This window comes from Podarcis raffonei, chromosome 12 (assembly GCF_027172205.1).
Source record: "Podarcis raffonei isolate rPodRaf1 chromosome 12, rPodRaf1.pri, whole genome shotgun sequence".
Taxonomy (NCBI): Eukaryota; Metazoa; Chordata; class Lepidosauria; order Squamata; family Lacertidae; genus Podarcis; species Podarcis raffonei.
In genome coordinates, this window is record NC_070613.1 from 32,432,772 (window position 1) to 32,570,122 (window position 137,351).

At 41.6% G+C, this 137,351-nt stretch overlaps 2 protein-coding genes across 2 annotated transcripts; both read right to left on the reverse strand.

The window, feature by feature from the left end:
- Window positions 1–60,850: 60,850 nt before the first annotated feature.
- On the reverse strand, window positions 60,851–111,548 carry CRPPA (CDP-L-ribitol pyrophosphorylase A). Its single transcript, XM_053410025.1, has 10 exons — window positions 111,066–111,548; window positions 104,288–104,567; window positions 94,213–94,362; window positions 92,373–92,477; window positions 90,229–90,274; window positions 84,110–84,207; window positions 83,409–83,501; window positions 82,118–82,210; window positions 80,702–80,824; window positions 60,851–61,318 (listed from the first exon to the last, which is right to left on the reverse strand). The coding sequence occupies exons 1-10, from the start codon at window positions 111,431–111,433 to the stop codon at window positions 61,214–61,216; spliced, it is 1,461 nt and encodes a 486-aa protein (XP_053266000.1). The 5' UTR covers window positions 111,434–111,548; the 3' UTR covers window positions 60,851–61,213.
- A 20,000-nt stretch (window positions 111,549–131,548) lies between these two features.
- Window positions 131,549–137,068, reverse strand: SOSTDC1 (sclerostin domain containing 1). Its single transcript, XM_053359714.1, has 2 exons — window positions 136,566–137,068; window positions 131,549–132,821 (listed from the first exon to the last, which is right to left on the reverse strand). Exons 1-2 carry the CDS (start codon window positions 136,759–136,761, stop codon window positions 132,406–132,408), a joined length of 612 nt encoding a protein of 203 aa, XP_053215689.1. The 5' UTR covers window positions 136,762–137,068; the 3' UTR covers window positions 131,549–132,405.
- Between the last annotated feature and the right edge of the window lie 283 nt (window positions 137,069–137,351).

The following is a 137,351-nucleotide window of genomic DNA, read 5'->3' on the forward strand; positions in this document are numbered from 1 at the left end:
GCTTCAGGATGAGAACAGAAATTGCACAGCGGTGCAGCAGCAGCAGGAGGCCCCATTAGCTAAAGTGGTACCTCAGGTTAAGAACAGTTTCAGGTTAAGAACAGACCTCCAGAATGAATTAAGTTCTTAACCCGAGGTACCACTGTATTGGGATTGGCACTAAATAGCATTAAAATGCTGGCGAATTTTCATGAGGATTTCATTTTATTTTTTAGATTACAAACTGGCGTGGAAATCTGAAGAACTGAACTGGAAAAACGAGTAAGTGAGAGAAACCAAAATTGATAGATTTGCCTATTCCTAGCGACAAGTGAGAGCAGGCTTTATCTCAGCACCCCTTAAAACTAAAGTCACAGCAACTGGAGCATGAATAATGCCAGGAAAATTTTGGGAATGGGGAAATATGGTGGCTTCAGATTAACTGAACCAAAAGAAGAAAATGCCTCATATCAACAATCACCCTTCACCATCAGAAGCGAAGTTTTTACATGTGATTCCCCCCCCAAAAAAAAAAACTGCAGGGTGAAATTCTGCTCATCTGAAGAAGGGGTGAACTCTAGAATTGGGCAAAATAGCCCTGTACTATGAAAGAGATACTATTTTTGGCTTTATCGTTTTTATTAAGTCCTATCCATCTCAGTCTGCTAATTGGTGGCTATCCCTGGATGAATAGCAGCTGGCTTAGCATATAACTTTGCCAACTTTAGAATACCATTAAACTAAGCACAACCAAAATCGTACTGCCAGTGCCTGTAAGTCCAACAAAAGGCTGACTTCAAAGAAAGGACCACTGCTTTGCTTGATGCGTTCATAAAGAGCCCTTGTTCCATCAGATGAAAAACTTCAAAGTGCCCAACACCTTTTGCAGATTAGATAAAAAGACCTGTATGTAGGGCTACAACACATTGATATCAGACATAAATGAGGGTTGGGCCAATTCAAGTCAACCCAGGGACTTAGTCAGATTTGATTATTATTATTATTATTATTATTGTGCCAGATCTCACCAGGTCAGATCAGGTCGATCTGGAATGACCTGGAGCTGACAAAAGGTGGGTGTCATTAAGATATAATGCTAATTAAACATATGGTTGGGATGGAAAGGTGGCATATTGCAGATATTCATATTGTGCAGCTTGAAGCAATAGGATGAATAAAAACTGACTCCTTTTGGGATAAAAATTGCTCAGACCCAAAATCTCATTTTAAAGCTTTACTAACAGAACTTTTTTTCAAAAACAGGTTTAAAAATCAATGTTACATCCAGATACAGTGGTACCTCTAGTTACGAACTTAATTCGTTCCGGAGGTCCGTTCTTAACCCAAAACTGTTCTTAACTAGAGGCGTGCTTTCGCTAATGGGGCCTCTTGCTGCCGCTGCGCTGCGGGCACACAATTTCCATTCTCATCCTGGGGCAAAGTTCTCAACTCGAGACGACTCTTCCAGGTTAGCGGAGTTTGTAATCTGAAGCGTTTGTAACCTGAGGCGTTTGTAACTCAAGGTACCACTGTATTTGCGTAATATCACGTGCTTGCTCAGCACAGGCTCAGCTTCTTACAAATATGAAATAACTCCAAGTGGACCTGAAATCAAAGCTCTGTCTCTTTTCACAGCCTTCATTACCACCTGTAGCTGTTTTGCCTTCAGGAGAGACCTCATGAGCCCATCTTTGCCTTCAGCACCTTGAGAACAAAACACAACTCACTCACCCCAAATGGAGATTTGCAACTGAACACCATGTCATCTAAGTTAGGCACATGACAGAGCCAGAAGAGATACATCAATAGTTAATGATCAACCTGTCAAGTACGCAGGGAGTTCTTCTTAGCTTCAGTAGGATTTTTCAAACCCCTTTTGCAATACACATGAAGTTGTTTTCCATTTCAATGTACAATTAACAAGGCATGTCTCCTCCCTGCCCCGAAATCAACTGCATGATCCAGATTGGGTCTGCTTCAAAGCACTGGATTGGGCTTTGAACTGGATCAAGGGCATGCCCAGCCCTAATATCATTATACTGTTCTGAAATTAGCAGTGACCAGACCAGAATTATCCTTTTGGGAAGGTCTGTTTGGGGAAAAATGGTCTTCAACAGGCATTGAAACTGCCTGTCTGATATCCACCAGGAGGGACTTCCATAAAACTGGAGCTGTTAAAACTAAAAGCCCTGATCTGTGTCACCACAAAGTGGACCTTGGCTGCAGGGCTGTAGCTAGGGGGTTATGAGGTAGGCCCCCGCCAGAGGCGCAGATCAGGCGACATGCAAAATTGGCTTATAAATATGTCCATAAATAAAAATATTGATTATTGCCTCATAAGAAAAGGTTTTAAATAGAGGGTAAATGAAATGGGTGGAGGTTGGAGGAGAGGCGGAAAGAAGAGCTAATTTTGTCCATGGCTAAAGGTAAAGGGACCCCTGACCATTAGGTCCAGTCGTGACCGACTCTGGGGTTGCGGCGCTTATCTCGCTTTATTGGCCGAGGGAGCCGGCGTACAGCTTCCGGGTTATGTGGCCAGCATGACTAAGCCAAGCTCTGGCGAACCAGAGCAGCACACGGAAACGCCGTTTACCTTCCCACTGGAGCGGTACCTATTTATCTACTTGCACTTTGACGTGCTTTCGAACTGCTAGGTTGGCAGGAGCAGGAACCGAACAACGGGAGCTCACACCGTCATGGGGATTCGAACCGCTGACCTTCTGATCACCAAGTCCTAGGCTCTGTGGTTTAACCCACAGCGCCACCTGTGTCCCTGTCCATGGCTAGGGAGCGCAATCTGGACGGTTCTACCAGGGGCGCAAGATCACCTAGCTACGGCTTCTTGGCTGTGGCACATAGCACTATGAGAAGCACATCCCCTGATGACCAGAGTGGCCACACCAGTATGCAGGGCGTGAAGCAGTGTCTCAGGTCCTGCAAAAGAGACGTGTAAGGCATAGGTTCCCAAATTGTGGTCCTGGGACCACCAGTGGTCTGAAAGTTTCATTCAGGTGGTCCATGGTGTGTCTGAGAAGAACAGTGGGAGCAGCAGATGGAAATGGGGGGGGGACAATTAGTGCAGCTTTCCCTCATACTGAATGACCCCCTCTGTCCTTATGTTTAGTTAAGGCAGCAAGCTAGTATACACACTGACCCAGGAGTAAGCCTATTGAACTCAGTGAGTCTTCCTTTTGAGCAGGCATACACAGGGAGGGCTGCAGTGTAAGTCACTTGCCTAATTTTCAAAACATCTCTCTCTTTTTCGTGGTAAAAGATATTTCTCCATCTTTTCAAAGTGCCCTTATTAGCTTTGGGCCATAAATGCTACAAAACAGATTTGAAAACTGGAACAAGCCCAACAGAAATGCTTGCTGCTGGTGAATAGAAGGGCATACAAAACAGAGCAGTAAAGTCCCTATACAATATCAGGAAGACCATTAAAAAAAGCTGGAAAAGCATCAAGATAGATGGCCTCTTTGTAGTTTCAGCCCAAAAGTTGAGCCCTGTTTCTAAATATTTTCCCTAGTGGGAAATAACAGCTTGAAAATAATCCCAGATGTATTCATTTGTATAGAATAGCGCTGCTTGCAATAATATATAAGCATGGAAATATTGTTGAAGGTTTCAATTCTGGTCTTGTGTTTTTTAAAATGTCAGGCTTTTGAAAAACAGCATCATTTTCCCTTAAAAGTTACTCATTTACCTGGAATGTTGGCCTGCAGGCCGAGATTATGGCCTGGGTTTGGGCTTCCTTGAGACTGAAAAATTGCCTATAGGCAGAGAGTAGGGGAAAGCAGGCAATTGTTGTGGATCATGTGCAATTGTAACACAAAAGTCAGCTGAAGGCTGGGGTCCCATGCCATTAGGACATTCACTGAAATGAACAAGCTTTACCTCTGAAGAGCGACGAGGACAAAATTCAATTCCTTTTGCCTTTAATGGCGACCTTACCTAATGCACACTTTCGAAAACAGTAAGAGAACCAAACAACAACTGTCCTTCAAAGCTCACATTCATTCTGCAGCCCAGTTGTCCAGCAGCACAGGATTTAGGGCGGTGTGCGTGGTTCCACGGCACAGGGCACCAAGCCAAGGGAGAGCAAAATTGAGAAGATCCATAATTGAGAATATATATATATATATATATATATATATATATATATATATATATAATGGAGTGAAGTGTGCATGTGTTAATGAAAATAACATCAAAATGCATGATATTGGGGGAAATGGCTTTGCAAAAATGTGTATATTACACAAAAATGTGTACAGAAGGAGAAATTTGCACTAAAATGCAGGTGAATTTTCATGTGGACTTTAAAAATCAATCAATCACAAACTGGAAAACCTACTTGTCCTGATTTGTGAGGTTAGAAGGACTGTGTGCAGAGGAAGGCAACCAAGATGATCAAGGATTTGGAAACTAGGCCTATGGTTGAAGAAGTTGAGTATGTTTAGCCTGGAGAAGAGAAGACTGAGAGGAGATATGATAGCTCTCTTCAAATATCTGAAGGGCTGTCACATGGAAAATGAAACAAGCTTGTTTTATGCTGTTCCAGAGGGTAGAATAGAGGAGCATACCATTCCCAATTGCAAGATGAGCAAGAATATAATTTTTGAATGCTCCCCATATTTTTTAAAAAGCACACAACTTCCAAGTAATAAACCAGCACATCAGGGAGAAGGGTCAAGGTTAACTTATTCTCTTTTGTGATTTTCAATTTGCAGTGGTTTTTCATTTTATTTTTTTACATTTCAAAACAGATCCCCAAACTGCGGTTTAAAATGGTGGAACCTGTTTGACAACTTCAAAACACTACCCCCATTTCATCTCATTATTTTGCTGCAAGTGTCAATTACATCTGAACCAGCCCTTAGATACTGACAATTGTCCACTGCATGGCAGCTGCAATTACCTTTACGAGAGTTATTACAAAGATCAGGTTTGACTCAACATGGTTCAGACAAGATCAATGATGTAAACAAGTTTGCAATTGTGCCTCATCAGATTAAGTTTGGAATCTGGAGGAGGAAATCAGACTGGAAGAGCTTCTTCTTTATATTGACCACCTAAGACTGCAGTCCTAAGGGCAGACAGGAGAGAGCTCAAAGATGGATGAACCATTACATCTAAAGCAGGCCTCTTACTGGCAGAGCACTAGTGAGTGTGAAGGAGTGCTCTTGTGCATCTCTGTTGTCTTCCCTGAAAAAACCCACCCATTTCCCTCCTTTTGATCTACCTCTGCTCTTCCCGTGATACCCCCACAATCTGTTCCCAAGACACTCCCCTTTCCGGACCTCCCAATGTCAAAGCTCCCGTGCTGATAGGGTAAGGCTTGTGATTTCCGCTGAGCCAGGGAGGAGCCATTCAACATCACCTCTTCCTCGCTAAAGTTTGACATTTCTCTATCTGCCACCAGAGAGAGAAATCTGATGTTTCCTATCTGGGATACCCCCTCCCTGGGGACCATATTCTATCCACTAAAAAAATTGCTGGAAGTGCAAGAGCAGGGATCATTCAGTGTGCAACTTAAGGGTTAATTTTGTTAACGTCAACATGCACAGAGGGCAATGGGGTGAAGGAGCTGCTTTGCATGGCATGATCTCTAGAGCTCTGGTTGTGTAGTTATGAGAGAGTTCTTTCTCTGTATGTTTTGTTGAATGTCTCCCTGCTACATACAAGGCCTGACCTACGAAAGACAAAACCTCTCTCTTCCTTTCCCTTCAAATTATATGCTGTCTTTCTTCAGTTTGTTCAGTAAAGTGTTATCCAGACTCTCTGTGGACTTCTCCCGTGTTACTTAAGGGAATTTGCTAAGAAAAACTTGCAGGCGGAGATTCTGTGTCTGGAAGATATCTTCAAACAGATGCAACTATCAACCCTATAGCATAGGGTTGTAAGGAAGCAGTAGTGGTAAGGAAGAAGTTTCACACAGTTTTGATTTTGGTCCTGGCATTTGAGACTTATCTCACCCATCCTGGCTGCTCCACAATCCTCTTTGCTGTTGTTGCATTTTTGTTTGTCTTCATTCAGTGTGCCTTTGAATGGGAGGCACAGTTCATAAATCACAGAGGGGAAAAAACACAGGCAGGAAAAGGGTGCTATGAAATATATACAGAAAAGAAAATGTTTGATGGCAAAAGGCGGTCTTTTTTAAGACCCCTTGTTATGGTTGTGGTCACTTGTTTATACCTCGTAATAACTACAGCAATGTTATCAGCGCTAGTCAAAGCAGAAGGATTTCTGTCTGTGCTGTGAATATTGCCTCCAACAGACCCATGTAATTGTTTATAATAGCTACTCAGTGCATATAACCAGAGAGTTGGCCAGAAATGTAGGTGCTTCTGGGAAATAAATATTGCCTCTGCTGATAGGCATGATGTCGTTCAGCCCAGGGTAAGCAAATTAAATCCTCTTAATTAAAAATAAAAACCTCAGCCCACAACTTATTTTCCCTGCTGTATACATTATCTGTGGAGAGGTTTGTAAAATATGTAATGCGATACACGGATTTCATTCCAGAATTCCAAACTTAACCTATGTTATATGTGAGACTAGTTTCACTTAAATTTATAGTCCAGTTCCTACCATTGAGCTTACAAGTTAAGTTTTACAAGGGAAGGGCAATAAATTAAATCTAGATGGAGGCATAACTTTGGCCCTCTAGCTGGTTGTACAGTTTAGCACATTAAAAAGAGAGAGAGCATAATGCGCACTTGTTAATAAAATTAGCACAGCGCTGACATGTAAAAAACCATTTTATAATTGGCGGGTCCATTCTAAGGGCCTGTTGACAACACTGAATTTCAGAAACCTGCTTTGGTAACAACATTGTAAATGTGGAAAGCTCATAAATGGATACAACAGAAATTCGTTTGCTCTTTGATATTACGTGTGTATGTGTGTGTCTCCGTAAAGCGAAAACTGTAAAATTACCACATAATAAAAGCCAGGGTACTGAGCGCTAATTGCCTATTTATACAAAAAAGGCTCTTTTCTACAGTCTTGTAGGTGTGAGGCGTAAACGTCTTGGATTTTACGAAGCTGCGATTTACATTTTCAGCCTGTCTGTTCTCTCTTGCATTTCATCTCAACCTTATAAAAAAGAAAATGTGATTTTATTAATCCGCTTCAAGTATTCACCGGGCATTAAATCCACAAAGCACCCTACAGGGTTTTAATTGTGACAGAAGAGCCAGCGACAATTGGGGCCCCCTGCCCACCACTGAGGCTGGCCCACCCTGGCTGCTGGGCACAAATGCTGGTTTTTAAACAGCAATACCCGGCCGGTCGTGATAGCCACTTTGTCAGCTGCCTGGAGGGAAGTTGTCAAGTCTGGGACCCCGCTGCTTTATTCCTATAACTCTGTTGTAGAAACACCTCACAAGTGGAATTGTGGTTGCCTCATCCAGAAAATGTGGAAAGGATTAATGTGGCATGTAAAACAAATCACTCTTGAGCTCAGCTGAGAAAGTGGGTATTAAAAGCACTCCAGTCAAAAGGGCTTTTAGTAAAAGGGTTGCTGTGATATACAGTCAGCATATGCTGGGCTGGTAAAGCTGCAGGGTGTTTGGAAATGGTAATGGTCCATGGGTGTAAATTCTTTCAAGACCTCTTAAAGGCACATATGTTTTTTGAGCATGTTCCTCAAACAAGGACCTGTTATGGTTTAGAGTCAATGGCGCTTTTAAACTTTATTGATTGGCTTGTGATATTCCGAGGCCACTTAACCATCTTTCTAGTATTGCTGGACAAGTTGCTTTTAAAAACCTGGAATCTCATACATTCTCTTGCCTGTGGAGTTGTGTGCATTCTGAAATTAGGGATCTCTAGAGGTCCAGTCATCCCAAGGAAACAGTTTGACATCTTCCCGGGGTGTGTGTCTGTGTGTGCCCTTTTATTGAGCTTTGTTTATTCTTACGCAGATTTATTTATTGGTTGATATACCGCTGTTCTGGTCCCCAAAAGCCCTTAAAGGTTGCTTACAATAAAAATAAGTAAAAACAGTGAAATACCTTGTCCCCATTTTGCAATGCATAAATACAGGAGAAAATTTTGGGAGGTTGTTTTCACTCAGTTATGCATATACCTGCTACTTCTTCTGAAGATTATGAACTCCTTTCAAAGCCACTTTGAAAACCACATTTGTAACCAGACATGTTACAAATGAAGAAGAGCAGAATCATTCCAATGCAAATCTTTTTTGAAGCCTAGATTTCACAAGTATGGGACATTGTACAAATTAACCAGGAGTATTGATCTGGCGGGGTGGGGAGAGCACTCACACCTTCTGTAAGACAAGTTATTCTATTATTGACTTTGTTTAGACAATTGGACATGGTTTTGATCGTCCCCAGACCCATGAAACCTTGTGGAGAGACACTTTCATTTGACTGCCTTTCCGGGAAGGTCTAAAACTACAACCATCAGCCGCTATTTTTCTTTCTTTTCTGAACAACTACTAAGCTCTGTTTTCCTTGCATGCATATGTTTTGCTACTTGAAATTAATAGATCAATCAAACAGCAACAACAGCATCTCTCCAGGGCAACCCATCACCAAATGCACACAGAGGCAAATGTTCACCATACCATTTTGTAAAAACACACACTGAAGCACACATTTAAAAGCAAAAGCTCAGAGCGATGGAGAAGGAGCCAGTATGTAGCACTAATAACCTAGTAGGGTAGCAGTAAACAGAAGCAAGATGAAAATGGGATGACGAATAGCCCAGATATTCATCATGTGCAGGAGTGAACCTTATAGTGAGGCTGTGCTGCTCAGCTGATCACCATCTAGTTGTGTTGCTGCTGCATAGTAAAATACAAAAGAGGAGGAGGAGTCAGACAGCAGCAAGATCAGCCTCCTACAAACACATCAGCAGAGCTGACCTGGTAGCCCTCTTTCTCTCCATCCTGGTATGCAAAGAGAAATACCTGATTTAGGTATACAAACTCAGTCTAAGTTCTCCAACTGTCAGATGGGAACAAGTAGTTGACTACATAGATCACAGGAATGTATTGCAGGTAAAGCTGCAAAGGGAACAAGAAAAAACTGAAGGTGAATACAGTGGTACCTCGGGTTAAGTACTTAATTCGTTCCGGAGGTCCGTTCTTAACCTGAAACTGTTCTTAGCCTGAAGCACCACTTTAGCTAATGGGGCCTCCTGCTGCTGCCGCGCCACTGGAGCACGATTTCTGTTCTCATCCTGAAGCAAAGTTCTTAACCCGAGGTAATATTTCTGGGTTAGCGGAGTCTGTAACCTGAAGCATATGTAACCTGAAGCGTATATAACCCAAGGTACCACTGTACTGAAAAGACAGAGGGATTGTGTATTCTAAGTTTTCGAGTCCAGGAGGTGGAAACATGATAGTGTTTAAAGTCCTAAATAAACCAGCACCCCAACACCACCTCCTTCCCTATAGACCCTCCCAGTTGGGAAGATAAACAGAGAGAGGGTCCTTTTGTTAGTTCCCCCTGGTAGTTCCCAAGTGGGGTAGTGGTGGTGACATAGGAGAGGGCATCCTCTGTGGCAGCCCCTAAGTTGTGGTGTTGCCTCACCAGACAGTTGTGTCCAACTCCTTCACCATATAGCTTTTGGCCCTTGACACCTGAGATGTGTGTTTTCAGAGCCCACCCTATTCCTGCAGGTGCAATCTGCTTAAACTGTTTTAAATGTCGAATTATGAATTGTTGTAACCCACCATGGGACCTGCGGGTGAAGATTTAAGAGTAAGGAGCACATTGTGTAGAACTATCAGTGAGGTAGTCTACTGGCTTGACCTTCTACTTAGGGACATATGATTGCTTTATCCATACTTTAAAGAAGAGGACCCCTAGTTCAGTGGAACAGCTCATGTGCTGCACAAGGTCACAGGTTTAGTTCCCAGAACCAATAATAATAATAATAATAATAATAATAATAATAATAATTTATTTATACCCTGCCTATCTGGCTAGGTTTCCCCAGCCACTCTGGGCGGCTCCCAACAGAAAATGAAAAACACGATAAAACATCAAACATTAAAAACTTCCCTAAACAGAGCTGCCTTCAGATGTCTTCTAAAAGTCAGGTAGTTTATTTCTTTGACATCTGATGGGAGGGTGTTCCACAGGGCAGGTGCTACTACCAAGAAGGCCCTCTGCCTGGTTAGATCCCTGTCCAAGATCCTGGCAAAATTGAACGAGATGGACCAGTGGTCTGATTAATGATAAGGTTCTTTGAGCATGTTAAATTTGTTTGTGGACTGAAATGATTCAGACTTATCATCTGTTGAGTAGTTCTGTTGTTCTTGAAAACTATGCCTGCTACTTTATATGTAAACCTAACAATGAATTTAAACATTAAAACGAACATAAAATCAGGGAGCAGCTGCATAGACTTCCCTTGCAGGTAATCACTGCATCTGAACACTGGCTTCACTGAATGGAGCTCATGTTACAATTGCTTTTGAGCTGTACATGCCAGATGTTTGTGTGTGGTTTTTTGTTTTTTGTTTAAAGAGCATGCAAGAGACCTTGTTGTATTTCAAAGTGGGAAGTGGCTGAAATGGAAATGAAGAACAATGCTGCATCTGGCTGTTAGATTTTATTTGCCATTGCATTCGGCAACTTTGCAATAACATTTCCTTCCACTGTCCCTGCACACTCACCAATAAACCTGCGATTTCTTTCAAAACATTGCTATTGTATCTGGACTCATTCTGGAGTCTTGAAATCAGTTAAAAGTACAATGTTGGCTTTGATGGTGTACAGGAAAGAATGGGCACAGGAAACTGAGATGGTGGGTCCCTGCTACCTGCCAGATTTCTACCTGAGTTTCAGCAGGAAAGTAATAAAAATATATATTTACCGAAAATGTGCATAGATAGTAGGAATGAACACACACAACAAGGACAAGTTTAAGTTTTTATCTGTCCAGAATATATCTCCATGGGTAATCTTGGGAAATAAATCATGGATACATGATCAGCAATTATGTCAGAGTTGGGGGGCAAAAAAAGAAGAATATATATGTGTGTTTGTGTTTTGAATCACTGTATATAAAATTACTCATGGATTGCTCTTATTTTTGTTAATCCTATAAATCACCAGGACCGTCAAGCAGAAAGGTCATGGTTTCATGATCAAAAACGTACTTAGCTGAGTTAAAACAATCGTGCGGAATCCTGTGTGAATGTTGAATATTTTGGTTTCCCTTTCAGGTTCTGGTTCAGTGCCCCAGACTCTGCCTCTGACTGTAACCATGACTGAAAATATTGTTTCACCCGTTTCAGCAATGACACCATTTGTTACTTCTTTGCTTTACTACAGGGCTGGTAAAAGTCAAGATCAATCAACCGCCTTTAATATTTCCACCATGCAGAGAACTTTGCAGCCAACATGCAAAAAGAGATACAGTTGAAGTGAAGTCACGCTCTGGCATCTTCATAAAATGGACAGCCGAACATGTAACTTCTGCATACCAGGACCAAACCGCCTGAATTTTGCTGCCAATGCCCTGAGGTTGAGAAGATAATTCAAATATATATTTGAATAGACAGGGGATAGGAATATCACCTTGAAACACTGGTTAATTATTATTATTTTAATCGCAAGCTGATGTGGAAATGCAAAGAACTGAATTTAGATGGGAAAATGAGAAGTTGAGTGAAATTGACAAATATTCCCATTCTTAGTAGCGCCTGCATCCTGCTAAATGGGAGATAGTTTGCTTCAAGGGGTACCATGAAGGCAGTGGGAGGATAGATACAAGAACTAATGTATTTAAAATTGTGGGGGGGCATTTGGACTCCACTTCAGGTATTAAAATTCAGTGGGCCAGCACAGATGTTGAGTAGCACTAATCAATATGTCATCATTAGATGTATGTACTATCTCATATATTTTTGCATTTCTGCAGTGAGAAATGGTACATGGAAACGAATATAGGCCCACGGAGAAAAGCATAATATTCGGAAAAGAGACAAGCTATATAAGGATGTAGAAGGGGAGACTGAGAGAATGAAAAGAGGAAGCAGGAAATGAAGGCAACATTTGAAAAAGCAAAACTGCCACACCATAATTTATTAGGCAAACCAGGAAATGAATTACAGTTAAAGAATGACAAGAGACATTTCGGAAACTATATATAATAAAAAGTAAATTCTGGACTGATGGATCATGTGCTTCTGGAAATAAAATCACATTGCCATTTTCTCTCGCCAACTCACCAAAATGTTTTGGGTTTTTTTAAAAAAAAGTTTTCCAATTGATAAATATGACTAATAAAAACGGTATGCTGTAGAACCGATTGCATTCAGGCAAACAACAACAAACACCTTTTTATTTTTGAAAGGTCAAAAAAACCCTCACGGATTACCTTTCACAAAATTTAAATCAGTGCCACTCTGCCTATAACATGATGGGCTGCATCCAGCTAAGATACTTTACTCAGAGTGGACCCATTGAAATTAATGCACTCAAGTTAGTTAAAAGGTCTACTCAGATTATGACTAACAGTGGGTCATGTTGGCATTTCACTCATCCATTGCTGGATGTGTGGTTGTTATATCACATGTCTGTGTTTACTGTCTAGTGTGAGAACGGAAACTAGTCTTATCTCTTCCACTCCACTGTACTTTTGTACTTTCTTTCACCTCCTTCCTCTCCAAGAGAGAGAGAGATCATTGGTCCTTGATCCAGTGAGAAGTATACATAGCTGGGCCTGAGAACCTCAGGCCTAGAGGCTAAAGGCAGCTCTAGCCAGCCCTAGAGAAGACCCCTACCTCCCTTTGCTCTGCCCTCCCTGGTCGCTTTTACCTGGCTGGAATAAACTTTGATAATGCATCTTGTTTGCCTGAATGGTGGGTGGAGAGATTTGTATGAGTGCAGAAGCCTCTCTATGTGTTAAAACCTCTGGCGGTTGTATGGCTGGAATGTAGCCTATGCAGCAAAGGTCAGGTTCATTGCTCTATACTCTTGGGCCTCTGGCTTTGCCAACTGGGGCATGGGATCCCCAGAAGATTGTCCATGGAGGAATGTATATGTTTCCCACTCCCAGGGATGGGGGAGAAATTCATTTCAGTTCGCACATAAAGGCAGACCTAATGAATCCACACTTTCCAAAACAATTCATAAAAACCAAATCAGAGCCATCCAGAATGCGGCAGCTAGACTGGTGACTGGGTGTGGTCACCAAGACCACATAACACCGGTCTTGAAAGACATACATTGGCTCCCAGTAGGTTGTTGTTGTTTGTTTGTTTATTTATTATTATTATTATTATTATTATTATTATTATTATTATTATTAAAATTCACACTTCCCTGAATTTTGCAATTCTCCAGCAACATAATGTGTACAAAGAACTATATACTGTACAGCACTAATGGGTTCATATAAATGCATCTATTGGTGGAAATAGCATACTGTACAAAAACACATTGTGTTGTGGGTAATTGCTTTACCAAAAAAATGCATATATAAGGGGAAATTGAATATAAGCATGTGCATACTAGGAGAAATTTGCACTAAATGCTGGTGAAATTTCACGAGAACTTTTCCCTACACAAAGTAGACTTAGGTAGAATTGTGGAGAGCCAAACCTAATACTGGGCCAAGTGGAATCAGAGGTATTGAAATGCCTATATTTGCCCATCCCTACCCGCCCCTGGCATAAAGAAGCAGGTTTCTGGCCACAGGTTATCTCCTCAATGCCCTTGTACATATTTCAAGATGTGCTTCTAAAACAGCTATGCTATTGCAAATAGGGCCACGTTAAAGCACGGGTGGCACTGTGGTCTAAACCACTGAGCCTTGGGCTTGCCAATCGGAAGGTCGGTGGTGTGAATCCCTGCAACAGGGGGAGCTCCTGTTGTTCGGTCCCAGCTCCTGCCAACCTAGCAGTTCGAAAGCATGTCAAAGTGCAAGTAGATAAATAGGTACTACTCTGGCAGAAAGGTAAACAGTGTTTCCGTGCGCTGCTCTGGTTTCGCCAGAAACGGCTTAGTCATGCAGGCCACATGACCCAAAAAAACTGTCTGTAGTCAAACGTCAGCTCCCGTGGCCTGAAAGCGAGTTGAGCGCCGCAACCCCAGAGTCGTTCACGACTGGACTTAACTATCAGGGGTCCTTTACCTTTACCTTTACCTTTTTAAAGCCAGACAGTCCTAAGTCTTAAGTTTCCTGTCTTTAAATGTTTACTGTGAGAGTGACAGCAGTGTTGTTATTGTATCTTCCGGATGACAGTTGTTGCAGTGTTGGACAAAATCTGTTGCCCCGAAAGCTCATTGCATTGGAATATCATAAAGGGTGGAATTCAATGTTGTATAACATGTCTATAAAAATGCATGTTAATGAACAGTACACACAAAAACGTGTATATACGTCAAAATGTACAAAAATGCATCCTACAATGGAAAATAGCTTCCAAAATGTATACAGTGGTACCTCGGGATGCGAATGGGATCCGTTCCAGAGCCCCGTTCGCATCCCGAATGGAACGCAAGACACGACGGCGCGTCTGCACACACGCAGGTCGCGTTTCGCCACTACCACACATGCACGTGACGTCATTTTGAGTGTCTGCGCATGCGCGAGCGGCGAAACCCGGAAGTAACATGCTCCATTACTTCCGGGTTGCCGCGGAGTGCAACTCGAACGTGCTCAACCCGAAGCGCATTCAACTCAAGGTATGACTGTATTTAATAGGCAAAATTGTGGTAAAACGAATATAAAGGTAACGGTAAAGGTACCCCTGCCCGTACGGGCCAGTCGTGTCCGACTCTAGGGTTGTGCGCCCATCTCACTTAAGAGGCCAGGGGCCAGCGCTGTCCGGAGACACTTCCGGGTCTTGTAGCCAGCGTGACGAAGCTGCTCTGGCGAGCCAGCACCAGCGCAGCACACGGAAACGCCGTTTACCTTCCCGCTATAAAGCGGTACCTATTTATCTACTTGCACTTAGGGGTGCTTTCGAACTGCTAGGTGGGCAGGAGCTGGGACCGAAAGACGGGAGCTCGCCCCGCCGTGGGGATTCGAACCACCGACCATGCGATCGGCAAGTCCTAGGCACTGAGGTTTTACCCACAGTGCCACCCGCGTCCCCCAAAACGAATATATATTGGGAGAAATGAACAAAAGGCATATGAATGTCCATACAACCCTTTTTTTAAAAAAAAGCTAAAAATGTGGCGAACTGAATTTAAGATAAAAAAATTGTGAAACTCAGAAATTGATAGATTGTCCATCCCTTCTTTGAAGTAAGGCTTAAGATCACAGCTATAACATTAGCAATAATATTAATTAGGCAGTGCCCCCTTCCATGGCTCTTACTCATGATATGCTGTATAGAGCAATAAAATGCACCTAGTGCATATAATAAACATAAAGGTGAACTAATATGGAAAAGACCCTGATGGTGGGAAAGATGGAGGGCACAAGGAGAAGGGGACGACAGAGGACGAGATGGTTGGACAGTGTTCTCGAAGCTACAAACATGAGTCTGACCAAACTGCGGGAGGCAGTGGAAGACAGGAGTGCCTGGCATGCTCTGGTCCATGGGGTCATGAAGAGTCGGACACGACTAAACGACTAAACAACAACAGCAATATGGAAATACGGATCCCATGCCAATATTTCTAAAAGTTTTCAACACATTTGTTGTTGTTAATGGTTTATTAGAGTTTCTTTTTTTAAAAAAAGATCTTACAACTAACAAGAGTTTCCCCTTCAATTCTCCTTCCCAAAATTCCCTCCTCCCTCTTATCCAAACATATTAATTCCAAAACACTTTAATTCAATGCATACACTTAAAATACTAATAATTTAATGAAGAAAAAACACTTCTAAACACTTTTAAAGCTGAATTGGGCAGCAACAAAGATGAAGAACCGGCCAAACATGCTTCACATCTTATCAAATTCATATTATCATTTGAATGCATCTGAATCCCATAATTCGTATTCAAATTACAGACCCTTGCAACTTCTGTTTGGCTGGCACCGAATACTAAATATTAAAGTTCAATCTATATTGGAAACTGAGCTTGAAACGGGTTTATAGCCTGGAGGCAAGTTGTGAATCCCATAAAGCATTGTTAGAGGCACCTGGTTAGTGTTCAGTACACCTGCTTAATGTTCCTCTCCCCTCCCCGAAGTCGCAAACGTCAAACGTCTTGGCAACGTAATGGGGTTTGAATGACAGCCATGCGCTTGAACAGCAGTTATGTTTTTTCACTACCAAATTGGATCATAAATGATGAAAAAGAGGTCAGAAAGGAAGTATGGAGGCAAACAAATTTGAAAGGGGAAACTGCTAATAGCCATAAACCGTGCAAAATCAAAGGGGCCGACAAGTCATTGTGGATTACCTGCCCCATGAATTACTGATCAAGCTGCATTATGATATGGAATTTTCTGGCTCCTTTCATCTGCAGCACAACACTTTCTAATGGCTCCCAGATTAAAACGCACAGATTTGCCTGAAGACTGCTTTCTTAGAAAGCAACCCCCATTGCTTTGCATACGTAACATGCTTTATGTGTTGAGTATTTCTTAAATATGAAGGTTAGACAGCTAGACTGCTTCTTGATTTGATTACGAGGCATGCCACAAGTGCCATCCTCTTCGACACTTCTGAAATAAACTCAACACAAAATGTTGCATTTCCATGACAAAGCCATTTTGAATGTGCAGTAAAGTCACAGATGATTTGACGTGCCTTCACGGTTATTTCTCACCAGAGGAGAGTGCTGAATGCAAGTAGTCTGTCAACGCCTAGTCACATGTTTTGAGACTGATATACTATCAAGGCCCAATGTACATATTTACACAAACACACCCCGCACACATATTGAGGCATCACTGGCATGGCACGCAGCCATGTCTTTGACTCCTTCCACATGACCTCAGAGTTATCTCACTGGGGTTGTACAGGAAATGGCCACCTTTTGGCAGCTTCCATGCAGTCAGGTCCGCCATGAAACAAATTATGGAGCACGCACATGTGATTAAAAATGAACCGTGTGATTGTGGGCCAATCATTCTTTAGTTCACAGAACCTGATCTTTTTTAAAAAAAATGGGGACCACACCTGTCAGAGAGGGGAGGTTCAACCAAAAATAGTCACCAGCAATCTGAAATTTGTAACAGAAAAAAATAACCCACTGAAGCTAATAGAAGGTGGATTCCCCCCCCCCGGTCATTAATTGTGTTTTTTGCCCAGGGGTGTTTTGTTTTTTTTTGTCAGGATCATGGTAGAAGAGGAAACAGTAAAGTTTCTTCTCCCCATGAACTGGAGTCCCAATTCAAAACAGACTCCCACACCCCATGTATGTGCTAAGTCTTAAAACCCAGACAATACTGCAGGCAACACATTGAGCATTACATGTAGCAAGGTCTCAAATGCCTAAAGATTGTAACCTTCCCTAGTAAGGGAGACATTCCAATCCCCTTTTCTGCACTCTTCCCAGCCCTTCAACATCCTATTTGAGATGTGGCCAGTGAGAAAAGCTGTAAGATGCTGTATACAAAAAGCTACTAAATCTGGCCTGAAGCTTTATTTCAAAAATAAACCAGGATTTGGGGGTCAAGGGGGGGAAGTCTTTACCGATATTCCTGTGTGCCGGGGAATGTGCATTTACTTTTGTTACCTCAGTCAGCCAACGAGGGGCACTATTGCATCACGCCACAGAAGTTAACAAAATCTTTTTAATTAGTGTTATGGCAATACAAATGACGTTGCTGTTAATCTCTTGGGAATGACACTCTTTTATTTCAATTCCAAAGCGTACTATTTTGTCATCATTGTTGTTATTCTCTTTAGTAATACTATTATTAGTATTAGTATTGCTATTAATAATGCTATCAATATTAGAAACTACATGAGAAGACCTAAGATTTCTGCTTGCTTTGAAGAATATCGACATTGTACACTGCCATGTGATTTTTAGGTTGTCGGTTTTGCATTTGTGAATTGCAAAACACATCGGATATAGCAATAACTTGACCCAACACAGGTGAAAGATGAAAGAGAGATTATTTCTCTTCAGAATAGGGACAGAGAAATCCAATGTGTCTGCCACACCAACAGTCACACTCCCAGAAAATTTGGAAGCTAGAGAGAATATAATGAAACTGGCAAAACACTTTGCCCATGTCCTTGGCAATGCTGCCAATACACACAAATCAGAAAGCAGCATGTCAACACCCAGGGCCAGCCTACTCATGAGACAGGGCAAGACAATCACCTCAGGCAGCAGCATCCACAGGGCAGCAGATCCTGGTGTAGATCTTTATTTTTCCCCTTGTTCCTATTGCACCAGAGTCTCGTCTAAGTAAACTGCAGCAGCACTAGTGCTTTGACTAAGGTAGCTCAGCTTCACCACATCAACCTCTGCTACAGGTCCTCCTTTTTTGCTCTTGTCATTGTTCGAATGCTTGCAGAAGGCAAGCGAAAAGGTAGTTGACACCAAGCAGGAGGAGGCACAGGATACCCTGAGGATCAGCAGGAAGAAGAAGGAGGAGGAGGAGTAGTTTGGATTTGATATCCTGTTTTATCACTACCCTAAGGAGTCTCAAAGCGGCTAACATTCTCCTTTCCCTTCCTCCCCCACAACAAACACTCTGTGAGGCAAGTGAGGCTGAGAGACTTCAGAGAAGTGTGACTAGCTCAAGGTCACCCAGCAGCTGCATGTGGAGGAGCGGGGATGCGAACCCGGTTCACCAGATTACGAGTCCACCGCTCTTAACCACTACACCATGCTGGCTCCCTTGCCAGGCTGTGTGGGCCTCAGGAGGTGTTCAATAATGATGATTCCTGACACCAGTCCTCCTGTCAATAGTGTATCTCTAAGGACCACCAATGCAGGGAACTTGTCAGGATCCGGCTGGCAAATGGATGTTGCCCAAGGGGAGTTCTAAGGCAAGAGCAGCAGAAAGGCAATCAAACCTTCCACACCTTTTGAGTGATAGCTCTCTGTTCTAAGAGGACACAAGCTTTTGTGTGTCTTCTTGCTTTGCTTATGACCTGACTTGATCCACCAACCAATGGATATTTTCAGGGTCATGAGTAATGCAACTCATATCACAAGCAGGATGATTTATAGGTATGGAATTAGTATTATACTAGGGAGTTGAATTACATGCCTAGTGAAATGGAGTGGCTAGAAGATCAACAGGTCCATTGCAATCCTCCAGTTTCATAAATCTATAATGGGGGTGGAGTTTCCTTCTACTTGAGTCCACAATACATACACGCACACACTTTACAGCTCAGACTTAACAGTTCACTGCATGTTGACTGGCTAGACATCGAGCCTAGTTTTCCTAGATCACTGGTTAAAGGTGAATTGGCAGCCACAACTGGCATGTTGGAACAGCCATTTTCCTGGTGTCACCCTCAAAAGCCGTGATTCCCCCCCCCACAACCTGCAATATTGTAAAGTCCCACTTCTAAAATCATATAAAATGAATGTAACCACCACAAAGAATAGCTCTTTCCTAGCAGAAACCGTGGCCCCACGTTGCCTTTGAGCGAGGAACACAATAGAAAAATATAAAAAGGAGGGGGGCAGGCTAATTTGTCCTTGTCAGCAAAGTTTGGCTGTAAATATACAGAACGAGTTGCAGGGGAAAATGAAACGAGAGAATTTGCAAAGCTGGGGGATGAGATCATCCTCCAACAACAAACCCCAAATTCATAAGACACTTTTGAATTCATGAGGTGAGAATGACTAGCACAGAGGGCTGTAAAATGCATTTGAAGTGCATGACTTTTTTGGGGGGGGAGAGAAATATATACATTTTACAAACTATCTCCCATTAACAGAGATGTGGCTAAGTTGCACTAGAAGGGGGTTTGGGTGCAAAGATAATATGATAATTGTTTGCATCCGTGAATGCTCTCTAATAATAGTAGAGAATCAGAGCAAGCTACAATGTGTTATAGCATCAGAGCACTATTTTGAAAAGGGCTGATCTGGAATACATAAATTCCTATGCGTGTGATTATGCTTAGGACCAAAAGCCGACAAAAGTTAAGTGGCGAAACGGGGTTTGAAATTTATTCTACACATGACATAAAAACAGCACATGGTGCTCTCCCTGTTCCTTTTAAATGCATAAATTAATGCACTACAACCAAAATGGCAACACTGAATCCTGACAAGACAGCAGTGCATTTGGTTCCTGGGTAAGATGTTGGGAGATGCCAGAAAATCAACAGATTTATGCTCACCATATCTATTGCCCAGGGTGACTAAGGAAGTTCAGACCTCAAGACGGGCTGAAAACTGTATTGGATGGGATTTCAATGAACAATTTCATATTTATTTATTTATTTATTTATTTATTTATTTATTTATTTATTTTAAAAACCACCTCCCAAAAAAGACCTGAAACTGACATACCATTTGTTGGAAACTACCCAGAGTGGCTGGGGCAACCAAGTCAGAGAGTCAGGGCACAAATAACAAAATTATTATTAATATTGTTGTTGTTGTTGAGGATTTCAAATAAACATTATTATTATTATTATTCATTCCATTTCTATACCGCTTTATATTTTTAAGAAAAGAATCTCAAAGCAGTCTACAACACATGAAAACATCAAAGAAGACAATCCAGAAAAAAACATTGCTGAAAAACGTCACATATAAAATGTACCGTACATTCAAAGCAACATAATTAACAGGAAACTAAAATATTCTCTTCAAGTTTTCAAATAAAACATTGCAAAGGAGGTCGACGACAGAATGCACATTTAGCGCGACAGGGTTAACAGAAAGAAATCTTAAACATTTCAAAAGAAAACATTACTAAAGGAAGTCAAATATAAAAACCACATTTAAAACAGCATAATTAACAAGAGACTAAAATATTACCATAAGCACAGAATTTGTCTGCCAATGGTGGTTCATGGTGGAAGCTCAGCCTTGATGACCTGGGTCTGCATGAAGAAACAGCCAAGATGGTCTCCTAAACATCAGGAGGAACTTCCTGACTGCATGAATTTCTTGGCGGTGGAATAGACTGCCACAGAAAGTGTGTGGGCTCTTTTTAGGCAAACCATATAGAGTGGTACCTTGGGTTAAGAACTTAATTCATTCTGGAGGTCCGTTCTTAACCTGAAACTGTTCTTAACCTGAAGTACCACTTTAGCTAATGGGGCTTCACGCTGCCACTGCGCAATTTCTGTTCTCATCCTGAAGCAAAGTTCTTAACCCGAGGTACTATTTCTGGGTTAGCGGAGTCTGTAACCTGAAGCGTCTGTAACCTGAAGTGTCTGTAACCTGAGGTACCACTGTAGATATATATACAGAGACAGACAGACAGACAGACAGACACACACACACACACACACACAGAGAGAGAGAGAGAGAGAGAGAGAGAGAGAGAGAGAGAGAAGCCCTAAAAACAAACAAGAAGTCAAACACAGCATCTCCAGCAGTTGGTTCTTCTTTGAGCAGGGAAAGAAAAATGAAGGAGATAGAGAGAAAGAGAGAGAGAGAGAGAGAGAGAGAGAGAGAGAGAGAGAGAGAGAACCCAACACAGACCCTCACCTTACTTTCCTCTCTACTACACCCCACCCAGGTACTCACCCCCCCAACGACCCCTCAGAAACAGTAGTGAGGTGCTGCCACCTTTCTCCCCCCACAACCTCGAACTTACCACAACTGGCTTTGTTTCCCTTCCTCACAGTTTGCTGCCCTCACTACTGAGGCCTATCCAGGTCTCGTTTAAACTCTTTCCTGCGCACCCCCCACTCTTACCTGCCCGGCCCCCATCTCTGCCTTGACGGTATTGCAGCTAGAAGGGGATGGTGGCCCTGAGGGGCTGCAGCCCATCCTGACAAGACGTACATGCCGTCATGTATCCGGCGGGCGGGCCGAACCAACACCAACACCTCAACCCTTGGGCCAGGTGGCTGCACCAGCAGCTCCTGCAGACCCTGTCTCGCTATCTCCACTGTCACAACTGAGCTGCCCACGGGATGCCCCTGGCATGGGGTCCCCTTTTCAACATGCTTGGGGCAGCTGGGGTGCTGCATCACCTTCCTCCCTTCTCTGTCTCCTTCCCACCAGCCAAGAAAAGTGACCTCTCATCACTTCCGCTGCCACCAGGGCAGTGGCGTAGCGTGGGTTGTCAGCACCCGGGGCAAGGCAAGTAATTTGCGCCCCCTAACCCGTGGATTTTAGCACTCGAGTGCGAGCGCGCCCCCCCCATGTTGCGGCCGGTGCGGCCGCCCCCCCCCCTGCACCCCCACGCTACGCCACTGGGGCTGGGGGCGAGCGAAGGAGCCAAGGGCCCCCCCCAAAGGCTCGGCAGGAATTTATTAAATTTATTATTTGCGGAGCCCCCGCAGGCCGAGGCAGCTGAAGCCCCCTCCCCTCGGGCGCCTCCCCGCCCCCTCCTCTCCTTGGGCTGTAGGTGGAGCCCGCGCTCCGAGGCGCTCCAGATCCGGGCTTGGCGAGCGCCTCTCCGGGGGCTTCCAGCCGCGCTCCGTCCTCGCCCCCCCCCCGCCCCGCGGCTGAGACTTGCGCTGAGAGCCGGAGCCAGCGGCGCCCCCTTCCGCCGGGAGACCCTTGCCAGCCTGCCGGCTTCCTCTCGGAGGGTTTTGGGGAGCGCAGGGCGCGTCGAGGCCCCTCGGAGCTCTCCTCCCTCCCAGTCGGCAGAAGCAGCCGCCGCCTGTCGCTGGGCCGAGGGGATGGCGTCGGCGTCGGCGGCGGGGTGCGGAGGCTACCGGTGCCCGGCCAGGCGTCGGTGGCGGCGTCGGCGCTGCTGCAGCGGCTGCTCCTCCTGCGAGCAGTGAGTGGAGCGCAGCCGCAGCGGCGGCGGCGGGGGGTGGGGTGGGCGCGCGCTAGGGCGCAAGGCTGGCGGTGGCGGCGGGGAGCCCGGCGGAGGAAGGAACTTGTCCCTTCCCTCTGGACTCGCGCCCCCCCCAGATGTTGCGCCCGGTGCGGCCGGCACCCCTGGCACCCCCCACGCTACGCCACTGCACCAGGGCACAGCCTCCCCTGGAAAAAAAAATCCAGAAAAACGGGGGGCAGGGACAGAAAACCGAAAAAACCTGGGTTGTCATACGTTCGGGAGATTCCAAAGATCTCTTAACATTCAAAAAATTCCCCCTGGATGCCATTTTAGGCATCCGATTTCTGTACATGTCTGGAATTTTCCAGGCGTATGGCAAGCCTAGCTCTTTTTTGCTAGAGGTTTTGAAGCAGAGGCTGGAAGGCCACCGATTTCAGGGATTTCGTAGCAATGAATTTCCTGCATTTGCAGGGACGTGGGATGGGACTCTATGGTCTTTGAGTCCCCTTCCAACTCGAAGGCTGCATTCAGATGATGGCACTTTATTCTCTGCCTTCCTGGTGCTCCCTTACCTGTAATCTTTATGTTTTATGTGATCTTTCACGTGACATAAAAACTCATTCTGGAAATCTAGTGGAATCTAGAGGAAGTCTAGCATTATTTGCTTCCTGGGAGAAAAAATATTCTGTTTGCAAGCCCATTAACTCAGAAAACCACAGGAGTTTTCCTTCGTATTTTTTCTGTGGTTCTCATGATTATTTTTCATGTGGTTCTCATTGCACACATGACAAAATTTGGGATTAGTCCCAAAATAGGGTTTTTTTCTGCCCTTTAAAATTGAACGCAATATGGTGGCATATCAACAAAAAAAGCCACAGTTCTGTAAAGCAATAGGTACAGTGGTACCTTGGTTCTCGAACTTAATTCGTTCCAGGATTCTGTTTGACTCCCAAAACCATTCGAAAACCAAGGCATGGCTTCCAGTTGGCTGCAGGAGCTTCCTGCACCCAATCAGAAGCTGCGTCAGACGTTCGGCTTCCGAAAAAAATTGCAAACCGGAACACTTACTTCCAGGTTTGAGGTGTTCGGGAGCCAAGCCATTTGGGAGCCAAGCTGTTTGGGAACCTAGGTACCACTGTACTGCAGTGTAAAAGGAATGATAGAATTTGGAGCAGAACTGCTAGCATTATAGCCAATAAAATGAAATAAACTCTATGTCTGAAAGCTGCCAAAGATTTTGTGAGTAACGCAATGGTCATATTCTACGATACTTTGCATTGCTCATGTACATAATATGTAACTCCAAAAAATTATGTTAATAGTGCATTTGGGCTCTCTGTGGGTTTAGTTACCATTACCTGCTCTGCTGTGGCTATAGTAACTGCTCTGTTTGTTTGATGGTATGTTCAAGTATGTACTGTTATTTTATGATTTTGTTGGTTGTTTTTATTGCTATTTAGTGGATATACTGATTGTTTTTCAGACAGAACAAAAAAACCCCAAACTTCTCAAGGTGGTTTACACACCAGATGTCAACACCTGCATGATAAAATATAATCTTCAAAACATTATAAATATTTATAACAATCCATTTCCTCATTGAGAGACAGAATAAACCATACAATAATGACAACCCACCTCGTATTCCAGAGCCAGATATTACTCCAGCGAAATAATGCCAAGATTTCGGAGCCAGACCACAATACCAATTCTACAGCCCAAGTCATGGTTAGCCTCTACTTGCCACGATAAAAAGATGGGGGTTTTGTTTTTAAAAAAGCATTTAGGAATTGAGGTTTGCCTGACCTCACTCGGGATCGAATTCCACAGCTGTGGAATGTTAGGTTCTACACCCTGCCTTCATATCTGTATAAATCAGCTTTTCAGCCTATATAAACCTGGTGCCTTCCAAATGTTTTGGAAATGAATGCTCTGTTCTGTGCCCTGCCCATATATCTGTATAAATCAACATTCCCCAATCTGGTGCCCATTAGGACCAGTAGGGTAGAAGGCAGAAAGTCCAATAGTAGAGGGAGACAGATCCAATGACCTGAAAATGAAACTTTCATAGATTATTTTTTAAAAAAACAACAACAACAACACCTCAACTTACTTTTTTACCTGTTGGAGTTTCCCAATATAACTGACTGTACATCATACAAAGAAATAATATATTTCAAACCATATGGACCGGACATATTTCCCTCATCTTAATTGAAAATATTTAGTCTGAGGGCATCCCATTTCAATCAATAGTGGGATGGCTCGGTAGATTATACCAAAGAATAAAAGTTTAAATCTGGATTGAAGAATTGTAACAAGCCTGGAAATTATAACCTTGCAGGCTCTTCATTCCAAAGCTCCAGAGATCTCCCCCCCCTTTTTTTTTTGTATGCCAGCTCTCCCAATGATCTCTCAGGTGTTATAATAATGAACTCTGCAGTATAATTATCGCTGAAATATAATTGGACTAATAAATGTGTTAGTCAGTCCAGAAGGACCAATCTCCAAAAAAATAATCACCTGAAAGAATGTAAAGTAACTTTTATGTCAGGTCAATGAAAATGGTCAAATTCTCTCCAGGGAGATGTCTTTTAAAATAATTATATGCTTTTTCCCTTCTTCCGTTTGGTATTTCCTGCAGAACTGGCTGGTTAACACAATAGCACCTTGGCATACTATACAGGGCTGTGGCCCAATTAAATATTAAAAAACTCAGCAAATTAAGTGAGTGGCAGATACACCACTGTCAGGAGACTATTGTTTCACCTCCACGTCACTGGGTGATGATCTGGGATCTGTCCTGGCCTACACACTAAGTCCTGGCATTAAAAGCACATTATTCCCCTCAAAGAATTATGAGAGCTGTAGCTTATCCTTTACTGACCTACTGTTCCCAGAATCCTTAGCAAAGTACAATTCCTGGGGGAAATAATGCAGCCTCTGGCTCCCAAAGGACTGAAAATGAGCCAGACACCCTTTGGGGTCTGTTGCCACTTATAAAACACTGCTTTAGAAACTCCACTCATAAAACATATGTGAAGCTACCTTATATCAAGTCTGGTGATTGGTCCATATAGCTCAGTATTATCATCAAATCATATTCCAGACCCCCAAAAAGGGGGTTGTGGGTTTTGCTGCTTCCAAATACTTGAGTGTCTGCTTTTCTTCTCATTCATTCTAGGGGAAAAACCCAACACTCTTTTCACTTTGGTTGAATTGCCTCAGGTACTTGAGACTCTTTTGGGGGCTGACTTGGAAAAGAGACTAAATATTGTACACTATGGTAGACAATTCCAACAGACCGGGTCGTCTTGACAAAGGGTAATGTACAGTACTTGGGGAAGGGGTGGAAATCTGGCCTTGGGCCACCAAATTGAATCCCTGGACACAGCAAGTCACAATAAAAGGGTAGGGGGGAAAGGAAAAGAGGGGGAAGGGAGGCGTGCGCTGCTATGGATCATCCATTAAGCTGTCTGTTGAATCTGGTGTAATGTTAAGCAGACGAAAGAGAGGCTGCTATTCAAAATTATGCAGTCTGAACTCATGCATGCACTCAACCTTGTCCGCAGGGTTCTAGTGCTACATAAACCTATTTGCTAAGGCCCATATTTCTCTTTTTTATTTTATGAGTGTGGAGAAAGAGAGGTTGCTACCTCCTCACTTGTGTCCCACTGTGAGCCCGAACGTCTATCGAGAGCAGTCCTGGAGCACATTTAAACACGTGCCATGAAGAAAGGGCCTCAGAGCTTCTGTGTTGCGCTGCTTGATCATACATATGTATGAAATGAGGATTTGACAGTGTAGCAAACCATTGGAGAAAAAATCAAGGAACTCTCAGGAAAGTGGATTTTTCAGTCACCAGCTCCCATCAGCTCCAGCCAGCATGGCTAGTCGTCAGAGATGATGATGATGACGACGACAGCAGCAGCAGCAGCAACAACAACAACAACAACAACAACAACAGTTTATTATTTATACCCCACTCATCTGGCTGGTGGGAGCTGGAGTCCAAGAGTGTCTTAAGGGTCTGCACAGCTTCCCTATCCCTGCCTTAGACTACTGGTGTGAGCTGTATCAGGTCCAAATATTATATGCAGGGCTTTTTTTCAGCCGGAGCTCACAGGAGCTCCGTTCCGGCACCTCTCAGGTGGGAGTCATTGCCATTCTAAGAAAACAAGAGAGAAGTTCATGATGAGCTCTGGCACCTCTTTTTCTAGGAAAATAGCACCAATTTACATATAATATAAGAAATACATATGTATTTCTTAGTGGATGACCCACAATTATAGTTTTCTTTCAGGTATAATATTTAAAGAAGACAAAGGCCAATTTATATACTTGTAGCTGGGCTAGAAAATCTCTCGATACCATCCATCAGGACAATCAACCCACAGAAAAAAGTCAGTTGGGGGCTGGGCCTGATAGGTAAGCAAAATGGGAGTCTAATAGCATCCTTTTTGGCACCCTGTTTCACTGCAACATGGTTCAAGATCTGCCTTCCTTCTTCTGGGGTCCCCCCTTCCCCTGTGCCCCCACTTCCTTGAGCTAACACCAAGTTATCTTTCTCTTTTGCTCTTCATCCTCTGTCTCACTTTGAATGCTAGTTCTCTCAAGCCTTTGTTGGACTTGGAGAAGAAAGACCCAGGGATGAAGCTCATTAGGTGATCATTGGGCAAGTCACTATCTTTCTGTCTCTCCAACCAACCTCGCATGATTGTGATATGGATAAAATGGCATGAGAAACCCACCCACTCCCAGCTCCTTTGAAGAGTAGGGCAGTTCAAATGTGTTATGTCATATCTTGCCATTTTTAGTTGACTTGCAATCTGCTCCAAAACTCTTCTGTATTTTTTACATGAAGGATTTGTGTGGTTTTTAAATGTGACTAGTCTACATCAAATGTGTAAACTGAATCTAAGCTAGATAAATGTAGCCTATGATGATAGGTAGAGAGAGAGAAAAGGAACTGAAGGCATCTTGGATGCCTTGAATATGTAGGTTTAGCATAGTAGGGAGTGAGTATGAAAGACATTTGTTAACACATGTGGAAATACTTAAGCAAAACACAGTTACTGACTAGTGATGGAAAGCACAATTCCTGAACTTTCTGATAAACACCGCCTCTTTCACCAACTTCAGCCTCTATACCTATAGTGCTGAGATGGTCAAATTGCAGCCTTCAGCGTGAGGCCTTCAGAGAGATATCATTTCAGACCTTTGGCAGAAGGAATGTGTATCTCCACCAGTGGTATAAAATGCACCTTGTCCTTCTAGGTGGGGAGGGAGAGGGAGAGAGAGGAAAATATGGGGTGGCAGAAGTCAAAGAAGTAACAACAACAACAATATATTATTTATACCCCACCCATCTGGCTGGGTTACTCCAGCCGCTCTGGGTGGCTTCCAACAAAAGATTAAAAATACATTAAAACATCCATCATAAAAAACTTCCCTAAACAGGGCTGCCTTCAGTTGTCTTCTAAACACCAGATAGTTTTTTTTATTTCTTTGACATCTGATGGGAGGGTGTTCCACAGGGTGGGCACCACTACCAAGAAGGCCCTCTGCCTGGTTCCCTGTAACTTCACTTCTCACAGTGAGGGATCTGCCAGAAGGCCCTCGGCACTGGATCTCAGTGTCCAAGCTGAACGATGGGGTGGAGACTCTCCTTCAGGTATACAGGACCAAGGATGTTTAGGGCTGTAAAGGTCAGCGCCAGCACTCTGAATTGTGCTCAGAAATGTACTGGGAGCCAATGTCGGTCTTTCAAGACAGGTGTTATGTGGTCTCGGAAGCCGCTCCCAGTCACCAGTCTAGCTGCTGATTTCTGGATTAGTTGGAGTGCACCACAACAAATTTCCCTGAAGGGAAAGTGTCCCTTGACAGACAAAAGATTGCCCACTCAACTAGTATACATATGAATGTAAGTGACATCAAAAAATGCACAATATAAGGTGAATTTTTAAAAAAATGTGTATATTAGGCAAAATTGCATACAAAACTGTATTTTTTAGGAGAATTTTGCACTGGTATTCTGATGAATTTTCAAAAGGATTTAAAAATAATTATAATGATAATCACAAATTGCGGTACGGAAATGGGAAACTGAGAGAACTGAAATGGATAGATCTGTCAATACCGGCTCCCATGTCAGCTCAAGCTCCTGTCAGTCATATCTACAGGCATAGGACGTGCATACAATGTCAACGCAGCAGTGCAGCAGCACTTATTCATTTTGTCCTCCCAGATCATATCATCTATTTTCTCCTTGTCCTCAACAGGCTCCAGAATTTCGCAGCCATTCCTTTTCAACATAGCACTACTTGAAACACAACCCTCGGCTGGTTCTGCCAAAAGCTACACCTGCGAGTCCTCCTGTGTGTCTGTGCTGTAATAGAAACTTGGCAGCGCAAATGTGTTGCTGAGGAAGACCTGCAGCATCAGTGTGTTGCTTCTCCTGTACCGGTACACAGTGTAGCTCCATGCTGAATGTATCCACAGTCTTTTCCCAAGCGGCACGCACACTTTAGAAAATACGTTGTATAAATACCTGTCTTCCTAGCACCATCTGACAGATTTATATGGTTTTCTTCTGGCCCTTTGAGGTAAGAGGACAAAGTTGCAGAAACATAGAAGCAATTGTGTTTATAGAGTTACAGTTTCATAGACTTCCTGAAAGCCAAGATGCAATTGTGAGAGGTGCATGACTCCGGACTGAAGCAGAAACAAAAGGAAGATGCCCTAGTCCAGGTTAGACCACTGGTCGACTGGGCTCAGCATTGTCCACACCAGTATTGGAGAACCTTTGGCCCTCCAGATGCTGTTGGACTACAGCTCCCATCATCCGTGTCCATTGGCTATGCTGGCAAGGGTTGAAAAGTAGGCTGAAGTTGCCCAATCACATCTGGAAGGCTATAGGTTTCCCATCCTTGACCTAGGGGTAGTTAATATACTGTCCTCCGTATGTTGTTAAACTACAACTCCCAGCAACCCTAGCAGCATGGAGATTGATCAGGGATGATGGGATTTGTAGTCCATTACCTAGAGTTGACAATGATTGAGCCTGGGATCTTTTGCATGCAAAGGGCATGCTCTACCACTGAGCTAAGGCCCTTTCCCCTTAATAATACAAAAAGCTTCCTATACTTTTCTTTTTAAAAAATAAGATAAAATCACAGATGCAATGATCCAAACAATGCAATGATAAAGCAATCACAAGCTTTGATAAAGTAGCCACAATATTTTCCTCCAGTGCTCCAATTACAACAGATCCAGGGATTTCAAGTTGAAAGCAATTAGCTTTGCAGGAAAACAGAGAAAAACACTTTAATCTGTATGCACTCTTTTAACAAGACTATCTGCTTAATTACAGTGCAAAAGAGCCATTTTGACAGGCTGCTTACACAGCACTCCCAACATGGAAAAGAACAGTTGTTTGGGCCTTTATTAAAATCTGGTTGGAGGAATATCTGTATCAACATAGCATGCAGGATAGCAAAGTCATTCCTAGTCTAGCCCACAAGCAGGGGAAATTGAAGGTGGGGACAGTTCCAGCGGACCTGTTTACTGAGCATTCAACCAGACTTGGGTTTGTAGGGAGGCCAGGCCACATTCCATCAACACTGGTGCCATCACACACTTCCCACTGCATTTTCCTGTCACCTTCCTTATCACAAAAGATTGATCCTTTGGCGGAAGTAGGTTTGTTGGGCCAGATCCCCAAATCAACTGGAAAGGCACAACCTGAGCTCACCATTATGAGATTGAATCTCACCCCCCAAAATCTGGAAGTGCCCAGAGAGGCAGGGGAAAGAATGATGGGTGTTGTTTAGGCTTCTGGAGAAATTACCTCAGAAGCAGATGGTTCTTTTTCATCACTCTGGAATACAGTGGTACCTCCAGTGGCGTAGCGTGGGTTGTCAGCACCCGGGGCAAGGCAAGTAATTTGCGCCCCCTAACCCGTGGATTTGCGTCCCCTAACCCTAACCCCCAGATGTTGCGCCCGGTGCGGCCGCCCCCCCCTGCACCCCCACGCTACGCCCTGGGTACCTCGGGTTAATTACTTAATTTGTTCTGGAGGTCTGTTCTTAACCTGAAACTGTTCTTAACCTGAAGCACCACTTTAGCTAATGGGGCCTCCCACTGCCACTGCGCCGCCAGAGCACGATTTCTGTTCTCATCCTGAAGCAAAGTTCTTAACCTGAAGCACTATTTCTGGGTTAGCGGAGTCTGTAACCTGAAGCGTATGTAACCTGAAGCGTATGTAACCCGAGGTACCACTGTAATCATGATAATAATTTTATTATGTATACTGGGTGGCCCCAGTCATTCCGGGCACTTCCAACAAACATAAAAACGTAATATAACATCAATCATTAAAAACTTCCCGATACAGGGCTGTCGTCAGATGTGTTCTAAAAGTTGTGTAGTTCTTTATCTCCTTGACATCCGATGGGAGGGCTTTCCATGGGAAGGACGCCACTGCTGAGGAGACCCTCTGCCTGGTTGCCTGTAACTTCACTTCTTGCAGTGAGGAAGCTGCCAGGAGGCCCAATGTTTGTGTATAAAGGCGTATGATATGTTTTCTCCCACCCACCCCCATTTAATTCATAGGGACTCCTCAAAATTCTTTGTTGTTGTTGTTGTTGTTGTTGTTTAGTCGTTTAGTCGTGTCCGACTCTTCGTGACCCCATGGACCAGAGAACGCCAGGCACCTCTGTCCTCCACTGCCTCCCGCAGTTTGGTCAAACTCATGCTGGTAACCTCGAAAACACTATCCAACCATCTCGTCCTCTGTCGCCCCCTTCTCCTTGTGCCCTCCATCTTTCCCAGCATCAGTGTCTTCTCCAGGGAGTCTTCTCTTCTCATGAGGTGGCCAAAGTACTGGAGCCTCAGCTTCACAATCTGTCCTTCCAGTGAGCACTCTTCCTTCAGAATGGAGAGGTTTGATCTTCTTGCAGTCCATGGGACTCTCAAGAGTCTCCTCCAGCACCATAATTCAAAAGCATCAATTCTTCGGCGATCAGCCTTCTTTATGGTCCAGCTCTCACTTCCATACATCACTACTGGGAAAACCATAGCTTTAACTATACGAACCTTTGTTGGCAAGGTTCTCAAGATGCTGTCTAGGCCTGTCATTGCCCTTCTCCCAAGAAGCAGGCGTCTTTTAATTTCGTGACTGCTGTCACCATCTGCAGTGATCATGGAGCCCAAGAAAGTAAAATTCTTAACTGTATCTAAATGACAAAAACTCACCACTGAAAAGTTGCCAGATCTCTTAGTTGCTTTGTTTTGCTTAGGTAGCTTCCACGAGGCGGAACGTGCCTCCAGCTTTGCGTGCTGCAGGATCTTCTTCTGCCTTCTTGGAGTTCCGTATCTTCTCAGGGGATCCCATATTACAGTTTGAGGAGCACTATGTTAAAGAGGGCACGCAGGTGGCACTGTGGGTTAAACCACAGAGCCTAGGGCTTGACAATCAGAAGGTCGCGGTTCGAATCCCCATGATGGGGTGAGCTCCCGTTGCTCGGTCCCTGCTCCTGCCAACCTAGCAGTTCGAAAGCACGTCAAAGTGCAAGTAGATAAATAGGTACCACTCCAGTGGGAAGGTAAATGGCGTTTCCATGTGCTGCTCTGGTTTTGCCAGAAGCAGCTTAGTCATGCTGGCCAGATGACCTGGAAGCTGTATGCCGGCTCCCTCGGCCAGTAAAGTGAGATGAGCGCCGCAACTCCAGAGTCATCCGCGACTGGACCTAATGGTCAGGGGTCCCTTTACCTTTATGTTAAAGAGACTAAGGTATTGTGCTTGGGTAAAGGAATAACTTTCTTAATGTGAAGAGGCAACTAGTGGACTCTCTAGGAGAGCCACCTACTTATGGCCTATTTGATTCAATATGTTTTATTATTAAGCTGATTGAAGGAAATAGGAGCACGTTGATGGAATCTGCAGATAACACCAAGCTAGGCAGTATTGTTAATGAAGCGAAGGAGCAGGAAATTATGCAGGATGAATTTGGGTGACCTCATGAACTGGAGTAATATAAATGGAATGAAATTCAATAGCACCAAGTGTAAGATCATGCATTTGAGGACAAACAATAAGTATTATTTTTTGTAACTGGCTGAAGGTTTCATTTGCTGGAAACAACTAAATAAAGAGATAATGGGGTATTTGGTTGATTACATGATGACAAAGAGCCACCAAGCTGCTGCAGTTGCCAAGAGGGCAAACTCACAACTTGAAAATATCCGTGTGAGGTCTCTAGACAGCCAATACAAGCAGCCCGGTTGAGTCACACTTTGGCCCAACTGGAAGTAAACACAGCCAGGCCGAAAAAGGGATACTGTGGTTCTGCCACATGCTCTGTGCATGCCTTATGTCTCTCCTGATACCCACATAGAGAGAAGGGGTCAGGGCCAGCCCAATATATTCTGCTGATTGTGACAGAAGGCAAATTGGTGTCTTCTCCCAATTTGACTTACAAATTAGCAACCAATATTTACTTCCAAACTGGTGATGGGACAGCATCAACTCTCATCCCTGAGGACAGAAGGCTAACTCAGGTGGTGCAGGCCAGGTTCAGTAGCACACAGGCTCTGACTTCCAACAGCTCAGGGGTGGACCCCAGCATCTGCTGTTTGAGGAGGACATTTTGCTCTGCCCAGGGATAGGATGAGCCCTGAGTGGAATGCTGACAAGAAGGGCCTCCTCTCCAACACGTCACAATGATAAACCGGGATGCTATCTTCTGCACGAGTCACATGGCCCACACAAGATTGTGGCCCTGGAAGAGCACTTTGGGGGCACAGCACCCAAAAAATGAGTTTTGGGGTGCTGTAAAAGATCACAAACCCCCCAAAGCACCTTTTTTGGGATGAGATTGTGGCATGAAATTGTCCAAAATGGCTGCCATGTTCTCTTGGGGGGGGGGACAGGATGTTCTGGTTTTTCCAGGACAGTTGAGGGTGCCCAACTAAAAGGGAGTTTGGAGGCAAACAGTGGTATTGAGAAGCTCAGTTGACAAGCAAGACATAAATTGCCAAGGGGTGTCAATGTAAAAAGCCATTGCCTTCATTATCCATATGCCAGTCCCACCATGAGCCACTTTGTATCCCTACCTGCCTAGCAGAGACAAAACACAAAAGGGCATGAAGTATGATGGTTTTCCACATGGCCTCAGCTTGCTTAAATTTCTCCTGTGGTTACAAAGTCATGGTGATGTTCTTGAGTTCTAAGGGGACCTAAACTGATGGTTCCACTGTAGTATTCATTACGTTAGTATTTCTACCATTTCAGAAAAGAGCAAGAAATTTCATTGCTTTGAAAGGCCATTTGAGACTTTTTGGTTTGAAGTGGGAGTTAACACCAGGCCAACTAAGGCTGATGGGAGTTTCAGTCCAACAACATCTGAATGGGTCACAGCTTCCCTGGCTTGTTTTTGGGGAATCAGAGTTTCCCTCCAATTTTTCCCCTAGTGCAAGTTACCCTAAGAAAATCACCCCAATTTCCATAGGGAAACTGCATCTGGAAAATCAGCCAGAAAACCCACATCACTGTCTTTACTTGATGACTATTACACTTGACCATTTAGCCATTAAAACAGCTCATGACAATGAATTTTGCAGCATACGCTCTCAGCATAGTACAAAATAGTAATGAGCGGCTCTCCATTTCAAATAGCAAGTGCAATATTCTCTAGCTCCAAGACACTCAGATGCTTTCTGTTTAGATTGCAGTTTTCCATTCATTTTGTTGGATGAGGATGACTTCAGTAAATAATTCAGAGGAAGATAAAGTTGTGGATTTAGGCAGCTGTTGAGATAGCCTCTCAGATAAAGTCTTGCAGAAATAAGACAAAAAATAATGTAGATCTTTCAAGATGACATCATGTTTTATGCGGACAAGACATGACCACAAATAACCTACAGTAACCTTTCAAATTAGTTTTTTCCTGACTCCATAAAGCAATATTTTATTTGGCAAGCCTTCACTGGCAAGCACTTTTGACAGCTCTATTTGTTTTCTGTAACCAGGAAGATACAACCAGAGTTTTCACGTAGGCTTCCTCCAGTGCGGTGGTTTTTGCCATTTTTGGTCTCTTTTATTACAGTTTGCTGCTGCTCAATATTTTTCTTTGGAATGTGTATTAAGAGCAAGGATATGAATAAAAGAAAAGCAATCTCTATAACTATGCTGGCTACACTTCCCCAGCTATAACATTGCCGCATCCGAAAAAACAGTTATGACAGGTTAATACTAGCTGGAGCAGTTTATAGTTTGGATTTATGAAAGGGTGTGCAGCTGTGAACATATAAATGGAAGGAAATCCTTCTTTAGCTGTTGATGCGCTGAATGAAACTAACAATCCAATATGGAACTGTATAATGTGGATCTAGATGAAGTAAATTAGGTGGGGGGGGAAGAGCCTTAAAAAGCATTACAAGTCAAAACAACAACAAAATGTTGCAGTGCGGGCTGCTGTTCTTGATTACAGCTGTTCCACTCCATTCTCCTCCCCTTCCTTCAGTTTATCAATCTGCCCACAACCTCCACTCCCACAAGAAGCAGTCAGTCCCCATTTGGGATGCTCTCCCACTAAAAATAAAATAAAATCCTGTACTTCTTCAAACTTTGCCTTTTCCCCAAGCCTGTCGCTTTTTTCCTCTTGTGCGTTGGTAGCTATGAAAGTAGCTTGCATGTGAGAAGGCGAATGGGGAATCTGTCCCTGCTGGCGTTGTTGGATTGTAGGTAAATTGCAAATAAATAAAACCTAAAAGCCATTAAAAACAAACATCACTGAGCAGGGCTGGATTTAGGTTTGATGAGGCCCTAAGCTACTGAAGGTAAAGGGGCCCTTTATATGTCCAGCTGTCCTTTGTCAACAATAAATTCTCCCTGTTTTTTGTGTTAGATATAAGCTATATGGTAATTTATGGACCTAATAGGTATCTAAAGCCATTTGCACATAACAAAATATGTATGTTATCAAAGTGATTGTTGAACTGAAATACAATTAAGAAAAATTATATTAATAGTGAAACACTGTTGCTGTATTTACAGGTAGGTAGCCATGTTGGTCTGCCGTAGTTGAAACAAAATAAAAAAAATCTTTCCAGTAGCACCTTAGAGACCAATTAAGTTTGTTATTGGTATGAGCTTTTGTGTGCATGCACACTTCTTCAGATACTGTTGCTGTTGCTGTATGTATGTTTTATTTTATTTGTTTTTATCTTATATTTTGGAAATGTACATCCAGTTGGTTTTTTTCCTTTAAATGTTTTTGGGCCCCCAAGCTATAGCTTGTTTAGCTTATACGTAAATTTGGCACTGTCACTGAGAGAAGACGAGAAAGGACCAGTGGCGTAGCGTGGGGGGTGCAGGGGGGGCCGGCCGCACCGGGCACAACATCTGGGGTTAGGGCAAATCCACGGGTTAGGGGGCGCAAATCCACGGGTTAGGGGGTGCAAATCCACGGGTTAGGGGGCACAAATTACTTGCCTTGCCCCGGGTGCTGACAACCCACGCTACACCACTGGAAAGGACATAAACATATAGTTTATATATGGATACTTTGATCTCATGGGGGCATGAAAGAGACACACATAGGCCTACATATGAGATTTAAAACTGTGTTGAGAGGTAGGATCTGCACACAAAAATCTTCCCCCCCCATGTCCTCACATGAGCAGGTTCTTCTCAGACCTTTGAATGCTGAGTGTAACTCACTCTATGTGGGGCTGCCCTTGAGACTGACCCAGAAACTCCAGTGGGTGCAGAATGCCATGGTGAAACTCCTTTCCTTACGAGGTCCTTGCCACAGGATCACATTCACCCGGTGCTATATCAGCTGCACTGGCTCCCGGTGGGGTACAGGATCAGGTTTAAGGTGCTGGTTTTAACCTTTAAAGCCGTATACGGTCTAGGACCCTTGTACCTATGGGACCACCTCTCCTGGTATGTCCCACAGAGGACCTTACGGTCTTCAAATAAAAACATTTTGGAGATCCCAGGCCACAGGGAGGTTAGAGCCAGGGCTTTTTTGGCTGTGGCCCCGATCTGGTGGAACGCTCTGTCACAAGAGATTAGGGCCCTGAGGGACTCGATATCTTCCCGCAGGGCCTGCAAGACGGAGCTGCTCCACCAGGCCTTTGGCCAAGGCACAGTCTGCCCCTCTCCTTCTGTAATCCTCATAGAACTCTAGCCCAATGGTTGCCATTAATTTGATTCTGAATTGATTTTAGAATGTATTTTAATTAACTGGCTGTGATTTTATGTAAATTGTGCTATTTTTTTTACTGTTGTTAGCTGCTCTGAGCCCAGCTTTGGCTGGGGAGGGTGGAATATAAATAAAAAATTATTATTATTATTTATTATTATTAATTATTATTATTATTATTATTATTATGCATTTAGAAACCTCCATGCAATCAAGGACCCTTATACAACAGGGACTCTCGATTGTGCAGAGGCTTCTAAATGCACCCAGAAAAACATATAAAGAAGACCCTGATCAATACACAAAGTTCTAAGAGGACGCTTTTGACACAATTTTAACCCTTGTGTGTTCAGGTGAATGCCTGAAGATCACTACAGTCAAGGAAATCATAATTTACTAGAAAAAAATTGAACATGAGGCTCATGGGTTGACACCCAATGCCCTTTAAAAATATGTTGGGGAGGGGGGGGTTATTGGGTTGTTCTTTTATTTTTGTCATGTATTTTGTGTTTTTAAATTGTGCTTTTATGTTGTCAACTGCTCTGAGACCCGCGAGTATATAAATTTAAAAGCAAAAAAGCAAAAACAAAAATTTGACCGAATACACAATGGCAGAGAGCACACATACATACAACGCAGAAGTATCTTATTATACAATGCAATTGCACAATGCAATACAGTGCAGATGCATCCTTCACATGAATTCAACGCATCATCCTTCACATACCTATAACCAGCTTTGGACTGGGGAAGAGGAACTTACGTTGGCACCAGAAATGTGTGAGCACATGGAGCAAGCAGCATAGACATGATAGCACGGCAGACACAGATTTTGCCTTGCACACTGGTATGTCTGATGAGATAGGCTCCAGCTGTGGTCAAGAACAGATCCATCCTTGCAAGGTGCGAGTCTATTAACGAATAATGGATTATTTAAATGCAGCTAGTATACTGTTCTCGGATTTCTGAGCAATATTGCCTTACAACATACAACCTGAATGGAAAGTTCCAATAATTAAACTTGCTCTACTGACCTAACCAAAATTAACAGGCTTTGCAACAGTACAGCCGTCCACATAAAAACAGGAAGCCAGATTTCCCCAAGTAACTCTGATTCACCATGAGAAAAACAGCTGGTTCTCTCCCTTAACGTGCAAGTTTCTAGGGCAGGGATGAAAGGATGTATATGTATGATATCCTCTCTTTAAAATGGGTGTGTGCGCATGTTTTTTCCCCCCCAGTGGAAGTTTTCCAGCACTGATTTCTGCAGAGGCCTGGCCCCAAGATAGTCTGAGTTAAATACAATCTTTTCTTTGCAAAATGGTTTTATTTTCAATGAACTGGGGGTTAGGGGGGAGCCAATTAGCCTAACATGCATATTTTTCTACAACCAAAAAACAGGAGTTATGTATTCCACTTCGAAAGAGATCAGAAAGGGGGGGGGGCTCTCTTAACAATATTCACTGTTTAAAAAACAACAGCAAAACCCGGGGATTTTGTGTCACTGTTTCTCAGCAGTTATGCTACATTTTCCCCTGTAGACTGCTGAGACGTTTGATTTTTTTTAAGGAAAAGTTTTGCTCCACATGATTGCACATCTGCTCAACATGTGTGGCTGGAGCCTGGGTTTTCAGGCTGAATGTCCTGCTAAATGGACAGAGTGGGCAGATCATTCCTAGGAGAGGGGAGAATCTGCCTCTTGTGGATTGCTGCCAAATGCTGCGGTGTAATAAAGAAAAGAAAGCTGCTCATTCAAATTGCTCTGAAATGAACTGTGTCTTCTCCAGAAAATACCATCTGGCTGCGATCCCTCGAGGCCTGGTCATAACACCTAGGTTTGGCAGGCTTTGCCTGATGGCTGCAGGCATCTCCACGCGGCCGGGGTGTGTGGAAGTCACAGGACCATTTTAAAAGATGCAAAGTGGAAGAAGGGTTGTGGTTTTTCCTCCTCTCCCTTTCAAGAGGCTCAGATTATGTCACAGTGATTATGGAGGGTACAGGATTAATAAAGGTAGCATAAGCATTGCAACAGAAAACTTCCACCCATGAACTTTAAACAGTCGTACCTCAGAAGTCGAACGCCCTTGAACATTTTTTTATATATATAAATTTTTTATTAGGGTTTTTACATTACAAAATAGAAAAAGGAAAAAGAAAAAATACAAAATAAAAATAATCGAAAACAATCAATCTTTTCATCACATTATTTTTCATTAACTTATTTCCCGGACCTCCTCTTACCTCCCTTTTTTGTATTCCAGTTCAATTTATTAACTTAGCAGTTTCTTTCCCTCTTTATTCTACCCAGATCTTTAATCTTAAGTTATTATAACATTAGATTTTTACTTATAAAAAACCGTTTTTTCATGTTCTTTTATACCATTACAGCTAGAAACCACTTAATTTCAATCCAACATCATTCTAACATTCATTAATTTTACAATATTTCTGTAAATAGTCTTTAAATTTCTTCCAGTCTTCTTCCACCAACTCTTCTCCCTGATCTCGAATTCTGCCAGTCATTTCCGCCAATTCCATATAGTCCATCACCTTCATCTGCCACTCTTCCAGGGTGGGTAAATCTTGTGTCTTCCAATACTTTGCAATAAGTATTCTTGCTGCTGTTATAGCATACATAAAGAAAGTTCTATCCTTCTTTAACACCGATTGGCCGACTATGCCCAGGAGAAAGGCCTCTGGTTTCTTCAAGAAGGTATATTTAAATACCTTTTTCAATTCATTATATATCGTCTCCCAGAAAGCCTTAATCCTTGGGCACGTCCACCAAAGGTGAAAGAATGTACCTTCAGTTTCTTTACATTTCCAACATTTATTATCGGGCAAGTGATAGATTTTTGCTAGCTTGACTGGGGTCAAGTACCACCTGTATATCATTTTCATAATATTCTCTCTTAGGGCATTACATGCCGTAAACTTCATACCTGTGGTCCATAACTGTTCCCAGTCAGCAAACATAATATTGTGTCCAACATCTTGTGCCCATTTAATCATAACAGATTTCACCGTTTCATCCTGAGTGTTCCATTTCAACAGCAAGTTATACATCCTTGACAAAATCTTAGTTTTGGGTTCTAACAGTTCTGTTTCTAATTTTGATTTTTCCACCTGGAAGCCAATTTTCTTGTCCAAATTATATGCCTCCATTATCTGATAATAATGAAGCCAGTCTCGCACTTTGTTCTTTAGTTTCTCAAAACTCTGCAATTTCAATCTATCTCCATCTTGTTCCAAAATTTCCCAATATTTCGGCCATTTAGCCTCCATATTGAGCTTTTTCTGAGCTTTCGCTTCCATCGGTGACAGCCACCTTGGGGTTTTATTTTCCAATAGATCCTTGTATCTTATCCAAACATTAAACAATGCTTTCCTAACAATATGGTTTTTAAATGCTTTATGCGCTTTGACCTTATCATACCACAGATATGCATGCCATCCAAATACATTATTAAAACCTTCCAAGTCCAAAATGTCTGTGTTTTCAAGAAGTAGCCATTCTTTCAACCAGCAAAAAGCTGCTGATTCATAGTAAAGTTTAAAGTCTGGCAGGGCAAATCCACCTCTTTCCTTTGCATCTGTTAATATTTTAAATTTTATTCTCGGCTTCTTGCCCTGCCAGACAAATCTTGAAATATCTCTCTGCCACTTCTTGAAACAGTCCACTTTGTCCACAATTTGCAATGCCTGAAACAAAAACAACATTCTAGGCAATACATTCATTTTTATAGCAGCAATACGTCCCAGCAATGAAAGCTTCAAATTTGACCATATCTCTAAATCTTTTTTCACTTCCACCCAGCATTTTTCATAGTTGTCTTTAAATAAATTCCCATTTTTTGCTGTCATGTTGATCCCCAAGTATTTAACTTTCTTAACCACTGTTAAACCTGTCACATTCTGAAACCTCTCTCTCTCAATTGGTATTAAATTTTTCTCTAAAACCTTGGTTTTTGACTTATTCAATTTAAACCCTGCAACCTGACCAAATTCTTGAATCAGTTCTAAGACCCTTTTAGTACTAGATTCTGCCTCCTGCAACGTCAATACTAAATCATCTGCAAATGCTCTCAATTTGTACTGTTTGGCTCCGACCTGTATACCTTTAACCAACTGGTCCCTTCTAATCATATTCAGCAAAACCTCCAGGACCGATATAAAAAGCAATGGGGAGATTGGGCAACCTTGTCGTGTCCCTTTTTCTATTTTAAATTCTTCCGTCACCACATTATTTACAATTAATTTGGCCTTTTGTTCTGAATATATTGCACTTATACCGTTTTCAAAGCCTTGGCCTACCCCCATACCCTGTAAGTTCTTTTTCATAAAAATCCAAGAAATGTTGTCAAAAGCTTTCTCCGCATCCACAAATATTAAAACTGCCTTAGTATTTATATTCACTTGTAGTTTCTCTAAAATATTAATTATGTTTCTCACATTGTCAGATAAATGTCTTCCTGGGAGAAAGCCTGCTTGGTCTTTATGTATCTCTTCCACTAAGACCAACTAAGCCCTTGAACATTTTGCCTCCCAAACGCCGCAAGTCCGGAAGTAAGTGTTCTGGTTTGCGAACGTTCTTTGGAACTGAACATCTGATGCAACTTCCATAGCTTCTGATTGGCTGCAGGAGCTTCCTGCAGCCAATCAGAAGCCACGCCTTGGTTTCCAAATGTTTTGGAAGTCAAACAGACTTCCGCAATGGATTCTGTTCGACTTCCAAGGTACCACTGTCGTTCATCCTAGGGGCTGAAGTCCCTTGGCCCCTCCCAATAAAAAAAAATAGGGGGCTGTCTCCCCAAGCTGATGGGCATTACCATTCAAATTGTGTGCATGTGTGCATCATGGGATCAACCATGCAGGGCGGGACTTACCAGGGCCCCTTCAATATTTTATTCAAGTTGGCACCCCTGCAGCCTTATGAAGATGAGTTTGAAGAGGCTCAATACAGAAACTGACACATCTTTCCGTCAGTCTTTCAATGGCTTGGCACATGAGCAGTTCCTTGCAATCCTCATTGGCTTCATATGCTGCCCACCTGTTTTCTGCAGTGATGTGGTGGCATGGTTAAAGGAGGTTATGCAGACGCTGAGGAAGTCACATGGATGCTTCAGAATGTGCCATGCTCTCTCCCAAGCCACCCAGCCCATACCTCAGTTTTAACATTTTCAGATTAATCATGCCAACTGGCCTTGAGTCCAGCGGAGGTCAAAGGGAACTCACAGAGCTCCAGTGGAGAACCTGGGACCTCACAGATGCTGCTCAGCTGCAACTCCCATCAACCCTCACCATGGCCCACTCTGGTTGGGGCTGATGGGCACTGGAGTCCAAAAACATCTGGATGGCCACAATGGAAGGTTTCAGGACCAATGGTCTGACTCGGTTGAAGGCAACTTCTATGGTTCCCAATATCTGAATGTTCTCCTGTTATAGATAGCTGTGATCAGTGTTAATTACAAATGCATTTTCTGCAGATATTAAGCAGCAACAGGCTGGTAATAACTAAGGACTCAGCTACATTAGTTAAAAAACAGTGCTTTAAATGCATTATACACCTGGAGTGCCAGATGGCGCTGTAGAGCACACAACTTTTCTGTGTGATTTTACATAGAGGGTTTTTTGTTGTTGTTTTGCTATGATGATTTAATTTATGACTTATTTAAAGTGGTATTTTCCCCTGTGTGCAGATCCGCCCTAACTGTAGGAAACAAGCAAACAGCCATGCACAAGGAATCAGCTTAATCTGCTAAATCTATAGTTATTAAAAGGCAAATGGTATCTTAAACTAAAGCTCCCATCAACTCAATCTCTGTACACTCCATGGAGTGTTGGCGCAGTTACAAAAAAATGGGAATCTGGCTCGGTACGTTTTATCTGAAGAACAAGGAGTTCCTCTGCAATAAATAAACAGTGTAAAGAAGAAGAAAAGGACGTGACATAAACACAGCAAAAGGCAGTTCCTTTATTAAAGCCATATCATTGGCTGTTAACACATATACAAGCTGGCAGGAGACATGAACAACTATCCCACCATGTCCCCCGTTATTTATCACGGATGATCTTTACGAGAGAGAGAGAGAGAGAGAGAGAGAGAGTTCGTGCATAGGCTGTGATACCGAGTCAACAGCTGTCAATGGGGGAGAAGGCCCATGCGATGTTATGTCCTGCAAAAAAGGGAATGTTCCCTGCTTTGACCAACTCGAAGGCCGCTATTAGCATATGCTGAAGGGACTGTACTCACAGCTGAGCAGAGCGTTTTAATCACGCTAGGTACACAACCTCCCTGTTTACACAAAGTGCAATCTGTGTCCTGGTGGAGTAAAATGGCAAAGTTGTTGTTGAGCTGAGTGGAAGTGGGTTCTTTCTAGCTTCGTGGCTCTTTTCAGCATGAGAAAGAAAGAGAGGAAACTGCCTTCTATAGACCATCGAGAGCAATATTGCCTACACTGACCAGCAGCGGCTCATGAGGATTTCAGACAGGCTTATTCCCCCATCTCTTTTGGGGGACTGATCCTGGGATCTGACTGCAAAACAGCTGCTTCACCACTTAGCTGCGGCCTTTCCCTAAGCCAGCAATGCTCAATTTTATAGTTCTAAGATAACTGCAACTTGGCATTTCCCCCACTGTGGAATCTCTTGTTCTTTTTGACATTTCCCCCTCTCCAGTTTTGAGAGGAGGTTTCTATGCCCTGTTGCACCCCATAGCACATCCGCCTTGAGAAAGCCAGATGTGCGCTTGTTTAAAAGTCAAGGGGGTTCCATATTTTAAAGGGAATATAACACTTCTATAAAAATGCCACAGTGATTCACCTGAAGACTCAAGTCTTCTGAGTACCCAGCCCTGTTCGTTAAGTTTTATAATTCAGTGTCCATAGCCATCCAAACCTTGGCTGCAAGTTTACTCTTGCCTCTCTGAACTTACTGCCTTCTATTCTGTCAACATCTGCCTTAATTGGAGTTAAATAATAATTAGGACACTTTGAACAGGGCCTTTGATTGCTTACCTAAGGCATGACTCCAAACTGATGCTCAAACATTAATTACACTGACAGCAACGGAAAATGCTGAATTAACACTGTCAATATTTTGCAAAGGAGTCCAGTGTGAACCAAGTTATACATCAGGAATGGGGAACCTTTGACCCTCCAGATGTTGCTAGACACCAATTCCCATAATCCTTAGCCATGGGTCATACTGGTTGGACAGATGGAAGTTGGAGTCTTAAAAAATCTGGATGGCCACTAATTCCCCATCCCTACTATACGGAACTGGTCTACAGTTTGTGAGAACCAGAGATGGGGACTGCAATATTTAGGGGGTTCCCCCCCTCTAATGGAGGCTTTCGTGACCAGAGTCTACATTACTTTGATGAATGTAGAAAATCTCATTTTCCCAGGTCTATGCAGCTGATAACCTTTGATAGTTTTGCGCTTTCATTGCAATAGGTAGCAGAGCTAACTTGGGCCTGTATTTTATTACATGCCCATGTCCCAGATTAGAAATTGGTTACATGGATGGGTCTCCAGTGCCCATATGAGACTACTCCAAACACAAAATCTGCCCCTGTTGTTTCAACAAGTACATCCTGTTGTGCATGTCAGCATATGAAGTCAAACCTAACAGAAGGTGGAATGGGTATGGATCTCCGGATGTTGCTGGACTACAACTCCCATCAACCCTGACTATTGACCATGCTGGCTGGGGCTGCTGGGAGTTGGAGTCCAACAACATCTAGCGAGCCCCAGCTTCCCCCACCATGGAGGTAGAGTGAGATGGCCACCAAAGGCAACAGATGATGGGGGCGGATGCAACTCCCCTCTGCTATTTCTCTTGAACTTGCCTTGGCATCCTCCTGAGCCAGAGCTGCAACAACAGCCTAGTCATGTCTTGCCAAGTCAGGTGCTCCTAACACATCAGAGGTGGTACAGCTACGATAATCCCGCTAACTAAGGGACTAGGCAGAGAGGAAGTCAATGCAGACATGCCACAAACTGCTGGTGGGAGGACCATCACTGTTGCACTGGGGTTGGTCTGAGCAGGCAGAGGGCAGGTGCCAGATAGAGTGGTCTTGGGAGTGGAGGAACATCTCGTCCCATTGCCCATGTTGAAGGAAGATTCAACTGCTGGTCTCTTTGGCTTCTCTTTAGAACAAAAACCTTTTCTAGTCAGTGGGCCAGATCCTGATTTTCACCACCCCCTGCAGGCTATCACCTGACATCACAATGACATCAGGTGACCCAAAGTAATTTTCAGCTTTTGGAGTTTAAGTGTGCAGCCCAGCAGGCTCCTGCCACTGCTGATTGGCTGATCAGTATTTACATCACGGCTGCTTTTAGCAGGGATCCACTGCCCTATGGAATTCCACATTGTGGTTCAAATCTCCACTCAGCCATGAAGCTCACCTGCTGGGTGACCTTGGGCCAATCACCATGTCTCAGTTTCACCTACCTCGCAGGGCTCTTATGAGAATAAAATGTTTGTGTGTGGAAGGCGGGACCTCCCCACCCGCCCCAGAGCTCTAACAACTAGGCCATGGGTGGGCAAACTAAGGCCTGGGGGCCACATCTGGCCCAATTGCCTTCTCAATCCGGCTCCCGGACGGTCCCGGAATCAGCATATTTTTACATGAGTAGAATTGTGGGGCATAGGAATTCATTTTTTTCCCCAAAATATAGTCCAGCCCTCCACAAGGTTTAAGGGACAGTGGACTGTCCCCCTTCTGAAAAAGTTTGCTGACCCCTGAAATGGCTTTAAATTAGGCTCTCAAACTCATAGTGAGCATCTATGGGTTAGGATTAAATCCATCCCTAAGACAAAGCAGTGGTGTATAAATTAATATTCCCTGTTCAAATGGCATGATCAAACCTGAAAGGAAGGGGGAAATCAAGTTGAAGTGAGACCGCTATGCACAGATGCACCATGCAGCATTAAGCTTGACAAAATCATTTTAGAGGAAACACGAGCTGTTTACAGTGCAGAAGGTACATTTGTATTCCCTCACACTTCCCTCGTTTATTTCTTGTCTTTTTTTTCTTCCTGATCTCAATTATTTTCTTTACCTGTTTTGTATGGCTTTATTTTCTCTTCCAGCTAATGCCTGAGCCTTGGTTGGGGAATCCCAAAAGGCAGCCTAACCCTCAGAGAGAGAGAGAGAGAGAGAGAGAGAGAGAGAGAGAGAGCCACAAAATGCAAATAGGTGAAAGAATCAGCTCTGCAGCACAACTCTAGAGGAGACGAGGAGGGAGTCCCTTACTTTCAAGCCATCATTTATTATACTATGGTCCCTCTGCTGGACAAATGGAAGGACTGCACTATTGGCTAATAAGACATTTCCTCCTGCTTCGAAGCGCAGGCCCCTGTGATTGGGTGTGCAGCGCAGATGGAACACACAGAGCTCTTTTGATTAAGGAGAATGCATCTCAGATGGTTGGATGCTGCAGTCCTGCAGCCAGTCTCACGGATATGGATCTGGTTCAGACATCCGGCTCAGAGGAAACGTCTTGTACCTAGAGGAGAGAGATAGACCCGGCCTTGAAGCACACCGCATGAAAACATCTCGGGGACTTAAGAAGCGATCTGCAGGATCAGCCCCATCTAGGCCAGCATTCTGTTCTCAGAGTGGACATACATCAGAAGGCCCATAAGGTCTACATGTGATATCTCCCCCTCCCAACCTTGGTTCAAATGTTGGGGGACTCAGGGAAGACCAGGACTGTAATGTGAAATGTGTTCATCTCTGACACCACGTTCCCATTGCATCTAGTTGGCCACTGTGAGAACAGGATGCTGGACTAGATGGGCCATTGGTCTGATCCAGCAGGACTCTTATGTTCCTCTTATGTTCTTGTATTTACACAAATGACATATTTGCAGACCCTACAAGCGTCCCTATTTTCCAGGGACAGTCCTGGATTTACAGAAGCCCTCTTGGTTTCTGATTTGATCCCAGAATGTCCCACTTTTCCTTAGGATGTCCATATTTTCACTGGAGAAATGTTGTAAGGTATGGAGTTATCCAACCCCCCTGTAGACAGCCCTGCATAGGGAAAGTTTTTTTTTTAATGTTTAATGTTTTCTTATGTTTTTATGTATGTTGGAAGCTGCCCAGAGTGGCTGGGGCAACCCAGTCAGATGGGCAGGGTATAAATAGTAAAGTTGTTGTTGAATAGGACACCCCCATTTTCACTGGAAAAGTGTTGAAGGGTATGTATTTGCATCTGCAAATATGTAAGTGGCATTCCTACAATCTTTGTGATCCTTCCACCCCTTTTAGGAGTGGAAAAGATAGTGCACATTGGGCTAAATCCATACACATTTGGCCCAGGTATGCAAACATGCTTCTGTAGCTCATTCTCAGCTCCCCATCATGCAAAGGATGTCACCTTGGATTCAGTTGTCTGAACTGGCCTTAATTTTCACATTGACATCAGAGAGGCAACAGATGCACATCTTGTCTATAGAGTCAAGACAAGCAAAAAGTGGCTTAAATTCAGGCTAGTTCTACTGCTGCCCCCTGGTTTGCACAGCAGTGGAATGCAATTTGCCCATTCTTAACATCTACAGCACAACCTAAGCCACGGGTCAGCAAACTTTTTCAGCAGGTGGCCGGTCCACTGTTCCTCAGACCTTGTCGGGGGCCAAACTATATTTTGGAGAAAAGAGAGGGGGGGAAAGAACAAATTCCTATGCCCCACAAATAACCCAGAGGTGCATTTTAAATAAAAGGACACATTCTATTCATGTAAAAACACCAGGCAGGTCCCACAAATAACCCAGAGATGCATTTTAAATAAAAGGACACATTCTACTCCTGCAAAAACACTCTGATTTCCGGACTGTCCATGGGCTGGATTTAGAAGGCGATTGAGCCTTAGTTTGCCTACCCATGACCTAAGCTTTCCAACCTGGGTTTTGCAGCTATCATTACAAACTTTCTCTTAATTATGGCATCTTTTCAAATGAGTCTGTGTCATCCAGATAATGGTGTCCTACAAGCAGAAAGTTGGGCAAAAAAAATCCCACCTGCCTTTGGGGTAAGGAATGAGCTTAACGAAACAATGGAAAGTGCAGACACAGAAATTGAAAATGACTCACACAAACTTGCAGAAGGCAGATAGTAAATCCTGTTCTCTGGCAGAGAATACTAGGATTATCTATATCTATTGCAGTCATCATTTCACAGAATAGCTGGACTTCAGTCACCTTAAGGCATAACTGATGGTGAAGGCAGCACTGGGATCCCTGCTCGCTGCAAGAGATGGGTGATTGTTGCAGTGTAGACAAACTAACATATTTAGTTCAATTACATAACTGACTCCCTCCTTATTAACTTTCAGAAGTCATCTGTAAAAAGACCTGTTCACCCAGGCATTGATGCCTGGAAGACATTGTTCCCCACAACTTTAGTTTATTTTCTGTGAGGATACGTGACTGTTTTTAAAAAATATGTTTATATGCCCTTAACCTTTAAAAAAAGTGGTTTCATTTATATTTAATTCTTTTGTTTTACCAGTTTGTTGTTTGCCTACCTGGCTTTCTCTGGGAAGAAGGAAAGGATAGAAATTTTGGCTTGCACCCCATGCTACTCAGAGCAGACCCATTGAAATGAATGAATCTAGGACTGTGTAAACATTTCTGTTTAGTCTGCACCCAAGGCACTCCCACAGGGATGCAACATGCACACATTAGCCACAATCTACACATATCCTGCTGTTTCTTAGGAAATACTCCATTTTGAAACTCCCCTCCTGTGAAATGCCCAACTTCAATCAGAATTGAGAATTGAGAAAAAGAACAACCTATCTGCATTTGAAGCCAATAATTTGAAGTGTTGGTGCTGACCTTTAAAGCCCTAAACAGCCTCGGTCCAGTATACCTGAAGGAGCATATCTACCTCCATCGTTCTACTCGGACACTGAGACCAGCACCGAGGGCCTTCTGGTGGTTCCCTCACTGCAAGCAGCCAAGTTACAGGGACCCAGGCAGAAGGCCTTCTCGGTAGTGGCGCCTGCCCTGTGGAACGCCCTCCCATCAGATGTCAAAGAAATAAACAACTATCAGACTTTTAGAAGACATCTGAAGGCAGCCCTGTGTAGGAAAGCTTTTAATATTTGATGAATCATTGTATTTTAATATTCTGCTGGAAGCTGCTCAGAGTGGTTGGGGAAATCCAGCCAGATGGGTGGGGTATAAATAATACATTCTTATTATTATTATAGAATGTGTACCCAGCCTAAGTTAGTCAGGTCCATTAACATCAATGGGTCTCACTGAATAGCGCTGGCATTGGATACAACCCTTAATAAATAAGTAAAGCTATCACGCCGGCAGCAAACCTTCTGTAGGCCTTGCAACATGTGAGCCCACATTCGGTTGCTGGATTGGACCTGCAGAGAAGTCCCATGGATGCCAATGCCAGGCACACAGGGGGCATTTTGAACCCTTTGAACTCGGCATGTGCATCACATTAGTTATGGAAGGTTCCCATATGTACAAATCATAGCCTTTCCATTCGAAGTGTTAGTGATATGTTTATTTTGTTGACTATGTAACTATGTATTTTGTTGACTATGCTCTTCAAGCCAAATGCCCAGAGGGGCTTCCAATAAAATAATTACAATGAGAAACAACAAAGAAAATTAAAAACGAATATCGGAGCAACAGCAACAGAAAGCTGGATTTAAAAACATAAATCTAAGAGAGCCAGGAAAATAAAGACCTGGTGCCCAAAAGGCGACAAGCTGCACCAGGCGAACTCTCTCTGGAGAAAGGCCAAGCTGCCATGACAAAGACATTCTCACCTTCAATTGCCACAGGTGGGAATAGAAACAGGGCGGTCATTTAATGCATCGCCTGCCCCCAAAGAGGAAATGCATAACCCCAAAAGGAGGATAGTGATGTTCTCAAAATGTGCCTGTGCTAAGTGAGATGCATGCATGCACATTTTGAAACAATGGCCACCATTTTGAATGCAGCCACCACAGTGGGAAGGCCTGCTGTCTTGTATGCTTGCTGGGTCTGCTGCCCGGTTGACAACTATTGGTGGACAACTTCAAGGTCACTGTTTTCCATCCTGGTAGTTCTCTGCCTTTAAACCAGACTTGGACAAGACAGTCCTTCAGCAGAGGACTTCTTCAGAGGACTGCCCTCTGACAGCACCTTCAAATACAGCTTCTGGCTCAGCTCTAACCATTACCTGTGGCTCAGCCTTGATACCCTATGAAGAGGGTGACAATCTGTGCCTGCGTCAGATGTATCTCCTTACATACAGCAAAGAAACACAGAGATAGGAAGCAGATGACACTGAGCATGAGAAGAGACCTTCTGGATCATACAACTGGCCAGCACTCTTGCAACATTAGCCAACTAAATGCCTATGGGAAGGCCACAAGCAGGACAGGAGCTGCAGCAGGAGTGTGCTCCAGTTCATTATGTGGAATAATAATCTTATTTTTCTTTGAGCTTTTGCTGCAAATTACCCAGTGTACTATACAGGGCAATTTGTTCCTATTGTACCACAATGCTGGTAGTTGCAGGTGTGAGTAATTCAACCGCAACCTAAGCAAGTACATAAGATACAAAGTCACAGCACAGTGGATTTACTCCCTTGAAATCCTTGGCACGGAACCATGTTTAATAAAGTGAATTAGGAGGAAAACCACATGTGGTTTTTTTAAACTGCACTCCCTTAAAAATTGTCCAACTGCAGGGGGCATGAAAGGACCATTGAACAGTTATGTATCTCACTCATAGAATTTTACAGCAGAACTGAAAGTTTTCTAGGTGAATAACGCACCTTGTGTTCCTTCTCCTTTTTGAAGCTTTTCTAAAGCAATAATAATATTAACCAACATGCACGGAGCCCTGAAGAGCAGCCCACACCTAATTGACAAAATGATGCTAATCTACAGTATTTATGAATACAAATATTGATATTAAAATCCATTGCTTTTTTCTGGGGGAAGAGGGGGGATAAACATTTTGTGAATCTAGGTGTCAGGTGTGCGTGGAGAAGCCAGGCCCTGTGACCAGTAGGGCTTCACAGGACTGGGGCTTTCCTAAGTTTGTTCTGAAGAGGCAAGGTGCGGCCGCACAGGTGAGGCCGATTGGTAACTCACAGCACCTGGTGGCAAGAGCCAGGAAGGGACATAAGGTCAGCATTTCCCTTTGGCTCTTTGCCACAGCAACACACTTCCTGCCTTGCTGTGTTTGACTTCTTGATTCCTTGCTTCCTGACCCTCAGACCCTTGACTCCTGGTTTCCTGACCCTCGGACCCTTGGCTTCCTGACGCCTGGCTTCCTGACTCCTGTTCCTGCTTACACCCCGCCATCTTGCCCCCGGTCCCAACGTCCTCTGCCAGGACTTCAACCGCCCGTCAACCGGACCATGACACTAGGTTTCTGGGGGGTGGGGATAGACATTTTGTGAATCTAGGTTTGGCCTCATTGAGGGCCAGTATTTCAATATGAGTAGGAAAATGAGAGTACCCATAAACATTTTTAAGAAAAAAAAGCACTGTTAAAATCTAAGGCACAACCCACTGGAATCATCTGTGTAGACCCCACTGGATAGACAAATGTGAAACTTCGACTCATCTATCTTAGGCTTACATGGGATAAGTTCTGTGGGTTGTGTCCCCAATGAGCATGACTTCTTTGTTAACAAGGAGACAAAAGCAGGCAGACCTGTAGGTAATGTTCATGGTTTTGGCTGTCAAACCCTCTCTAGGAAATAAGGGAGCAAACCTAAGTCACCACCCAGTCCAACACAGCCCAGCCTGCTGAGCATGGCAACTGGGGCAGAAGGTGGGGGGGGGCGGTAAGTGGACAGATTTCTCCACCACCCTAGAGCTGGCAAAGCTATGGGACTTGAACTGGGCCTAAGGCTGTCATCCAAGGCTGACTCAGCTCTCCTTTCAAGACAGTCTGCTGGGTGTCAGCACAACAGTTCCTTCAGCCTACAAATGTGGCGCTTCAGCAATGAGGACAGTGGGCAGCAAAGCCAGGAAGGAAATGGCCCTCGAAACATCTCCCCCTTTACAAAGAGTTCTTACATAGACCCCTTCACTGTCCCTTTCCATGAGCAGCAAAGCATAGAGAAAGCAAACAAGGACAACACTTCTCAGCTCTGCTCATCCTTTCCAAAAAGCCTTTCCATGGGCAGAAGAAAGGGAATGACCTCAGCACATTCCCCCGCCCTCAACAAACAACTCAAAGGAGGGCTGATGTTCCTTTCCTCTCCTCTCCTCTCCTCTCCTCTCCTCTCCTCTCCAAGATGCTCATCTACTGAGGTGGCCATCCTAAGGCCACTGCTGGAAGCTCTGTGGCCAGCTCACTTGGCTTCTGGACAGGAACTTCCACCAAGACCCCTCTAAGGGGGTGCCCTGCATACGCCACCAGTTCAGGACAGGGTGGTGCACCACTTCACCCCAAAGCTTGAAGACTAGGATTCCACCCAATGCAATGCCTTAACCGCCACTCGTGGCGGCTCTTTAAGACGCCTTGCCGCCAATCCACCAACAGCTGCAACCAACCAGAGAGCCCCTCAAACAAATCCGCCACCCAAAACTCGTTCCCTGAAGTGGATAATTCCTAATTTTCGAATGATGTCAGGATGGGGGTTGGCACGACTACCAAGTTGCTCAGTCGCTCAACGCAATGCCTTGTTCCTTGCCACTGTTGCCGTGAAGGAGCTCTGACCAGACAATTATGAGGCCTGGATACTGAGGATGCAGCATTTCGACATCAGCAACCGCTGCCTTGATGAGCTCAACACCCTTTATGGAAACCAAGTCATTTCTGCACAGCTGGAGGTGGGAGACATGCAAGTTATTGCCTATAAGGGTGGCTCTGATTGGCTTGATCTGAACTCAACTTTTTGGTGGGAAGTCCTGCCCTGTGACCATGCCAGCCAGGGAAACTCCCAAACAGCAAGCCCAACACATGCATTCTGGCTGTCAAGGATGGAGGGAAGGGTGAGCGGCCGCAACCGCTGCACACCTGAAAAAGAGGTGAGAGCCCATTCTGGACGAAATATGGCCCTGGGGAACCTGGCTCAAATCAATCCTGGAATAGTCCTAAATTCCTAACCAAAAATCAGAAAATTTGAAGCAGAGAGGGTTGGCATTTCTTTTTAAAAAATATTTTTATGCCATTTGCACTAGTGTACTGTTCAGCTTAGAGGGTGGAGGGAAGAGAACGCTCGTCTGAGAAATCCACTTGCCAGACAATGTTGCGACTGCTGCCCATTTGGTTTGATTTATTAAGAGCAGGAAATGCAGTATTTCTAGCTTTGTGTTTTAAACCTTTGTGGGGAGGAGAGACTCGTGCCCCTCGAGTCTCTGGGTGGCAGCTTTCCTGAAGGTACACACAACACACACCGGATTAATGAAGGATTGTTGTACTTTCAAACAGCGAGAAGGTGGCTTTTGTCTTGTGCACTCAAGGCATTAGGAACCTTTTGTTTTTGCCAGCTTAGTATGATTTCCTTGAGCGGGTGCTAAGCAGCCACTCCCCAAATCCTTTACAGACAGTTGGTTTCCTTCCTCCCTTTTCTTTCCCCTACCAAAGATGAGGGGAGAGAGGAGATTACAATTCCAACCCTTAAGACTTTTTAAAATACTGTTTTTATGGCAACTTTCAGAGAAAAGCATGTTGGAGGTCTGGAGTGCATTGAGGCTGGCCCAGTAATCCGTTTCTTACATGCAGGAATGGATTTTAAAGGAATTCCTGGCGGGGCAGGCTGGGAGTTTCTAAGGATTTAAGTTCTGGTGCACAACGCTGCCACAAGCAGCTGCCATGGCGAAGGGTTCTCCCTTTCCACACCAGCTGTTGATCATCTGTACTCCATTGGCAGGGAAGGGACATCTGCTCTGAGCCCTACCAAGCAGAACAGGGAGGTGCCAAAGATCAACCGCCTCAGTTCCTGATCCAGCCAGGCAAGGAAAGGAATCTTGTGCCAGACCACGGTCTTGGGTTAGAACGCAGGAGGGGATTGCTTAAGTCAAGCAGGGTGGGCTTCAAATGGGGGGAGAGAGAGGGATGGGCTGGCAAACTGGGACACAAGGAAGCAAACAGGAAAGGAGGGGGTGGAATGGGAAAGCACAACAAATGCAGAGGAGATGCTGAGGAAGTGGGGTGGAGACAACTGAGAAATTCTCCTTTTCTTTTGCAACAGCATCTGAGCAATCCAGTAGTCAGCTTTGTTAGAAATGAGGTGGGTGAAAGGAGCTTGGTTTCTTACGCACGCTGTGCGGGCTGGGTGTTGTAGGAACTGGGGCCTAGAGGCACAGATAATGAGTCAAGAAGCAAGCACTTATTTGCCGAAGAACACAACCCCTGGGCTGAGTCTGAAGGCAAGAGCGAGGTCTCTGATTTAAGGTTCCTGGGAGACCAGAAGCAAGCAGGGAGTGGTAGCTCCTGAGCTCCATCACATCAGGGTTTGGACCTTCTAGTTCTCTCCCACTCAGAAGTCTCTCTCCTCCTTTGAGCTAAAGGATGGGGAAAGCTTCAGGTCAGAATTCCTTCCCACCTGTCACCAGCACCTTTCCAATATTGCTGGAACTTATTGAAATGGGCTAATGAGTGGCTCTCCATTCAGTGGTGCCATGCCCTATGGAGAAAGGCAGCTTTGCTTTTACACTTCCTCTCTCCCAAGAGCTGGCCCAAGACATTTTATTCTCTAAGGTGGAGAGCAAAATGGCTTTCAACAGAGCTTTTTCCCCCCAGGCGGAGCTCACTAGAGCTCAGCTCCGGCACCTCTCAGAGTGGGCACCATTGCTGTTCTAAGAGAAGGGGGAAGTTTGTGGTGAGCTCTGGCACCTCTTTTTCACCCTGCTTCATGTACAGAAGCCGGCTGGACTTGCAGTTGAATCTTACCTTGATATTAGCAACTGGATCGAGTCCACTAGCACACCTGAAGGCAACAAACTGAATTAAGAATGTGCAGAACTATTTAGGACACAATGCTCTTATTTGCCAATAGTTGGGAGGAGCAACCGTGAACGAGCGTCTGCTGCCGCCCTCCATAATCTGTTGCTGGAGGCAGTTATCTGCCTTTGCCTAATGGTACTGCTAGCCTTGCAGCCTTTAGCTCTTGGACTAATATAGCTGACTGCACCCTTTCACTAACTGGAAGTGGCAAGCAGGTCAGCTGCATTGGCCCATGTTAGAGCGCTGCTGGAGGAAAACCATTCCTCACTCTTCCCTTGTGAGTCCAGGGCTTAGTGCCTGCTTAGGGCAGGAGGGAGAGTGACAAGTCTTAGGCTATCCTGCCACATCTAGTTACATGATTTTCTATTTTGAATTAAAGAAAACATGTGTATCTCATGTGGACTTAATACTAGCTTTCCAGTTTTGCAGATTCTACAACTGATGTGAGGTGGAGTCTGTCTTCATCCTCTGGCACAGTGGAAATGGACACGCCTAACTTGTGACTGACTCACCGGATCACAAATTTATGAGTGCTCAGTATTAACTTGCTCTGGTAGGTTCCAATTGGATAGGATTAAGACACTTCTAATTGATTTATCATGCAGTTAATTGCTTTCATTTTCTTTTAGGCACACGGCACAGAACCTGTTTCCGCAAACAGGAACATAGAAATGAAAAAATATGTATTTGCCAGTCAACTTCTTGCTTCATTGAAATGAGGAGTGCATTTTGTGGGGAGAAAATTACCAATGGGGAGGAAATGCCTTTGGGAGAATTGGCCACACCATTGCAAAACTGTTCACAAAGAAGCAGAGGAAACAGAGGCAGGTAGCCAGTGTTTTCTTGCATCAATTTGGTCAAAATAGGGATGTTTATTGGAATACGCATTCCACAAGAAGTAATTCTGCATGGACCAACATCATCCACCTGCAGATGTGTCTTCCCTGTCAATCTTCTGCACAAGACGCTTTCTCCTTCCCTCCCAATCCATTTTCTTTTTATAATATAAGACTGAGGGCAGGGACTGCCTTGCATGTAGTGATCTGTAAGTCACTCTGGGAACCTGGGGGGGGGGCTAAAGAGTGGGATTTAAAAAAATACCTTTAGTCATACCTGGTTACATTTAACTTATTTAAAGTTTAATAGGGGTGAGAGCACTGGTGCACTCTGTTCCGGCAGGCAACAATATTGCTAGTGCAATAACAAGAGGAGCATAGACACAGCCTAGGGGCCTGGACAAGAGGGATGTATTGCCTCAACTGATGCTTCCCATGTTTCTGCTGTGTTTTTTTTATGAAGTACAGATCTTGCCCACTTTGCTCCCCCCCATTTGCACACAGGAGAAACAAACTATGATCGCTGGCTTCACATTATATCAGAACTGGGTTCATAATTGTTTTTCTCTAGACACACAATTACAGACTGAAATGCTACACAATGTGGTTTGCTGCTTCTTCATGTGAGCAATATGAGAGCAATATTGGTAAATGATTAGCTATGGCTTACAGCAGCCTTTGCCAATCCAGTGTTGTCCGGATATTTTGGACTATAGCTCCCATTAGTTGCACGCAGCGGTCATGCTCAGAGCAAGAGAAGTTGGGATGATGCCAGATTGGTACAGGCTGTTTACTGTGGTGTGAGAAGTCAGCCAATGTGTGCACTTTAAAATTAAAGAAGCACTGTCTAAATATGATCAGGCATAGGACACACAAGAGGTCCAAATTCTGGTTGCAGGATGTGGGGGGAAATAGAAGAGACAATATAAGGAACTTTTCAGAATAACTCTAGCATTGTGAGTGTCTGATAAAATCTACTGAGATTTTATGACAAATTCTGTTTCAGGCACAAATAACTTCCCTCTAGTTGTTGTTTTTTTAAAGGGGACATCTATATTTATCATCTGAAACAAAATAATTTATCAATTTAGCAGTAACAAAATGAAATTGCAAGAGATGATGAGAACCAAGGGAAAATAGCAAAAATCAGAGTTGTGTTTTGCCTGGGGGTACTGCTTAAATACAGCATCGAGATGTGTGATTGAAAAATAGAACTTTTATAAAGGTAAAAGGTAAAGGTACCCCTGCCCGTACGGGCCAGTCTTGACAGACTCTAGGGTTGTGCGCTCATCTCACTCTAGAGGCCGGGAGCCAGCGCTGTCCGCAGACACTTCTGGGTCACGTGGCCAGCGTGACAAGCTGCATCTGGTGAGCCAGCGCAGCACACGGAACGCCGTTTACCTTCCCGCTAGTAAGTGGTCCCTATTTATCCACTTGCACCCGGGGGTGCTTTCGAACTGCTAGGTTGGCAGGCACTGGGACCGAGTGACAGGAGCGCACCCCGCCGCGGGGATTCGAACCGCCGACCTTTCGATCGGCAAGTCCTAGGCGCTGAGGCTTTTACCCACAGCGCCACCCGCGTCCCATAGAACTTTTATACTTAGAGTCTATTGTACTGCATAAATATAAAGGTCAGCGACTCATAGAGTATACTATCAGCTGGATCACATTAAGGGTTTATTTCTTTTGCAAGTCTTGGTATCTCTTCTAGTTAATACAGAGACAAAAGCAAGATGTGGGTTCAGGTAAGTGATCCTTGAAACAAACAAGAGGAAATACCTTTGAATAGCTTTCTTTCAAAGTCATACCAAAAAAAATATTTTATTCAACAAACCATGTATTTCAAGTCAGGATAAATATCCAATAATACATTTTTAAAAAGAAGAAGCCACTGGGATTAGAACTAAGTAATTCTACTGTCAAAAAAAGAGTATGGAATAATCAGGTGGGTTACTTTAAACAGTAAACATAACCAAACACAATGGTTTGAATGACATAATAATATTCGGTTATGCCTACAGTTGCTTCTCTCTAGTGCAGCGTTGATTTGAATTGCTTATGGAAGATTTGCTTCTTATTGCCTGCTCTTTTCTGTAATCCTGTGTTTGAAGTGCATCTTGTGTCTGCTTGAACTGAGGTATACCAGAGCAAAAGGGCTTTCTCTCAGGATTTCTGGCATGATCAGGTTCCCAACATGCTTCGATCTATTTCTCTTAAAAAAGTAAGTTGTAAGAAGTGGTTTTTAAACATATATGCTGGCTTTTAAGCTCAACCACTGAGCTGAGCCTAGATCCCTTCCTACTAGTTCTCAACACAGAATAGTATTCCTGACCATTCTGTTTCCCAATGCATAAAAACATCATACCCAAATTAAATAGTTTATATAAAAAATGGAAAATGGGGCCAGCTACTAGCATGATCCTGTATCATACTTTGCAGGACTCTAGTTAAAGAAATCCACAGCTGGAAGGCTGCCTAGATAGAAGTCCAGTTAGAATATAAATAGCCATGAGAAGGGAAAGCAAAGGCCTTGATGTTGCCCATCAAGTGTTGGCACCTGGACAGCACATGTGTCACCTGGCCAGTCTTCCCTACTATGGTGAGATGTACTGTATTTCTATTTGAATGACTGGGCTGTGTCTAATGCTGCTATTCCACTAGCATAGCAGACTTCCACTTGTGTGATGGAACTTTCCCCTTCGCTTCCCTGCAGTGAATTCTGCACACCCTCAACATCTTCTCCGGAGGACAAAATCTGGAGCAGATTTTGAGCGTGTGCAGGCAAGAGAGGAAGTCCTCTTGCATGAGTGGAACTCTATGCCCGCAGTGTTCAATGCAAGCCATAGCAGTTATTTCTATATTTGTATCTATAGATATTAATTCACATATATAAAAGTTATGTACATCTATCGTCTTCTGATCTATTTTTTGTGATGCCTTTTTTTTTTGGCAGTGTGTAAGTTATTATACTACCAACTGCTGCTGTTAAATCTGCATTAAGAACAAGAGCACAATCCAATTGAAAGTTAAGGTTCTCATGGGAAGACACTACTATTTGACCTGCCTGCCCTAGTATCATTAACTGATCTTCCCTGATGTCATAGAATGTAGAGACATATTCTTTTCATGCCATGGGGTTTGAGTAGTGCAAATAAATTTAAATCATTCTGGAGCTTTTTACACAAATATTCTAGACAGAAAGCAAAAAGGAGAATAGTCACAGAGCAACAACATGTCATTGAAGGTAGATGTTAAATGCTTAAGATTCAATGATGTAAATTCTATATTTGATAAAAAGTGGCAGGTAAAAGGTTACTGAATCTATAGATGCTAATAATAATAATAATAGTAATAATAATAATAATTCATAGCATTATCCCATACAACAGGAGCCCTGAAAGGTACCGGTAGGTCAGTATTATTATCCCAGTGCTGTAGACAGGACACAGAGACAGTGGCTTGCCTAACACCTCTAGTGAATTCATGGCAGAGTTGAGTTGCAAAATCAAGGACTTTGATTCAAAGTTTGAGTCACGCATGCTTTGTTTTGAAATTTCAGTCTATGCCTTAGGGAAATTAACACTACCGTGCTTCTTTGTCACCTACCCAAGCATTGAGAAAGGTTGGGAACAATTGTTCAGTGTAAATGCCTCCTTGCAGAAACTGCTGAGGCTCAACAGAAGGAGCACAACTGTACATATCGAACAAAAAAAATGCAAATAAATCTTTGTAAAGTTATCAAAGGACAAGAGAATAACAAAGATATAGAGCCTCACATCCCATGTTTGTTTGTTTTTACAACTCTCTATCAAACTGCAAGCCTGAAGGCAAGGGCTTTCTTATTGATATTTGTAAGCTCCTTTGGTAATCTTTTGTTGGTTGAATAGCAAAATAAAAATGTTTTAAGTAAAATAATAGTTTATATGGCCAAATCATGCAAGACAGCTCTTTCACCTCCATTTCTGAGTGTTCTCTTCACTATACTTCCTTGAGGGTGCTAAAAATAATCTTGCCAACAATGACATGAGCGTCTGAAATGACCACAAAAAAATGTTTCGATGATTCAATCAGCCTTACTGTAATTGATTATATTTAGCTGCATTACACAAAGCTGCACCCAGGATATGGCCCAAGGGTCAATGTGAGCACTTTTTATTTCCTTGTCAAGCTCAAAGAGGTTGTGCATGAATACCCGTGTAAACTGTGCACTGCTTATTAACCATTAACCATTATTGTTTTAGTTCCCTTACAGATTTACTGACATACTGTATGAAAAGAGTTGGGTTGAAGAACATAAACGTAACTGGGGTTTGCTCATTCATATTTTACATTAACAAGATACAAGGCTTCCCAGATAAGGAGCAAGAGGCACGAACTACCTACTCCAAGACAAGAGCCCTGCACTTAGGTATTTTGAGATGCTCCACATCTTACCTGGCAGGCTCAAATATTGTGGATACTGTTTTCTGTAGCTATCACACATGAAGTGCAAACAATATACTAGCATCTTTAAACACAAGACAGATCCTTCTCAACACATTCTATCAATGTTTAAAGATGTGGGTTGTGTCATCGGCAACATATATATTTGTTGCAGGAAACACTGGTGTAGTCACAAAAAGAGTTTCTGCTACGCAAAGTGTGGATCTGGCCTAAGGTTAAGTGATGACAAGGCAGCATTCTCAAGAGACAGAACCAGGATCGGTCTTTTCTTGTTGGCACAGGGAGTCTAATGTATGAGGGGCTTTCTTCTTTTCTTCATTGCAAGGGACAGCTCCACACATGAAAAGGGGAACATCTGAAGTCAAGAGAAAAGCCCACTTACTTCTTTATCTGGGGTTCAAAGCACAGCAAGGTAGTGCAATACACACACAATCCATTTAATAAATGTCAGTATGAAATGTTTTGTTCAAATAACACCTATAATTGATTTCCCCTTATTTAAACCAAAAAGTTATTTGAGAGGTGAGGGAAATACTGGTTGCCTTAAACCACAGGGTTGGGTGGTGGTGTTATGCTTGGATCCTGCTTTTGGGTTTCCAACAGGCATCTGGTTGGTCCCTGTAAGAACAGAATGTTGGACTAGATGGGCTCTTCTTATGGCTTTAATTAGCCAGTGTAATAATACAGTAACACATGCTTAGCACTTCCTCGTGGAATAGCTGCATTTAAAGCGCTTCACTCTGGTTAGATCATGTCCACACAGCTTTGAAACAATTCACTACTGCAGTTATATCCCTTTAGAATACAACCTTATTTATCATTATCCTTAGTTCTCGCTGCCCAAAGGCACTCAAGGTAACACATAGCATAACATTCTGAACCTTATAGTAGCTATATTTCAAAGACCTCCCTCTTAAATATTTAACTGCCACCCAAAATATACTCTTGGTAGATTTCAACTTTAAAAGGCTGAATTGACCCCTCCTTGTAATATCTGCACATCTCCTTTTCATGCTACTAGAAGCTGTCCGACGTAGGCAGGATTTCTGTCTCTTATTAATGCCATGATAAGAGCAGCAGCTGAATCCATGGTCTCTTGAAGCTTCAAATTGTCCTGAAAGAGAGCAAAAATATACCCATTATCAGCTGCTTTCATTTCTAGGATGAGAAATCAAAATATGAATTTAAAATATTAATGGAGAAATGGTAGGAATTAGGAAGAAAAAGTAGGAAGTAGATAGGCCCATATCTCAGTAGCACATGACATCCTTTGGCTGCAGATGGCCAGAGATTCAATTTTTAAGATCTACAATTGAAAAAGAATCTTAGGTAGCAAGGCAGAGAAATAACTTTGCACAATACGGTGGAGAGCAGGTAACAAGTAAAGCACAACATTAATATTAAATTTATTTATTTTTAAATAAACTTAGCTGAATATTTCCTGTTCTCTTCATTCAGTTTGCACATTTTTGACTGACAAAGGTCAGTGCAAGAGGGTCTCTTCTATTGACAGATCCTTTGAATCCTTTGAATTTACAGATCGCTAAACAGTTTTGCTGTGTTCCCAACATGTTTATGTGCAGAACCTTTAGTTTCTGAATGACTACTTTATGGCTTGGATTCATTGAACCCAAATAAAAATAGAAACAAGAATCAGACAGTCTTTCTAATATCTAGCTGGACCTGTGAGTGAGTACTTCGTTCCAGTGATATTTTGATAGCAAAGAACCTTTCTTGGAGTTTCTACTGAATTAAACTGGCAGTGCAAACTGACTCAATAAAAGATGTCATGGTCAATCATATTTACAAGTGCTCCTGCCTTTCTTTCCATACAGCTTTCTTTCTATAGTGTTACAATCCTGCTTTTCAATATTCTCATTGAGGGAAGCCAAATATTCAACAACGGGAAACATCACAGACTTAGATACTTGAAAAGTTTAGTCATATTGTAAACCACTAAACACAGAAGGATAGGAAAAACAAAACGAGCAGCCGAGATCTTGTTCTTATCCCACACCAATTATCTCACATTACCGACCACCCACTGCTGCCTCTATGGTTCTGGCATCCCAAATGTGTGATGCTTATGGAACATGTACAGAAAATTGTTTTACTCATCAGTAAAACCTGCAACAGCAGTCCTAGTAATTGATCTTCCCTATGTATCACGTAAATTCTGTGGTAATCTACTTCCCCATCTCCAAAATGCAGACTGTATTGTTGTTGAACCGCAGGATCCATTAACCTAGTACAGTTAATGTTGTATTGAAAAATCTATCTTCCTGGCGTGTAATATTTTTTTTACTGTTATTTAAATAGATGATTTACTGCATTAATATACCAACCAAAGAACAAAACATTTACAGCGCCATGTGAATGTAATTTGGAAAACAAAGCATTTTGGAATCTTGCCAGTCATACAGTCTATAAATTCATATTACAAAAGTTTGATTCCACAAAAAGATATGCACCCTCTGCTTTTAAATAAGAAATGCCTTGTAGCTCCAGATGGATTCGGATGCACACTTACTACATCTGATTCGAGTGGTTTCTCACTATGTGTGGGCGCCCATACCACACACTGATGTCTACTTTTGCTTCAATGCAAGTTGGATTATGGTAATACGCTGCCGGAAAGCAGTCTCATATTTGTTTTCTAGTAGAGTTATTGGTGATCAGTAACTTGTCTTCTATACATTCAGCTATGCCACCGTATGAAGCGAGACCACACATACAACACACAAAACAACATTGCTTAGACAAGTGTGTGGGCCTTGGGAACAGACTGGAGGGGAGCAGGCTTCACTCTGGTCTGCCCTCAGCCGCTTTAAGGCATTCCACAATCAGGGTTCCAATGCCAAGAAAGTCCTCCTTCTTGTTGACCGGGGAAAGAAACTGGGCTTCTTTATCCAGCCCTCAGAACCTTTCCCAGGCCCATGCCGCTCCCCAGCTCTGCACCACACCCTCAAGAGCTTTTGCCTGGTTTAAGCATAGCCTACTATACAAATATATAGTACTTATTCTACAGCTAGATGTAATTATTCCATAGCTAGATGTAATTAACGAAGATGTGGAAAGGGCAAATCCACAACTGGTCAGCTGCGTCATTCCAAGCACCTCATCTACATCATCGAGCCACAGCAACTACAAATTGATTAATTGTTTCCAGATACAGTGGGGACAAGGTTGGCACAGATAAGAGCCATTTTATCATCAAAACGTCTACAAGCATGTCACAGAAGTCCTCCAAAGGTTTTAAAATATCACCCAATAGGCCACTAACCCCTCAAAAAAACTCTGCTGAATAACTTCCTGAGCAACTGTGAGCAATTCAGTGGGAGGAATCATGTTAACAGCCCGATACAACTCACAATTTCATAGTGAGACAAGGTTTTTAGGAGAGGCACCAGCCACGTCAACTGGAAACTCCTAGGGTTTATGGGATTCCTAAGTCTCCTTGGATGAACAAACTTAATGGGCCCAACTCTTCTGCACAGAGGAATGTTTCCTGTCTGCCTAATTTCATGAGAAAGAGATTTAATAGTCTGGCTCTGACTATGACAATAGGCTCTCACCTTCAAACCACTTCATAGGTGAAAAATACTAGGTTCAGAATGCACCCTGGAGAATGCATAGGCCCAGTAACAACACATACCAGCCCAACTGTTGTCATGAAGCCATGACAGCCTGAGGTGAACCTGTTAAGGCTGTCTTGGCATGAATGTTGATCGATTCTGACTGCAACAGGTTAAGCCAACCATGCTATTTCACTGGCAAACAATAATGGCTGGGAGACAGAAGGCCAAGGGGTCATTGCCCACTGTATCTTTTCACCCTGGGTTCAGCTGAGTTCCACTCCAACTGAAATGAAGAATAAGCTTATATTTATATTGACAGCTGTGTGTAACTATATCAAAAGATGCCCAGATGTTAGTTGCCGCAAAGAACTCACAAGAACGTGAGGTAGTATTCTGTGCAGCACATTTGGCATTTCTTTTGGGTGGTCTCAGTAAAGGATTCTGAAATAATATCCCATAACCTGTCTAACAGAATCAACAACACACCTGCTTCCAACCGAGGGGGCAGGGAGAGACTGACTGCTATAACTGTAGCACGTTTGGGAGGGTGAAAGCATTATTAAGATGCACGAACTTCACTTCCTTTTGCTGGTGAGGTGTGGCATCATCACAATGGTTTTGCTCCAAAAGCCCTTGGAAATCTGGATGATGTACTAAAACATACATTGTATTTTGAATACCCATCTTTCAGTACATCTGTATCAGTATAAACAGAAGATTGTCAGTTGGCGACAGAAGAAAAAAGATAGTTGTAAACTATTTTTATGGCTGCTAGGAGTTAGATTTGCAGCTTAGAAGACCCACCACACTCCTGTGTTAAGCAAAACTGGTTAGACATTTTTGTACTACTGGAAAACACCCAACCATTCACCCAGACCATGCCAGGAGGAAAGGCAAAAGAAAACAAAGGAAAATATGCAAAATTACCTTTAAGATGTAGATCACAGACAGGAAGCCTGTGACCCTCCAGACTGATTGAACTATATGAGGTATACGTTTCATATATATGCCTCATTCACTCACATCCATTTATGTCTAGTCTATTCTAAGAAAGTAAATTAACAATTTGAGACACTAAAGGTGGACAAATCGTAACAAAAAAAGATGAATTCTAGAATACAGACAAAATATTTGTGATCAGGAAATCTCTTTACCCAAAAACACAAGAATGCAGAAACTACAATCTTTCAGATACTATTGGACTAGAACTCCTGCCATCCCCGACTACTGTTCACACTGACTGGGGCTGATGGGAGTTGAAGTCTAACAACATATGGAAGGTTGCAGGTTCTCTACCTCTGCAAAAAATACACCCTTGCCATTATTTATGCCCTTACCTTACCTTACAGTATTGTACTTTCACTGAACTGAATGTCTTTGGACAAGATAGTGATGCAGAAAAAAAACCAACAGAAAGTGCAACTGCCCCATTGTTTCCTGTATTCAAGCATCTTAACATCTCATCTAAAACAGAATGCATTCAAAATGCATTGGGAATCTGCCTATCTAGGAGCAGGAGGGCAGGGGAAGAATTAAGCGTTCTACTTGTGATGAAGCAGATCAAGAAGAAAGCAATGTTTTCATTTTCTGTTTTCCTATGTCCATCATGCATACACATATTGAGAATACAACCTCCAAATTCAGCTTTCAGACTTCAAAACCTAGAAGTACGTCCAATGTGACTCATACTCAGAAAAGACCCATAATAATTAATGGACATGACTAACTTGTCCATTAATTTCAGCAGGTCTACTCTGGATAGTGCCACAATACATCAAGTAAATTAATAAAAACCAGCATACTAATAAACAGAAAACCAATAAACTAGTGTTCTACTCATTAGGCCTTGGCTGTTAAGATTTGCCACCAACCATACTTAATCAAGAACATCCTTTTTCAATTTTGCATAAAGCTCATCTGAAAAGTGTTTCCTCTTTTGTTTTGTTTTTTTAAGAATTTGCTTCTTATGCTATCTACTTCACATTGCTGTTTCACTGAAATGTTGGTCGTGCAATTTATTTCCAATGCAGACAGCGATTATTGTGCGCAGCTTGCTTTCCACCTTCACCCTGTTCTCATGGTTTTGGAGGTTTAATTAAACCAAGATTGTCAGGTTTTTCTGTTTCTGCACTGTCCTCTAAACACTAGATTCTCAAATGTCTGGAATGCCATATATCCTAGTTGAATATGTTTTCAATTCCCATTTTGTTTCATGAAAGTTGTACTGCCCAGCATTAATTTGGAGTTTGAAACAAATAATTCTAAGTAGAATTATGCTCTGCAAAGCCAAGACTTTCTTAGTGACAGTGCTCATCTATACTCTATAAATCAGTGTTAGTTATCATGATTGGAGGTTTTCCTACTGTTAGTTGCTTCAAATCAGTTTTGAGAAGGAGGCCACACAGTTTTGAGAAGGTGTAGCCAGGGATGTGTGCAGCTGTCCCCCCCCATCAAGTAAATAAAGAAAAATACTTAACAAACTGACCGATTGCATCACAGATAACTCGGTTCTGTTTCCCCCTCCAAATAAATCCTGGCTATGCCCATGAAACTACAATGTTTGTTTTTTCAATTCACTAAATAATGCAGATTAAACTTCGCATTTTCGCTCTGTTAATCAAGTACAGCTATTTTGAATTATTTTAAAACCAAAGCCCAAAGAAATATGAATGAAACGCACAACTTAAAACTCAGTGCGGTCTAAGGTTTACATTAACACATCTGTAGCCTCAGTTGGGAACATAGTCAGTACTTTATTTTGCTGAAAATTCAAATTAAAACCAATCATGTGCTGAAAAACACTGAATAAAAGAAAAATAGCAGTGAATATATATCTTCTGTAACAAGGCTGAATTCCCATGCACATATCCCTGAAAGCAAGCATCACTGGGCCTACTTTTGAGTAGATAGGTATAGGATTGTGTTGAAAATGCAAGTAAAACAGTGGGTGAGGAGGAAAAGAGCCAACAAACAAGGGCAATTGAGTAGCAACTAAATTCTAAGATAATCTAGTTGTTTTTGCTTTTTTCCTCATTTCCACTTTTGTTCCTACAAAATTGTTTTGTCTCTTTCACACAGATTTGTGTTTTTAATTGTGGCGAAGAGTTAAATAAAGATATTTAATTGCTCTGCGGAAAAAAATGTACATTTGTGATTTCTGTTAAGAGTTCACCCTCAAAACTAGCTAGGCTTCAGCATAATCTAAAAAGAATGCTCTATGTTACTGGTTAAAGCAGAAAAATGACATGACAATACCCATGAATAACTGCTTCCCCTCCAATAGTCAGACAGCAATAAAACTTGCTTTCAAGCAGACAGAAAATGCACCAACCAACAACAGTCTGTACTAGACGTATTTGCATAGTACACTACATAGCTCCACTGGTTTCAATTTACATGCCTGAACAGCATCCCCAACTTTGATTCTACTGAATAAGGACTGTTCTTGGCTACAGCTCATGGTTAGCAATCTAAACCATGAGCCCCGGTTTAGAAGCCAAACTGTGGTTTTAGCACAGCATAATAGTAAGAATGACCAGCGTAGAGCAAAGTGACTATCAACTCCTCTCCAGGTACCTGCACATTCACATGGTTCAGGTACACTAAGGTATAAACACAAAGCTTGTGGTGTTTTATGAACCAGGCCATAGTAAAAATAGTAAACTAAAAGCAGTCAACTACTTGAAGCTCCCATTTCACCCATTGCTGTAAATGGGCTCCACAATCCCTGGGGAGGGGTTTGGGAACATAGTGTTATATAGACCTTTCCTGCTTCGCCATTGACTTCCAGCACAGTGTTTTTAGACTGATTTGTTTTTATAAGATGTTTTAATGTTATGTCTTACTATGCATGTGAAGGTCTTAGCCTAGAAATATCTGAAATTATGGATCCTAAATATTTCCATTATCATTATTATTTGTAATTATTCTGTGTGGGAGTGATGGGGTATTCTTGCAAATAAATAAATAAATAAAAAGCAACGTTGTATATGCACACTCCTTATTTGGCTGTTTTATTTCTTTTCTACTACATGCCATGGTTTGATAGTGAAAGAGAAAAATACATTGTGTCGATGGTTTCTGACAAATTTTAGTGCTAAAATTTTTAGTAATTTAGTGCTATGGTATTATGGAACTAAAATGATAAAGTTATCAGAGATGAATAGCCAAAATAATATTTTTATGCCATTATGATAGATGCATAAAACAAGGGTTATCTACAACATGTTACAGTAAACTAAAAGCATTCAAGGGTTGTTTCACCCACTATGTGTGCAGGGATATTTTAAGAATATACCTAAAAATGTAAACTATAAATGCAAATACAAGTATCACAAGGGCATACTTCCCAAGGAGCAATTATTGTGCCCTAACAGAGCCTAGGACTTGCCGATCAGAAGGTCGGTGGTTCGAATCCCCGCAACAGGGCGAGCTCCCGTTGCTCGGTCCCTGCTCCTGACAACCTAGCAGTTCAAAAGCACGTCAAAGTGAAAGTAGATAAATAGGTACCGCTCGGGCATGAAGGTAAACGGCGTTTCCATGTGCTGCTCTGGTTCGCCAGAAGTGGCTTTGTCATGCTGGCCAAATGACCCGGAAGCTGTACGCCGGCTCCCTCGGCCAATAAAGCGAGATGAGCGCCGCAACCCCAGAGTCGGTCACAACTGGACCTAATGGTCAGGGGTCCCTTTACCTTTTTAACATAACCAAATATTGAAGCCGAAAACTACCAAATTAATGATTTTTGGATATTTGTAGCTGCATCCACAATTGCTGAAAAGATTCTGTTACTAATCCCACTTAAAATATTGTTTAAAGAATGTCAAACATTACTGAATCAGAGTAGCTGGGTGCAAAAAGAATGTCCTTGAACCCTGAATCCATTAGTTCCAGAGAGAACAGGCAACACAATCCAGGACAAAGTTTTCCATGGACCTAGGATGGGGAAGCTGTGGCTGTTGAACTCCAACTCCCATCAGCCCTAGCCAGCATGTCCATTAATCAGGGGTGATGGAAACTGTAATACATTGACATCTGTGAGGCCACAGGTTCCACATATCAGCCATAAATAGATGCAACCCAGAAAAGCATCTATAGGACAAATAGTGCATGGTGACTCCAAGAAGGAAGTCATAGCCCACTCTGGGGACTAAGCATTGAAACTCCCATTAGAAATATGTATTCTGTGATCAAAGCTGGAAAGCAAGAATGGTCACCGTTTAAACAGCATGAACACATTCATGTAGAAAGAAATGTGTTTTTCAGCATTGCATTGTCAGAATGCATGCACTAGCATGTCTTGTGTCAATATAAAATGCAATAATTTTGGCAATACATTTATAATTATAATCAGGACAAAATGAAGATCTATTGCCTTTTACTGTAATTATATTAATAAAACCACTGCTGACTGATGAAGAAATATGATATTTATGCTCCAGGGATTAAAAATGAGAAATCACTGACGGTCAAAATAGTTGAGCAATCTAGTTTCTGGTGAGGTATTTCACTAGAAAGATAACGTAAGCCCTTCCTGAACTCCGGTTTCTCCTGATCCCCCTATTTTAGACAGCCTCGTTTCACTGGCAACTGTGTAATTGACTCACTAGCTTACAATTATAACATATACGGTAACAACAATGGTGACTATAAATAGAACAATTCCATTAAAAAATACAAAATGGCTGTAACTCCAAGAGCAGTTTGGTGCTAAAATCTCTTTGACCCCATTGAGCTTTCATTAGCCAGTATATACAGCTGTACTCTTCTTTAAACTGAAAAATAGTGTTAAAAAACTGTTTGCAAATTAATATTATTTATATCCCATTTTTCTGTACAAGTACACCTAAAACAGCTTATAAGAGTAGAATGGTATCTGCCTCATTTTAAGAGTCATTTTAGAACATTCCACTCTTACATTAAAATAATAATTTAGGGATGTCTTGGCTCCCTGGCAACTCCAGACAGGATTGGGAACATCCCATATCTGAAACCCTAGAAAGCTGTGGTCAGTTAATAGAGAGAATAAATACTGAGTTAGATGGACCCCTTGATACTATGCAATTTCCTATGTTCCTATTTTAGCCATTGGCTTCCCAAATTAATTTCTAAAAAGAAAAAAAATGCACCACCCCACATATTACAGTAAAGACACCTTGGATCATCTGCAATGAAGAACAAAATGTATTTTATTTCTACTGATGAGCTAGCTGCTGCTGTAAAATTTACCATGGGGTAAAACAAATCGAATTAGACAAACTGATACGCTCACAAGCTACATATGAAGAAGTATCACATGTATGCTGCCTTGGGTACTATGGTGGAAGGAAGTCAAGATATAACTGTTATACAATTAAAAAAAATGTTTTTTTCTCCCAATCAGGCACTGGTTTGTGCGACTTTTTTCAATTTACTGACTTGTCAAGGGACACTGACAAGTATCATTTTTTTCCTTTATTTAGGAAGATATATACACATTGCTACAAATAAAATGTGTGTGTGTGTTTGCTTTGTATTTTGCTCATTATGCAGTATGCAAATGGAACCATGGACAACTGAAAACAATTTAACAAAAAGTACAGAGAAACATGGGGACACTCCATAAAGTAGGTCACATATTTAAAGGCCTTTTAAAAACACTCATTTCTTCCCATCACTTTATTTCATTTTAACCAATACCACATCTCTTTTGTAACTCTGCTCTCACTTTCCCTTCTCTTTGTGTGGCATATGCTACTCAAAGAAATAGCAGCACTGTAAGCTAGACCTCAGAGTACATGGAAGGACACTGTATTGGTGGCTTTATTAGGCTGTAAATATTTTCCAGCATTACCTCCTATAATAATCTAAAGCAGAGGTGGCTATCCTGTGGCCCTCCAGATGTTGCTGGACTACAACTCCCATTATACCTTACCATGGCCATGCTGGCTGGGGCTGATGGGTGTTTATGAGTTTATTGGTGTCTGGAGAGCCAATGGTTAGGCCCCACCCTAGTCAGAAACTGTTTTGTTCTTAATTCTGTTCTTGCCTGCCTGCAAACAGACATAGACAGCCTAGATACAGTTGCCTGCATACGGTTCTATAAAACGAGTTGTGTGGCCCATATCTTGTGCTACATTGGATACAGTTGTGTTTTTCTGCAATTTGTCATGATCCATCTTGTCGTCCATGAGTTGTTAGCATTCTTAGCAGCATGAGTAGCATTTTAAATTTTACAACGTCGTGTAATATCACATTCCCTTTGATCAGCAATGAAGTAAAAGAAACACAATCTAATTCAATGGATTCAACCTCATATACCTCATATGTGTTTATTTGGTACACACATCATTCTAGTACACACATCATCCACCCGTCATCCAATAAGCTTTATTACTTTTACTAGTAATATTAAATATTCCACCTTTCCCTGGTGGAAATAGCTTCAGGTTCAAGAAGGAACAATTTCAGTGGGACCAGAAGCACATCTATGAGCTAGTTCACAGATCAGGCCTACATAATTGTCTTGGGGAAAGAAAGTTAGACTGCATATCTTTTTGAAAATGATATGCAAAGTACCGTATTTTTTGCTCTATAAGACTCACTTTTTCCCTCCTAAAAAGTAAGGGGAAATGTGTGTGCGTCTTATGGAGCGAATGCAGGCTGCGCAGCTATCTCAGAAGCCAGAACAGCAAGAGGGATTGCTGCTTTCACTGCGCAGCGATCCCTCTTGCTGTTCTGGCTTCTGAGATTCAGAATATTTTTTTTCTTGTTTTCATCCTCCAAAAACTAGGTGCGTCTTGTGGTCTGGTGCGTCTTATAGAGCGAAAAATACGGTAAATAAATATAATTTAGACAACTAGAATTAATTGAATGTAACCAAAATTTGCATAAGGAACTGTTGATGTATCAGGAAAATTGCTCACTTCTTATCTTTGTTGAATTTAGTTAATTATAATTATACTACACCATCTTTTTTACTAAATCTACATGTACATCATTATGAAACACCCGCAGCCAGCATATTATTGCCTATCTATTGTAGAAAGCAATAATTATAGCATTTAGCTCCATTTTCCTTGATGTTCTGATACAAGTTACCACTGATTTAACCATTACATTCCAAGTACAAGACATATTTGAAAGGCCAATTATATTATAATTATTATTTGTTCATATAGCAATTGAATGAATTTTTAAAAAATGTTTTGGCACTTTTATAATTAGTGACATTATTTACACAGCAAACACTTGCTACACTCAAAACAAAGAGCAGTGTAGTTTTTTACCTTTGGTTATAAAATACATTTCACCGTATGTGATTAATGAAGGAGTGGGTTTAGAATAGCATTTTGGCTTAAACCACAAAAGATGTTTGCTTGAGTGATAGAAGGCTTCTTACATCAATGCAAATTACTGAGAGATCACTAAAGGGAATCAGGGCATGTGTGGAAATGAACCAGAGAAGGTAAAATAATATAGATGGCAGCAGAAATAATTTTAAACTGATTATAAAGAACTTTTGAAGTCTGCATGTGGGATTATTAAAAAAATCTTTCATTAGAGTTATTTCCCCCCCACCATGGTATGTTACTGCTGCTGTTGGCATCCATCTGTATAGGGCCTTATATGTTAGCACCAAAAGCTTGAACTTGGCCCAGTAACAGATGAGCAGCCAGTGCAAAATCTTGCAAACAAGGGGATATATGCTGGTGTTGCAGCATGCAGTTTGTCCCTTACTTGGGAATAAGACCCACAGGAATCACCAGGGCATACTTCAGAGTTGGGATCTGGCTGCAAGCCCATCTGCAAAACTGATGTAACTGATCAATTCTGAAAAGGAATCAAACTGAGAAGTCACGGCAGAAGTGCTGTCCGTTAAAGCAATAATGGAGGGGTATTTAAGTAGCTGAACATATTTGGTACCAAGCTATCCACAAAACTCAGTAGCATGGATGGAATATTTTAAATGTTTCAGCACCTTAAAAACAAAACCTGAAATGCAAATATAAGGGATTACAGGCTGATTTCTCACAACAGTTGAGAAGAATGGTGTCGGTAAATTTAATCTTATATCCCAAGTTCTAAAAATGCTAGAAATCCCTTTAAAAAAAATATGACGATTTTGGCTCATTCTGGGAGCACTAAAGAAAACCTTTGCTGGTGTGTGATGCCTCCAGGGTTGGTAACCCTGCAGTAACAGAAGATAAATTTAGTCACTTGGTCTTTATCACAGCCTTTCAAACCCAGTGAGCTCTGATTTATTACCCCGGCTTGTTCATTAACTAGAGTTCCCTCAGTTCAAACATAATAAGGAATTCCATTTAGTTTAAAACCAGTAGCAAATGTATCCGAGCTTCTCACCTGGCACATGCCAGAGAAGGCAAGCACTCAAACCCAGTGCTCATCATGGTTCATGCACTTACATCAGAACTGGCTCAGTGTACCTCCAGAAGTCTCACCATTGCAGACATGTTTAGAAGCATGGAAGTTATCCCCTCACTAGCAATCCATTTCTTAGATATGAATCATAACAATCAACACTGAAACATTCATCAGAATCTATATTTTATAAAACAATGCAAGAAGCACAAAATACATTAAGTCAATTTTTGAATGAGTAATTCAGATGCCCTGTCTTTGACAACTTGTCTCTGATCATGAATCAGTTGACACAGTGTGTACTTTTCACTTGTTTTGGCAAACATGCTGGTTTCCATTAGCAGCATACTCATGTAGTGTTTTCTTTATACACTGTTATGTTTAAAACAGCAAGTCTGTAATAGCTTTCAAAGAGGCCTGATGTATTTGTGGTGAGGTTTTTGTTTTGTTTCATTTCAAGAGCTGGTTATAAGATGCCTGGTCTGTGGCTGGCCTTTTATGTTTGGAATAAAGAACCTTTATTAGCATCTCATATCAATAAAAAAATCCACAATAATGTGGGTATTGTGGTAGTGCAAACACAGGATATTAACAATTTCCATGGTCTTTTTGAAATATCACTTTGTTTCTGAAAGGGATTATTCCTGCATACAGGTGGAAATTCAAAATGCAATTATCATGCTGCTGGAAAAATTTAATATTTCCTCAGCGAGTGGTTTTATTGCAAGTGCTACATGGTGAGGATTGTACCTGTGATATCACAAACAAAAAGGGCTAGAACCCAGCCTTACCCATGCCATTTATATTTTGTAGATTTCTAGGGTTCTGTAATGAACCTAAAGAGGCCGTATCTCTGATTGCAGTATTTAAGTGTGAAACAATCCTAATTGTCTGAAAATATGTTCAATAACTGGGTCCAGATCCTGTTCTAAAGCATAACATTATTTCACTTTTATGAAGTTGCTTGATTACACATAGTTACTCATCACTCAGCAATTGCAGTATCAATTGATGGTTGGCATTTGCAAAACAGTCTTCAAAGATAAAACTCCAGAGGGAGAGCTTTTATATCATCTCATCACTCTAATTTTCAAAGGAAGCAATTCACATACTGAGCGGCAAGTCATTAAGTGATGAGAAATCAACTACATGCATGTGTGAATCGAGAGTCCAAAGAAACTAAACGCACATCGCCTAGATTTTATGTTCTAACTCCATGAATAGTAATTTAATTACACCAAAAATGAGGGGCGGTTAAGATAAAAGAATGATTGAATATGGAACACTACTTCCAAACTGAGTGGCTAGAGCAGAGGTTTTCAACCTTTTTGAGTCCACATCTCCCTTGACCAACTGCACTCTTTCTGCAGCTCCCCAGTAGGGAAACGCACTCCGAACCAGTTATGTCACCCCTTGCCTGCAGAGCTGACAGCCCCTCGCTCCTTTTTGAACACCCTCCCATGGAGTGTTCCCTCAGCCTCCTCTCTTCTCCCCTCTCCTTGGCAGTCCTCCAGGCAGACGCCGCCACTGCCCCTGGTCTCTGAGCCACTGCCCCCTGCCCCAAAGAGAGGTGCTTCCTCACACTGCCCCACAGGGGCAGAGGTTGCCTTCAGCCTTAGAAGTCTGAGGCCAGCACCTTATTCACCTTGGCAGGCAGCAGTGACAGCAGAGGGTGCCGCTGGGCCTGCATGGTGGAAAGGCTCCCCTTCGACACCGGGCACTCAGTTCCCATCAAGCACAAGAAAGGCCAGTGTGGTGCCTGCCCGCCTGCCCAGCATCCCACATGTTTGTCCGTTCCCAACAGCAGGGGCTGGGGGACTCGCTGGCCAGGCTCCTTCACCTACTTGCTTACTTACTCTGAGGCCACCTCAGCTCCTGGAAACCAGCACTCCCTGGCCAGCCCCTGAGGAACCATTTGCCTGGGGAGCTTGTAGCCAGGGCTGTTGCAACAAATAGCCACGCAAGCCTTTGAGAGGCAGAGATGTGAGAGGGCATCAGAGGAAGGAGGGAAGGAAAGAGGGACAGAGGCCAGTGTTGCCTGCAGCATCCCTGACCATCATTCAAGGCACCCTAGGGTGCCACGGCACACTGGTTGAAAACTTAAAAACAGACAAAAAACAGACAAAAATCTATGAGCCGAATAAAGAGCATGAAATCCACTCTCGACTCCGAGTATATTTCAATTGGTTTGTATCCGGTGATGCCCTTGTGTTCATGCGATAGCTTTTGAGCCAGAGGAGATCTCTACTAATGGAAAAGCGAAGGCAATTTTCACCAATTCTCCCTCTGCCCTCCAAATCTACTCTACTGGGATCAGGGACTCTCCTGAACAATGACGGAGTACGGCAGACCTTTCTTTTGTTTCTTCTTCCCTCATCTGACCACCCTGCATAACAAAACATGGCAATGTGCAAGAAAAAAGAGGAAACAGCAGAGTAGTTCATAGTGCCACAAGTTTTTAAAAAGCTAGGAGAAAGCAATGTTTCATCAGTCACTGACTACAGTTAAATTGCTTTCACCTCTCAAATGTGACTTGCCCTCATCACTACAGTATAAGAATAATTTAGTGCCTACAAGATGTGGGTCACAACATTGATTTGAAGCGGTGGAAACAATTGTGAAATATAAACCTAAGATTTACTGCTAGTTACGCTTTAAAAGAGAACTGTTTAAAAATGATCCACAGGTGGTATTTGACACCGAGTAAATTAGCCAAAATGTCTAGAATCTAGATCTAAGGGTGACTTATGTTGGAAGTGTAAAGAAACATCAGGTACATTTTATCATTCATGGTGGTCCTGTAGAATAATAAAAGAATTTTGGGAGGTGGTATATAATGAACTTAAGAAAATGTTTAGAAGAACATTTCCCAAAATGTTTTTGGGAACAATAACAACAGAAATATCAAAAAATCAAATTACTCTTTGGATATATGCGACCATAGACACTTGAGTTCTGGTAGCACAAAACTGGACGAAGTACCAACATAAAAAGAATGGCATCTTAAGCTATTAGAATATATAGAACTGGCCAGCATGACAAATAAAGATGACAAGAATTTGAAAGAGGATTGGATATTACATATAGATTATATGGAAAACTATTATAACAAAAAAATAACCGTAACAGACTGACCAAAATACTCAGCAGTAGAGGCTATAATGTGGGATAATATAAGATAATGAAGAGTAGAGTAAGAAAACGCAGTTGAAAAGACAGCAGTTAGGAAACCAAGGGAAAAGTGGAAGGGGAATTAAAGACAAAGCTTAGGTAAGTAAAACAAATTGGAGGAATAAGCTATGTTACTAGTAATATTTATTTATATATGTCATATTTATCTTATTTTTCTTTCTTATTATCCTTATTATGTAATACAGTATGCATTGATGGTATGATAAAACAGAAAAGCAAAGAATTATTATTTTTTTTAAAAAAAGAATAATTTAATGCCTAGAAGTCATTTGATTTTTTTGGAATTTTAATGTTGGAAAGGCAGGATACAAATTTAAGAAACTGGTAAATAGGAGAGAGGTATATGCACATATTACAGTGAAGGATTACAGTGCAATCCTTCTAATATACAATACACAGTGAATATGTAAGTCTTCTGTGCTTTTTCTCTAGCAGGATGCAGCTTAAGGCAGAAGCATTGCCAGGATATGTTGATCTTATTGAGTAAACACAGGTTTACTCAAGCCAGATGCAAGTAATTGCATTCCTTTTGAATTTGTGGTGGAAAATTCAAGAATTTATAGGCTGGCAATTATGGACCGAGTACAATATATTTATTTTACATATTGTCTGTTGCTGCTACTTAGCAGAAAGAATCCCCTTTCAGAATTAGCACAAAATCATACTTCACGGAATGAAATAGTAAACAGAAGCATTTAGTGGCTAAAGCAAAATTAGGTTTCCAGATAGATTGTAAAAATCAAATATAAGTGGTTCAGACTGTCAAAAATGGAAATTTGATACATTATGAGATTGTTTTTTTTCCACCCATATGGTAGGAAAATGTTCCTCACTCTAACTCAAATACAATTGCAGACCAGTATGTATTTCTTCCACAAACTACATTCATAATTCTGAAGATTAACCCCTTCTAGGAGCAAGCGCAGGTGCAAGGGAAACAATCTGTATAAAATATATATGCAATATAATTTTTGAAAGACTAATCTGTAGTGAGCCACTAAGCAACTTTATGCACATGCATGCTTGCATACAATGGAACTTTCTCAGTGCATGAAACAGATTTCTAAGCATGGGTGATCTGCCACATGTGCAGGTATCAGCTACAGATATTAATAGGAGATGCTTCCAGGTAAATAACATTAGGTTCCAGATGTCAAATTATAATAGCCATTCCAACCTAAAGGATTAAGCAACACTTAAAATGGAGCTTTATGGCCACACCAGAGGTAGATGGGGGCTCTTAACTAGCACCTGATGAATAACCAGAATTTACAGATTTAGAAAAGTAGGGTTTGTTTTGCCATGCTAATTTGTCTGCTTGGCCTTGCTCACATTCCTCTGCATCAAGGCCCAAGTAACTGCCCAAACCACAGTCTGTGACTCATGGTTTGCATGTACTGATAAACAGTGGGCTGGCACTTAACAGCTTTGGGCACAAAGCCTCTCTTTGCTAGCATAGTCATGATGAGATTGAATAGTTTGCTTCCAGTTTCAATTAACCACAGTTTAGTGTTATGGCCAAGTCCTAAACAGTAGTTGGTTGAAACAATCAGCTTCATAACCAATGGTTAACCATAGTTTGGCTAGGTTTGAACACAAAACTAAGCAGGGGTTAGCCTTAATCTGAAGCAAAGCTTTCCAACATCAATGGAGGAGGAGAGGGAATGGGAAGCGCTTGAGCTAGGTTTGTTCTTTACAGTCATAAACAATTCTTTATCATGACATGCAAATGTGGGCACTGAATCATAAGAGTCAGAAATACCCTGAAAGAAGAGTTTGGATTTGATATCCCACCTTTTACTCCCTTTAAGGAGTCTAAAAGCGGCTAACATTCTCCTTTCCCTTCCTCCCCCACAACAAACACTCTGTGAGGTGAGTGGGGCTGAGAGACTTCAAAGAAGTGTGACTAGCCCAAGGTCACCCAGCAGCTGCATGTGGAGGAGCGGAGACGCGAACCCGGTTCCCCAGATTACAAGACTTAACCACTACACCACACTGGCTCTCCAAGAAGACCTCATTCACACTGTAACAATTCAGCAGAAAAGTACTGTATATTATTGTATAAAAGTATAGGCAGTGACCATTTTGAGTGTCCTGTTGAAGCACAACCACTGACATGTGTGCTGCTTTTGGCCTCAGAAGGGGGCAGAATGGGCTTACAATGTCCCAGAATGCAAGTTGCCTGTACTGTATATGTTTCCTAAACCATTGGATATGGGCCTGAGAGATATCCATTAAACCATGAAACACTGTAGGCGATGTTGTGGCAAATGCCTCACAGGATTGTTGTGAAGAAAGGATGGGATAGGTTCATATACTCCACTTGGAGAAGGATTGCAAAACATTTCTCTCAGTTAATTGATTTATCTTTCTGGAACAAAAAATCCTTAATGTTTTCCCAGCCAAAAGCAGAAAAAGTAAGGTAATATTAGAGAAGAATCATCCAGTATTTAAATGCCTGAAGTAGTCACACAAGTAATTTCAAAAATTAACCACAAATTTAAATGCTCTCCCACAAATTGAAAACAAAATACCACCCTTGGTGAAACATCAGAATTTTTTAATGACAAACACAGCCCTCCCTTGGAAATGGACTGAGAAAGGGAAACTTTGCCTTTTTAGAATAAGCATTTCAAGCTTTAATGAGATTAGCCTTTCTAGAGCTTTCATTTACAAGAACTACTAAATCAGGCATCCAGTTTTTAGTTTGCACTGAAAGAAAAATGTACTCAAAAAGCTCTTACACATCTGCTGTCAGTATTCTTCTTAACCAGGTTTACCCACAGTTAAATGTAAGCCCTGAGATCACCCTTTAAATGGCAATTCCTGCAGCAAAGGTGTAGCGTGAATGGTAAGAACATGCCCTTTAAAAAGTAGTGGAGATTCACAGGGAAACCTAGAGCTCAGCACAAGTACCTAATGATTTAGACTAGATTCACATATGAATTGAACGTCAACCACTCACTGTGAAAGAGAGGGTGGAGAAGCTGCCAAGGTAACAACTGGATTTGTCTGGAAGCATAATTTCTGTGAACTGGTACAGTCACACATCCAGTATGTGCATAACTGAATTCTGTGAGCTACGGCTACAATTTCTGGCATTAGCAAGCTGACAATATGCCATCTATGTGGAGGTGCCAATTCATATAAACCACACAAATACCATCACATGTCCTGGCTTTGAGCCTCACATCCTGTTCCCTTCCAGCGTAATCACACAGGGCCTCATGCGTCAACCAGTCCTGTAGCACTCCCTGACGATATTGCTATGTACGTGATCAAGTCAGGCTGAGCTTGGATCCTTTTAGGATTTATTCCCTGCTTCTGCACTATTATTTCATCACAGATTTGCCCTCATGCATTTCACAAGAAAATGCAGCAAGTGTCATCAACAGCAATGCAGCTGATTTTATTTGAAAGCATAGATTTTAGTGAAGATCTGTCTTTCTTGGTTTCTTACGCACAAAAAGTGCTGCTGTGACACACGAGATACGTTCTTGGCATTATACATGGAATTATACTTACTTGACACCAAGAATGGCTCCAGGCAATTATTCAAGGACTGACATTTAAAATGACAATTCCCCAATGCAGAGTGTGATATATAAACAGAGCCAGAAGGAACTGTACTCCTGTAGACCTCATTATACTGGGATTACATGGCTTCCTCAGAAGCCTACTTAGGCTTTTAATCACAAATTCCTCTCAGAACCATGAAGTTGGAAGGGACCCCATAGGCAATCCCGTCCAACCCCAAGCTCAATGTAGAGAATTCAGAATTAGAGCATCCTCAAAAACTGGCTGTCCAGTCTCCCCTTAAAGTCTTTCAGTGAAGAGAAGCTACCCCACTTTGTTCCAGGTAATTAGTTCCATTGTTGAACTGCTCTTACTTTTAAGGTGTTTCTCCTAACGTTCAGGTTTCTCTTCCTTCCTAAACCCTTTTTCTTTTGTGTCAAGTTTCTCAGATTGTAAGCATAGGGGCAGGGACTTTTTTATTAGTAATATCTGTAAACTACATTAAGGATTCTGCAGAACAGCAAAAATGGACAGGAACCTTTCCAACCTAAAAAAACAGTTGTACTGTATTTTTTGCACCATAACACTCACTTTTTTCCTCCTAGAAAGTAAGGGGAAATGTCTGTGCGTATTATGGAGGGAATGCCTATGGGTGGCATGCCTACGGATTTTCCTCCTCTAAAAACTACGTGCGTGTTATGGTCGGGTGCGTGTTATAGAGCGAAAAATACGGTATTTTTGTCACCTTTGAGCTTTTTTAAAACTTGAAAAAAAAAAATCAAATCAGGTGGGTCACAAAAATACATTCATAAATAGGTAATTCACAGATACTTCACATTCATTCAGCTACATACCTTTTGGTAATGTATACTAAGACCATATAGCAAAATATTTTTCTTTTCCACTTCCTTTGCAAATTTAGTGAATCTTTGCATTGCACTGATAAAAGACACATTTTCAAAAAAATCCAAGTATACCTAACAAAAGGAGAGAAGAGAAAAACTAATTAAAAAAAATAATTAAATTCCCAAGAAACAAATAAAAAAGTAAAGAATGGTCCTAATAGTATCTGTAGGCAAAAAAAAAGACCTCTGGCAGAGAGGGAGGTCCTTTCTGGATCACAGTGAAACCTTCTCCTATTCCTGATGCTTTGATGGTGCTCTACCAGTGGCGGAATGAAAAATGGGGTGGTTTAGAGGCACATCATGAGTGACCAAAGATCTACAGAATCTTAAGCTCTCTTGTTTCACTGACATGCCTCTAAACTGAGCTTGAATCTAGCATAGTTAATGCCCATCAACTGGCATCAATGGGAGGAAGCAAAAAGGATACACACAACCAGCTTCCACAGGATGGTTCCACTGCCACCTGGTCTTAGTAAAGTGTGACAGGTCTGCCACAGATCTTCACAACATCACCATCAGTCGGATTAGGTTGGCCAACAGATGCAAACATAATCACACTTCCTAGGGAGCAAGCTTGACTGGACACAGTGAAACTTACTTCTGATTTACCATGCAAACAATTGCAAAGCAGATACCAACCCTGCAAACAATTGCAAAGCAGATACCAACCCATACCAACCCTGCTTACTATTTTAGTACATTGCTTTAAAGGTTATTCTGGTTCAGAAATTTCCCTTTAAAATTTCAGCTGGAGTTAGAGGTGACAAGATACACACCACCAACATGATTAGACAATCCTAATCTGGAAAAGCATGGAATTTTACAACAAGTTGTTGGCATTCATCTGTCTCAAACACTATGTTAGCAGGACCAAAATGACATCCCCAGGGCGCAAGTCTAGGCAGTGTATATGGAGGTCCTGGCCTGCCCAGATGACAAGACCCTTCTCCCAGCCTTGCTGATGTGGTCCAAAGGAAAGCATAGCAATACGGCTGGCACCAGCTTGGCTGCAGAAGTTGCTGAAAGGAGGCGTAAAGGGCACCATCCAACCTTCTTAAGGGCTCCACTCCAGATTTTTGTAGAGGAGTCACAGGTGAGAGCTGAGTGCTGGGTGTGGACCAAAGGTGGTCAGACTATCCCAGAAGGAGCACAATATGTCCCCTGCCAGAGGCACTACCCCTCCCCTAAAGCCCCACGCACCCTTACAATAAGTATTCAATAAATAATATAGCTTTGACTTGCCTCTACTTGGTATCTATTACATGTTACAGAGGTGACACTGATGCTTAAAAACAGAATCTCATATGTAGTCTGATGTATTAGAAAATTTACTTTATAATATAATAATGTAATATATTAACTTACCAAGATAAGAACAACAGAGTATAAAAGAGAAGCATTTGTGTTTTCAAGTATTTCTACTAACTGATGTGTTTCTTGGAAGTTAGACAGGTTATCCTAAAAAAAAAAAGTTTCCAGTTAAGAAGAATGCTTTCAAGATGCATAATGTACTTATTTAATTACACTATCAACTTTTCTTGCTCAGGGAGGCTGTGGCCCACCTCCCTCAAGCATACTGTAACAAATGAAGCAAATGTAATGTAAATAAAAGGATATTATTCCCTAATTTACTACTTTCTCCCCTTCCCTCTGTTGTCTTTTTTGTGTTATTGTAAATCCCTCAGGGGAAGGACCTATCCCCTTGTACTTTATGAAGTTGATCTCCACTCAAGTGGTGCTATATGACCAATAAAATAATACATTTGTAGTATTGCACTAATATTACAACTGGATTCCCCTTTCCTATGCATTGTAGGGTTACAGAATCTCAGGATTTGTAATGGACAAAAAATAATCTAAGCAAATTTCCCATAAGGAAAGAAAAGTGCCATTATGGAGCCACAAACAAATGTAACTTCACTGTAGAAGAGAAAAATTCTGCCAAGGCAACACAGCAGGTGCATCAAAGAAATGTATTGGCAGAGCAAATAGAAGAATAGAAGAATGTATTTTTAAATAGCAATCTGTCTAATATGTTAACAATCATATAAATAACTTCTGATGAAAATCAATTATCTCATACAAACAAGCCAAGTTGCAGCATAATGAAAAAACAGGATTGCCTGATTGGGAAAAAATGTCTTACTGATTACAATTGAGGTAATCATAGAGACACTTTGGGATCAAAAGCAGTAAGGATTTTGTGAAGCGTGTTATACTCTTTCAAATGTACTTAACCGTTTCCCCTAAAGTTATGACTTTATGAACGTATAGTAATAAATATAGTGGAAATAGTGTAAAAAATGAAATTTAAAAGACAATAATTGTTCTAATTTAGGAATAACTTTCTACAATGTATTAAGAATATGAATACAACTTTAAATGGGATGTATCTGGTTGTAAAATAATATCAACATTACTCCGCCTGAGTCAACAGTCCAAGTATCAAACTGACAGAACTGATGTCTACATATGACATATGGCTCTGTTAAACTAAAACCTGTCCTTCACAATTGCAGGCCTGAGTTTCATCAGTTTGACAACAGACCATGAAGCTTGTAAGGAAGCCAATTTTACCAAGGACAATGCATCTAAGTGATGCTGTAAAGTTAAAATATGTGCTCGGAGACTGCCTTTGATCTTCCATAATACTTACATTTATGCAAATAAAGTTGTAGCATTGTCCTAGTAATATATTTTGTAGATGACTTTCATTTTTGCAAGGGGACGTTGATATAGCTTTAACCAGCTGAAAAAGGAAATTAAGATTGTATTAATGAATACTCCCCTAAACAATGTTGTTATCCTGCACATCTTAAACCACAAACCACTGAAGAATCCATGTGTTAACTGCAACTTTTAAACAATGTAAGTAACACTTTGTATCATCATACTCATGAACAGAACAAGCATACTCAGGCCCAGCTCCCACAATGGTTTGATGTGAACTAGAAGTGTTCATTGTGGGAAATTTCTAAAATATGGTTTAATGGGAACCAGGCCATAAACTCATTTCATGCCCAGCTATAGGCCTCCTTAGCCAGTCCAAGCAGAACGCTTTTCAAAATACTGGTCTGATCTGACTGTCCTGACTGACTGTAATAAGACCCAAGGAAGGAAGCAATGTATTAAATACCCTGGTACAAGGAGTAATTGATCAGCTGCATGTGTTCTGGGAATCTAAAAGGAAAACCAACTCAGGATGCCAATTCAACCCAAGTTATAATCATCCCTTGGGGGAAAAAATGCCAGAGGCCACTGCATTTAGTGGCATGCTAAAAAAAATACTTGTACATATCTTTCACATTGGAATTCTCCTTATGTTGATGATGTTGAGAATCAAAATCTAGTACTTACTTTCACATGGCTCTTCAGTGTTTCATGAAGGAGAAATCCTACTTGCACGGCATCTTCCTTCATATTAGTGAGAACACAAACTTGTTGTGATATGGTGTCTAATAAAGAAAATTTAAAACAGAGGGGGGAAACAGTTGTTATCATCATCATCAATTCTCTAACTTATTTCAGTAAACAATTATTTTAGACAGGGTTTGTTTTTATAGAAAGAGGAATTGTGTTTTCTGCACCTGGAAAAACGGTTTTATGACAAGGGTTATATATGGGTAAATACAGGATTAGATATATCATCAACTACCATGAAAATACTCCCTCCCCCCAACCTGAGGATTGTTAAATTTAACTTCCTGGCTACTATTACAAGATACCATCCCTATCCAACTCAAAGACAACTCAAGTTTGTGAAAAAAGAACTGACCATAAACAGCCCAGTGTTTTATCCCATGGGTCCCTTTGGGAGGAAGGGTATTCCCTACTCTTTCTTTTTTGTGTTGTTTGGCAAACCACTGCATGTGTAAAAACCACGATTCAAAAGCCACTGTAACTCTGGAATAAAAATGAACTTAATAATATAATAAGCTTTCTTTGTTCTATTTCTGTTGGTGTAGTTGTGTATCCATTTCTCCCACTACATCTATCATCCCATGATCAAGCCTTGTGTTCCATGCACCCTTCTACTGCACACTGCACTTAATTACTTCCTCTGTTGCAGCAAACAATTGTTTGCATTTGCCCTCCAAAATCAGGCTTGCAAACAAGCTTCAAACCATGCTTTATGATTTTGGTTTGGAAGGCAAGCACCAACCAGTTGGGATGCAAAGAGCATACTATGATTTGCCTCAAGCCAGGAAAGTAACCAATTACACAGAGTGTGCAAGAGGAAGAGTTAGTGTGCTTGTTCCCATATTGCATAACTATGATTTGGCACTGCATATGAACTGACCTACTGGGTGCAATATTAAGCAGCCAACAGTGCATGCAGGCAGGATGCATGCAGGAGCAAAGCATTCACATAATCAAAGGACATTTTAATAGAATCCCATCACTGAAAAAACAGGCAGCCCAGATAACTGATCTGTTCCCCTATATGACCAGCTACAACAAATAATAATAATTTCAGTGCACTCATTTTTCACCCCATCTGTTCATTGGCTACCTAGGATTGCATTCTATGTGAAGAAATACTAATGAACAAAGCCCTAAGTGTATTTAGCATAAAAAACTTAGATATATGATTATCCTTTGTTACACAACTCACTTAATTCAAGTGGGATTTGAGCACCCACACTCTATTCCTGTGATGTGGGAGCAGAGCAGAAGATACCTACACTCCAGTAAAGGAGCAGGGGGAAAGAGCGCTACTGTCAATGCAAGTGCAACTAGGGGTAAGTTAGATACCACTGACATAAAAGGAGTATGTTCATTTGAATGGAGGAGCATGTGGCTGCACAATGAGGTATTAAGTCCAAGCAGGGCATAATAAGTGATTTATTCCTTGACGGCAGCCTCACTGTGAATATATTAATTTCTAAACATTAATTTCTCATTACTGCTAGAATTTGGGATCACATAATTCAGTAGTCAAGCAAGTGTGCAAGGCAGAGCTATAGTTCTAAAAATTATAGGTTCATTCTTCACCTATTTTTGAATGCACATTTCAAGGTATCCCTGAAAGGGAGACTGAAGCATTACATGTTTCAACTGGAGGTTCAAATATATAGTTGCCCTAGGGGAAGAAATCCTTAAAGAGATTTTTTCAGGATGTTTTTGTACTATCCAGGTTCTAACTACTTTTCTAAATGAGTCATCCTAACTGCAGGATGAGGTTTCCCTATTTGCAGACTAATAATATGAGAAGGGGGGGGAGAGAGACAGACATGCGCCACGTTGTCTGCACATCCAGCAAGTTCTTACCTGTTTTACTTCAAGAGCATTAGGAATGCTTTTTTTTATTATTAAACATGTTCTATTATTTTTCCAACATTGGTTGTTAAAGAAAGACAAAGCTAAAAAATGGAACACCATTACACTTTAAGAAATCATTTTATGAAGACAGTGAATCAAATGTTTAACATATTGGAACCACATTGTTTGGTACTTGAATGATCATTATATTTTTCTTACCTACATCAGTGCTCAGTTTAAAAGAATGGAATGTGTCCTTTATCAACAGCTTATATTGCCTACAGCACAAAACTTTAGCTAAGCTTTTCTAAAGCATTTGGAACTTGTTAGCTGTATTTGCATAGGTAGGATTACATTTGTAATACAGATCACCAAATACTGCTCACATAATTAAAAGCAGATGATATACTAATTTCTTTTAAACTCTTTAATGTCATATCTTAATTGTGATTTGATCAATCACATTGGGAAACAACAAGGTATGATTTGCATTTATTTGTTGTAAACTGCTGCTCAAATGTCTAGGGAAATATTACTGAATAACAACTTAATGTTTGCACGGCGCTTTCAGATGGTCATAGTACTTCATATTCTGTATCTTACTGTAATCCTTATAACCACTACCATGTAGCTGAGCGGAAATTTGGCTCCCTTAAGACCACCTAGTGGCTTTATGGCAGAGACAAGATTCAGCCCAGTGATTTCCTGGGTCATAGCTCAGAGTCACAGGAATGGGGAGCCTGTGACCTTCCAAATGTAGGACTACAACTCCCACCAGCCCCAGCCAGCATGGCCAATGGTCAAGGATGACTGGCAGGGACTTCTGGAGGGCCACCAGTTTCCCATCCTTGCTATGATAACTCTCCCTAATTCTGGCTCACCAACAGGAATGGGAGAGAAATTTGATTCAGTTTGCATTTAAAGCCAAACCTACCAAATATGTGAACTGAAACATAGCTATCCTTCAAATTTTACACTCACGAAATTGTGCAGTGCCATTCTCCAACCAGATACTTCTAAGACTCTAACTTGCTTAGCTTCTCATTAGGTACCATTGGTCAGCTCTTATCTTCTGATAATGGATATACTTAAAGCAGGTTAATGTTTAAAAGTTTTATCCACTGTACTGCTATACAAAATAGTCTTCGATTATTATAAAACTGATCAGCTACTATATTATGCAAAATAAGAGGCCATTAAATCACAAAGTTAATATGATCACACATCTATAAAGATAATGTTAACCCTGCCTCTCCTAACTGCACCTCCCTTTTTACATTGGATTCCCACATCCTCACTTTTTACATGATTGAAGCAAACTGGATTTAAACACATGGATATGTCATATTAGCATGGCCCTGGTATGACATATGGCATTCTCCTTGTGGTCTCTTATCCAAGTTCTGGCCAAGTTGTGGAGAGCCAAATCTCATCCCCTTTCATTATACCTGATCATACAGTCTGTAAGATAAGATGTATAGTTTGGCTATGTACAATCCTAATTCTGCAGGAGAAGCTCACAACCACTGATTCAATCAATAAAACAGTGGCATGCATTTGCATTAACATAACCTACAGAAATGGGTCAACTTCAAACACTTGCATACCATTGTAAAATCCCATTCCTAAATATATTACATGGAAAGAAGCCCCATTGTGGTCAATTTATATTTAGGGTTGGCATGTAATGTTGCTGCTGTGCAAATATTTGCATTTTCATAATTCTCATGAAGGGTTCAGTGAGACTGCAGCTGGGCTAGTTACTGAAGTTGTCACACCTACTGATTTATAAACAGCAGCTATACTACCTAAGTACAGTCATTTCTAAGACAGTTGCCATTATGTAAAATATCACCTAAGGAGCTATAATAAGTATAGGCATATGCTCGGAATAATTGAGGAAAGGTGGCTTGAGACATATACAAATTTCCTTTTATACTATGTACAAATTCCCCTATACACACAAATCTGGAATAATTCAAGCAACCTAGGGAATATGCTATATTGATCTCATCTGTTACTTTATATGCATTGAAGTCATTCACATAATTTCAAAGGGTGCTCTCCTACTATGCTGTACTCAGTGTAGATCAACTGCAATTAACTGACTTAAGTTAGCATATAATTTCTCAGCAATTAAAAATATATTTAAATGTCATTAACTTCCATAAGATGTTCAGAGAAAACTGAATATTTTACAGCTGGATAACTTTGTTGGAAATATTTGTAGAACAAAAAAAAAGAAGAAATTGTATTCAAAATTCAATAGTCTTAATAGTCAAGTACCTTTGTGTGAAGACATCATAGATTACTGACTGGTATAACATTTATACTACAGAAGCAGAAAAATCTGAATGACTTAAGAAAATATTTTATAGAGTCAGTATTTGAACAGAATGTACTACCCAATTGTACCAAAAGAAGAAGGTAAAGAAGAAAATAGAAAACATAAGATGTGTCTGGATATTTTTAGTTTCTACTAAAGTGACTAGTAGAGCATGTGCCAAGAAGTGCTCATTGTAGAGAATAAGAAAATCCATATCGCTTCAGACTGGTTTGTTTATGTAAATTAAATTCAGTTTTTTTAGTCTTGGCATTGTTAACCAGTTTAAAAACTTGTTAGTCTGAGCTTGCACAGCAGCTGTGGGTGGGCGAAACAAGTCTGCACAACAAATACAATGTTGCTTTGCTTACAGAATATCCCTAAATACATAGGTAAACATACAAGATGAAGTGTGGTTCTAGCTCATTGTAACTAGTTCCGTATTTATTTGTAAATCAGTCCTGTACATAGGAAATCCCCATATTTAAGCAGCTACAATTGTTTTAGATATCTAAGTGCACCAGATATCACACTTTCCCGTGAATCTTCTAAATGAACAAATATATGCAAAATGAGGAGCCAGGATCCAATTTTGCTTCTAATTTGTAAGTGAAGTTTGAGTATCTCCTTCACACAGATGATTAACTTTCAACAACGGCCATTCAACTGAAAACCAGAGTAGTAGACTTAAAATTTAAACCACTTGAAGAATCAGGTCCAAATGTTTTCAGAATACACTGTTACAAAAAATAAAAGGCCACAGTGTGGCAGAACCATAGTGTATCCACTGACTAATGGCTCCTAGGGCTGGTTTCCCTATGCAGAGAGAGGGAATTGCACAGAACAAGTCCCTACAGACACTGCAGATGAGAAAGCAGCTCAGTCAGGCTCAGTTGGTTCTCTTCCACTGTTTCTCTAAGAAGCTACACTGATTGCTATCACCATATCCTATGAGGAACAGCAGCAGCTTGTGAGGAGTTTGGAGACAGAAAGAGAGATCTCTTTGTATCCAAACCAGTCAGCTAGGACTTCTTCCTCTTCTTCCTCCTCCTGGCTGCAGACCTTTGTGACTCTTAGACCAGCTCCACAGCACTGCCCCCTGGGAAGTTACTGAATTTGAACCTAGATTCTCCTACTTGGCTTGCCTTGATTCTCCATGTGGACTGACATCCTGCTTTGACTTTAGCAAGCTGTGTGCTGTATGTAGTCTAACACCCCAAAGACAGGTCCCTCCAAGAGATGGAGCTGGCAATACAGTGCTAGATGGGATTTGATGAGTTGGGACTTGCTGCCAAAGCAGTCGGAATCAAAGCCCCAATGTCGCAGATCTGCCTCAAATAAATGTGGAGTGCAACACTAAATGAGATGTGAGAATCTGTCATGGTGAAGTGTGAAGGTGCAAGGTGATGGCAAGGTGAATGTTTACACTTCTCACTAAGAAAGAATCTGTAAAGGCACTTTTAGAGCCTTGAAACAGAAGCCAATACAAGTTGAATCTGTGCAGCAGCAACCATGATGTGTAGTGTCACTAGCCATATGGATCTTTCACACTGCATCTCCCTGCTGGTGCAATGCCCATCCACAGAACAATGAAGTCCTCACTAATGTCTTGATTATGTACTTCCTGAAGTTCTGTTTTCCCCTTGGATAGGCTTTCATTTTGGTTGAAAGGTCAGCATTGTCTGACTTGAATCAGAGACAGTGCCCAAGGCCTATTTTCCATTTGCCTGGTTCCTTTATGCAACTTTACATGATTAAAGGAATAAGCTGAAACTATTTATGTGGTTTTATTATTTTACCAGTCAACTTTAATTTCTAGTGTTTTCACACACAAAATGTGGTTTCATCTTGGTGACTATATGAACTGGCAGACTCAAGGACAAGCACATACCCTTAATTAAAGAATCAGCTGCATACAGATCTCGCTTGTAGGTCACCTAAAGGACAGATAAACCTAATTAGTTCTTCCACAAGTTTTCAATAACACACACACACACACACACACACACACACACACAATGTACCTAAAGACCATTTTCCACACTGAAAGACTGTCAACACATAATATTGTCATTTTATTATTGTTGTTATTTTTAGTAGCCTTCAATCTCAAGGCTATGTACAAAGCCTAATGGATGAACTAAAAAACAGTTAAAACACACACAAACACAAAATATGATTTAAAAAAACACACAGAATGTATGCATAAGGCAGAGAGCTATTCATTTAGCTGGGAAAGCTTGTTGGGAGAAAAAGGTCTTCAGTTATTCCCAGAAAGTGCAGATAGTGGGTACCTGTTGTGTCTTGACAGGAATGTTGTTCCACAGAACAGGGACAGCCACACTGAAAGCTCTGCTCCAAGTTACTGTATTATATTTAATTATATCTTAATTATATCTAAATTATATTTAAAAAGCACTAGAAGCCATGAGAAAAAATGTAAATCAGAAGATCTTCCAAATCTGTATTTGTATTAAGCTTTAAAATCTGTTCAGTATTAATTTTATAATTCTTTTTAAAAATGGCTACATTTGGTTTACCCACATATGTCTGCCATATTCTTTCTAAGAGTGTTCACCTTTATTCTGTTTTAGTGAAATAGTAAATTTACCATTTGCATATCTTCATGTCAAGAAGTTCATCTAAATTACTATGATAATTATATTGCTTCCCTTACTATGATAATTACATTATTTCCCAAAATCTAGAGTTAACATCTTTTATTTTAAAAAAGAACAATCCTCTTGCTGTAATACTCTGAATGTATTACTAGTTCTGATCTAAAAAGTACTTTGGAGCAGGAGTGTTCTTTGAACAAGACACCTCATAGAGGAGAGCTCTTATGTCAGTTTTGGTAGTGAAACGAATAGGTTGCTCTGAACCTCACATGCTTAAAACTGACACCAGAAAATAAAGAGAAATTACCAAAACAGATTTTATTTATTGTGTGTGTGTGTAGTAACAAATGTCTTCTATAAACTGAATATACTGCATAGTGAGACCGAATGATATATAAAACAGTTGTTACAGTATGATTTTAGCATAGACATAATAACAAAAATGTGGAAGGATAAGTCCTAGAAATTCTTTTAACACAAGATGTATACACTATTTTTTTAATTAAAAAATGTATCTCCATTCATTTATAATTATGTCACACACTTTAATGATATTGTAGTAATCCTTGTTTTTTAGAGATTAAGGGTACAATCCAAATCCCCCTACATGGTGGCAAGCGCAGGAGGTGGTGGAGGGAGAAGCCTGTGTCAGCCTAGAGCTGAAGTGGCAACTGGGCCTGAAATAGAACCAAGGCGATCATAGGATGCAGTGAGAGTGGCTTGGGATCCAACAATACTTGGCTGGCCCAGCCCTAACCCCTCCAGGAAACTTGTTTCGGGCTGCTGTTGACACTTCTGTCCATCCACACATTCAGCAGGTGGAGTGGAGTAGCACACAGACAGAATGACATGCCAGGAAGCTGACTTTGCCAGGAGAACTAGATGGAGAACAGGGAGACTTGAATTCTCCTGTAACTTGTGTTTTTATGTATTTTTACCTCTATTCAACATATTAAAATATATATGTTTGATGTATTTGATATAAACACATCAAAATGTGCTGTGTGTATATAATATTATATAAAATAATATTTGAAGAGTATCGTTCTGTATGAGCTAAAAGAGAAGTCTACCAAAGTTGTGCCATTTCCATAAACTTCCTTTCTTGAATCCTGCCTAGGCACTTAAAACCAGGGGAGAATGGGTTTTCCTAAGAAAAGCTGGATCAGGCTGATGAGACAGGCATCTCAAGGAACAACCTGCATCTCAATTCTACATTGCAGAAGATTTATTACATTCATCTGTGGCAGTGAAAAGTTGGGCATCTTAAAAGTTCCAGCATGGATATACAGCTTGTTATAATTAAATTGCATTCATGGTTTGTAGCATTTGAGCAATATTTTTCAGAAGTGCAATCATGTAACTATCATCAACTTTCCAAAGCTTCCCATTTACTAAAGAAAAATGTTGCTCCTACCTTCCATAAGTCAGGGGGCCCTTCAATAAGTTTCGCCTTTGTTTTGCTGTATTTTAGTGCCAGATGCAAACATTCTGTTCCATAATCCAGGTCATAGTCACTGCACTGTAGACAATGTTGAAACAAAAATCATTGTAGCCTACAGAATTTATATACAACATGGCATTTTAAATTACTGTTTCTCAAGCTTTACAAATATACAAAGTCGCAATTGTGTACAAACTGACTGAGCACCCTAGTCCAGGTGCAGTCAATGTTTGGCTAATAGACCTATATCAGTTGCACTTGCATGATGAAATGTTACTGCCAACATCAGGTTGTGCCACCATGGTAATCACTGCAGAGGTCCAAATAAGCCATCCTGATCCATATAATTTTCTGCTTTATACTGTTATATGCCACATCAGATGATGATAGCAGTTGCTCAGCTAACAGTATCAATACTGAGATTATCATATCTGTTTCAGATTCGGCCTACATTGCAAGCACACACCATGAACGTACTACTGTGCTGGCACAGCTGTAACTGTACTTCTCCTAAACATGTATTTTCTAGTATAATGCCTCACAGCAACAGGACAGTAACCTAACATTATGTAACTTTGCCAATTTACTCTCAATAAACTGAAAGTGTTATGTCAAGAAAGGGCTAGATTATTTCCTGAGCCAAGATCTTCTGTAATTCTGTCCTTTGTTAACTGTGCCAGTGGAGAATTGTCAGAGTTAAAGCCCTTTCAATTCTGACTATACTATTTAAGCACAGTATAGCTCCATAAATGGTAGAATCCCTCCTGTAATGCATCTGAGACATTCTGGAATACTTCAAAGCAATGCAAATTCACCAGTCACAATTAGTAGCTTTCCCTCTACACATTCTTAAATACGGGGGGGGGGGTGTGAAAAACAGAAAAGCAACAGGAAAATGAGCTGTCCATAAATTCCTCAAAATGTTTGTTACGATCAAAATAACTAGCAAAATTTAAATCAGTATGAGGTAGATTGAGATGGTGAGCAGTAGTTAAGTTTAGCTGGAACAAATACAGAATTTCAATACCTCTTTTTTTAAGTGATAGCAGTAAGTACTGGTTTTCAGGAGTAAGAGAGGGAAATAAGCTAAAGCTTCCTGCAAGCAGGATTTCTTGTTTGATACTGTCGTTTACCAAGTCAAACTCTCCTGTAGCTGTGGGAGATGCTACAATAGGTGTAGCAGTCATGCTGTGAACTTGCATTTCAGAAACTCAGTAGAGTATAACTCCAACCAGTATTTAAAAAACTATTTTTAAGGCAGGTGGAATGGGTCCCTCTTTCAGTCAGAGGGCTATTCCATCATGGGCAAATTTCCAGAAGCCACCTGCCAGTGGAGTGTGTGGGCAGAGGTAAAACTGGTCAGAGCCTTGGCTGTGACTTTTATCATTCTGCAATAAGCTGTATCCCAGCCATGGACATGTCTGAGGTTTCTATGCACCCACATAGGGTGGTTTCACGTTTCACCTTCCCCAATCAAAACAAAGAGAAGACACACTTAGAAGAACAAGCATTTGTCCATTTTGACTGCAGAATCAACTACACAGACTGGTGTAGGTTGTACACACCCAACACAAAAACCTTTTCATCCATTTTGTGTGGATAGTTGTGTGGAGGTTTAGTATATGTAACATAATTATACAAAATGCTACCATTTGGTGGCAAAAAAACCAAAAATATAATTTATTAAAATGAATATTTACTAATTCACTCCCCAAATAACACATGCAAGTCAGTTGCCTCTTACAGTATGGTGGTGGGGTGTGGGGGTGTGAGGAGAAGAGTAAGTTTCTTTTTTAATTGCCAAAATTCTTACCTGATGATATGCTTGATGGATTATATCAAATAAGAAAGCCTGAGGCATTTCACTTGCTCTGTACTTGGCACGATCTAGTGAATGGTCTAAACATCCGTCAGCAGAGGAAGCAATAACAGTGGAGACAAGAGGACAGATTGCTCCTGCTGCCTTGGAAACCACGAAAAAAAAAGGGGGGAGAGATTTTAAACCCAGATTTACATGTTTACTTTAGTTAATCTCTGTTTAAAGAACAAGTCCAAGCAAATTTAATATTTTGACTTCCACATACACTGTTGGCCTGATCCAGACATTGAACTCTTCCTGATATATATTGCACATCCTATTCTGCATGATGTCGATGAAAGTTGAGCCTCATACTATGGGAACAGACAGCTGCATGCATTATTTTTATTATGTTGTAGCAAACAGTGAAAATTAACACTAAAACTTTTCCCAAAAATGTTTAGCACCAGTCTTTCATATTTGTGAAAAACTATCTAAAGCACACACATACCTATCGTATTTTCAGAATCTTCTATTTATGGGAGGCAAAAAACTTACTTCATTATGGAGGCTGAAGAACCACCTGACAAATTATTTTGATTGTTCTGAAATATGGAATGAGTGTAACCATACTGTGGTGGATAAATGGCAAAGTATTAATGTGACCACTTCACCAAACCCGGATCTATATTTGAAACCATGACCACGGGAATGTGGAGAAACATTCAGATGGCCCAAGCCATCAAATTAAATATGACTCAGACTCTAACGGCATCTTTTTTAAAAATAATTAATTAATTAATTAATTAATTTTCCATATTATTACAAATCAAACCAAATTACTTTAATACAATTTCATAAACATGGTTAGTGAAATTCTGCTGTGTTGCCTTCATAGGCTTATAAATATCTTAGTTTCAAACGTTGATGGTAAGTAGTGAATGAATTCGTAGGACAAGCAATCAGGTAAAAGTTATGACACAATAGGTTAAATTTAGCCAACAATTCTACAACACTACACTGGAATATGTACTGCGTGATTAAGTATTTTGAACTTCAGGCAGAGACCACTCCTAAGCAACAGTCTTTACATCTGTCTCTTGCTCAATAAACATTGATAATTCAACTCTGACAGAATTAGTTTCATTTTGTCCATCCTCTCTCTCACACACACCATTTGGTGAATTGTCAGAGTCTCCTGGCTATTCACCCAATTGGTCTTATTTTCAGTTCTCAACTTCCTTCTGATTGGCTTCAAATGCCAGCAATAATCATGAAGATAGTCAGGACTTATGCTTAGGAAAATAAGCATGTCTTAGCTGGAATCCTGTCCTCTACTGCAGCAGAGAAGAAATTGAGACACGGCAGTTGTCTAGGGCTGACCGTTGACAACAATGGTAGCATTATAATACACTTCCTCATTTAGAGGCATAACATTACACCACTGAAGAAGACAGGAGTGTGACCCGAGAAAGCACACAATACTGATTAAGCTCTGCTCTTCCCTTGCCATTCCCTATTCCACCCACTTTTTGTCCCTTGTACTGGTGCCAACGGAAAGGGCAGCAGTGATGTGATATATTGAGACTGAAATCTATCCCAGTGTATCTTCAGGCTGAGCAAATGCACAGGAACTTAGAAGAGAACCTCTCCCTGCCCAGGAGGCATAAATAAACTCAGGGATAGTATTGCTCTGTAAATGAATATGATTAATGTCTTCACATCCTAATTAATCAAACTCTTTCCACATATTACTGCACAGAAAATATTATTTTACACCATTGAAACAACTTCCATTAGTGGGCATTCAAAACCACATGTATTTTCTAAACTAAAGTAGAAGAATTACCTGTGTATTTATGTTTTTAACAGGTAGAAACATGTACTTCTATTCAGACATCTGCGCTCCCACCAATTATATCTCTAGTAATCAACATGCTTCAGCCACATACTGTAATTACCACTTCTGTTAGCAGAACTGTCTTAAAAGAATACTTACCCTAAATTTACAGAATACCACCTTCAAAGATAAAGCAACCACCAGCAATTATGAGATTAAAATATTTCAACTATTTCCAAAAAATATTTTGTTGTATATTTGAACATTAAACTGATACCGTATTAAGCTACTCTTTAGCATTAAACTGATACTGTATTAAGCTACTCTTTTAGCGTTAAACTGATTTTAGAAAAACTATTCTAATTTAGTAGCCAACAAAATCCAAGATTACTTCACAGCAACTTAATCACCAAAACTTATGACAACATTCGTGTGCCTGTTATTGATGTTTTCGTTCTGCTCTTTTGTAAGACCTCAAACCCATCCGATCTTTAAGTAAATGTCAGGGATGCCAACAAAATTTGTCCACACCTGGCTTGGAAAGAAGCTTCTAGGGTTCATAAAAACCCACCTCCCCACAATTATTCTCCACAATTACCCTTCATTTCAGTAGTCAGGTGCACAGCTTCTCCCCATCCCCAGTTTTACTAACTGGAAAGTCACACAAGAACTCAGGGCTTGATAAACGGTGCAGCGTTGACTTGATCAATTTAAGAAATTGAGATTTGGCTTTAGTGCATCCAGGAGTTCCCCTGGCAAGCGAGGGAAAGATTGGGAACCTCTCTTTCCCATGTCAAGGAGAGGTTGTCAAAGGACCTACAAATACTCCTTTATTGGCCTTTACAAACTAATGTTCAAGAAGGACTAAAAGACAAAATGACAGTGTGGGGACAAAAGCTGAGCTGTCTTTCCAGTAACAATACTTTGTGCTTGTTTGGAGTCCAATGTGGCTGGTATCAAGACTCTGGCCCAGGATTTGTCTGTCTATCTTGTACAGTGGTACCTCAGGTTACAGACTCCGCTAACCCAGAAACATTACCTCGGGTTAAGAACTTTGCTTCAGGATGAGAACAGAAATCATGCTCTGGTGGCACAGTGGCAGCAGGAGGCCCCATTAGCTAAAGTGGTGCTTCAGGTTAAGAACAATTTCAGGTTAAGAACGGACCTCCGGAACAAATTAAGTACTTTACCCAAGGTACCACTGTACAGTAAAAAGGTAAATTTGTGGGCGATAAATAAATAGTCCATGGTATTCGATTGAGACTACAAAACAGGCCTAGACAGAATGGTTACACACTAGAGTGGTTTCGGAATGTTAAAAAAGACAGTACAACCCAGAGTCTTAAATTCCTTAATTTGTAATGCTGAGAATGAACTGTTGAACCTGTGTAAACTACTCTGTGAAAATGGAGAATGATGTCATGAGTCACTGAAGAGAACATTTAACATAATTTTGAATTAAAGAGAAGAGGGCAAATTAGATCCTTAAGGCTGTTTACCCAGCTGGAAGGGGCCAGTTTTAGAACTTGTTGGAATAAGGTCAGCAGGAAGGAAGTTTTAATCTGTTTATTCCGAAATGCAAAATGAATAGATAATCAGAAGCTTAAAGCAAACTTTGAATCAATGACCTGACACCTGACACCATGGTGCATATTAAGCAGACTTCAAAAACAAAGGTTTAATGTACACAATGTATATTTATAATGCATAATTACAAAAGTGGATGTCTACTAAGTAGTAATTTCTATTGAATTCAGTGGGGCTTACTCTCAGGTGGGTGGGGTTAGCATTGCAGTCTTTGTTTCAAAATTTCTTCCTTTACACAGTTTCTACTATGTTTCTGAAAATCCTAATCCTAATTTCCAGTTAAAACTGCTTTTCTCTTGGCCATAAATTTACAGCTATGCATAAAAAGTTCCACACACATGTGCCTGCTTCAACTGAGCACAGGCCAAAGTACATTATGGCACTTAGCATAACGGTGATGGCAATGGAGAAAGCTTGCTTCTCCGTCATCACTGTGTCCAGCAGAGCTCTTTCAAGTGGTGAATGGGCTTGTGCCATATGACCAAGAGAGCATTGCTATGACACCCTTCAGTAGCCTTGTGTATACTTGCAAGGCACTTTAGGCTAGAGGCAAAATCACTCAGATTTGGACAGTCAGATACCAGTTACAGCAAGTCCAAAGGAAGTGTCCAGAACCCTGTCTGTTCTATCTCTACTGGATCATTTTGATTATCGTGGTCTGAGGATGTGGACCAGCGCTTAGAGAAGTGCAGCCAGTGTGAGACGCAAAAATAAAATAAAAAATTGTCCCTTTCTTTAAAATTCTTAAATTGTTTTTTTTAAAAGTTAAACAATCCTTTTTATTTTTTTAACTACAAAGGGCTATTCACTTGTTATTTCTATCAAAGACACCTCTAATTTCTTGAAATGCCCTGATTCTGTCAAGATACTCTAGAAAAATTACAATCAAATCCTAAATTTAAAAAGCATTCATTTTAAGGAGCAGTAATTATTTCTTTAGAAACAGTGGTTTTCTTAAGCTACATAACTTTATTTCTAAAGATCTGTTCATAATAGATAAGAATTCCTATTCCTATCAAAAACAGATACACAAGCAAACTGGATTCTAGTCAGTAGCTGCATTATTTCCTGAGGATTCAAGGTTCCCAACTTTGTACTGTATTCAGTCTAAATTAACCAATGTTTCCTTTTGGTTTTTACTGCCTAATTTTACCCAACAAAATCCTTTCATGCACAAAGAAGCTTTGTTGAATTTTTTTCTACAGTAACAAGTTTCGGAAACACAAGTCTCCTTAAATACTACCTGCTCCACTGATTCATAAACCTGTTAAAAAGGTGAAAGTACGGAATAAAAATAGGTTTCAGTTCATAAAGTCCATTAGGAAGGGTTTCATTATCTTTTAAAAAGTAACATCTAGGAATTTCAAAGTTGTAAAGGTTTAGAACTCTACAATGAGTATCATTACTGTGCTCTCTGTGCACAATAAGTTATTGGGGAGGGGAGAGTCCAAGTACAAGAAATATTTCCTAGAACATTGGACTTGTCATAATTTAAAAACAGTACCACTTAAAACTGTTTTTCTGCAGCCTGATTTGAGGTAGTCATAATTTTATAGCTGAATGGTGTATAGTGTCCCACAAGTTATGAATCACTGGGAGAGTCCTTTAGACTGCCTTGGGGGAAATAATATTTCACTAATGAGCACTATAATGAAATATCTAAAATTTGAAGGAAGCCAGGAATAGGATCCAGAGGCTGTACCAGACCTCCTCCGCCTCAACCCACAGCTTGTTGGCTTCTTGCCCAACAACAAAGGAAGTCAAGAGAATCAAAACATTACTAGAAGGTTCAAAGCATACCTGAAAATTTAAACACCGAATAACATATACTGCACGAGAAGGATTGCATGAGATCAGTAAGCTTTGGGGAGCAATAGAGCACTCAAGGATTTTGCAGGGGCCCACTCTGCTATGTCAAACAAAACCAAGCCAGAGCAATTTTGCTGTCTCTCTTGCAATTGGTGAAGAAAGAAGGACAGCTTTCCCTAAGTTTTCAATACTGCACAAGAACATTTGCTGCATTTTCTATCCGATAACAAGTTGCTGCAGGTATGTGCAAGCACAGTAGCTCATTTTGTGATAGCACTAAGGCAAATTAGAAATCAGAAGAAAGGCACATGCCTTAAGGATGTTGATCATTTAAGTTACAAAGTTGCACTTCTCAATGAAATGACATGCACTAATTGCATTAGGAATGTTTTCAGCTAGTCCCTGGAGCCTCCATGTATGGCTTGGAGAGGGGGGCGGTGCAAGCCATGAAGCAGCTTAAGAAAAAAGAAGCACAGCAGAAAACCTTGCTTCTAAGGAACCTTCAGTCATACAAATAGTATCTAAAAAACAATGAAATTCACCCACAAGCAATTTTTTTTAAAACCCTTCACTGATACTGTATATTAAGTGGTGTTCTTGAAGTGAACCCAGGAGCAAATAGTCCTCGGAGCACTAACTTTCTGAAAAACAGTAACGGGCATAACAACCAGAAAATGCTGGCTCTTATAGAGTTCATCTAGTTATTATTCTACATGTTCAGCAAAATGAAGTAGTAGGGTGAACTCTACCATGTCAAGGTTGTTGTGTTTTTAATCTCTCCAAATAGAAAAAGAAGGGAGAAGAACAACCTCATAGATTCTTTTTTACTTTAAGCGAGTGGTTTGTTTGTGCATTTCACAGAGGTGATTTTTTTATTTTTATGAAATGCCCCCATTTGTAGCCTGAAACAGTGTACCACCCTAGGACAACCATGACCTAAAGCTAGGGCCCCCCAACATGGCAGCCATTGGGTTATTTGATTGCCTGTTTGGGGGATGTTGATTGCTTTTTTTGTCTGTTTTGTTGCTGGGGAGTTGTAGGGGGTTCTGAGCATCACCAGCTGTGATTCTAGGAAACTAGTATTTTGTGAGACCCATGACAGTTCCTTATGGTGGTAACCATCTAAGTAGTTCTGCTAGCACAAGGATTCTGCTTGCGTAACAGAACTTTCCGTCCTCACCTTTCACCGTGTGCAAAACTGGAGGGAAACCCCAGAACAGATTTAGATGGGCACATGGAGAGGAGCAAGAGGTGAAATTCTGTTTCACAGCCAAAGTCCATGCCCTAGCAGAACTACTTTGTTGGACACCACCCTAAGATTTCTAAACATGCCCTTGGGCTCAAAAAGGTTGAGTATATATCTGATCTAGAGCTTGTTCCAGGGAATAGTGCATTTTATAAACAACTGATAGAAAGGATGACAGAATTGCCATCTTTCACTAGAATGCTGTATAGTGGTAACTGTCAAACAGACTCAGTGGACAACTGCTCAGTTTTTCCCCACATTTGTCTGCTGCAACCAACATACAGTATTCCTAATTAGGAGATGGAAAATGTCTTCACAAGCTTAGTAAGCATTCTCAGAAACTTCATCCTAAACATATGCACAAGGGTATCTTTATGTGAGGTTGACAAAGCCTCTCCTTTTCTTTAATGCAGCACTTGTGCAACTGTTCTGGTGTTCTACTGTAATTGCAGGTGCAGCTGGTTTTGAAACAGTGTCTCCAAACTATGTCTCATCTTACATGTCAGTCACCTATACAGCCAAAATCAGATATCCAACAACAAAATTTCATTCTGAAGTATAACAAAATCTATACACATAAATTTCTTATTGTGCTGCTCTAGGAGCAGCTGTATAGTTAAAACAGCTGTTTCAGAATTCCATTCATAATAAAATCAAGATGATTCATCCTATCACTATGCAACTTGGCATAGCGAATCTACCTGGCAAAGGGTTTAAGCTAGCCACATTACCAAAAAGAAAGAAAGGGGGGAAAGCAAAAAAAGGAAAATGACTAAACTTAAAACAGTTAATTTTTTATCATTGAAGTGCAGGGGGATTCTGTGTTTTCTACAATTCTGGGGTACCTTCCATTTTTCCTTTTTAGTTTAAATTATGTAAAAGAAAAGAGATACTACAGGGGTTTCCCTTTCCAAGAGTTGGGTGGGGATCCACTGTGTGTTCCTAAAGTTATGAGATTTCAAAGTTTCCAATTTAAACTAAGTGTAAGTTAATTCAGTACATGCTCATTGCCAGATTGTTGTTGCCTAGGTAAAGTTGGCCACCTAATGAAAAGAGAAGACTCCCTGGAAAAGACCCTGATGTTGGGAAAGATTGAGGGCACAAGGAGAAGGGGACGACAGAGGATGAGATGGTTGGATAGTGTTCTCGAAGCTACCAGCCTGAGTTTGATCAAACTGCGGGAGGCAGTGGAAGACAGGAGTGCCTGGCGTGCTCTGGTCCATGGGGTCACGAAGAGTCGGACACGACTAAACGACAACAACAAAGGTAAAGTTGGGTCCCTCCTCTGCCCTCTGAGAAAAGGTAATCATCAGGCTAAAAGGCTGAACAAAAGCCAGGAGGTAGGTAACATTAGTGCTGTGTCTGTTTTTATATGTGAAACAATGCCAGATGCATGTGAGCACCTTAGAGTGCTGTTGTGTGTTTGCCTGTGTGCAAGGATGTGCTATGATTGATTTGCAATTTCTGGCTCAGCTTAGCTTCATTGAGTGACCTGTTTTACACCTCTTTGTCACATTCTCTCAATTTGCAATCTATGATAACTGCAGCAGACTACATTCTAGGGCTGCAATAGACACTCTGTCTCACCTTCCACTCCCATAACATGAGGATAACAACAGATTACAGTGTATGCCAAGTACACTTCTTAAACTACTAGATATATCAGGAAGATAATAAAAACTAGGAGAAATACTCTTAGAGAACTGATGTAGAGATTACTACTATAAATAAATAAATAAGTATTTTCAACATGTCAAATCACAGTATAAATGTTAATTAATATAGAGCCACAATTAAGTTAGATTTTGATGGATGCCTCCCTCCAAGGTGATCTATGTCATTCAGTGAATTTCCTTTAAGAAATACAATGAAATTATAAGATCAAGAAAACTTGGGGCTAATATGCTTACAAACTCATTCATCGAAAGCATGGAAGTTATAGGCATGGTAATTCCATTCCATGTAAGGCCAATATATACTATATACTGTGCTCATCTGCAATGGAGCTTCCATTTATCTATGTGATCCTTCAGTCCAAATTCTGTAATTCTGCAGTTTGGCAACTCTGAAGGTGATTTTTCTAGCTCTAGAATACACATACACCTGGTCTAAGTAAAAGTGCACAGGCACTGAACACAAACACAACAACATCCTGAATTCTCACTCAACAGAAGCTAGATTCTACACCTAGGTATTCTGGCAGTCAACTCTTTTCAAACTAATCACATTGTTATATCCCTAATCAATATTTATTTTCAAAATGTACAATTTCACATTTAACACTAAAGGTTTATTTATGAAGAAGCATCAGTCTCATCTTTCAATTGGCTGCCTGTTTCATGTGAAATACAAATCCAAAAAACAATCAGGAAAATTCTAACTTTTGAAAATGTGAAAGTTTTTGAGTCACTTTTTACTTATAAACAGCAATAATTGTAAGGAAAGAATCAGACTTAATTTAATACTTGTTGTAATTATAGAGACTCTGTCTCTCAATTCTATCTTTCAAGCTGGACTGACAAGTTCAATTTAAAGAAAACATGCTGCAAGCATTTTTCTTTGTGGTGCAGTTTAAATTGTTGGCAATAAAAAACTTGCTAGGGGCTTTGGAATGCTGCCTTCTTCTGTTTCCACTACTTTCCACAACTTGTATTGGCAACAAAAATAGTGGTTTTTAGAAATGTAAAATTTTAATTATAAATTGCTTCAAAACATAAATGGAATCTAATTGGTTACAAAATTATATTCTAACATTATCAGGAGATTGTTTCATATAATTAATTTATTAAGGCCTAATTTGGAAGGTCTGGAAAGTTGCACATTTTGAATCCTTCAGGCAAATAACAAACTGATTAGTAAATGTAATAAAGTAATTTATTCCACTGACAAGTGGAATTAAGGAGTGCAATATCCTACTTGATCAATTGCCATTTTAAGAACATTAAAACTTCATACAATTATGCTATCTTTATGGTATGCAGAACCTGAACTCTAAATTAGCATCATCTTCCTTGCATGAGTGATTTAGTATGAAGTTTCAGACAGGTTGTGTTTTTTTTAATGAAAAAGAAAGGAAAGAAAACCAGGAAGTCTCTACACACACAATGTAAGAGGAAATCATTATTTTTCATAGAAATTTAAATAAGCATTAAATGTTCTTTAACTCATTTTAGGATATCTTGGAATGCTTAATTTCCAGAGTCTTTCTCTGCATGGGTCAGCATAACCAGATCACTGTAGTCCATGCATTGGTAAACTCAAGGTTGGGTTACTGTAATGTGCTCTTTGCCCTTTAGCCTAGCTGGAAGCTCCAGCTGGCACAGAAGGCAGGAGCTAGGCTGCTGGTGAGGTCAGATGGTAAAAGCATGTGACATCTCTCCTAGAAAATCTATACTTGCTGTCTCTATCCTACTTATCCTATCCTACCACGCCAGGTTCAGGATACTGAAAACCCTTAAAAACTTGGGTCCAGGATACCTTATGAAATGCTTGAGCCCTCATATCGCAGTCTGATCACTGAGATCATCCAAACTCAGAGCACTGTTAGTTGTCTCTGTGTTACCACCTACTATCTCAGCATTAGAGTTCTGTGATTTTACAGTACTTACCCCATGCTCTTTGGCAGCCATAACTACTTTAAAAAGTATGTCCTCCTCAACAAATGGTCTCACAGCATCATGGATTATTACTACTTCTGGTTTCTGAAGTGGTGAACTGAGAAGGTGGCTCTCTGCAAATTTTTTCAATCCATTGAAGATCGATCTATGACGAGTCATTCCACCTTCGGCTACTGTTGTTCGTTTGTGACCATATTTTTTTATAATAGACTTCATTACTTCAACGTTCTCCGGAGACACCACCACAACAATATCAGATATCCAGCTGATTCTATAAGGCATTGAATAAAATTATTTAATGCACATGTCTAAATATTCGAGTATTTTTTTTCTAAATATGTAAAAAAAAGGGTAAAAGTATCTTTCAGAGTTTCTTTAATTTTACTTGTTTTCCATTTAGGAACACTAGCAAAAAAAGCAAGACACAATTCACATGTTCAGAACAATAGTGAACTATGTTTTACCCAACAGAAACTTCTACATTAGATCTTCGAATCATAAATCTTCTCATTTACTCAACTAAATAACCAACTTTGTGACCAGAATTTACTCACAACTGCAATCTATTTGTTAAGACACAAAATATTCTTAGACATATACTATTTACTAGAGGCATAAGAAGATTTTCTCCTATTATGACTGGGGTATAATAGGGTATGGCCTTAGGGAAACCTGTAGTGAATTTGCCAACTATGACCCCATCTGCACTATACATTTAAAGCAGTATCATACCACTTTAAATATTTAAATCCTTGAACGATTCAATCAACGGTATCTCTGAAAAAATTTACACATCACTGGGGCAGATAGGTGAACTAATGTCCGTGTACTGGAAGAAACAAAGATCACCAGTGTCAAAGCAATGATTCTTCAACATCAACTTAGTTGGACTGGTCATGTTGTTCAGATGCCTGATTACTGTCTTCGTAAGCAGGTACTCTATTCCCAACTTAAGAATGGAAAGTGTAATGCTGGTGGTCAACAAAAGAGGTTTAAAGACTCTCTCAAGGCAAATCTAAAAAAATATATAGTACAGTGGTACCTCGGGTTACATATGCTTCAGGTTACAAATGCTTCAGGTTACAGAAATAGTACCTCGGGTTAAGAACTTTGCTTCAGGAAGAGAACAGAAATCGTGCTCCAGCGGCGCAGCAGCAGCAGGAGGCCCCATTAGCTAAAGTGGTGCTTCAGATTAAGAACGGACCTCCAGAATGAATTAAGTACTTAACCCGAGGTACCACTGTACTGTTTAAACACCAACAATTGGGAAACACTGGCCTGTGAGTTCAATTGGAGAACAGCCTTTACCAAAGCTGTTGTGGACCTTGAAGATGCACGAACTCAGGGTGATAAGGAGAAATGAGCTAAGAGGAAGGCACATTTGGCAAACCCTCACCGTGATCAACTCCCACCCAGAAAACTATGTCCCCACTGTGGAAGGACGTGTGGATCCAGAATTGGCCTCCACAGTCACTGTTTTCATGGAAGACAATCTTACACGGCTATGAGTGATCACCAAAGAAGAATGAGATATCACTTTATATAGCCATAGCTTTCCCCCCAACAATTCTGGGAACTTAATGTTTGCTACGGGTACTAAGAGGTATTAAAGGTAAAGGTAAAGGGACCCCTGACCATTAGGTCCAGTTGTGGCCGACTCTGGGGTTGCGGTGCTCATCTTGCTTTATTGGCCGAGGGAGCTGGCGTACAGCTTCCAGGTCATGTGGCCAGCATGACTAAGCCACTTCTGGCGAACCAGAGCAGTGCACGGAAACGCCGTTTACCTTCCCGCCAGAGCAGTACCTATTTATCTACTTGCACTTTGACGTGCTTTCAAACTGCTAGGTTGGCAGGAGCAGGGACTGAGCAACGGGAGCTCACCCTGTCACAGGGATTCGAACCGCCGACCTTCTGATCAGCAAGTCCTAGGCTCTGTGGTTTAACCCACAGCGCCAACCACGTTAGGAGACCCCTATTTCCCTCACACAGCAACAGCTCCCAGGGTGATTTAACAATTAATCCTTCTTCCCAGTGAGTTTGCCGTAGTGGAAAGTGTTTTCATTCACAGAACCCAGTTTCAGCAGAAATCTCCTGCCAGTGCCATAACCCATGCTGTTCCAGATGGTACCCAACCCTCAGAAACATATTTTTAGGAAGCCTTAGGTGGGTAAAGGAGATTAGTGAAAACTGGGACCGTGCATGAGCTGAAGTACTTTTCACCAAGGTAAAACCACCACTGGATAGAGCTGAACTTCTAAGTAGATGTTATTTCTACCAAAATGCAAGCTCAAAAATTACACTAAAAGAGAATATTTATAAAAAAAATAGTTGCGTAGTTTTCCTTTAAAATGTATCAAAACATTTGCATGTTTTCAGAATGCATTCTATTTTGAAACAGAAGCTAAATTGAATGTTTTATATTAAGGAGTGATAATTAAGCTCTGGAAAGCAGGTCAAAAGGCAGAATATAGCACAAACAATATTTTTATTTTTTAACCCAATACAGTACTACTCAGTGCTCGCTTCACTTATGAAATAGACGGAAGAATACAGTGTGTGGTGCTCATGAAAGAATTCATGAACTAGTTTTATCAAGACGATGAAGCAGATAACTTCATTCAAAGAAGCAAAAAGTAATAGATGGAATCAATTTCTGTCTTTTAGCAGACTTCATCAAGACGTAGATCCAAATATATCACAAAGCTAATCATGGGTCATAACTCCTTGAAAAGAAAAAAAGATTCTGGAACATAATGGAACTTGCAACTTTGTGCTGAAATGTTTTCCAGATGTCCCTTATTTTAGAAGACGCCAGCTCTCAGAAAGGGTACATCACTTGGTACCCTTTCAGGGGTGATGGGATATTTGATCTTTCCAGCTAAAGACACCTTTTTAAATTTGACCAAGGACTAGATGATGCCTGTTCGGGGCAATATGCCATCAAAGAGCTATTGAAAAGGGAAGAAAGTCTGCAATTAGAATATACTGGAAAGCAAGGAAGCCACAAATGATTGGAGTGGGGGGTCTTTTCATATGTTTTCTAAGAAGGGTACTAGCTGCTGATGAGTCCCAGAGATTGAGGCAGGAGCCAATTAAATTGTTAGCATGACACTGTATAAAGTGCTGCCAAAGCTCAAAGCAAGACACAGTAATCCTCTGGCATCTGTAAAGAATGAAAGCAACCCACCCAGGATGGGGTCAGAGAAGGCTTCTTGGAAAGACCCAATACAGATGGAAAGAGAGAAGGGACATGCAGGGTGGCACAAGTGGGGGGCTAAGACAGCTAAGAATGAATGAGCATAAGTTGGGGTGCCAAAACAATGCTCATTCATCATGCATAAATACCAACATATGCATTAATTAGAGATAATGGAATATTAGTCAGTGTTAACCACACACACTAGTTTTTCCAACACTACCACCACAGGGTTTTGTTGGAGAGAATGGTGATAAATCTATTCCTCTGGCACCATTGGCATGTAATAGGGAACACTTGCAGGGGTTCATCACAGTCAGTTTAAACCAATATGTTGATTTTATGTGGGTGACAGCATCGCTCCGTTCCCTTCTAAAAACTATATTTTTAACTCAGCTTCTGTGCTGTATCTTTTGTATCTTTAAACAAATTCACATGCAAGTACTCTCTTCTGCCCAAGTGTGAAGGCTTTCTGGAACAGAAAAACACTCCACTCCTGAACTCAGACACCTCTTTATTGATTCACATAAACAGCCATTGTACTAGAAACAATCTCCAGGGCTAAGCCCTGTGAATTTCTGACTCTGTATTCCCATTGCCCACCTTAACACACTGTTTGAAAAACTGCTGAGTACAACCATTCTTCAAATATCCAAGTCATTTTCCTTTCTGCACATTTGCACATGGCAAAAAGGTCACTGACTGAATCATTCTTCACAGGCAAACACAGGGTAGTGGTGTGCAAAATTACAATTTATGCACCTGCCAAACTATTAAGACAACACATTCAGTCTATGAGGAACAACAAAAGCAAAGAAGGGCAAGCCACAAAGGGTGGCAGGCAACACAAATGGACCACAACAGGGGCAGAAAGAATGTTATTAAAAATGAACATGAGAAGGCAAGATTGAATTCAACAGATGGGGTAGTAAGCATGCACTGCGTTGTTTCAAAACACAATAAACTTAACCTAAGTCAATGTTATTTCAGGCTCAGTCCTGGAATCTATTTTCAGCATGCATGGCCTCAGTCACATATAAACCAGTTCCTTTCCAACATTCCAACAGACTCTCATGCAGAATGTTCAACCTTTTCAGACTCAGAAGCTCCATTAGCCCATACATGCAGTACAGCACTGATCCTTAATTTACCTCCATATGCAAGTAATGCTGTAATGCCACTGGGCTGATCCACCTTAGGTCAGGATACAATCCAGCTTTGAGTCCTGACCAGCTAGTGAAAGACTATTGCCCTAGTGGGGCTAAGAACCCTGGACTGGATTATGCAGATAAAGAGAAAAGCTATACAAAACAGGGGTAGGCTTGATTCTCAATGGAATACTCTAGTGTCTAGAGTACAGGCGTCCCCTCACTTATGCAGGGGTTATGATCCTTCACCCACAAGCGTAAATAAAATTGCATAAAGTGCAGAGCACCCTCTAAAAAGTCTCTAAACGTCTATTTTTTCTGCTCTCCAGTTCCCTCTCCAACCCAGAGCAAAATATCTATAGTAGAAGCTCTGGGACCAGCTGGAGGTTGGAGGACACACAGGAAAGTGGCAGCGGTGGCTGCTGCTGTGCTACCCCACATGTCAGCTATTAGGTAAGCAAAACCCCACTGTGCCACAGGTCTCTTTGGGGCTTCCTCCGCCCTCTTCAGGTTCTGGGGAGGGTCTCCTTGTAAGCTGCGAGGACCCTCCAGCTCTCTCCCATCACTTCCTGGTACAGTATGATTCTATTTATTTATTTATTTCCCAGCACCATGCAAGCAGAACACAGGTAAGTGGGGAGATGCTTGTAAGTAATCAGGGCCATGGAACAGATTTAATGCCAATCACAATAATGTACCCAAGTGATACCTTCCTATTTTATATATTCACCCATGGCAGTCCAAATTTTATGGTATCCATAATTGAAAGCAGTCCAGACTAAAGTACTGCCCCATGACTGTATGGCTCCCTGTTTGCACCAACTGGGTATAGGCTTTGACATCAGCATTTCTGACAGTTCGGAAAAATGACAGTTGGAGGAGCTGGAGCAATAAAGGCCTGCCATGAATAGCTGAGAAATACAGGATGGGGACGGTAGCTATTCCAAAATATTAACTGTGGAGTTAAAGAGTACAACAGCATGGAGTCTATTCTTTGTGGGCTCTGACAGTGTCTCTCTAACTTTTCAGGCAGGCCTCTTTTTCCAGCCATACCAGGACTTGACAGGGAGAAGGACTTTTGACCCAGTGAATGCAAAATATGTGATCTACCAAAGAGTTATGGCCCCATTCATCACATTATTTACATGCTTACAATTACTGATGTAGGGGTTTCAGTGCCGTATTTTCCCCACATAATTTTTTCCATTTCATAATTTCATTAGTAACAGTAAATAGATGTCAACTACAACTACAAGTAAATATTAGGCAATGCCACTAGCTTCATTTACTAAACACAGTTATGCTAAATTAGATTACTCCCTAGGACATCATAAAAATTTCCAGTGTAAATTACCCTAATTCCAATTCAATTTTTTTTAATTAAAAAAAAATACCACATCACTTGCAATGATTTTTCTTTTCTTCCCATCAAACCTACAACTTTAGGATTTGGAATTACCTGGAATATGAAATGACCTGGGATATAGACAGCTACATACTCAAGATCATTTACAGACCAAACCTGTGAATACTTTGAAAAAGCCCACTCATTTCAAGCAGCTTAGGTGTACCCAGCTGCATAGGATCAAATTCCAAAGCTGCAGTTCAAAACACAGTAAGATCTTCCCTGAACTTAGTGAGACCTCCAAGTCAACATGTGCCATGTACGCCACCTTGAGCTCCTTAGAAAAAAAGTGGAGTGTAAGTGTAAAAGATAAATAAGTACAACACATGCTTAAGCTTCCATGAGTGATCATGAGCACTCAGAACTGCAAATACTTTTTACTAGCTGAGGCTCCATAGGACAAGGGATCCAGGCAGGTGGGGCTTGTGAGCCAACTTCTTGCCTTTGAACATCTCCCTCATCTTAGCAATAAAGCCGTGGAATCAAGGCTGCAAAACTCCTAGTGTTTAATCAGAATAAACACCCCTGTATTCAGCAGGTAAGTAAGCACGACTCTGAAAGCGAATTCTCGTGAAATCAATAGGTCTTTTCACGTGTGCACATAATACAGAGCTGAATTTGATTTTCTGACTCCCTTTCCTTTTAAAATGTTTATAAGGAGGTAAAATTGTAAGCTTCCAGGCAGAGCTGCGTCTTGTTCAAAATCTCAGATGCGTGAAGTGCTGTTGCCATGACTATGACCCGCATTTTTGGCAAAAACCCTTATTGTGACCGACCCCAACGTTGCCCAAATGCGATATTTGGGGGGGGGTTCCCTCATACACCCACACTGCTTGCTTTGTATTTTACACACTGACAGTTATTATTTCTCTCAGAAGGCGGGGGGGGGGGGCTGAAGTAAGCGCGGCATTCCTGTCAGCCCTGGAGAGCGTGTGCGCATGCGTGGGTGAAGGGAAAAAGCCGTTGGCCGCGCTAAGTCAGGCTGGCGTGAGGAAAGAGGAGGCGGCGGCGGCTATTTACCTTTCCATGGCTCGCACCGTGTAACTAACAAGCGGCCTCCCCAGCAGAGCGCAGAACTGCTTCGGAGTGCAGCCGCCCAGGCGCTCCCCGCTTCCTCCGGCGGGGAGCACCGCCGCCACAGACACCGGCGGGCGTCGCTCCCGAGGCGCCTCCGAGCCCTTGCCGCCGCAACTGCCCTCCCTGAGGTCAGTCACCGGCAGCTCCATGGTGGAAATCCGAATTGTGACTCCTTTTCTCCCTTCCCCACCACCCCGGAAGAAAAGGTTGTTGCGCGCGCGCCAGGGACGGAGAAGGGGCTTGTCTCGAGCAGCCGCAGCCGCCCGCCTCACTTTTGACCCCCAAGTCTGGCTGTGAGTCGCAAAAACCATCGGGCGCGCTATGCCGGCTGCCTGGAAAGCTCGCCCCCGTTGAATTGATCTCTTGCCTCACATATTCTCAACAAGTCACCATCCTTTTACTTGTTGATCCTCTCCCGGCCCCGGCATTTTTATTATATTTTATTAAATTTGCTTTGTTTTTAAGTGGGTTTGGCTGGCCCTTTAAATTGCCCCTCTTAGAAACGAGGGAGGGAGGGCGACTCTTGCGTTCTTTCTGCGCATGCGCCTTGCCATTTTTTTAAAAAAAGGGCTGGGATTCAAAGCGGAAGCCACGTGGCTGCCGTCGGCGTCACACTGCCTTCAGTTTAATGCCTGCGAGGTAGTGGCTAGACATGGTTATCTTGTAGACTGTCTACGTTAAGGATGTTGCCCTAGGTTTTTTTTACTACAGTTCGATGCATATGTAATGTTTCAACACAGAGACCAGTTATTTGCTTTGTGTCACTCTGCAATTCAGTAGCCTGGGTTGCAGGACAGGACAAGGCTAGCTATGGCGTGCGAGGAGTGCTCTAGCTGCTTTGCTGCTCCCTGGCCGTCTGTGCTGCCTCCTCACATGCACTGTCCACATGGGTAGAGAATGTGATGCCCTTCAGATATTGCTGGACTCCAGCTCCCTTCAGTTCCAGCCAGAATGACCAGTGATTAGGGAAGAGGGGAGTTGGAGTCCAGCAACTTCCGGAAGTCACCATGGCCCATGGGTGTAGCTGAGTAGGCAGCTGACCCCCATCAAGTAAATAAAAATACTTAACTAACTGACCAATAATGCCTGCCCCCCCCAAAAAAAATCCTGACTATGCCCATGCCATGGATCATGACAACTCCAGGGTTAGCATGTTGATTGAAACGGCTGTCACAGGTGAGCTCTTCTTACTAACCACAAGCTGTAGCCAAGATCTCTAATGGTTTTAGCTTTATAATGCTGTCTTGGGATCAGTGCAAATTGTTGCTAAGTGGCACCAACAGGGTTGGGTACTAGATCACAGACACCAGTCCCCAAGATAAATGCTGCAGAGTAAACCCAAATTAAATCAATGGAACTTAATTCAGAGTTAACTTGTAGCAAGTAGTTGTGTTAATTTATTCTGGAAAAGCCCAAAGGAATTATAATACCATTATTAGAGGTAAATAAAACACCACTAGGTAGTAAGGTGGTTCTGGGAACTTCAAAAGCTTGTTCACTGTATTGTGATATTTTTGGTTGACCCTAATGACATTAGTAGAGTGTTTGACTAGCAACAGGGAGACATTGCTGAGTTCAAATGTCAACCCAGCCATAAAGTTTACTGGGTGACAATGGACAACCTACTGTTTTTTCAGCCTAAAGTAACTCAGAGGTTTGTGAAAATAAAATGAAGCAGGGGAGAATCTTTAGCTCCTTGGATGAGATATGGGAAATAAACATAATAAATAAATTGGCATTTATAAAAAGCTTACCCAAGTTCAGCATTAGAAATTCTCCAGGCGCATTTTGTACCTGGCTACTGGCCACTTGCACCCAAGAGAAGATGCCTGGATGCCAGGATAGCTCCTGATGTCTCTACCATGCTGAGGTGCATGCCTGGGGATCCTTGGATCTTGACTGTTTTCAGACACTAGCAACACATCCTGTAGAACTCTATCCGTTATATTTTCTCTGCACAAGCAGAATGAATTTCGTCTGGTCCAAAAATGGCAACTAGGTTGAGGACTGGATAAGGTTATGGAAAGAGGGAATGAAATTCACCGCATGTACTACGATAAAAGAAAATGTGATGAAAATGTTATATAGATGGTATATAACTCCAGTGAAACTAGGAAAGATGTTTAAAGTTAGTAATAAATGTTGGAAATGTCAAGAGAAAGAAGGAACATTTTATCACATGTGGTGGGAGTGTAAGAAAGTGAAAAGCTTCTGGGAAATGATTTATAACGAGATGAAAAAAATGATGAGATATACGTTTGTAAAGAAACCAGAAGCACTGTTACTAGGCATACTAGGTAACGATGTTGAAAAGAAAGATGTGAAGCTATTTAGATATGCAGTTACAGCTGCTAGAATTTTGATGGCCCAAAAATGGAAACAGGAAGATATGCCAACGAGGGAGGAATGGAGAATGAAATTGATGGAATACGCAGAAATGGACAAATTAACATGTAAAATTCGAGACCAACGCGATCAGAGGTTCACCGAGGACTGGAACAAATTTACAGAGTATATCAAAACTGTGTGTGATCAGGAAATAACGCTTGTTGGATTTCAGGAAGCTTTGTGAAGAGAATAGTAAGGAATGTTGTTTAAATGAAAAGATAAAATAAGGATTGTTAAAGTGCAACACAAATTTAAGGAATGTGAAAAGTTGTGAAAAATATGGAAATTGTCAGATAGGCTGACGGAAGTCTATAAGATGTATAAGTTAAATTGGATGTTAAATTGTAATTGGATTGGTTATTGTAAATTTGAATAAAAATTAATTAAAAAAACAAAAAAAACAAAAATGGCAACTAGGCATTCTGTTTTGGCGACTGTAACCTTGGTTTAAGGAGCCATTTAGCGCCTAACATCTGAAGCAGGAGAACTGATAACACTCCAAGAGGCAGAGCTACTTATGTAGGTACTGGAGCACATAGGGTTACCATTAATTCTGCCAAAAGATCACAGTGTTCAGATGTCAATGTAAACCATTGCTAGGAAGCCTGGACTACCTTACTGGACTACATCTTTGACTATTGGCCAAGCTGACGGGCTGATGGGAGTAAATCTTGCAAATTCTGGATGCTCCCCACCCCTGAAGTAAACTCTTGTTTCTGACTTTTATTCATCTGAATGACACTTCCAGACTGACATTTAGGGAAGTGGGATAGAGCTAACTATACCTCTTTGTTTCCCATTAAAATGCTCTTGACATATGTAAATAGTCCTTGTGCCCTACAATGAATGGCAGCTGTCTTTAAATATTTCAGTACAATTGCTTATTCACTGTATGCCCAACAATATAAGCTACTGTTGATTTTTTTTTAAAGGCCAAGGCAAAATTATAGCTTTGAGAGAGTTCCTGGTTGTCTGCTAAAAGGTGTTCATTGTGTACTGAGATGGAAGTTAAATGCTTCCTTTTCCCAAGTTGCTTATCCAACCAGTTGGTGACTGCAAACACTTCTATATATCAGTTGGACCTTTCTTTTTTAAAAGAGCTACTAAACAAGATATTTCTTAACCCACAACAATAGCTGCCATTCTATGCACACATACAGTGGTACCTCGCAAGACGAATGCCTCGCAAGACGGAAAACTCGCAAGAAGAAAGAGTTTTCCGTTTTTCAAGGTGCTTCGCCAGACGAATTTCCCTATGGGCTTGCTTCGCAAGAAGAAAGCCCATAGGGAAATCTCCGGGGACTTCTTTTAAAATGCTGGCGGTCGGGAGCAAAGACTTTCACCCACCGCCGGCCTTCAGAAGAGGTCCTGGACCTCTTCTGAAGGCGGGCGGGGGGCAAAAGTCTCTGCTCCCCCCCGCCTGCCTTCCCGGGACAGCGGAGACTTCTCCGCTGTCCCGGGGCGATCTTAAAATGCTGGCGGGCGGCAGCGAAGTCTCCGCTGTCCCAGGGGCTTTTAAAATGCTGGCGGGCGGCAGCAAAGCCCTCCTGTCCCCGGAGCTTGCGGGGCGGGAGGTGGGGAGAAGGGCTTTTCTTCCCACCGCCAGCCTTCAGAACAGCCTTCTGAAGGCTGGCGGTGGGAAGAAAAGCCCTTGTCCCCCCCCCCCCCAGCCTTCAGAAGAGGTCGGGGGACAGACTGTCCCCGGACCTGGTCTGAAGGCGGTTTCCATAGGAATGCATTGATTGATTTTCAATGCATTCCTATGGGAAACCGTGCTTCGCAAGACAAAAAACTCGCAAGAAGAAAAAACTCGCGGAACGAATTAATTTCGTCTTGCGAGGTACCACTGTATAACACATTGTGGAGATTAGTATCCCTTCCTTAAGAGATAGCATGCTGGACATGCATTTGTTTACTTGACAACACAATCCTATGCATGTCTACTCAGATGTTAGTCTCATTAAGTTCACTGAGGCTTCATCCTAGATAAGTGCTTGTAGGGTTGCAACCTGAAATACTTGGTGACCTGGACAGAATCTAGCAAAAATCAGCCATGACTAAATTCCACTGAAAGCAATAGAATAGGATTTAGTTATGGTTAAAAGTGGGACCTGAAACAAAATGCCATTGTATGTCTTCTCACTTTGGGGCCTTACCTGTTGTGCTATACAGTGCCAAAGGGCTGCCAGCTGACCCCAAACCTGAGTGTTTTATAGCTGTATAGGGGTGGGCCATGCAGTTCTGGAGATGGGAATGGCATCCTCCAACCCAATTCTGCCCTTCAGAAAACTACAGTATAAGCTATCAGGGGGAGCATGAGCAAGCTGATTTCTTCTCTTTCTCAGCCCCTCATTTTCCTTTCAGTTGGTTGTTTTCAATTTACACTCCACATTTCCAGTGGCTCTCAGTAACCAACAAACAAAGCCATGGGAATCCAAGCAACAGTAAAATAGAAGTTATTATTAGCATGTAAAAAAGCCTATGCAAGTGTATACCTATACAATACAAAAGACAAGTTATCCAAGCCACTATGGCCACTGTAGAAACAAAAAGCTCTCCAAATAATGGGGTTGATGGGAATTGGAGTCCAACTGCATGTGGAGGACCGCAGATTCCCCACCCTTACGTCCTCGGGGTTTACTCCTGAAGCTTTTCTCATGAATAGCTGCAAGGCAGTGGAGGTTTAGTTTTCAGTCTCCTAGAAGTGTAATAATAAGTACAGTGGTACCTCGGGTTACATACTCTTCAGGTTACAGACTCCGCTAACCCAGAAATAGTACCGCAGGTTAAGAACTTTGCTTCAGGATGAGAACAGAAATCGTGTTCTGGCGGCGCAGCGGCAACTGGAGGCCCCATTAGCTAAAGTGGTCTTCAGGTTAAGAACAGTTTCAGGTTAAGAACGGACCTCCAGAACGAATTATTTAACCCGAGGTACCACTGTAATTAATAATTAGTAAAAGTTAATATGCTCTGAATTGTATGGTTATTGTGTTCACTAAATATCTAATGAGTCTAAGCAATAAATATCTGTGGTTTCTCTTGCTGTTACATGTTTGTGCAAAGCACATGTTGGGGAGAGGAGGGAGTATGCACTGAAACCTACTCGGTGCTCTCAGTTTTTGAACCAATGGGGTTAGGTCCAGTATTTAAAGAGCCCCCACCCCTGTTACATCATTAGAACCTGAACATAAACCTATGAAAATAGAAAAGAGCAAAAAATATCAATGTTTGGTCCAGATCCTAGGTATTGCACCCTCACTAAAAGAGACTGTATTTCTCTTTATCTTATATGCTGCTTTATTACAAGAATGACGACTAGACTACTGATCCTAAACTGAATATTTAGTTGCCCAACCACCCCCTCCAGAACCCACCATTCTCAACTGACTCTCAACTGCCTCGCATTCAAACTCCCTTTCAGATCCTCATCCAATCATCACTCACCACCAGAATTCCACAATCTCACTTTCCCCTCCCTCCTTGACATTCCCATAATAATTCTGATACAATTACCTTAATAACCCTATTACATTCAGTATTTTATACACACTGCTTCCTATAACCATACTGTTAGAAGCACTTGAGCTTCCCATTCCTGGTTCCTAGGAAATGGAGGTGAGCAAACTGCAGGTTCTTCATCCCTGTTCTAAACAGGTGTAGTCCCCCAAATGATCCTGGGAATTGTAGTTTGTTAGAGGTTCTGGGGATTGTAGGTCTGTGGCACGAATCATTTCTGGGAAGTAATGTGCTTTAAAGGCACATTGGATGCTCTTTAAAACATAGCATCACAGAATTGTAGAGTTGGAAAGGACCCCTGCAGACTTTGGCTGTGAACTAGGGCCCCACAAAAAAAATTCAAGTTGGGCCCTAGAGTTTCAAATTGGTCCCCACTGCTGGCCCTGAGTCTCATAGCTGCTGGGCCCAAGTTGCCCTGCCCTCACATGAAGTCTTGGGTTTGCAATTTTGGGAGAGGGGAGACTGTCTGCTGGGGGCAAGTAGGCTGGGGAGGCCCCCTAGATTTAGAGGCCCTAGGCTTCAGCCCACTTAGCCTATACATAAATCCGGCACTGGTCATGCAGTTTGACGTTCTCATCCATGTGTCTCTGTTAATTCCTGACACTTCATTTTAATCCCTGTACTTCTTAGCAATCATTGGCTCTTAAGCAGGGTCCAGTGTAGCACAGATGTTTATTTCCATATTTCTCACACTGATTTCACAGCGTATAGCTTGGCAGTAATTTCTTTCTGTTACTGTTTAATGCTGTTACCCTCTCTTCTTGAGTGATTATAGGGTAACATCCGAGTGCTACTGAACTGACCAGAAGCTGCTGCACTTGTCACCAGCCTCTTCTGAGGTCTAGGTCAGCTGTTTTTGTGCAGCCTTTTGAGTTAGCCGCATGGAACGTACAACAGCTGTTTGTCAATTACTGCTGAGGATTGTACTTACAAAAGCAGGTGTTAGGAGAAGGGGGGGGGGACCATTGATTTTCCAAAATTATCTAAAGTAAGACAAGTTACAATTCCAGTTCTGAAAATATAATCCAGGGCATAGGACTCTCACAGAAAATGGAGCCCTCTAAAGAACAGTGACAGTTTCACCCATGTGCATTTCATTACAAATTATTGTACGTTTATGTGGAAAATCAATTCTCAGGGGGGCAGTGGTGGGCAGGAGGGGAGCCTTGTGGGCTGCTTGGTTGTGCAATGTAAGCAACACATGTTGGGGGCAATTGGCCGGGAGGCTTATGCTTCAGCAGTGCTTGCATAACCGGCAGCTGAAACAATTAAAACTGTTTATTTTTACTGCATTTATATATCGCCTTTCTGCCAAACCACACAAGATGGTTTATTTTATTATTTTATCATAACTGCTTGCAGTCTAAATGGCATGACATAAGGGAGGCAAGGCGAAAATAAGCAAACTGGGGCATCAGCTCTTTATCCTGTTACATAATGACCAGCTAAAATGGCCACTGCTGGATAGAATTGTGTTGGGTTACTACAATACTTTCCATGTGGGATTGATCCAGTGTTTGCAGCTAGCTTGCTTCTGGGGTAAACTATCAACAGCAACAGTGCAGCATCCGCACTGACTCCTAAAACGCTTCTGGGCCATGTTCAAAGTTTTGGTACTCATGTTTAAGACAAGTAGGAACCAGGTTGCATAAGAGACTGCCTTGCCTCTTACATACCCAGTAACTCCCTGTATTCTGCAGAAAATTCTCTTCTTGAAGTTCCTAAGCTATCAGAAGCCGCCTCTGCAACAATTTGGAGCAGGACCTTCAATGTAGCTGCCTCTGTTTTGTGGAAAGCATCCCTGCTGAGATGTGACAGGCACCCATATTCATTTTGAGAAGTTTTTCCAGCTGAATGAAAAAGCTTTAAATTTCTGCTTTGGGTATTTATCTATATTGTTTAACATTTATCCCTAGGCATTTTGTTATATGGTTGTGAATCACTTTGAAATCAATATGGAAGGAGATTAATTAATAACAACTTTTGACCCACCAAACAATGCAACCCATAAGCCATGCATTGTGCCACACATATTTTTTGTTACCTGAGTTAGATGACAAGAAAAGTGAATCAAATGCCCAGCATTATGTGACTGATGGGTGCCTTCAGCTTGAGAGTTACATCTTGTTTACATCTGCTGCTTAGCAAGCAACTTCTCGATTGATCTAGAAAAGGGTTGGAGAAACTTCTTTGGTCTGAGGGCCACATTCCCTCAGGTACAATCTCCGAGGGGACTCGTGCAAGTCATGAGCAGAACTGGTCACAAAGGTAGGAGGAGCAATAGATGTGACTTTTATCTTTGTTCAGTAGTCTACATTCCTGCCACGCAAAAGTCAGAGGAGTCTACACATCCTCCACACACATCTCTCCATCCAGGTAAGCAAAAAGCATAATCACAGTTACCAGCACACCCTAGCTAGACAAAAACGTCCTACATTCTAGAAAAATTGAATTCTAGACAAATGCTCTGCTTGATCTTAACTATTCAACAACTTATGGGGCTGAATAATAAATAATTATTAAACATTAAAATTAAATTATACCCAAATGGTTTTCTTTTTATTAAATCCTATTATATCTGAATTTTTTGGAAAAGAAAAGGGTTGAACCAAGAGATGTTTACCTTGTCTGCTACTCATTGAGATCGTTATTTTTCTTGCTAAACATCTCTGTGTGTGCTTTTTTAATGGCCCAGTGGATTGAAAACTTAGTAAGTAAGTTTGATCATAGCAGAAATGCTTGTGCTTCAGTATGACTGATGTGAATGTGCTACTCGGTTCTAGTTAGAAGCATAGGGAACGTTTGTGCTTTTAAAATTTTTTGCTAAAGATCTGATGTGTCACTGGCACAATTTAGTTTTGCTTTCAAGTAATGTAAATGTAGTTCACCAAAAGATTTATCACCCTGAGTTAACGATCTTGATAAAATCTTGCTTCTCTTATCTTTTACACTACTGTTTTGGGAAGAGGCCATTGCTCAGTGGCGGAGCTCACACTTCGTTTGCAGAAGGACCCAGGTTCAACGCTTGGAGCTTCCAATTAAAAAGGAATTTAGACAAGTTTAGTAGGGCAAATGGCAGGGGCCCATGTGCCCCAGAGGACTGAGGGTGTTTGCCAGCATCCCTTTCTCCTTTTTCTTATCAGGACGGTGCATTGGCAACAATTCGCACTGTGCAGCGAAGAAAGGGTATAGGTGAGGCTGCAGCCACCCGCTAATCTTCATTTCATCAGAATGCCTCGGGGCTCTACCCTAGCAAAAATGTTCAAAAGAAAAGAAAAAAAGAATGGTCTTCCATTCCTGCCACAACTGGCATGTGCTCACCCCCAACATGAATTTGACCTTTGAGCATTCCATTCAAATCATCAGAACTCTTCAGCTAAGGGCTGACTGTTCAAAACAAATCTTGAAAGGCCCAGTTGTTCCCTTGGCCTGCTAACCATTGCTGAGGGAGAAAACCACCTCAGGGGTGGTTCTCCCGGCTACTTGCAAAGTGAATATGCTTTGCTGGAGACCTCCATCACCTTTTACGTAATTCCTGAGTTCTTTGTTCCATGAGGGATGGTGTAACGGGGGGGGGGGAGTGGGGTGAGACTGAGCAGAAATGAAATGGGTGCAACCTGCTCAGTTCTCCTTGGAAGAATTTAACAGCTGGAGCAGACCATTTCTGGGGCTAGGGTGCTCATCAGGTATTGTTAGGGAGGAAGGGGATATGGGTATTGTTTCCTACATTTTCTTCCATTCCCCATACGCCATTCCCCATATTCCCAAACGTCTGCTGATATAAGGCAGCTCTCCATATCCCTATGCCATGGGTCTTATGAGGGATGGATGCCGACCAACCAACCAACCAACCGTCTTGCTATATATGTGATCTACTGTATATTCCCTTCTTGAGAGCACAAATTGAACAGATACTCATTATGGTATGCCATGATCAACTGTGAGAATCTTAGCACTCTTAAGAAGCTTATCCTGGGTCAGATTGCTGGCCCATTCACTGAGCATTGTCTGCAAAGGCTAGCAGAGGATCTCCAGGATTTCAGACATGTATTTTTCTCAGTTCTTCTCAGAGATACCAAGGATCGAAAGCATTAGTTCAACTCCTGAGCCTTGGGGTAGATCCTAGGGATACATTCTATGCATAGTCTTAGCTGTGGGGTGGGGAGAAAAGGGGTTGTGGTTTGCGTTTTTCCATTGACTTCAGTGGGAGTATGTAATTTACTTTACCTCTTCCACTGCCTTCTTAGAGGGTGGAGAGAAGCCACAAGCAGCAGGGAGTTCCTCCTTTGTTCATGCCCTGCTGTGCTCCTGCTCCACCCATTCTTCCCTCGCTTATGCTGACAGTATCCTGCCACAAGAAAGGCTGCTTTGGTGGTAGACTTTGCTGGCATAAGGGTATCTCTATGCCCACATAGAGTCTAGTCTATTGTTCCTATCCCCACATAGTGGTACCCCCTTAGGGATAGGATTGCACTATGAATCATCTTTTCAAAACTTCTGGCCCAGTTTCAGCAACCATTTCTGATTTAAGGAATATGTGTAAAAACCCGTATCCTTGCATGGAAAACAGCCCCTGGCAAAAGTTGTAATACTCCCATTATGAGCGAGGATTATTTATTTATATTATTTCTTTCATAAGGGTTTTTTTTTGTTTTGTTGGTGTGTTAAATTTACAGCAACTCTTACTCACCCTTCGAACATCCTTAATCCTTTCAGAAGTATTCAGTTGGCCACCGTGCTTCTCATCTTCTTTGAAAGTGAGCGAGAAAGAGAGGAAAGGAATGCACTTGATCTGCCAAAAAGAAAAGAGGGGAAAAATCACGGAAGAGGTCCCTTGGTATATAAAGTTTGCAGCCAATAAACTTCTTGTTGTTTGAAATAAGATTAGTAAATGAACAATAACTGCAAGTGTCGCCAAGGAGAGTAGAACACCATTAGAAGCAAACTATAACTGTTTCTCCTGTGTATTTCCCCCCCACACACACACACTCATACATGCAAAACTCGGAGTGTTTTATGGATCTTTTTCTGATTTTATCTTATATGTTGTACTCTGCCTTGCTATATTTTTATCAAAGTGTGGGTTATCCATTCATAAATAAATAAATAGAATAAGCCACGAGGTCACCTCCTCCAAAGTGGAAGAGTGTAGTTATACTGCATATCTTGTCAAGTTATATAAGACTTCCATAGGTCTAGGTCCCTGCAAAAGGATTTCTCCAGCTAAGTTTTACTCAGAATAGACCAATGAAAATTAATGGACCTAAGCTAGCCATGTTCATTCATTGTCTATTCTAATTAGGACTAGTGTTGGATACAACTCAATGACCATCTTCCTGTAACTGCCTTAGGAGGAGAACACACTTCAGCCATCAGGGCCCTCTTGGAGCTGTCCAAGGTCCTGTTCTTGTTTGCCCTCTGCTTTGACCTGCCTTCACTGGACAATGCCTGCTTCCCCAGTGAGCCTCAATCTCCCACAAATCTGAAAAAAGCAAAAATTGCAGATTAAAGGTGTTCAGTCCAAACGGGGATTGGGACACAGGGAGAGGGGACCTCACCTGTTTGTTCCTGCTTTGATCAGCTGTTTAGGGACAGGCGATCTGGAGTTAAGTGGCTAAAGACTCCTCCATGCCATAATCCCAGTTTGGATTGGGCCCCCCATAATATACTACTGGCTTTTCAAAATATTTAGCCAGTGACTAATTGAGTGAATAATATCATGTCTGTTTGATCCCAAAAAGTTCTAGAATACCATCTTAAAAGCCCTTAGCTGTCATTCAGCCAATGAATTAATGACACATATTGAGTGAGTTGCTGTGCTACTCATACCTTGTGAGGAGGTGTGTGTGAATCTGAATTTCTGATACGGTTTGTCTCTGTAGATCATGGCATAAGTATAAGATTGACATAACTATAATATGACACAAGGCACACACACACCCCATGATGAACTCCAGTAACCATGAAACCAGCCTGATTCCAGCCACCTGCTAAAAAGCATTCAGGAATATCCTGAATTCACACACATCTTGGCTTAAAGGTTAGCACATGCAAATTTATTTGTCAAGTACAAGATACTCAACTCCTCAGTGAGATCCAGAACTGAAGCCAGATCACAGACAAGAGATGGCCAGCTTCCGATAATGGCAAACTACTACAAGTCTTTCACCCTTTTTGTTAAGCAAATGGGAACAGGATGACCAAAGAGAACTAGGCAGGAAATTCTGGAAGGGATTATGGAAACTGCAGGAATCACTCAGTCCACAGCTCTCTCCCATCTATACTGGTGTACCTTGGCAAATTGGTATTTAAAAACCCATTCAATTCAAAGGTCAGTTAGCTCTCATAGCTCCAACAGGACAGAACTTACCCAGTGCTTTCCAGAACTCTAAGGACAGGTATACTTTCCTTCCCCCCTCTCCTAGTGTGAGTCTATGGCAAAATTGTCATGCCCATTCTTCTGTAAGCTTCATAGAATAGTTAGGAAATATTTAACTCTTTAATTAAAGTGTGTATGTATTGTAATTTGCCACCTGCTTTGACTGTATCTCTGCTGTCTAAAGTAGCATTCATATATACAGTCATGCCTCAGGTTGAAGTAGCTTCGGGTTGAGCGTTTTCGGGTTGCGCTCTGCGGTGACCCCGAAGTAACAGAACGCATTACTTCAAGGTTTCACCGCTCATGCATGCGCAGACGCTCAAAATGATGTCATGCACGGAAGCGGCGAATAGCGACGCGTTCATGCGCAGACGCACGGACACAGGTTGCGTTCGCTTCAGGATGTGAATGGGGCTCCGGAATGGATCCCGTTCGCATCAGAGGTACCACTGTATATTCTGTCGTACCTATTTTATATAATAAACCAAGCTTTCTTTATTTCTTTGTGTGAGAGCTTCTTGTGGGCATAAGGTTATGGGTTAACACACACATCATAACTCCCAGCAAACAATCCTAAAGGTCTCAGAAGTGTGTATATGAGCATGCATGAGTGCTGGCTGCACACACGTGGACACACAAACCTGCAGCCTTTAACCATACATTTTTTCAAGGATTTCATAGACTGGTCATTTTCTTATATTGGTGCATTATGCTATAAAGTCACAGCCTCACAGAACTGCTAGTCTCACCAGGGAATTTTGAAGATCTCCTCTGTAATACCCATCACCCTTGGTTCAGCTACCCCAGCAGATAGTTATCAGGTAGCTGTGGTGAATCTATAGCCTCATCCTATAACCAGATTAGTTACAGTATAAAATGTCTTATTTACTTGATGCACATTGGTGCCCCTGAGTGCATTCTACATTTCAAGAAGTTGCATTCCAAATTCCAGGCATCCCTGCTTCTCATTTCAGGAACTGGAAGATGAGAAGCTTGGTTGATTTTTAAAAACAGAACAGGCTGTTCAGCCATGTGGCAAAGATACTGCCATTTCCCAAATGTGTTAAGAACAAATTTGGAGCATTGCAAGAAGTTAATTGAATTCAGTATTGTGATCAATATGGATATATTCTCCAAATATTAGAGTATGGAATATCTCCATACCAGGGGAAAACAGGTCTTGAGTTGTTGTTTTTTTTAATGTGCAATGCAATCCTATCGCGTGTTTATGCAGAAGTAAGTCCCACTGTGCTTAATTTACTTCCAGGTAAGAGTACATGGGATTGCAGAGGTTGATGTAGAGGAGGAATGAGAATGGACAGATCTGTCTGCTTCTGTTTATATCAGGCTCTTCAAGCATGTTTCCACATCAAGCTGCATTTTAAAAACAACAGCAGAAATATGGACATTGTATTTTCTCCATAAAATATGCATTTTTATTCTACCCTAAAATACATGTTTTGGTGTGCATGGTAACCTAAAATGCTTGTTTTATCTGTATTTCAATATTCATTTGTTTTTTTAATGATCAGTTTGTGGTTTTGTATTGAAAAATGGAAAGATGTGCAAAAACCAAAGCTATTTGTGTTCCAATCTGCACCTTAGGCTGTGAAGTGAATGGAGTCAGCTCACTTTAATACTGCAGATCCAACAAGATCTCCCAGCATCCCTCGGAAGAAATTGACATGGGCAAAATGTGAAACAATTTGAAAAGCTGGATGGCTTTCAAAAAGATGCTCAGGCAAGTCTTGTTGTGGGGCTGATGTTCAAGCAAAGGGAACAAGTCTAGTGACAGACTGTCTGCCCGGCTCATAAATCTGCAGACAAATTTAAGTTTTCACCTGGAGCTACATTTACAAGTATGTCAATGAAATTGAAATCAAAGCCCCTTGCCTGGCCTGCGGGAAAGGAAATGCATCATGAGAAGAGAATGCTTTCCAGCACTCAGGGATCCTTCTAAGTTTCTGAAATCCTCCAAGTTAGCACTGTAGCAACAAGAATCCCAGAGTGGAATGTGTTGAACACGCTCATGATTAATGTGGCAGTTCTTCAGGAAGGATGTAAAGGTCAGGTTGAGGAGGACTCTGGTTATTTATGAGGCAGAAATCTTTTAGGTATTTCCAAGGGTGTTATTCAAGTCAGCATTATTCTGTGACTGAACTTGGATTTGACATTTCTGGGTTTCAAAGACAGTTGAAGAGAAATGCCTAGCAGGTTGTGTGTGTGGCGGCAGTTGAAAGGGGAAACAGAATGAAAATTAAGCTTCTAATCGTTGTTGCAAACATGTCACAAACTTTGTCTCTCAAACTGGGAATCTTTTAAAGCTATTGTAGCTTGCTCCTTCCAACCATCATCATATGTTGTTCCTCTGTATTTCCATGGTGCTCTCAAAACAGCAAACATGCCAGAGGAGAATGTATTTCCTTTCATTAAATATAACCCTGATTACTCCTTGGCTCTAGGCATTTTTCATCAGCAGATAACAGTTCACTAATGAGGTTGATATTGCTTTTTCAGCTGACTCATGCCAGCACTGGGATTAATCAGTTGGGGGGTGGGGACGTATATCCTTGTTCATAGACATAGTTGGCACTCTATATTTTATAAACCAAATGACAAAAGAATTGTGTTCTTTTCTAGGAGACTTTTCTATTATATATTCCAGCAGATTATTCCTTGGCTTTGAATGATTCTGCTGTTTAAACGATGGCACCTTTTTCTTCTTTTTCTCTTTTGCAAACTGATTTTGCATTTTAGCATTACATATTGGCTGGATCCAGACCGATTTAGTCACACTTTAGTCCCATGGATACATCTGTTTCATTGTTTTCAATGGGACTAAATGGCGTTTGATGTAGTCTTAATCCAACCCATTGAATTATTAGATTTTTGGATGGCCTTGCCCTAAAAGGTTGTCAGAAATATTTAAATAAATTAAATATTAATTAAAATGATGACAAAGTGTATTTACATGATGTAAAATAGATTTATTTAGCCACCAAGAATCATCAGAACATAAGAAGAGCTCTATTGGATCAGACCAAAGGCCCATCTAGTCCAACTTTCTGTTCTCACAATGGCCAATCTGCTTATGGAAAGCTCACAAACAGGACACACTGTCTGGTTGCAGCTTCCAGCAACTGGTATTCAGAGGCATATTGCCTCTGGTTCTAGAAGTAATATAGTTATCATAAAATAATATGCATTGGTGTTGGTTAGAGCAAGGTGCTGATAATGCCAAGGTTGCAAGTTTGATCCCCGTATGGGACAGCTGCATATTCCTGCATTGCAGGGGGTTGGACTAGATGATGCTCAGGGTCCCTTCCAACTCTACAACTCTATGATTTCTATGACAGTCTTATCCTCCAGGAAATCATCGAATGAAATGTCTGGTTGGTTAGCAGCCCTTGGGCAGTTCCCACATGTGCCCAAAACTTTGCCCAAGTATCGTGTACAGCTGATTTTACAGATAACTCATTCTGAGTATCTCTGGAACCTGACCATAAAGTTGCCATGTAGTATTTAAGCATTGTTTAATTGTTCGATGTACCTGTGTCAATAAAAAAAAGTCTTCCCTAGTTAATTGCAACATGGCTGGAGTGGGGGGGTGTTAATTTCTTTTGCAGGACATGCTTTCCCTGCCTCCTCTGTTTGCAAACGAATGTGGCTTCGAGACACTACTGGATGGACTGCTTGCTTGACAAACGAATCATGTTCTTTGGTTCAGCATGAACCAGCACAAGACATTCTACGCACATGAGGCAAAGCTACCGCTGACCGCCTCCTTTTCTGTGTTTTGTCCTGTTGTGGCAGTAGTCTCAGTACATCAAGGCTCTCCAGGGCTTCTCATCTGGCATTGTCTCCCTCCCTGACAAAGGACCCTAGGAAATGTCGGGTCCTTCCAGGTTCAGAAGACCTTGAAGAGAAAAAGAGAGGTTTCAGAATGAGACGGGATTGACCGTGGTTAAGAAAGTGAAATATCTGGGGATAAATATGACAGCTAAAAATGGGAATTTATTTAAAGATAACTATGAAAAATGCTGGATGGAAGTGAAAAAAGATTTAGAAACTTGGTCAAATTTAAAGCTTTCCTTGTTGGGTCGAATTGCAGTTATAAAAATGAATGTATTGCCTAGAATGTTGTTTTTGTTTCAAACGTTACAAATTGTGGACAAGATGGATTGTTTCAAGAAGTGGCAGAAAGATATTTCTAGATTTGTCTGGCAGGGCAAGAAGCCCAGAATAAAATTTAAAATATTAACTGATGTAAAGGAAAGGGGTGGATTTGCCCTGCCAGACTTTAAACTTTACTATGAATCAGCAGCATTCTGCTGGTTGAAAGATTGGCTGCTGCTTGAGAACACAGACATATTGGATTTAGAAGGTTTTAACAATGTTTTTGGATGGCATGCATATTTGTGGTACGACAAGGTTAAAGCACACAAAGCATTCAAAAACCATATTGTCAGAAAAGCATTGTTTAATGTTTGGATAAGATACAAGGATTTATTGGAAAATAAAACCCCAAGGTGGTTGTCACCAATGGAAGCAAAAGCTCAGAAAAAGCTCAATATGGAGGCCAAATGGCCGAAATATTGGGAAATTTTGGAACAGGAAGGAGATAGATTGAAATTGCAGAGTTTTGAGAAACTAAAAAACAAAGTGCGAGATTGGCTTCATTATTACCAGATAATGGAGGCATATAATTTGGACAAAAAAATTGGATTCCAGGTGGAAAAATCAAAATTAGAAACAGAGCTGTTAGAACCTAAAACTAAGATTTTGTCAAAGATGTACAACTTGCTGTTGAAATGGAACACTCAGGATGAAACGGTGAAATCTGCTATGATTAAATGGGCACAAGACGTTGGACATGACATTATGTTTGCTGACTGGGAACAGTTATGGACCACAGGTATGAAGTTTACGGCATGTAATGCCTTAAGAGAGAATATTATGAAAATGATTTACAGGTGGTACATGACCCCAGTCAAGCTTGCAAAAATTTACCATTTGCCCGATAATAAATGCTGGAAATGTAAAGAAAATGAAGGTACATTCTTTCACCTTTGGTGGACGTGTCCCAGGATTAAGGCTTTCTGGGAAATGATATATAATGAAATGAAAAAGGTATTTAAATATACATTCTTGAAGAAACCAGAGGCCTTTCTACTGGGCATGGTCGGCCAATTGGTGTCAAAGAAGGATAGAACGTTCTTTATGTATGCTACAACAGCAGCAAGAATACTCATCGCAAAATACTGGAAGACACAGGATCTACCCACTCTGGAAGAATGGCAGATGAAGGTGATGGACTATATGGGATTGGCAGAAATGACTGGTAGAATCCGAGACCAGGGAGAAGGGTCGGCGGAAGAAGATTGGAAGAAATTTAAAGACTATTTACAGAAATATTGCAAAATTAATGAATGTTAGAATGATGTCGGATAGAAATTAAGTGGTTTCCAGCTGTAATGCCTTAAGAGAATATGGAAAAAAAGGTTTAGAAATAGGTTTAAATTTATTGATAAGGATTTGCTGAATTAACAATTTGAATTGGAATACAAAAAAGGGAGGTATGAGGAGTCTGGGAAATAAGTAAATGAAAAATAAGTAATGATATTTTATGTGTTTTTAACCATTTTTATTTTTTGTATTTTTTGTTATTTTTTCTTTTTTCTTTTGGATTTTTATTGTATTATTATTGGAAACTTTAATAAATATTCTATTAAAAAAAAATCAGAAGACCTTGAAGAGCACCCGCACTACTACTGTAGTTTAAGAGTAGTTCAACTTGAAAGGCTGCTGCCGTTCAAGTTTAGACAGTATTGGCCATGGCAAAGTGGGAGTGGTGCAGCCCTTTGCCCACAGTGCATTGTGAGAAGAGAGGGTGGAAGAAGATTGGGAAGTTAAAGTTCATATTTAGAAATTTTGTAAAATTAATGACTGTTAGAAAAACCGTGGAATGATATTATATGGATTTAGTAGAAATGTTAGAAGAAGTTAAGTATAGATAAGTAATTTAGTCTTAAAGGGAAATAAGGTTAAAATATGTTATTTACAAGATGATAAAAAACAGAGAAAGATGGAAAGGATTTGCTGAAACAATTAGAAGAACTGGAATACAAAAAGGGAGGTATGAGGAAGTCAAGGAAACAAGGAAATGAAGGATAGAATATGGAAAGGGAGAGATGTATTTTAAACTGTTTTTGTTTTAATTTTTGTGTTTAATCTAATGGGTTTGGGATGGGTTTTATAATATTTGTATACTGTATTGTATTGTGGTGTTTTTTCACTTTTTTGTTTTTTTTCTCTTTCTTTCTTGTCTTTATTTTTCTTTTTTCTTCTTTTTCTGTAACCTTCAAAAGTAATAAATATTATTTAAAAAACACAGAGCAAGATGCAGCTGACCAGAGAGCCCCGTATGAGTGCTTCTGACTGCTTTGCTGCAGGGGCAAAGTGGTGGTCTTGGGTCACAGCCATTTAAGAAGTTAAGAAGAGCCCATTGGATCAGGCCAGTGGTCCAGCTCCCATCATCCCTAGCTAGCAGGACCACTGGCCAGGGATGATGGGCATTGTAGTCCCAAAACAGCTGAAGAACCAAGTTTTGGAAAGACTGATCTAGTCCAACATTCTGTTCTCACAGTGGCCAACCAGTTGCCTGCTGGAAGCCTCAAAGGAAGGACCTGAGTTCAAGAGTGCTCTTCCCACTTGTGATTCCCAGCACTCAGAGGCATACTGTCTCCAACACAGAGGCATACTGTCTCTGACATGGAGGCAGAGTATAACCACCATGGCCAGTAGCTCCTGATACTCCATGAATTTGCCTAAAGACATCCAAATTGGTGACCATCATAACTTCATGCGAGAGCACTCTTATACCACTTAAACAGCTATCTCTCCCCCCCCCCCAAGAATACATAAGACTGATGCATATCCCTGCCCTCCCTGGGCTGCTTTTCCAAAAGAAAGATGTGATTGTTTCTGAGCATTCATTTGTATGTTTACCATATGCTATGGCTCTTAGAATTAAAGAACATCCTTAGCCCAGGATTCCCCCCGCCCCCTTGCAACTGAACCCACAGCCCTTCCACACAAAACTCCACTCCCTGTTTTCCTCTGACACTTTCTTCATTTCAGAAGCCTAAGTGGGGAGCCTCTTGTTTGTTGTTTCTGATCAGCCACTTACCCTGAGGTCAACTCATAGATCCCAGTTTACCAGTAGATGACTGCTGTATGCCAAGGCCAGATGATGCCTATGTTATAATACAGTCTTCAACCATCTTAAAAACAATTCCCTTCCCTCAAGCCACCAACTGCACACTGCAGTGGCGTCACCGAAGGGAGAAAGCTAGGGAAAGCTCTGAGAGTCTGCTTCCTATGCAGCCCTCTGAATACTGGGGGCTGAACATTGGCATTTTTGTGGGTTCCCAGAAAGCACACCCTGCTCTTCCCCTTAGGCAATGGTGATCATGCATGATGTGTGGGGCAGGAGGCGAGTGCTTATATGGTATGAAACTAAATAGATACACTAGCACAATGATTTCTGCTTGTGCCTTTTCCTCCCAATCTCTCTGCACAAACCTCCCCAAATCTGCTCCAGAGGATTGAGGGAAAACCCCAGCACAGATTAAGCAGGGGGCAAGGGGAGTCCCTTCATGCTGCCCAAAGGATTCTTACAGTGGTGAATCTATTTTCTTGTATACCGCCCAGGGGCAATTTCCTCCATGCCACAATCAATGTCCCCTCCACAAATGTCTGGTGGTGGTTTGAACAATAGCACTGGGTGTGGTGAGGAGGAGCTGCCCTCTACACAGTGGTGTTACTTGAGTTTATTTGGACAGGACCAGGACAGGGAAAGGGCAGTGGCAAGATCGAGGCTGTGTAGGTGCACCAGCAGAGCCCATCTGGTGTTTCCACTGATGTTCACCAACCCTGAACTCATTGCCGCTGTGCCCTGCTTCAGCCCGTTCTAGGTCAGCTGCAGGAATGTTGGAAGGTGTTTGAACAGATCCACCACCCCAGCAGCTATGGGGTGCCAACCCAGAGTACCCTGATGTGATCTGCCACTCAGAAACAGCCCTTACTTTATGTCACTGATGCATCATTCTTTTATGTGCTATTAAACCAAGGACAATAACAATGTTGTTGATATGTTTTTATTAAAAATGGATGAAACTGATATGAAGTAAGATCTACTTTTTTTTACCGCACACATAAAAAAATACAAATGCATTTTACAGTGTATTTACACAACATTTCCCATGTTTCAGCTTCCTTGAGTTGGAAACCACAATGAGAAACTACAAAGGTTAAAATATCTATTTTACATTATCTACAAAATGTATATTCTACTCTGACCAAAAATCATAGGAAAACACTTTGATGCATGTGGGGAGGGGCGTGATAAGACATAAAACAGGCATCTTAAAAAATATAAAACACATCAAAGCTCATTAAATAATTACATTAATAAATAGCTTTTGTTCAAATTTACTTTTGAAGCTGCTGTCATGCGTATTTTGCTTTTGTTTACAAATCTGTGGATACAAAGGTTTGGAAGAAAATGATCAGCACGAACAATGCTTCCACCCCCACCCCCGGTGTGAAATCCAAATCATTGCTTTCCTTTTAAATGAGAGGTGTGAGACATGGATTAAATACTTGATTGAGAACATGTGCCCATAAAAACACAACAGCAGCTCTCTACAATATAAAACATCGCATGTCCATGTCAACAGCTCTTTGTTTCCAGGAAAAAGAAGTTCATTGAGCTGTAGGTCTAGAGCCCATCTTGAAAATATAGATGCTCAACCCCCCCCCCCCCAAGTAAAAGGTCCTTATGCACAGAATGCCCTTTTGAGTTTGGTCAAAGCCACAAGTATATGTACACCCAGCTGTGAAGCAAACAATGACATGATAGAGTTTTCGTTAGGCAGTGATATCTGTAAAGCAGGCAATTCATTGATAAGTTCAAATTTTAAGATGGATGGCTGAGTTCTAACTTGGGGGGTGCTTCATGGATTTGCTGTTCCTTTTCCTCTCTTTATGATGCTGCACGGGCTTTGTTTGAGATGCTCCTTCAAAGTTATGGCTGGATTCGTTGTGTTGCCTGGTGTACCTCTTGCACTTGCAAGACGTAACGACAGTTACTTTGTAGGTTCTTGTACTTCCATCTTGACACTGAAGCTGAATCCTTTGGGTGCGGGTCTTGTCGTTGACACATCGCCACTCCTGTGAGCTCCTTCTGCTCCAGTACTTGGAACCATAGCCTCCTCCGATCCAGTTAGGCAACACTGGCAAAGGGAGACACTCCCCAGCGCACACCAGCTCTTTCAGAGGGTTTATACTGGTACATTGGCCATCGGAAATGTATTTGGTGGATCTCAGTTCCCGGCATCCAACTTGAACGCGACCTGTCAAAGGCACAGAACATGGAGGTCAATGCTCAAATTCCAATGGCCTACATTTATTTCTTGCATCACAAAGTCTTGGTACCCATGTTTATATGTCCTTCATGTGGCAGAGGGATGGGGCGCCTTCCTGCTGCACTATGTGTAGATGATGTAATATACAAGCCAGGAAGTCCATGTCAACATCCATCTTTTACATTATTGCTCCTCCCCCTTGCTGCTGCAACCAACTTCATACGAGTAACTGTTTGTGGATCTGCTCATGCAGGGATTCACAGAGTATTGCAGCAGCTACTTCTGTGATCACAAGATACTTCCCATCAATCAAGCAGCCACTGTAATTTCCCTTGATTCCCTGCAGCACACATTGTACTGCACAATAACACTGGCACCAAATCTCTTTTGAGGGTGAGAAATTGTGTCAGCAGGGCTTCTGTGGAAGCTAGTATTGTGCATCCAGCTCTTGTTACACCATCTGAATGGTGGAGGAATGAGAGGGGCATGCTTCTCCTCAGTCACATGGAGACTGGGCAAATGTCTGAACTGGGGCACAGAAAAGGTCAACCCCTGGCAGTCGGTTGACATTTCATAGATGTCCTGGGTGATTATTTGGTATAATATTTTTCCACTATAGATGTGTACTTCATCTAGCCCAGAGTTTCCCAAACTTGGGTCTCCACCTGTTTTTGGACTACAATTTCCATCATCTCTGATCACTGGTCTTGCTAGCTAGGGATGGTGGGAGTTGTAGTCCAAAAACAGCTGGAGACCCAAGTTTGGGAAACACTGATCTAACCCAATGGAGGCCAGGTACTGAATATTGGCTTCTACTTCCCCCTCTGGCCCAGGGGTGGAGAACCTGTGACCTTCCAGATGTTGGTGGACTACAGCTCCCATCAGCCCCAGCTAGCCTGGCCAAGAGACAAGAGCAATGGATCCAAACTACAAGAAAGAAGATTCCACCTAAACATTAGGAAGAACTTCCTGACAGTAAGAGCTGTTCGACAGTGGAATTTGCTGCCACGGAGTGTGGTGGAGTCTCCTTCTTTGGAGGTCTTTAAGCAGAGGCTTGACAACCATATGTCAGGAGTGCTCTGATGGTGTTTCTTGCTTGGCAGGGGGTTGGACTCGATGGCCCTTGTGGTCTCTTCCAACTCTATGATTCTATGAGTTGAAGTCCAACAGTGCCTGGAGGGCCACAGGCTCCCCATCCCTGTTCTGGGCCAAAACTGAATGACTAAAGCTGTAATGTAATAGTGCAGGTCTAAAAGCTAGTGGGATTGCCCCAGAGTAAGTAGGTTGCTAATTGTGGCCTGTTTGTATATAAGCTGCCTCAGCTTCTGATGGTATCAGAAGTAATACTGTGTTAAAAGCTTCCATCCATCTACCTGACTTGCATGAAATCATTGTCCTGGATCTTGATCTAAGATGGATTTGATCCAAGATGTTAAGTATTTGTTTAGATAGTGTGAAGATTTATGTGTGTTGTTTTGGGAGTATAGGAAATTAATATGCTGGATTTAAATAACAGCAATACAAAAAAGCTCAATGTATGCATACCATCTTCAAGGAAAACTCTAGCTCTGAGGAAGATTCTTAGAAAACTGTATTCTATACATTTTTCTTTGTCAAAATACGCAGTTTTCTTCAGGCGACAGTATTACAGTATTGCAACATTGCTTGTCAGTACGCTTACTTAAAACAGGTAATACTGCTAAACCTGAGGCAATATTATTTCATTTTTTAAAAAAGGCAACTGACATTGTACCAAGGCACTGAACCAGCCGCAAATACAGACATGTTTGTGCCTGCTTACATCTGCAGAGATATACCCTCAACGAAGTAAGCACAATTCCTTATTTTAATAATTACCCTTTGAAATGAACACACACCATGAATTTCAACACACACCTTTCACTCTTATGTTTTCTCTTTCTTAAAGAAAGTGGAAACTGTGCAATGTTATTTAAGAGCAATGCAAATAAGCAGAATTATAGTTAATGAGCAAAGCGTCACGCCCATGATATTTCAACTTATGTTTGCTGCTTTGATTTCAAGTAGAGTTGAGTGACCATTTTAGAAGAAGAAGAAGAAGAAGAAGAAGAAGAAGAAGAAGACATATCGACTTTTTTGCAGTCTCCTCAATATGGAGGGATATTTGTCTGGAAGAGCTTATGGGAAAGGTTTGTCTTATATAGGCACAACAGGCCAACTCAAATTTACCAAACCTTTTTTGGGGGGGAGGGTGTTAGGTGTAACACTCCATGCACACTGGATTTTTCAACCAACTCCATTTTTCAAGAACCAGCAGGTATTCCTTAAGGCACACTCTGCAAGGACATTCTTTTGTGCAAGAGGGCACCAAGAGGGTTCACACAAGAGATCTTCTCCAAATTCTAGTAAGGCAAAGCTGAATTTGCTAATGTGCCAACATGCCATGTCCATCAACCAATTCCCTCTCCATTGTGACATTCTGCAGGAAGTCCCCACCCAGGTTGTGTGTGTGTGTGTGTGTGTGTGTGTGTGACTATTTATTACTTGAAGAGACTGCAGCTTCACCGACTATTCCCCACTCACTATTTTAAGAGGAATAGATTTCTGCACACTGTTCCTCACCCAAATAATTTTGATCCAGGTTTGCATCCTGCACCTGGCTCAGGAATGTGAGTGAAAGGAAGTGGTTACCACTTTGCATTGTCTGTCTTCTTCAGTGCTTGCATGCATACAACTTTAGCTCCCCTCCCACCCCCATAGTGACAGTTCGCTGACAATGAATGCATACCGGGCTGTTCATGTAATCTTGCATTGACAAGATATTTCCTGTGTATTTAAGCTACGCTTAGCAGAAATGCAGGCAAGCCTTTTTTCCTTGTTTTAAAAAACGTGGTCATCAACTTTTTTTTACTCTTTTGGGAGACAAGGATGTTCTGGTTTATGGCTCAAGTCAACTCGACCACCCCCCCCCGCCCCGGGAAAAAAAAACATTTCCCAACTGTGCCCTTCTTTTTTTCCAGCCAAAAGCCCAATCGGGGAGCAGGGCATTTTCAAAGGCAAGTTGGAGTAGAGATCCCGGGTAGGTTGTGAACCTGTTTGTTGACACTGACTAGAGGAGTTAAGCAGGTAAGTGCTAATTCAGGAAATAAAAAACAAAAATGCTGGAACCAAATCAAAGCTTGGCTGCTGAAAGTAAATGTTAGCTTTGTGAAGGGGCACAGACGAGTGAGCTAGCTGAAAAGCCCGCTGAGAGAGAGAGACAGACTAGAGGAGAGAAAGCATTGTCTCTCCTGAACTACAGTACTTTGTCCCTTACAAAGACGCTTTATGAGAATTGAAAGGTAATCTCAAGTAGCCCCTGATTTGGAAGGAGAAAAAAATAAATAACCGAAGCACTTCTCTTTTTCTCCATTTAATATTTGCTCCCTGTTCAGATCTCATGAGCGCAGGATCCAGGAGAGAACTCCCAAATGCAAAAAGCCTGGATCTAATTTGGAATTACTAATAATAAGCCTGCCACGTTTTTGGCACGAGAACTCATTCATTTTTATTTTAATTTTAAAAAGCGTGCTTGGAGGACCCCCCCCCCCAGACGGAATTCTCCACAAGAACTTCTAAAGGGGTGCATCCTTAATGGCAAACACAATTCGACTTTTGAAACATCGTATGTAAAATAAAATAAAGGGCAGGGAGTGTACTTGAGGAGGGGATAACGAACAGAGCGCATCTGTACAACTCCAAACAGATACTTACTGGTCCGGTCGAATCCCGGGTGTCTGCCTCCATTTCTCGCTTGGTTCAAGGTGCTGTTGTTGCTGGAGCTGGCCGGAATGGGTTTCACCACGTGGGAATAAAGGATCTCGGTGGCATCGTTCTTGAAAGCCCAGCAGCCCTTCAGGAGCAGGCAGGCGAGCAGAATGCCAGAGAGCTGTAGAGCGGAGAGGAGCATGGCTGGCTCAAGCTGTGTGCGCGCCTGTTGAATCCCAGCTCCTGCTGCTGCTGCTGCTTCCTCCGCCGCCTTTTCTGCAACTGTGAAATTCCTCCCAGAGACTCCCTTTATATAGTCCCAGAGGCTTGGCACTCGTGGAAGTGTAAGCTTGGGGAGAGCTTCAGGATGAAAACACAGACAAGGAGAGGGTGGGATCCCCTGGAAGCAGCAAAGGATTCTTTTTTTCCCCTTACCAGTGGAAGGCTGGAGCAAAGGAGGAGCTTAAGGGGAAAAAGTAACTAATTGCAGGATTCCTAGGCCAGGTTTTTGAGGATGGGGAGAGGGAGGGAGGAATCTTAGAGCTGTTCAGTAGCAACCAGACACTGCAGAGGGGATAAGCTGGTTTGCAGTTTCTGACACTCTGCATACCTGACTCCCCCTCTCACCTGCTGCATCCTCACAATACCTTTAAAGCACATTCGAAGCACATTTTCTCCTTCAAAGAATTCTGGGCACTGTGGTTAAGGGTTGCTGGTGGGAATTGTAACTATGGGAGGGCTAAACTACAGTGCCCAGAATTCTCTGAGGGGGAATAGTGTGCTTTGAACATG

What these genes read in the sequence shown, in the direction of transcription:
- SOSTDC1 (XM_053359714.1), bottom strand. Translation starts at nt 136,761, where the DNA reads ATGCTCCTCTCCGCTCTACAGCTCTCTGGCATTCTGCTCGCCTGCCTG. An exon ending in CCCGGGATTCGACCGGACCA is followed by an intron (nt 132,822 to 136,565) that starts GTAAGTATCTGT and finishes TGCCTTTGACAG; the next exon opens with GTCGCGTTCAAGTTGGATGC.
- CRPPA (XM_053410025.1), bottom strand. Translation starts at nt 111,433, where the DNA reads ATGGTTTTTGCGACTCACAGCCAGACTTGGGGGTCAAAAGTGAGGCGG. An exon ending in TGGCTGCCAAAGAGCATGGG is followed by an intron (nt 94,363 to 104,287) that starts GTAAGTACTGTA and finishes GTGGTTTCCAAG; the next exon opens with GCAGCAGGAGCAATCTGTCC. An exon ending in TTAGTATACATTACCAAAAG is followed by an intron (nt 61,319 to 80,701) that starts GTATGTAGCTGA and finishes GCTCTCTTTCAG; the next exon opens with GACAATTTGAAGCTTCAAGA.